Source organism: Patiria miniata, unplaced genomic scaffold (assembly GCF_015706575.1).
Source record: "Patiria miniata isolate m_02_andy unplaced genomic scaffold, ASM1570657v1 HiC_scaffold_2, whole genome shotgun sequence".
NCBI lineage: Eukaryota > Metazoa > Echinodermata > Asteroidea > Valvatida > Asterinidae > Patiria > Patiria miniata.
In genome coordinates this window covers 10828219-10937160 of record NW_024037058.1, presented here as the reverse complement: position 1 = coordinate 10937160, position 108942 = coordinate 10828219, and the positions used below count along the sequence as shown (strand labels likewise).

General features: G+C 41.1%; 4 protein-coding genes and 1 long non-coding RNA gene across 10 annotated transcripts in view; 1 reads left to right on the top strand and 4 right to left on the bottom strand.

Moving 5' to 3' along the window:
• Nucleotides 1–6653: 6653 nt before the first annotated feature.
• Nucleotides 6654–27314, bottom strand: LOC119726490 (endoplasmin-like). The gene is made up of 18 exons (XM_038198202.1): nt 27158–27314; nt 24375–24480; nt 23114–23255; nt 21664–21780; nt 20211–20336; nt 19781–19850; nt 18076–18205; nt 17091–17202; nt 15921–15996; nt 15331–15445; nt 14619–14808; nt 13554–13724; nt 12347–12589; nt 11491–11739; nt 9842–9978; nt 9221–9455; nt 8268–8396; nt 6654–7000 (listed from the first exon to the last, which is right to left on the bottom strand). The coding sequence occupies exons 1-18, from the start codon at nt 27207–27209 to the stop codon at nt 6974–6976; spliced, it is 2427 nt and encodes an 808-aa protein (XP_038054130.1). The 5' UTR covers nt 27210–27314; the 3' UTR covers nt 6654–6973.
• Nucleotides 27315–29918: 2604 nt separating this feature from the next.
• On the top strand, nt 29919–77961 carry LOC119726487 (tetratricopeptide repeat protein 41-like). 4 transcript variants are annotated; one of them, XR_005270830.1, is made up of 20 exons: nt 29919–30047; nt 32587–33275; nt 34250–34436; nt 35367–35577; nt 38749–38963; nt 39992–40146; nt 40702–41013; nt 42829–42961; nt 43991–44230; nt 45617–45836; nt 46216–46430; nt 47328–47663; nt 48482–48496; nt 50522–50664; nt 51360–51546; nt 53553–53709; nt 54720–54869; nt 55751–55857; nt 57513–59130; nt 77887–77961. XR_005270830.1 is itself a non-coding variant. In XM_038198196.1 (19 exons), exons 2-19 carry the CDS (start codon nt 32682–32684, stop codon nt 58799–58801), a joined length of 4866 nt encoding a protein of 1621 aa, XP_038054124.1. In that variant the 5' UTR covers nt 29919–30047; nt 32587–32681; the 3' UTR covers nt 58802–60846. The 4 variants fall into 4 exon arrangements, 3 of the variants coding, with proteins under 3 accessions (XP_038054124.1, XP_038054126.1, XP_038054125.1); XM_038198196.1 differs by lacking the exon at nt 77887–77961 and having other exon boundaries at nt 57513–60846; XM_038198197.1 differs by lacking the exons at nt 29919–30047; nt 77887–77961 and adding an exon at nt 30890–30975 and having other exon boundaries at nt 57513–60846.
• LOC119726488 (neurotrypsin-like) lies at nt 62461–89613 on the bottom strand. 3 transcript variants are annotated; one of them, XM_038198199.1, is made up of 8 exons: nt 89509–89613; nt 87408–87467; nt 86647–86763; nt 85605–85804; nt 84382–84517; nt 64923–65246; nt 63572–63883; nt 62461–62733 (listed from the first exon to the last, which is right to left on the bottom strand). In XM_038198199.1, the coding sequence occupies exons 1-8, from the start codon at nt 89555–89557 to the stop codon at nt 62687–62689; spliced, it is 1245 nt and encodes a 414-aa protein (XP_038054127.1). In that variant the 5' UTR covers nt 89558–89613; the 3' UTR covers nt 62461–62686. The 3 variants fall into 3 exon arrangements, with proteins under 3 accessions (XP_038054127.1, XP_038054128.1, XP_038054129.1); XM_038198200.1 differs by having other exon boundaries at nt 62461–62730; XM_038198201.1 differs by lacking the exons at nt 62461–62733; nt 63572–63883; nt 64923–65246 and adding exons at nt 80223–80776; nt 81359–81670; nt 82414–82731.
• On the bottom strand, nt 67725–72523 carry LOC119726489. The gene is made up of 3 exons (XR_005270831.1): nt 72236–72523; nt 68089–68148; nt 67725–67771 (listed from the first exon to the last, which is right to left on the bottom strand). It is a non-coding gene; the product is annotated as an uncharacterized LOC119726489 (long non-coding RNA).
• A 13992-nt stretch (nt 89614–103605) lies between the features above and the next one.
• The window catches only part of LOC119726345 (neurotrypsin-like), an 8312-nt gene continuing 2975 nt past the window's right edge, over nt 103606–108942 (bottom strand). The window contains exons 6-8 of the mRNA XM_038198001.1: nt 107465–107788; nt 105929–106240; nt 103606–105377 (exon numbers count right to left, since the gene is read on the bottom strand). Of these exons, the coding sequence (XP_038053929.1) occupies nt 105310–105377; nt 105929–106240; nt 107465–107788 (704 nt within the window). The 3' untranslated portion in view covers nt 103606–105309. The remainder of the gene's footprint in view (nt 105378–105928; nt 106241–107464; nt 107789–108942) is intronic.

The following is a 108942-nucleotide window of genomic DNA, read 5'->3' as shown; positions in this document are numbered from 1 at the left end:
ATTTTATTTCCCCTTCAAAAATATCCTGTCAAAAAGCTTTTTCCGAGGTTGCCTTCTTGTACACCTATTAAACCAATTTAATAAGATTACTGATTTGATTTCGGATGAAACTCATGTCATAATCCACTGCTGTACTTCCTCAGTTTCATTATTTTCACAAAACTTGTCCGGAAAATAGTGGAAAGTTCAAACCTTTTCCGTCTTTCATAATTTTCTGAGTAAATTGACAACAATGTGTAAAAGATACCACTAATAGCGTCCTATCTATACAAAGTGACACAGAAATAGCTTGACCCAAAAGACAGCTATAATTGTAACACCCTGCCCAGCCTTTGCCAGGAACCTAACCAATGAGTCCCTGCAGCACCCCCTCCTAATCCCTGAAGCGCCTGAAACTGCCCAGCTCTCAATAGTTTTATTGAATCTTCAGTGAATAAATACAACGTGATACAATGTAATACAATGTTATACAATGTAATACAATGTAGTACAGGTGCTAATGAACTAAATTATACATCAGTGTTTGGCACATACATTAATGCCATACCATAATGTGATAAACTCCTGAACCCTGCACAGCTTCGGGTCTGGTGTGTGTAATTGTAATCAAGACTCGACCACAGCGCTTTATTTATTTGCCCCAGTTTTGGACCCAGCCAGTGTTGTTATTACGCAGTGGCTGTTTTATGAATTGGTGGTTTTCAATGAGGACCGGGAGAAAGTGATCAACATAATATGCCATAGAAGAGGGTTGCATGGATAATTACATGGGGGAAAACTGTACCTATGATTGCGCACAAAGCTTATTCAGGTTGTTCAAGTTTATACATTTCCTTTAGTGGCTATGGATAAGCAGGGCTGAAAAAGGTGAATCATTTGACTTATGTATACATTGCTCAAAATGTTGCTAGTAAACATTCAGACAATCATAGTGTTCACTGTCTGATTTAAAAAAAATATCTTTCCAGACAAAACAGCTGTTTGCTATAGGCCTACATGTATGTGAAGTGTCTTCTTATTGGATTTTGATATAAAGTCGCTATTTTATTTTTGTTGGGGGGGCTTGATAAAAAAAAAAACACGGAAATACCGAAAAAATGTGTACACAAATTGCTGTCTGGCTAGTTGTCAGAATGATCTCTGTATGCTGTGGTGACCTACGCAATTATCCACAATCTTACTTGGATTAAAGATCATTCTGGTACTAAACACCCTGTGGAATAATTCCGTCTGGCTTGCTGTCATTTTAGAAGATATCAAGAAATGTTTTCTCAAAGAGTGTGTCCACTGAGCTGAAACTTCAACAGGTTGGGTTTTGAACAGTTGTCTCTGGATTTTGCGTGGTGTTATTATTGGAAACAAACAAAATGCATGAAACGCAAATGAACCTACATGCTTAGAATATTTTGTAGTACAATTAAGTGTGTTCTGCAAAGCATACACATGTCCAAGCCAGTTTAAATTTGTTAACCATAATCAACATTTAATTGTTAAAAAAGTAAAGTCTGTCACGAGCCAATGTGGCCCATCAGGCCGGCATTTATCTCCGGTTTCAGTGGCATGAAACGACTGAGAATGTTTCTACCCCCCCTGGATGGGATGCCAGTCCATTGCAGGTTGCTAATGCTGGTACCCATTTATACTCCTGGGTGGAGAGAGGCAAGTGGGGGTGAAGTGGCTTGCCCAAGGACACAACATATGACCAGCAGCTGGATTCAAACCCCTGACCCTCTGATCACGAGCCATGAACCCTAACCACTAGGCCACACGCCCCACCAACATTTAATTGACAACAGATGACACGAACAAACATATTATCTAAAGGAGGCATTTTGAATATTTTGACAGAATTACACACATTGAAAAAAATGACCAAGCATCTTCAAAACTAGAAGTGTGCTGGGGCAACAAACAATTTGAAATTTTGTATGACCTTATTTTTGTTGATAGTTCTTTAAGGTAATGAAACTTACTGATCTCTTTTTCACCGTATTCACAAAAGCTGTACTTGTAATGAAAACTAGCTGCTCACTTCATCAGCTGAATTTTTGTTGTTTGTTAAAAATTGTAATATTATGTATCTCAGTTTTACTTTTTTCGTTTGTTAAATGCCTAGCTTCTTCAAGCTCTGCGGAACTTTGTAAATTGTAAATTGTAAGTACGTCGCATAAGAAAATATATTATGAGCTATCTCTGTATTTAAGTAAGGTTTTATTCTTTAAAAAAACCTATTATTGATGAGTGGATTAATTGGGAAACGAAACGAACTATGAAGTAGCGTAGAGTTGGTATATAAGGCTGGCTTGATTTGTATTTAAACACTGCTGGTTTTTTTATTTTTTAAATTATGTCGTACAGTGTTGGATGCATTTAAGTCATAAGGAGTTCTTTCAGGTAAAGACTTTTACAGACCTTTGTAAAAAGATGTAGGGCCTACTGCATTTCATGAATATTTTGACCGAACTCAATCCGAACTTTAAATTATAATTGCACATTTTGAAATGGAGACGCACATTTAAATAAACCTATCAAATTTGTGCTTTTATGTAACATTACGGCTGTGAAGGATACTGCACGGATGGAGCCAAAAGCACGTATAAAACCTTGTACCGGTAAATAAAGACGGCGCCCTCTGTTGTTCACATAAAGAGACCTTTTCTAATTCTGTAACCTGTCGGTGAAAAGCTGTGACTCCTATACTGTGAGTGGGTATAGGTTTTGTAATACCATGCTGGTTTTGTAATATTACATCAGTATGGCCGTGTTTGTTTGTTTGACTTTCTTTACTCCAAGGAAGCCAAAGTAGTGGCTATTGGGTATTTGGACACAAAAGACAAAACTGTTGGAATTTTTTTTTTTTTTTTTTTACTTGACAGTGTCAAAAAATGAATTTCCTTACAAGTTTAAAGAATATCTTTAGATCCAAGGAAAATTGTGAGGGAATTGAACTTCTTTTGGCACACCTGGTGTTCCGTTTTGATTCGTGTTTTGTCCTGAATGTTGTATGATCAGTGCTGTGCGTGTGGTCACACGTTCTATGATAAAAAAAAACCCTTCATTGTGCCTGTATCATCGCTAATTGCAATATGAAAAATATAACGTAAATTTGCTTGCACCTCCCTTTCCCCCTGTGTACAGGCTCTGTGCAAGAACTTGACCCATTCAGTGAGTGAAGCTCGGCTTTTAATAAGGGGATAACACTGCGATGGAGCAGTTATCGTGCACTTTGAAAGAGGTTAGGGGCCTGGCCCGAGCCAAAAGCGAGGGCCACTATCGGCGACCAGGCCTGTGACCGGATTCAAACATCACGTTTACAACTGCTGCATTGCAATGTTATCTCCATTCATAAATACCTTTCCAGACAAAAACATAAAAAGTATAAAAGCTGAAAACTTCTGACTTTCTCACATTTTAGTCCATGTTTGGGCAATTTCCGTTGTGCACAGTGTGCTGTGTGCTCAACGCATCTCCTTGTTACATGGAGATCATACCGGTGGTTTTTAAGCGATCTGTTAAAGCTGGTATGCACTGGGCACACTGCGCGCATGTTTATACAATCAACAGTGTAAAATCAGTAAGGGTGTGCATCGAAACTGAGTATCCAACCGATTGTCAGGAATGCGTTTCAGATTGTGAAACCAACGTAACCAGTGTACCTGTAACGAACTTCACAAATAATTGAGTGACTTCTAAGACAATGAAAAAGAAACGTTTTGAATGCCATTTGTGGGGAATTTTCCTAATGAAAACCAGGCTACATGGAAAACCAAAAGGGATTTCAAGTTAATGTGCATTTTAATGCGGGACAGATAACGCCCGCAAAAATTGCACTTTACACCGAAAAGCTATAAAGCCCTTCACACAACTTCTTGGATTTGAATTTTGGGGTTGGGTTTTGTTTACGGGTTGCCAGGTACCCGTGTTTTACTTCAATAGGATACCCGGTTCCCGTACTACCCGTAAATGCACACCACTAATAAGCAGTAGTTTAAAACGCAGGTTCTTGACCAATAGGAATAGGTAAACTGTCGGAGGTATTTATGAATGTCCAATTCTGACGCTAGGTTTTAAAAAAAAGTCAAAATATTGACTTCCCTTCACCACCCAGCTGTGCAAAAAAACTAATTTACAAAAAAAAACAAAAACATAAAAAGCACTTGTGTTGTGTGTGTACATGACTTGTAGAAATGCGGTATGGACAGCACTGTACAAACTAACTGTGGTCTCAATATGTATGAACAATACAAGTAAAAAAATAGGCCTGTATCGTTTGTATTATATAAACTTCACAAAATAAAAACAACGTATGAAAAACAAGTTTAATGGTTGCATCTGTTTTATCATTTCTTCCACCTCCTTCCCAAAGCTGTCCCTTCAGTCAAAATCAATCAAGAGACTGTTTTGAAAGGTATGTAGGAAAGGGATCATTAGCCAACTTGCACTGGCTCCCTATCCAACGAGTTAAATATAAACTCTGCCTCATCATCTTCAAGACCTTGCAAGGTGACACTCCAGCATATCTAAGTGTCTTGTCCAGCTCTATGCCCCGGGGTATCGGGGCTTACGATCCTCACAACATAAACTCCTTAAGGAAAACATGGCTAATCATCGATGGGGGAGAGAAGCTTTCAAACTGCTGCACCAAGACTTTGAAATTCCCTACCTGGAACTGTGAGGCTTTCAAATTCTCTTGGCACATTCAAGAACAGTTTAAAATCCTACCTGCATAGGGAAGCATTTGGTTGACTTTGGTTTCTACTTGTTTGCCTGATGATGCCGCCTGTTTTTTGTTTATATTGATGGAGCGTGACGTTGCATCTTGACGGGTGGAGGGTCGAGTCAACCAGGTGCTCCTTTATTCTTCTTGTTTTCTGGTTGTTATGCAGTGCAGCGTCATGAGCGCCGCTTGCGGCGGATACCGACGCTTTATACATTTTCATTATTATTATTATCATTTGGAAGATGATTAAAGAACGAAGGTGTTTAAAGAACGAAAGTGTGCAACAAGACCCCAATAATTGTGCATACGTTTTCTCTATTTACTCAAAATGTATAGTATCACTGAGCGGAAACTTCAACAAGTTAGTTGTAATGCAGCCTTAAAATTTTGAGCAATTTTGTCGCTTCAAATGAAAAACAAAGGCCCAAGAAGCAAATGATCCTATGTATTTTCACAGATTTTCATTGGTAAAATGAGTGTCATTTTTGCATGTTTCTTTTCGCAAGTGTCTGCAGTAATTTTGTCAATTACACCTATAAACCAACTACTCTTATGGAGTACTTAAGTGTGACGTCATTTAGAACCAGCTAGTGTAGTGTAAACGAATGGAGTACGCACGTGTTGGTTCACGGTCTGAATCGCGCGCTAATGTCTTCAGTTTGTATGTCTATGAGTTTCACACACAATTTGTGCGCGTAACGTATTCACTTCGGAACTCCATTAGTGTTCAAATTTCCCTCAAAATCTATTAACACAATCTGTTAGTGCCATACACAATAAACAAGAAAAAATTGAACACAACACACGTTTTTGTCTGGACATAAAATATATTTTACCGACCAAATTTCTCTTCCCCGCCAGGTTCCGGCCGAGGACAAACCACAAAGTACTCAATATATAAATACTGGAAATAAACCCACGTTCAAGAGTATTCTTGATACGTTCCTTGCAAAGAACAAGTCACTAAACAAAGACAGTATTTGCTACTCTAAAGATAACCAATAAAATTCACGACAATGGTATGAACTGGTTTGCGCTGAGAAACGTCAAAAACTACTCACTTTTTAAATTATTTGATTTTTTTAAATTTTTTTTTTACAAAAATGTGGCTTTCCTGGTGTCAACATCTGAACAAATTACGTGTCATTTTCTTAAGTATTCTTTCAACTTGTTTACCTCACTCTCATACAAACTTACAACAGGCAAAGAACGATGCATAAATTTATGTGTGCAGCACATGACATTTTTAAGTGATGTTGCAAATTCCAAAAAAGGGTAATCCTTACTTTTAGGACCCCGTTCCTATATAGGAAGGGAAAGACTCACCAAAACAGTTGACTAAATGACACTCAAAATTGACATTCTGATATTTCTTGGCACATCTGAACAATTGGCAATGACACCTTCTTGAATATCAGCAGGATTAATTTTGTGGAAAGAGGGCAGGGCTTTGATTTATGAGGGAAATTCAGGGGTAAAGACGACGATGACAACCTGCAGAAAACAGACTCAAAAACCAAGATGGCAAACCTGAAAGCTCAATGCGATGAAAGCTCGATGCTGATTGGCTGATAAAAAATAAACATCTTATTTTTTTTTTTAGCAGCCAATCAGCATCGGGCTTTCATTATGTAGGGCTTTCATGCATGTGAGAACTACAACATGCACGTCTGACTGCGAAAAAAGGTAGAAAAGTCACATTTTCTTTGAAAGTGCTTTCAAAATTACAACTAACTTGAGTTTATATGAAGAAAAAAGACTGCTTCAGCCTGCAAAAGTCACATTGGTACTGGACAGTCATCTGCAAAAGTCAGTTTTGAACAGAACTCGTAAAAAATAGAGGTGTCCTAAAAGTAAGGATTACCCAAAAAAGGAATAAAATATTTCACTGTATTCAATCAAGGTTGTCGGAAAAGTCTACAAAACTACAATGGCGTGGTACTGAATTGGTACACGTTTTATATTCCGAATGTTAAAATCAATAGTATCTAAAACCAAATAAAACAAGAAAATATATTAAATTTTGTGAGTTTATTACCGGAAGTGGTTCTTTGCAGAGAAATCAAACACCTCTATTTCATTTATCCTTACAGTTTCTTTATTCGTAGGAAAGAATACAAAACAATGACAAATTGCAAAAACAAATTATGGCAAAGATTTTAGACAAGGAACTTGTTTTCCACCAAAGTGCAAGGAAGTTGAGGCTAGATGGAGCTACGAAGGAAAGAACCGAGATGCTTGGAAAAGGAGTCCTCAAAGCTCATCCTTTGGAGGCTCCTCCTGAGAAAAGAGAACAGAAATTGAACAATTTTATGATTATGAACTTGGTCTAGCTCATGTGAGGCGTTCTGGCAAAATGAGACACAACTGGGCAGAGTTGAAATAAGGGTTTGCAGGTATTAGCAAAGAGAATAAAGTTGTCCTTACAGTACTGTTTGCTGCACTTCAATCGGACATCCCGTTGACAAGTTATGACCGATTAAAGTTTGCATTTATCAACATGCCAAACAAATGTAAAATACTGCGTAAAAGGCCTTTACAGTTTATACAGTGTTTTGTAGTTGTGTAAATGAAAGACACCAATTTTCTTTTCTAGTTTAAGAACACTTTCACTCCACGATTTTTGTACTATTTCTTTAAAAATATGTTTAGTTGACATAATTATCAAAGATTAAAAATCAATAAATCTCAATATTAAAGGAAAAAAATCATACCCATTTTGGTTTTGCACTTTTCTCCACTACGGACTGAGCCCAGTTCTATCTCATTTCCAACTGCCCGATCCCCAAAACAATGCATAATTCCTTCTCCTTCACACCCACTGTGTGTTAGCACATGAGCAAACCTCATGTAAAATTGCCCAAAACCTTTTTTATTTTATCAAAATGATATTCCATCCTACAATGAATGGCAATCCTGTTTAAGACCTAAATTATGCTGAAACCATATCCAGAGATTCTAGGCTTGAACCTCATCTAGTGAAATGGGATCCTGCTTGGAAAGAGCTAGCTCATCGTGTTCTAGAACTGGATTCTATTACTTTGGCTGACACCTCACCTGTTGGTTCTAGATTTTCTTCCTCATAACATTCCCCCATTTGTGACTGACATGTTCACCACCAAATTTCAAATTGCCCGATCCTGGAACCAATTCATACTATATCCCATCCTAAAGTGAAGTGCAAATCCTGTTTCGAAGAACTCAATTTGACTGGTTCCTCCTCCAACAGTTCTAGAACCTCTTCCTCTTAATGTCCAGGTGGTATCGGTACATATACAAACCTAATTTCAAATAGCCTAATCCCCAAAACCAACTGATACGATCAAAGTGGTATATCCCGTCCTATAGTGAAGTGCAATCCTGTTTCAAAGAACTCAATTTGACTGGTTCTGCCTTCAATGGTTCTAGAACCTCTTTCTTTTAATGTCCCTGTAGCACTGGTACCCGATCCTAATTTCCAACAGCCTATTCCTCGAGACCAATTCACACTATCGAAGTGATATACCCTGTCCTACAGCGATATGCAATCCTGTTTCAGAAAACTCACCATCACTGGCGGTACCTCATCCAAAGGTTCTAGAACCTCTTCATCCTCAATTTCTTCTTCCTCTTCTTCCTCTTCTGCGGCTGGTTCCTCAGCATCTTCCTCCTCCTCTTCCTCAGGCTCCTCCTCTACCTACAGACAGCAAGAAGCCATAGCAATATTGACCATCAGACAAAGCATTTTTTCTTAAATTGATGTGAAATATGAAAACACAGATTAGGTAACACCCGTTTAAGACTGGAGTTTCCAGAGTTGTGCAAGAACCAAATAAACACCACCAAGAAAAAAGAAAGAAAGAAAGTCCACACTCATTGGAGGGGTCATAATTTTGAATCTGATCGTCTTGTGGTAAGGTCATTTATATAGCGCTTTGAGGAATTGGATACCCTGTTTGCTACCAAAGACTGTAAATTGATTGACAACGGTTTATGAAAAATTATGCAGTTGGAAAAGTTGCAAATTTAAAAGATTACGCGAGGAGAAATTGCTAAGCCTAACCACACCTGCCTGTAATTGGCCTCTATCGATTGCACAGTGCCCCAACTAAGCGCGGGTACTCCAATGCATACAAGCACTGTGCGATCACTTTCGTTTCGGGCAGTGTAACATTGTCACAGCGCAATTTCCACTCACGTAATCCTGTGAATTTCTTGTGCAACTTTCTACTGTTTGTTCGGGTGGCTTTTTGCATACATTTGTTAAATGCCCAGTGTAATATCAAAAGCTCTTGAGGATGTGTGTACCACTTGAAATGTACTCGTACTCATCGGAAAATACTTGCACTTGTGGAAACAACTGCCTTGTACTACAACAGTAACAACACTGCCTTTGCTGCACACTTCTTATCTACCCGTAAAAGGCACTATATGATTTCACCAATCAGAGAGGATTTCAAGCTCGGCTTCATGAATATGCATGAGGCACAACGAGAACCATTCCTCAGTCCCAGCGCTCACCTTCTCCGCCAGGTCAACGTTCATTCCCAGTCGCAGCATCCTCTCTATCCTGCCAGCGAAGCCAGCCGAGTCTGGCAGAGAGAAGCCAGACCGGAGCACGGCCGTCTCAAACATGACCATGGCCAGGTCCACGGCGGTTGGGTCCTCAGGGTCCGCCTCCACCTTCTCCAGGAGCTTCTTGGTCAGCGGATGCCTGGGGTTGATCTCCAGGGTCTTCTTCTGGGATGCGTAATAACTGCGGAAGAAAATAAACCAACCACACAGATTGATTTTGATGGGCCTACCTGCTGTCCTCACACTGGATGACTAAGTGACTGCCTGACATTAAATACATAGGCTAAGTTCGACCAAAGACCAATGGGTAACTATTGTTTGGTTCGTGACGTACATGTACCTAGCACATGCGCATTGAAGTTGAAGTGGGAACGACTCTAGTCCAATCGAAGTCGTAAAAGTTAAACACATTTCAGCTCCGGCTAATTTCTCTGTGAATGTTTCTTGATATCAAATCAATTTTGTTTTTTCACTCACTTGACAAAATTACAGACCCTTATGCAAACTGTAGAAATATTATTTTAAAAATGGTAATTGCAAAATAGATTTAGCAAGATCTTTCCCTACCTGTTGCTGCTGTCGCCAGTCTTTGCGTATGCCTGTGATTTCATGATGCGTTCCATGTTGCCAGACCATCCATACTGACTGGCTACCAGGGCACAGGGTGATTCCGTCAGGCGCTGGGAGATCTTGGCTTCCTTGATCTGAATAATCAACCGCAACAGATGACTTCTGGTTAATGTGGGTTTCTTCATACGATTGTAGGTATTACTGAAGCACATAGTTTGTGTTAGATAGCGTGCAACATCTCAGAATGCTCAGAATCATCTGAAGTTAACCGAAGTAAACCAATTGAACTTTATTATCAATCTTTGCATTGACATTTCTGTGGTGTTTCTGGGTTTTGTTCACAGTTATGCGAAAATCTATAACATTGATTCTTAGGCCAAAAAAAAAAGTCTCCGGTTTCTGGTATGGAGCTTGCCCAAAAAGTGGTGCGGCAACGCGGCTTTTTTTTTTTTTTAACCCGATTTTTTTTGCTTCAAATGTCGGCTGATGACTGCAAATGGTGTCCGACTTAACTTAGTGCAAATATATGGGAGTCCAGAGAGGCCACATAAAGATTATTCTCGACCATAACCCAATCTAAAAACACGTTAAAACTGTGTAGCAGCAGGATTCCAGTCAAACCAGTGAGTTTGGCGGTTTTGAGACATCATCTTTCATTGAAAGAAAAACTTTTACATTTTGCCGACGCGCATGGCTACGGCGACGCGCGCGCATACCAGAAACCGGAGACTTTTTGTTTTTGGCCTTAAGGTGCCCTCGGGTGGACTCACGATTTGCTTGCACCGCCACGGAACCGTCAGCATCGAGCAGAAAATTAATGCTCAGATCACAAAACTGAGAAATCCTGTGATTCTCATGGAACAAGCGGCATCTCGGCGCAAAATGTAATGCTCATGTAACCCATGATGCGACAACAATTCCACGGCATTGACAGTCATCTTTAAGAATAGCGACAGCATACGGATTACAATCAAACGACATTCCACGGCCACACCAGCTGTTTATTCAGCCGTTTTTGCCGCACGCTGATTGGCTACACGACTGCGATTGACTCCCGCCTGTCGGGAACGTGGCGCAGAAGTTGAAATGTTTCTACTCTTGCGACTATTGATTTATTGAGCGCCAACTGATGCGGATCATCTTAATATCGTCGCAGTTACACTCAGGTCCCACAAAATCGGCGACTAGTTTGTTACAGATGGTCGTAGCTCAGGCAAAGCTAGATCCTGAAAAGTCAGTCGCCAACTGATCTGTGTCATCGCAAGGTCGACCTGAGGGCACCTTTAGGCTGTGAAGAATTCTATTTTTGAGGGGGGGGGGGTGGGTTGGGGGCATAAACATTACTAGTTCGTGAAATTTTTGTTTCGTATTTGTACACACAGTTATTGTTCTTTGGAGTGTGTGCCTAGAGTTAGACAATAACAGTGCCCTCAGTTGTCAAGAAATAGTTGAACATGTAAAACAGCAACAACAATTGTGCATCTAAAACCAAACCAAGGTGAAGAAATCATGAATCGTTTTTTTTTTTTCCATACACTTCCAAACAAACAACTATTTTTCCTGAAAAAAAGTTGAAAAGTTGAATTCATGATGATGAACCCTAACTTTTGTACTTGAATCAACTCAAGACTCTTGTGCAACCGTACCTCATCCTTGAGGGCCGTCTCCTTCAGCCAGTTGGTCAGCGGCTCAAACTTCTCCTCCAGTTCCTCCCGCCTCTCCTTGGCCTTGTCTGACTCCTCCCCTATCTTCAGCCCCTCCTTGGCCACGTTCTGGAACTTCTTGCCCTCGAACTCCGGCAGGGACTGGATGGTGTACTCGTCCACCGCCTCCGTCAGATACAGCACCTCGTAGCCCTTCTTGAGGAGGCGCTCTGTGAACGGGGATGATTCAACCTGTATAGGGTAACAAAAAAGGTCCTTAAAATACTATGTTCAAGGCTGCGATAATTAAGGACTATTAGGTTACAAATAGAGATTTTTATCCAAATGTTTCAAATTTAGTTTTGAAAATGGGACCCCTCTTAATTTTTTTTCACTGATATCAGCAGCTAGGTCGACTTTGTGACATACATGCTCTACACACTTGGTGCTGTGGAATCAGGTTGGCGTAGCGGTACTTTCCTCGCCTTCCACCGCTGTGACCTGGGTTCGATTCCTGTCCTGGACCACATGTGGATTGGGTTTCCAGTCCCTACCTGATTCCGTGGGTTTTCCCCAGAATATTCTTCTGGGGTTTCCTCCCACCTCTAAAACTGTAATTTCTTCTCACCGTCTTCTCTCTACAGGTTTCTATAGGCTTGCGAACTATACAGTGCCCAGGGCAACCTTAGGAATCCTTGAATAAAAATAACACAGTGTGTCCTACACAGTGGATTTCTCACGAGCAGTCACAAAGCACCATCCATTTTCCCTGCACAAAGTCCGCACATTACACATCTCTTCAAAAACAACCCAGAGGTCTTCGATGTTTCTGTCCACTCATGTCAACATTTCTGCCTACCTCTTTTCTGCTGCTGCCAGCCATGAAGTAAATGTGCTCCTGCTTGTCCTTCATCCTCTCTAGGTAGTCGGCGAGACTCGTCACCCCGTCCTCCGAGTTGGAGGACTGGAAGCGGACCAGCTTGGCCAGACGGGAGCGGTTGCTGTGATCCTCAATGATGCCCAGCTTAATGTTGGTGCCGTACTCCTTCCAGAACTTGTCGATGTAGTCCTCATCGCTGATCTTCTTGATCATGTCCAGGGTCTGTCAGGAGAAGGATGGAATACAAGTTGAAGAGATAAATAACTTTTTTGTCTGTAACTAGCAGTTTTGTGGAGCAACAGCATTGATTTCAATGAAAACTTAGTATAAATCAAAACTATGATGCACATTTGTGTTTGTATAGTTTTCACTGAAAAATAAAGCATAAATTGTATAGCTATTACCTACCATTTGTGCAATGCATTGACACCCCATTTGAACATCACAAAAGAAGGAGAGCAAATTATGTCAAAATTAACATTCAAAAACCCCAAAAATTGATTTAAATAAAACAACCAAAGACAATTTCACTGACACTAAAACCTATCAAGCCTTCAAAGCTCATCTCCAAATATTCAAGATTACTGGGTGTAATGACTGAACCTTTTTTAATATGTAGATACATATTAAAAAAGGTTCAGTCATTACACCCAGTAATCTTGAATATTTGCACCAATTGTGTAGGCAGAGGGACATTACCCACCAAGGCTGATCAAAGTGACATCCTGACCCATGTTACACAGTGAAACACACTTGTATTTCTCATTGGATATCCTCAAATCATCCCTAATGACTCCAACTAAAGCTAAGAAATATTGAGGTATGGGCACTTTATATGTTGTCTCGTCAGAAAAGGACAGAATTGGAACAGCTCACTCCCTAGGCCTTTTTGCTAGGATGTAGCCTCAATCCTGCAAATTCCTCCATTATTTCTTGAAAATGGTCAGGCTTGATCAGTGACATCCTGGAGCAGTACGGAGGATTTCAAGCATAATCCAGGCCTTTATTTATGCATGGCTGAGCAAAAAACAACACAAGGTCCAGCCCAAGACCTTGACAAAGTGCATCCTACAAAATCAAAGCACTTTTTATTTTTCCTCATTCATCCACTTTGGTAAAGAGGATTTTGGAGGATTCAGGGCGGTTAAGGTTAAGTTACATGCCAAGATTCGTCATGAAGACTCACCTTGCGAACCAGTTTCTTCTTGATGACTTTCAGGAGCTTGTGTTGCTGCAGCATCTCTCTGGAGACGTTGAGAGGCAGGTCGTCCGAGTCCACCACCCCCTTGACAAAGTTCAGATACTTGGGCATCATGTCCTCAAAGTCGTGGGTGATGAACACTCGTCGCACGAAGAGCTGCAATGTATACCACATGACATCAATTTTACAGCTTGTTACAATTTGCACAACTCTGATGTAGTGGTGCAAATTATTGAAAATCCTTTTTGTGATGTCATAAAGAGTTCCATGTGAGCACTTTTGCAACGGTTTGGGTATTCAAATTTTCAATGTTTTAATATCCAACTTAAAATTACCCAAACTTGTTAATAAACGCCCCCATCTCAAACCCCTCCCCCCCCCCCCTCCAAAATGTGAGCTGGGAAATTGTCTGGATTACTTTTCCATTCTGGGTGATTCCTGAATGCCATATTTACTATTTGCGTGACCGCCCAATTTTTGGTCAACTATTTAAAGGGAAGATACAACATTTGGAAACATCAAAAAATGAAATGATCAAATTATCACAAAATATCTTACTGGTTTGGTAGGGAATGACGGTCAAAAGCATCTTGTAAAATCATGGCTCCTAGTGTGCTGACATTTTCAAGAAAACTTGGAGAAAACCCACTTTTTTTCAAAAGGTGCTCCTAATTGATTATACACCTGTGAAGGGGTACAAGACTTCTAGACTGATTCTATGACCTTACAATTCCCCTAAGTCTATAAATTGCTCTGTTTCATCTAATGTGGGGTCAGGGAACCAGACTACAAAACATGGTTGGTTTTCTTGGATTTTCCAGCATCTCCGAACCCAAAACGTGAAGCAAGTCAGTTTAGCATTATTTGCTATAACATACTTATCCTTCAAATCCATTTAATTTCTATAAAATTGCAGCAAAAGCAAATGTTGTACATTCTCTTCAATAAGGAAAAGGCTACCAAGAAGAAGCTCAGGAGTGGTGAAGATTGCACAGACCAATAAGGGAGTAAAAAAAAAACATTGGTTCAATTCAACGAGCCAAGACTCACACTGATGTGGTCAAACTTCTTGCCGTAGTCAGCGAACATCTGAGGCGGTGCTGTCGGGGGGACAAAGAGGATGGACTTGAAGGTGACCTCGCCCTCCGCCGTGAAGTGGGTCTTGGCCAGGGGCTCGTCGCTGGCCTTGGTGAAAGACTTGTAAAACTCGTTGTATTCCTCGTCTGTGATTTCTTTGGCTCTGTGGAAAAGCACAAAAAAAAAAATATCGAGTGCTTGGGTTAAGGTCGGTTCACACTTCACGCGAATGTGAATGGGATTCAAATTTGACGTAACGTTCACCGCAAAATTTAACAGAGTTGAAACGTGTTCCACTTTTGTGAATTCGCAGCGCATAAAACTTGCCCTGACTTCACAAATTTACGTTCACGCTCGCTATCGCGCAAACAAATTGCCGACCTCAAACTTTTTATCGCCACAATTTGGCTAAATTTTTCAAATGACACTCGGCCCAGGGCCCAATTTCAAGGCGCTGCTAAGCATAAAAATTTGCTGAGCACAAAAAGTCTGAATAATAAAAGCAGATTACCACCCAAAACTCCATGTGATTTTCATGCTAAGCAAACAACAGCTGAATACTAATCACGAGCAATATACATTTCATGGAGTTTTGGCTGGTCACCTGCTTCTATAAGCTTAACTTTTTTTGTGTTTACACATTTTTGTGCTGAGCAGCGCCGTGGCATTGGCCCCTGGTACTTACTGGCGAGTCCAGATGGGCTTGTTGACGTTCATCAGCACCCAGTCCCACGTCGTCTTCTCCACGCTTTTGGTCTTGCGCTTGGGTTCCTTCTCTTCTTCATCTTCAACTTCTACATCTGTAGATAAAAACCAAACGAAGTGTGTACATTAGGCCAAGTGACAACATAAAGCAGTTTCTCATCCCGGCCCACTTCCTTTTTCCCGCCCGTGTTTTTATTATTTTTATTTTATTCATACGTTAGCACTATTTTGTTTGTAAATTTTGTCAATATGTTTTCTCTTAATTTGATTCCAACTAAACTATAGCGGGTAAAGATGGTGAGGCTGGGTATTCACCAGCCTTAAGTCTTGCAAATTAAAAATCTCAACCAATAGCAGGAATTTGGCTAGAATCCTCTAAAAATAGTGCACTTTGCAGGAACCCATTGCGCTCTTGAAACTTTCACAGGGCTTCATGCACAATGAAAAGTGAGTGAGTTGGGCTTTATCATCATGTACATCCCAAATCCTACAAAACCCGAGGGATTTTGAAGGATCAGAAAGGGTTAAGGTTTCTTTGAGAAAGCTGATTGTTTAAGATGGGCGACTTACCGTCATCTTCTCCCTCGGGTTTCTCCGTGGGTTCTTCCTCATCTTCATCCTCAACCGGCTCCTCAACTGTCTCAGTCTGAGGCAAAGAAGATAAAAAGCAATTAAAAATTAGATGAGGTATAGTACATGTAAAACATTGTAAATACAGTAAGCATAAAAACAATGTATCCCAAGGTCTGTGAACTTGCAATGTTTCCTTCAACATGCTCTTGTTTTTAGATTAAAATAGCGTCCTTGGTTGGTCACGTACAGAGTCCAATAGCTGTCTGTTGTTTTATTTCAGACCCCAAACCAAAACCCATGATTTCCCCTGCAAATCTCACCCAGGCCGAGTGAAACAGCACGTGAAAAGTGTTGTGTTGGAGTCCAACACTGAGTCCTCAATTGTCCTCACGAGCCCATCCCAAGTCTTCAAGAGCCCATCCAAGTCTTCACGATCCCATCCCAAGTCTTCACGATCACATCCCAAGTCTTCACGATCCCATCCCAAGTCTTCACGAGCCCATCCCAAATCTTCACGAGCCCATCCCAAGTCTTCAAGAGCCCATCCCAAGTCTTTAGGAGCCCATCCCAAGTCTTCACGAGCCCATCCCAAATCTTCACAATCCCATTCCAAGTCTTCAGGAGCCCATCCCAAGTCTTCATCCCAAGTCTTCACAAGCCCATCCAAGTCTTCACGAGCCCATCCCAAGTCTGCACATGCCCATCCAAAGTCTTCAAGAGCCCATCCCAAGTCTTCACGAGCCCATCCCAAAATCTTCACGAGCCCATCCCAAGTCTTCATGAGCCCATCCCAAGTCTTCACGATCCCATCCCAAGTCTTCACGATCCCATCCCAAGTCTTCAAGAGCCCATCCCAAGTCTTCACGATCCTATCCCAAGTCTTCACGAGCCCATCCCAAGTCTTCATGAACCCATCCCAAGTCTTCACGAGCCCATCCCAAGTCTTCACGATCCCATCCCAAGTCTTCACGATCCCATCCCAAGTCTTCAAGAGCCCATCCCAAGTCTTCACGAGCCCATCCCAAGTCTTTACAAGCCCATCCCAAGTCTTCACGAGCCCATCCCAAGTCCTCAAAAACCGATCCCATCCCAGGTCCTCACAAGCCCATCCCAAGTGATCAATGATGGACTAGTGACGGATTTAAGATTCGACATAGTCAAGCATACCTTGCTGGACCAGAGATAGATGGGGAAGTTGATGAACTGACTGTACTTCTTGACCAGTTTCTCGATGGTGTCTGGCTCCAAGAAATCGTAGGCCTCCTCCTTCAGGTGCAGACTGCAATGAGAATGTCATGAAAATAGGCAATTAATTTCCTCACACAATGATTGGTAGATAATGTGACTCTACCCCGTGTACCATAGTTAAGTTGCCAACAATTCACATGTTCAAATTTAAGTTGTATTTTGCATCGCAAATGTATGTGTTTAGTTGCGGTACCCGCTGTTATATCAGCCTGCCAACCTTGGCAAGCTCGGTGGTCGAGTGGTTAGACATCTGCACTAGTAAGCAGGATATAGTGGGTGAGCTCAGTTAAGCTTGTGAATTTTTTTTCTTCTTCTGGCAAGCCCTCGGACAACACCAAGTATAGAGTGTTTAAAATCACACCAGTAAAGGGCAAAACATAATACTGAAGCTACATCTCCCCGACGCAAAAATTCCATCATACACATTATAGAGAACTTGACAATGTATACACAGTGGATCCAATCTGGTTGGGAGCACCAATTATCTACAGGGTGGATAAAAAAAAAAAAATGTAACCGAGATATTATTGCTAATTGGAACAGAAGTAGGGCACATGTGAATCGAACGGAGCTATCTTCTGTTAGGGTTCAATCTCCTCTTTAAAATGACACCCTGATCGTGGAAAAAAAAAGAGATTTCACCATGAAAAGTCGCACAATTCTCTAAATAGACCCTTTCATACAATTGGTCACTGCTCAGTCAACTGTGAATGTAAGCACATGATCAGGGTATCACTTTAAAGAGGAGATTCAACCCTAACAGAGGATATCTCCCTTAGATTCGCATGTGCCCTACTTCTGTTCCAATTAGCAATAATATCTCGGTTTCAATTTTTTGATCCACCCTGTATATATGCAGTGGATCGAATCTGGTTGGGAGCACAAATTATTTATTAGTCTCCACCTGACTGTGGTTCCACGTTTCAGGGTGTCCCCTCGTGGGTCCTCGGTGACTGTGAACTCCCCAGCATTGGACTCCCAGATGTACTGCTTGTCCTCATTGTGCTTGGATGTTACAATCACGGTATCAGCAACTGTAGTCAAAGAAAAAAAGAAAGCGTTTTATCTTGCTAGATAATTTTGCCAGGAACTCTTCCCGTGCTCTTGAAAACTGTTTTCTTCTCTAAGCGTCTAAACCTCTGAAACTCGAATTTTATTTTGGATTGCATTTGCTATTATTTGTGATTGCAGATTTGCTGAGACTATTTCGGTCGCTGTATTATCGATACTGATTTCTGGGGCAGGAACCAGCCTTCCCTGTGAGAGACTGAATTAAAGGGAAGATACAACATTTGCAAACATCAAAAAAACGAAATGATCAAATTATCACGAAATACCTTACTGAATTGTTAGGGACTGACAGTCTAAAGCATCCTGTAAAATCGTGGCTCCTGGTGTGCCGACATTTTCAAGAAAAACTATACTTTTCCAGGCAGACTAGCGTTGGAGATAACTGGCTTTTTTTCAAAAACTGCTCCTAGTTTCTCATATTTAGTTATACCGCATTTTCTTTGCAATTGATTACACACCTGTGATGGGGTACAAGCCTGTTAGACTGATTCTTTTACCTTACAATTCCCCAAAGTCTATACATTGCTTTGTTTCATCTTAAGTGGGGTCTGGGAACCAGACTACAAGAGCATGATTGGTTTTCTTGGTTTTTCCAGCCTCTACAAACCCAAAACATGAAACAAGTCAGTTTAACAATATTTGCAATAACATACTAATCCTCTAAATCCATTTATTTCTGAAAATTGCAGCAAAAGCAAATGTTGTACATTCCCTTGAATGTCAGGCTGCAAATAATTAAAAATATGTGCAACGACTATTCCATTAAACTAAACATGGGTGTATTTTTGTTTGTTCAATGTCTAATGTTTAATGGGCAACTTTTGTATTGTACACGTAGGGAAAACAGCAATTTAAAACTTCACTTTATTTTTTCAAGGTGAAGCTTGAAGATGGCACTGGGAGTGTCATTTTAAGCTCCATGTAAAAGAAATTGTGGCCAGTCCCTACTTCCTAACTCCAGCAAAATCCTACAATAAACCTTCAGGAGGATTTTGAAGGACATGGAGGGTGTAAGAGTTTTCGGGAAATCACTGAACGTTTAGGATTAATCTTGTGCACAAAACTAGTACAAATACACAAAAATTGGATCAAACAACTCCTTGGCGTTAGTCCGAGTATCATCCGTTGTCGAACGGAGCCCTCTCTGTAACCAACGTCTGATATATGTTGGCAATGCATATTTTAAGCGACCCTGCCCCCAGCCAACCGGAGTCAACTTAAGAAATTGGGACGTCCTTTCAATCAGATATGTGGACTTAACCGTTGATTAATCAATATGGCATCTTAGTTTTTGTAATACAACGATGGGTTACGGAAGACCCGATAGAAGGTGCCCGCTGAATGCTCAGAATCTCGAGGTCGAGACGCAGTCTTGTTTTGCATAATAAATTGCCGAATCTGCTCGCATATCATAGACCCTTGCTGTGCAAGGGGATGTTCCATAGACTACCTTGGCGGAAGATATGTTCATGTTTCATATGTGAATAAATATCAAATTTTTTTTGTTTTGAAGCACAGATTTTGCAAGGCAAACCTACCCAGGAAAGATGAGTAGAAGCCAACACCAAACTGACCAATCAGATCTCCCGCGTCATTCGAATTTACTTCCTGAAAAGTGAAATAACAGTTTGAAATGTCAAAATAAATACATTTTTTTGATCAACGGAGACTGCTCTCTAATTCTTTGGTATGAATTTGACAAACGACTGGTTTTGTTGTCACATTTTATTTCTTGTTCATCATGTTGTAAAAACATCTATAAATTTTAAAGAATAAGCATATCTGGGCAGAATCATCTTGCCCATTTCACGAATTTCTAATTGACAAAACTAAAATGTCCACGGTACAAACCCCAGACTTGAATGTATTGATAGACAAAAATAACTAACCAAAGCCTTGCTTATATCCAACATACAAGGTAGTAAAAAAATATGACATGAACACAAAAATTACAAAGCATGTCCTTACCGTAAGTTTTTCAAAGAATTCACTGGTTCCCGACTTGGCAATGGTACCCAGATTTGTGATCAGGTCTTTCTTTGTCATTCCGATACCCGTGTCAGTGATGTGCAACATGTGGTTATCTTTATCGGCCTGTAAAAAAAAAGGGCAAAATTTCAATCTTATCATTTTAAAATGTCATTATACGTACAATTCTGTATTACGTACTTGTTTCGGTCTGAAATCTACATTAACCCTAACCCACCTCACTCCTCCAAAATCCTCCTGGCGGTTTTGGAGGATTCTAGAGGATTGAGGATGAATGGTGATTGAATCAAATGAGGATTCTGGAGGATTGAGGATGAATGGTGATTGAAGCACATGAGGATTTTGGAGGATTGAGGATGAATGGTGAATGAAGCACAAGAGGATTTTGGAGGATTGAGGATGAATGCATTTTGAGGCAGGACTGTCTGATGATTTTGAAGGATTTGGCATTGGTTATCCTTCATTTATTAAACATGAGTGCAAAGTTTTGGGATGAGGAGGATTTTGGAGGATTGAGGATGAATGCATTTTGAGGCAGGACTGTCTGACAATTTTGAAAAATTTAGGCTGAGTTGAAAAATTTTGGAGGATTTGGGAGGATTTAGGATGGTTGTAAGCAACAAGGGCCTAGGGGGTTAGGGTTAAACCCATAAGAGCTTCATCGACAACATAATATGCATTGGGAGGCTGTCTGGACTGTTTAAGATTACAGTTGGCATTTGAAACTACAAATGCGACCGTTGACACGGTTATATGCAAACTTGAACTGTTGTCCTGTTTGAAACATAACCTGTTTTCTTAATACCTAAATAAAAAGTTAACTGAAACACAATTCAATGCTTTGACTTCCAGAATACCGTTTCCAGAATTTAAACAGCTCACCTCTCCAAAACTGCTTGAGGCTCTCACCAATTTTGTCATTTTGTTGTTATTAATAAAAAAAAAAATAAGCGAAACAAGGCAACTAAAGCTGATCCAAAACCAGTCGAGAGTTGGTTGAAAATCCCACTCAATTGCTTCATGCATCTTTTCTACACAACTGGCAGGATTAAACCGTTCATCGGTGACCACGTTACGGTGTAATCCTACACAAGCACTGCCTGGCTCCCTTCACTGGCCCACAACCAGTCTAAGTCACAAGTGACTGTCAGTCAGTTGTCAGAGAGATGAGTGAGATAGCTGCAAAGACCAGCAAAACTCTTTTCCAAAAGATTTGCCAGAAGTGTCAGCCCATTTGTTAGTGTTTTGCACCCGAACTGTTCTTCCTGTTTAATACTGCACCCTCCATAGAGCTTGTGATACAATAACACGCCAGCCAGTTTATAAGGTCGTTCGGTAACTTCAGTTCAACATTTTATATTCAAGAGCAATTCCAATATCCATCAGCTACTACACATTAAAATGACTACTCATTTATTGGGACTGCTTTTACCTTAATTTTGATGACTAGTTCCTCTGTGGCGTCCAGCGCAGATTTATCAGTCAGTGACAGTAATCGAATCTTGTCCAGGGCATCGGAGGCATTTGAGATCAACTCTCTCAAGAAAATCTGCAAAGGGGAAGCATTTCAGAAAAACAATAAGCCAAATTTGGCTTGTAATGATAGATATTTTAAATTTACAGGGCATTACTTTGTTTGAAACACAAAAATGATTTAAGAAACACAATCAAGCAAATTGTACAATCAGTGTCGGTTCATATACTTAATTTGCAGACTATGTGAATGCACTTTGCCAAATGCTAAAAAAGTAGATCGTGTTGCATTGTGCAGTGAATCCAGTACACACCATCCTAAGTACAAAGTAGTTATGGGTGTTTCTACAGTATTGGGTAATTTTGACGGACAAAGATTACACAAATGTTTTATTAAGAACCATCCTTTGCAGAGTTACAAGTTATGTGTGATATTGTTAAGTATGTATTAAAGATATATCAGAAATAAAACGAAAACCATTGGTTGTTGTGTTTATTCACTTAACTCTGAAGAATGTGTCCCTAAAATGGTGCTAAATATTGTGACATTTCCTGAAAGGCAGGAAACTATTGCTTTTTCTCCCTGTTTCAGTCTCAGTATTAAACTAAATTGACAGTGTACGAAGAGTTGGAGTTTCCCCCCACATAAATAATATCAGATGCAACCGCTGCGAGCTCACTTGTAAATACACGCCGACTGACAGGTGAGCCATTATCCACGTAACTGTGTCCGTCAAAATGTTACGTGGATAATCCCTTGCCAGATTGGAAAATCCAAGCCTTGTATCCCCACCTGGTTATGACTGTTTTATAGCTATGTTATCTTGTGTGAGGCACATATCATGACAGCGAATGTTTCCATGGAAAAGTTTCTCAAAACAGCCGACAAAATCTCAGTTCCAACTGTCCGTCAAATCGTTACGTGGATAACATCGCGCTCGTGTGCCAACTCAGAATTAGATAGATCCCCAGTTGACATCTTATGGTGTTCTCCCCTCACTGAGATGGGTTTCTGACGTGTTGTTCTTGAACAGTCTTTCATACTTCCTGACGGATGTTTCATGTTTGGTATTCCGTCACCAGAGTTACGTGGATAATGGCCGTTACGTGGCTAATCATGACAAAGGTTTTTAAAACGTCTTAGCACAGCGAGACAGGACAAATTTGTTTCCAGTGATAGAAGATGATGTCTAGTAACATCATGTTCAGTGTTCGAAGCTAGGTGAAATTAAATACAACTAAACGAGCTGATGACACAAGAGACGGACACAATGACTGGTGTGTCATTACCCTTGTAACAAAATTCAACGAAGCATGGAACTTGAGTTGACTGCCAAACGCAACAGTGTGCAACAAGTGTTTACCACGGCTGCCTTCTGTTGCATTTAGCATGGTTAGAGATTACACACCTCCTTGTTTCTGTAGAGGGAGTTGATGATGAGTTTCATCATGCGGTTGACCTCGGCCTGGAAGACGTGCTTCTCGGCTGATTCTCGTAACTCTTTCATTTGAGCGACGTTCAAACCGTCTAACTTGATGGCCTCCTCTTCCCTGGAGACAACACAAATGAAGGAACAAATAAAGAATGAATGTTTGTGCTTGTTTACTAACGATATTTCAACGGTTTGGGTCACAAGAAACCCTAAGAATGCCTTACATTTACAGAGGCAAATTTGAAAAAAAATCTGGTGTGTTTGATCTCTGACGCGGCAGCCATTTTTACCTGCCTACACTTATTGCAAGCAGTGAAAACTTATAACTTATCAAATTACATGTATAACTAAAGCTGTCAACATGAGACTGGCTCCGAATTTAAGCGTATACACAGTTAGTTTGTTTTCCTACTGCCATAATTTGTGAAACTTTTTGCCAGACAGATGTGCAGCTTAGAAATGATATGTTTTTGTCAACAACATACATGTAACCTGAAACTAGAGCAAGTGAAACTATTAGCTACATGTAACAGAGACATAATGTAGACTTATCAGTTGCATGTGCATGAAATTAATAACACTCTCGTACAAAATTCCTGTCCACGTGTAACTACTTACCATTTCTCTTAAAATAACCATTGCACAGACATTTACTTCCATCCACATGTGTTGTTTACTTGATAGCTATCTTTAAGCACACGTGTACTAATACGCACGTGAGCAAACATACCACTGGCTTATTAAAATCATTTCACTTTCAGCACACTTTCGTTTAATAATGAACGACAGATCTTTACAGTATTGAATACAGAACATGCTTTGCTTTGTTTGTTCTTTTCTTTTGCCAAATGATAAAGTCGTCATTAATGTCTGACATGCAGGATTCTTTTTCTTCCTTTTTCAAATTTATTCATTTCAGAAATCTTTGACGTCTACAAGTAGTAGACGTTTTTCACAACTTAAAAAACATATTATAAAAATCATGGAATAAAAGTGTTTTGGCATCTTTCACTGTCATGACTACAAAACTCACCTCTTTGTCAGTATGTTACTTTTTTGACATGTCGATAAATGCAAACTTTAAACATCCATAACTTGTCAATGGGATGCGAGACTGAGCTGCAACAAACAGTATTACCCGAACCCTCATTTCGACGTCTGCCCAGTTCTGTCTCATTTTGCCAGAAGGCATACAATTTTAAGAGTCCCAAATTGGTGGACTACTTTATGAAAGTACCTTTCCACGGTCTCATCATCTGTCTTTGATGCATCCCTGCTCTTGCCGATGTCTTCCTCAACCACCACATCACCGTCTTCTGCTTCATCAGCGGCCGACACAAATGCTGAGAGAAAAACACAAACAAAGCGGCTGGAGTGAAGTTTGACTGGTAAGTTTAACTACAAAACAATAAGCACAATGTAGTCTGTGTATTTAAGTACGGTTACAAACTGAAAGTTGGGTCGCCCTTTTTGAACGCATTGTTGAGGTTTTGCAGATCCACGTAACATTATCACGTGAATGGTGCAACCTCTGCCACTGTGGACGTCTAGCGTACACGATCGATTGTACAGCACATGTACTTGCATTATGCGTGTTAAACGTGCATGTTCTGGGGTATTGTCACGGTCAATATCAGATTCTTCTCACAAAAGTCAATAGTTAACCCCCCAAATCATTGAACACATAATGAAAGATGAAGAAAGCAACCTTTGATATGTGTCTCAATCACTTTGGAGAGGTGTTGGTATTTTTCCTGAACTTCGCAACGGCGTGTATTTATCACAGGGGTTTATTTACTAGTCTGCAATCGCAGATGTCCAATATGGCGGGCATGTGTATGACCACTGGCCTGTGACTTCACGTACAGATTCCTCAATTTTACTATCGGGGTAGAATCACGTCAACGCAGCTTGTGAAATATTGTCCAATTAAGTGATAAACATTGTCACCGACACCACACACTAAAACTCAGTTCCGCGCGAGTATTTTACGCGCATTTTACAGAACCGGGTTATTTTCGTTTTCACGAACCGACATTGGCACAGTGCGGCACTTCTAGCACGCACTCCATTCATTTTTGTTTTCACAAACTGCCACTGATCTTAATATCGCCAATTAAAATGGCTTTTAATTAAATCATTGTGAAAGCCCACAAGTACACAGATCAATGGATTAAATTCATGTCAAACTTTTCAAAACATTTTTCTCTGTAATGTAGGCCTATCGCCGCAACATGCTTGGGTGTTACCCCTAGAACTATGGGTCTTATACGTAAGACCCATAGATATGTATATAAATGCAAACATGCTGTATGCTCTACGAATAATATACAATCAACGACCGGAAAAGTAGCGTTGAGCTTTGGAGCGGCCGCTGTTTATTTTTACCCCAAGACTATGCCCAGTACTTCTTGACTTACTCACGTTCATTTCGCTAAAAGGTATGTTGAATCGATCCCGATGATGCAAAAAAATGATGAAAACAGTCCCCTTTATGTACCAAAGCTACAGTTTGAGTTTTAACGGCACGTTATCACGCACGCGAAGCGTTGTTGGCGTGACGTCAGAGTCTTTTGGTTTGGAAACCTACCACAGACATCATCTTTATAGTGCATATTGTGGGCGGGCCAATCACAAGACCTCGTGATTGGCACGTCTGATGCCGCCCGCGATCTGTACTATAAAGATGGTATCTGTGGTCGGTTCCCAGACCAAAAGACTCTGACATCACGCCAGCAACGCTTCCCGAGCGCGATAACATGCACGTTAAAACGTTTAAACTCAAACTGTAGCTTTGGTACGTAAAGGGGACTGTTTTCATCAATTTTTTGCATCATCGGGATCGATTCAACATACTTTTTAGTGAAATGAACGTGAGTAAGTCAAGAAGTACTGGGCATAGTCTTGGGTACAAATATACAGCGGCCGCTCCAAAGCTCAACGCTACTTTTCCGGTCGTTGATTGTATATTATTTGTAGAGTATACAGCATGTTCGCGATGGGTCTTACGTGTAAGACCCATAGTTCTAGGGGTACTTGGGTGTCAGTTCCTGAAAACGAAAACCATTCTATTTTGCGTCAGTGTCCAATGTGCGTGCGCACTACCGGGTGTCAGTTCGTGAAACCAAAATGGTTGATTACGTGGTTTTTCATGAACTGACACCAACTTGCGCTTGAGTGTCAGTTTGTGGTCTTGGTGACGAAATGGACGCATAACGCGAAAAATCCGAGACAAACCATGGAGATGAAGGAATTCCTTCCTCCGTGGACATGATGGACAAACAAACTTACACAATTCCCCATAGGGATGTCTTAGGCAAGTTAGGGGCGTGGCTAACTCGCAAACGGGGATAGATCAATTGCACTGGTCCTGCACTGTGAACAAGATCAGGCTAAGGCCGGGTTTGTGCACATGCATACTTTCAACATCTTTTGCAATTTTAAACGAAATGCACACAGGCTACTCCTAGAACTATGAGGCTCCACTACGTGGAGCCTCATAGTTCTAGGAGTACACACAGGCATGACAATAACAAGTGGTAGGCCTAAGTGGCATGAAAATGAAAGCCATAGACATGAACTAGTACGTGTCATACCCATAGTTCTAGGGTAGGGGCCTGTAAGTGTAACTCCGAAATAGCCAATCAAACAAACACATGACAAACATTTGTCAAACCTAAAAAGTCAAGCAACAAAAAAGTTAGGCCAACGACTTCTGAAAATATTAAACTGTTAAATAAACCAGTATTCATTATTAGCGTCAAATACTACATCCCTCAAAATAAAAAAGCACAACAATCACAAGAAAATTAATGCATAAATTAACAGCAAATAAATTTCAACATGAATGATTAATAGGAGAAACGCCGGCCAGCCAAGTTGAATAAACTAAAGTTCGCCCGTCATGTTCCGTAGTAGGCTACACGCAAAAATCATGTTGAACAAATCCCGATGTCCTTTCGGTCGATTAACTTAAAACTTAACATGTAACAAACCTATATCCATGGCAGTTTTACTTACATGTCGCCAGCAGCACAGCAAAGAGCCCGAATACCCAAAACTTCGCCGACATTTTTGGTTGAACCGGTAGAAAACTGCACCTTCTCCGCACGTGTTTGTACACACAAATGCACCAGCGTAAAGCGATGTCGATGACATGAATTAAAAAAACATGGTACACGAAGTACACAAAGGTCACACGTGGAGTGTGGCCAATCAGAGCCGACCACGCTAAAACCAACCAGCCAATCACGTTATCCCAACTCAGCTAGGCCGACGGCTGAGCGTGGCTCTGTGTGATTGGTATTTAGTTAGCATGACGTTCGACTAACATGAATATGCAACAAGCGCATAAATTGCATGAAATCAGTTATATTTTGCATTTTTAATGTTATACGAAAATAAACTGAACGCTTAGCAGCAACAGCAGGCTGTGGTCTTTAATGTCAAATCTTCTTATTGCCCTTGGAGGGTCAGTGACTCTAACAAATAGAACCGTTCCTTTTTGAAAACCTGACATTCTAGAATTTAGAAAATTGCAAGCCTTTCCTCCCCATTCCCCACGCACACACTTAATGCAATTTGCACATTCTAATTTAGAATTTTCGAAGGCCTAGAAACTTTCTGATTAGGTCATAGGCCTGTGTATAGCTGAAACTCAAGCAAATGACCGTCCTAAAAACTCAATGATTTGTAGGCATGTGGGGTAATACAGGGTGAGTCAAAAAAAAAACGAACGAAAATGTCGGGACTATTGTTTTTTGCGAAGTTCTGCATGTAGCACTTTCAAAATCTAGGATACAAAAGCGCAATTCATAAGCTTTCTTTTAGTACAAGATGCAAATCACTCAAGCACTTTTTAAGTTATGGAATTTTAAGCACAACCACCGCTTTAAAGTTCTGTCCACGGATCACACAAAAGGTGTGCATTCTTTCACTTAGTTTCAGCAAATTCAACAATTCACACACATCCCTATGTGATTTGTTTTCGTTTTGCTGAAAGAACACTTACCGTTTTGTGATCCGTGGACAGAACTTTAAAACGGTGGTTGTGTTTAAAAGTCCGTAACTTGAAAAGTACATGAGTGATTTGAATGATTCTTCTACTAAAAGAAAGCTTATAAATTGAGCTCTGACATCCTAGATTTTGAAAGTGCTACATTTAGAACTTCACTAAAACAATGGTCCGGGCATTTGGGTTTCGGTTTTTTTTTACTCACCCTGTAGTTACATGTACATACATGAATGTGGGCAATAAGCAAATTAAAAAAGTGCAATTTCTGGCGTTTTTAAAATATTTATTTGATAAAAACTGGTTGAGGGTCTACTTTGTTAGGAATGGGAATAAGATAATACTGGTGAGGTAATGCGAACGGGCAATTGCAATGAGGAGTGACCGTAGCTTGTTATTCTGATCAATTTGACGGGATGTAAACAATTTAAATGACAATGCGACCTGAAGTCGAAACCGGTGGAAAATATCCAGGGGAGGCGGAATTAACGCGGAGGCTAGGGGCAATGCTCCCCCTCACCTATTTTAAAAAAATTTCCCCTTCTAGTCCCATACCACGATTTGACCCTTGCTGATATGCATGTGGCCTATTTTCGAGTAGTATGTCAAAATAGTTCGCCCCCCCGAAAAAAAACACAATTTTTTTCTTCTTGCTGAATTTTTTTTTGAGCCCTCCCCCCCCCCCCAGCCAAATCCTGGGTGCACCACTGAACACAATTAGAGCAGCCTGATGTTTCAGCCCTAGCAAAAGGCCTTCACTCCAGAAGGCTGAAATCTCAGGCCGTTATTAAAAATACTTATTAGCCTGACAGAGATTTGTATTGAGTCAAACTTGAGTTTGGCACAGTTTGATGGTTATTTTGTATTTTCAACAATCCAATGCCATATTTGGAAACTGAAATAGCCATTTTTTATTCAATAAGTTTTTGCAACTATCGCCTTCCATATAAATGCATAGCTTGCTAACCCGTGGTTCGGAAGCGCAAGGGTGGGGGGTGGCAGGGGGGGGGAGGGGGCAAGAGGTTGCCAGTGGTGGGGGAGTTCTTTTTTTTTTTAGTGCCACCACCGTGGTGATATGTATATGCCTAATTTCGAGTAGTATGATATAATAGGGATGTAAATGGCGCCACCAACGTCAAAATAGTCTGTCCCCCCCGTCCCCGCCCCCCCCCCCAAAAAACCCATTCAATAGACCGCTTGCATACGCGTTCGATAATCGACGCGCGAAGGCGCGCGACGCCATGTTGTGGGACAAGCGTTTATCTATCCATGCACATTTTGTCCCACAACATGGCGTTTGCACCTTCGCGCGTCAATTATCGATCGCGTCTGCAAGCGGTCTATTGCATTTTTTTGCAGCCAAACAATTTTTTTTTTATTTTGTGCAACATTTTGCTGCAAACAAAAAATCAAACTTCTGATACAAAATTGAAAAAAAAAAATTGTGAGCGCCCCCCCCCCCCCCAAATTCCTGGTGCACGACATGCCGTGGTTGGCAAAAAGTACAAGCGCCATTGTATATTGATAAAAGGTGTTAAATTCATGCTTTGGTCGTCAAAATGCCAAATTCCCTGTCATTTTGACTGATATCTGCCTAACTACTAGTCTGAGTATCACCCGTTCTACGGAGCGAGCCGTGTGTTTTCGACGAGCGTCTATTACATAGACTACCTAACTACTAGAACTGACCCAGATCATTGATCACTTGATCAATGGGAGTTTTTGTATGGTTTTAATTCCATGGCTACAGTCTAGCGCCCGCTACTGGCGGTCCTGTGTCGATCGTGCAAATTGTAAACAAAATAAAGGTCGGCGTGTGGTGTCGAGTAGGCTACTCCATAATCTCGTCAACAATTTTCAGTACAGTTTCAGATATTACTAATAGCTGCAAGTTGAGAGGTAGGTACACGTAGGTCGTGAGAGCCAAGCCGTTTTTGTAGAGCTAGACGAGATCACCACGTTGTTGATCAGTACAGTGACGCATGGAGGTAGTGACACGCAGTCCTCTTATACGCTTTGGTGGGGGGCTGTCTGACGCGCTACACTCGGCATAACATAAACTGCATGAACAGGTGGTCGCGTGTTCATTTCCTGTCTCGATCAGCTCCGTGGGGCCGGGGACTGTCGGGGCTTCCTGTGTGTACAGGGTAAACGGTACCCCTAGAACCATAGAGCTAGGAGCCTAGGACCCAGCTAGAACTATATGGGACTCCAGTCGAGCTTGACCAGAGCTGGACACAGATTTCCATATCTGGCCATCACTATTTTTTCCTTTGAGTGACCTATCATACTATCACAAATTCACAAATTACGGTAATCCTTACTTTTTGGACACCTCTATTTTGTACGAGTTCTGTTCAAAACTGACTTTTGCAGATGACTGTCCAGTACCAAAGTGACTTTTGCAGGCTAAAGAATTCTTTTTTCTTCAGACAAACTCATTTTAGTTATAATTTTGAAAGCACTTTCAAAGAAAAAGTGACTTTCCTACCTTTTTGTGCACTTCGCCATCTTGCTTTTTAAATCTATTTTCTGTTTGTCATCGTCCCCTCATAAATCAAAACCCTGCCCTCTTTCTACAAAATCAAACCTGCTGATATTCAAGAGGTGTCATTGCCAACTGTTCAAATGTGCCAAGAAATACCAGAATGTCACTTTTGAGTGTCATTTAGTCAGCTGTTTTGGTGAGTCTTTTAACTTTATATAGGAAAGGGGTCCTAAAAGTAAGGATTACCCAAATGACTTTTTAATAAGAGTAGACTCAAGAGACGAATTTAACCAGAAGGACTCTAAAGTCCTAGTTTTAGCTAAATATTGAGGCATAAGGGTAAGTAATATTTTCAAAGTTATACAACCAACGGGTATGTTGTGGGCAGATACAAAATTTTGAGGAAATTGTTGGGGTCAAACGACAATGAAAATGATACAACTCGTAAAAGATGATGGCGATCACACCACGATGCGCTGTTAATGAGCAAACCCACACAGATTACCATGGCGTTAGCAGAAAAGTGCGCACCGAAATCATGTTACTATTAAGAAGATAAGATTTTTGATGTTGAATTCAGGCGCAATACAAAATATGACTCGGCAACTTTTGAATTGATATCGAGATCCTCGATTTGATTGATCCTTGGAATATACCAGTGCAGCTTTCACAGAGCTAAAATTTTATCAGGTTAATTGTTAAGCACCCGTCTTTAAATTTTGAGCATGTAATCTATAAGGGCAATCATCAGCTTTACTGCAATCAGATCTGGTTATTTCTGCATGTACCGTGTGTACACAGACAACAGTATTCAACCCTACATTTTGACTGTCATCAAGGATTCTTTGAGCTTGGAATTATTTGGACAAAAAGTGGAAGCTGGAGTTTTTCTTGCAAGCTTTTTGATAGCCCCATGTGTCTAAGTCCTGGACTTTGTCCATATTTAGAGCCACAATGCATGCTAAATTTCTGGCATTTAGTTGTTTCATGAATTTGACTGTTTTTCACTCAGTATTTCTTTAGAAGCTACTTTACCCAGTAAATAATCAGTAAATAAAAATGGAAATTATGCTCAAATCCAGCAGTAATTCACTTTTCACACACTTCCGCCATGAGCATGCAGAGCCTCGATCTGGCAACTTTACATAATAAATATAGCCGGTTCAGTGATTCCAGAGTCGGGTTTCAGATCACTGAACCGGCTAGTTTTATTGTGTAAAGTTGCCAGATCGAGGCTGTGCATGCCCAATGGCGGAGCGTGAAAAGGGCGAATTGGCAGTCTTTATGGACAAACTTTCTACACATTTCTCCAGAAAATTACAGAGTTTATGAGTACATGTCTAGAGATACAGAATTATATTTTCCTGGTTACTAACCTGGTAAGTAGCTTGCATAGCGAATATCAAATGAAACAATAACTATATGGATTTTAAAGCTCTGGATCTGGTAGATAGACGCTGTTTTCAAAGAGCTATATTCAATTACTAGAGCGCTAACTCCTCATTCTTGCACGCGGAGACACTTTGAAGCCGTCCTTTGAATTTTGAAAGTGTACTCTAAGTGCAACGCGCAAGTGTAACGTGCATGTACGCAAACTTACGCAAAAGTCTTACGCGTGTTGTGGTTAAAAAAAACACAGTTAATCAAGGCTGCAGTGGAGACGCGCACAAATCGCGCTGTTTGCGTAGAGTATGATATGCTCATTTGCTGATCGTGCATTTCGGTTTTGGGCGTAGGCCCTATATGCTCAGGAGATGCACCGGTATTGAATGTAAACGCAGATATGCAAATGGACGTACAAAATACGTACAAAATTTCTAGTTCTCCATAGGTTTGTGTACAAACATGGATGCGCCCAGCAGGCATCACTTTGTACATGAGTTAGCGCTCTAGTAATTTAATATAGCTCTATGACTGTTTTACACTTACCATGCTTTGCTTTACCTCCAGGTAATATGTGTGCATATGTCCAGTGTAGAACGCAGTAGAATCCAGTGTGATTGGTCATGAGCAACTAAAGAGTGACCGGGTTTTACGGCAGAAATATGGCTCCACCAAGTTCGCCTCTCAAGCGCAGCCTCAGCAGCATTGGGCGCCAGATCTCCTTCCGCCAGCCCATCAGGCCCTTCATCTCCTCCACCTTCGTGGACTTCTTCGAGGAGCGGGACCACCTGGTCAAGCGGGTCTTCCCCCAGCTGAACAGCCTGTGCCACCAGCGGGGCACCCACTTCAGCCCCGTGGACCTACGCTGGGGCATCAACGAGGAGCAGTCGCAGTCCGGTAACGTCATCTCCCTCTGCCTGGACTACATCAACTCCTGCAGCCCTTTCTTCATCTGTCTCCTCGGGGAGCGCTACGGCTCCCGGCGGCCCACCGATGCACGGCCGCTCCAGCCCAACGCCGACATCAACAGCAAGGACCTGACCTGGCTGGATAAGAACTACCTGGTGGCAGCCGCCAACGGTCATAACTGGATCCTGCAGGAAGCCTATCAGTGCTGTAGCGTGACGGAGTTGGAGATCATTCAGGCTGTCTATCTGAATGACAGCCAGCATTGCAGGTTCTACTTCAGGGATGTCAGGCACATTGAAGACAAGTTTGCCGATCTGCCTCAAGTTGAGAGAGAAAACAAATTACAGGTACTGTTCACTGTAGGACCAAATTATTAAAACACTTAATTGGGCTGCTCATTCACCATTGGTAAATTGGCACTGCAGAGTAGGCATCTGTGTTCTTTAATAGGCAAGACAGTTTAATACAATTGCGTCTCCCTCCACAGTTGCTTCTCTGCATTTGCTGCTCTGTTTATAGGCTTTGCTGCACAGTGTGGCAAGACCGCACTGCCAGCCAGTTTACAAAAAGTGAAATAAAAATTTCAAAAAAATCCAGGACATTTGCAAAAACTAGGGTGAAGGGCAACACCTTAACTTTTTAGCGTACTGCTTTTTGTTATTACATTGTATTAGTAATTGTATAATAATATGAATTGTGGAATATGTCTGGATTTTACCTTATGATTCCTCGTTTTGTTGGTCTGTACAGTGTAGGTCATTTCTGTCTGTTTTGTGTTGCCTGTTTTGTGTTAGTAAACGGAGATTTGTTTGTTTTGTGTGTGTTATGTTTCCTTTTGTGTTACCATTTTGTTTTTATTTTCAAAGATGACCTTTTGGAATATGAAATACAAGTGTAGAGGGAAACAGTAGTCCTGCAGCATAGTGTTAACATTCCAGTCATAGCCAAAAAAATTCCCCTACCCTGTACTGGGGAAAATGCGGAAACGGACAGGTGTAATGAGAAAAGTCTTGAAAAGAAGTGAAGATAGGGTTGGTACCAAACACTCTGTGAAATTATTCCGTCAGATAGCATTCAGAAGAAAACAGTTATTTTTTTAAAAAGTGTGTTTTCATGCTTAAGCAATGGAATCCACCCGCAAAAAGTGAGCAAATGTTCCTCTGTTTTCTTAAAATGTACAGTTTCCACTGAGCTCAAACTTCCACAGGTTAATTTTAAATTGCACTCTTCTTCAAATGTCGAGCAGTTTTATTGCTTCAAAATGGACAAATTTATGCGGAAAAAGCAAATGATCCTACATGTTCCTTTCGAACAATTGCAGATATATAGCAGTGAGAATGAAGAGACAGAACTGCGAGTGCGGGATCTCAAGAGGAAACTCGTCAACAAGGGCCTACCGGTGCGATTCTTCCGGACGGTAGAGGAGCTTGGGGAGAAAGTTTTGCAGGATTGGAACGCCATCATCAACCAGCTGTTTCCACCACTGCACGACGTCACGACGGACGTAGGTAAGCTTCAAGGGCATGTGTTAGCACGTGGGGCACCGTGGTTCTAATAGTTACAGTGTCAGACCTATCTGCCTTGGAACGTGTTAAGTGTAAGTCTCATGCTGAAGAAAGAGATTGAAGCTGGAATAAAGACCAGTCAATTCAGCTTGTCAATGGACCGATCCAGTAAGCATTGCCCCATGGTGTTCTGACCAATCACAGCCGTGATTTATGTTCCAACGTGCGTGCACTAAAGTCCGACATGAGTGCACGCTCGTATGATGCGCGCGGCAGGAAAATGCAGCGTGGCATTGGAGAGGAGCACGTGTTAATTTTGCCCACGTGCACACTGGGCGGAGCTTACTGGATCGGTCCATTCGGTACCCGTGCACAGTTATACGTTGCCCACGTATTTCACTGGTACACACTCTCCTAGACGTGACCACCAGCGCTCTCGAAAGAGCTGGTTTCGGTCTTGGTCTCGGACATGGAGGCCTCGACTACAACACTGGTGTACATACACGCGCAGTTTGTACAATTCGTCGGTTCAGTGCGTGACATCTCGTAGCTGTAATCAGCTGAATGAGAACGTGTCCCGGACACTGATTTTGGGTGCAATTCAAAACATGACTCGGCACATTTTAAATTGAAATCGAGATCCTAGAATATTGTTTTCTCGGAATTTACAGCATTCACTGAGCTAAACGTTCTTCAGGTTAATTGTTAATCACCCATCTTTAGATTTTGAGCACTTTTGTTGCTTCGAACGAAAACAAATTGACAAATGATGTACTCTACCTTTATACATTTTGTAAGTTATGCAGACAAGTTGAAATTTTCAGAAAAACAAAATTTTTTTTTAAAACATTTTAAAATGCATAAAATGACTTTCTTGGAAACACTCAAGCTACATATAAGCATATTCAGCTGTACTACTTTTCTTCATCGCAGACGGTGAACAGTTTCGTGAGTGGACGGCCCACGAGGCTTACGCTGAAACACGGCGCCGCGTATTCGTCCAAACGCCACACATCAGCAAGCTGTTTGACCAGCTGGATGCACACGCATTTCTGGCTCTCAAAGAACCACGACCGGAAGATGAGAAGGTGCAACAAGAAGGAAATTATAAAGTGAATGGTGCAGGAAAAGGACGGAAGTCCACGTAAGGATCGAATGTCTCCAAATTTGTTTGTTGAAATCAGTTTTGTATTACTTGTACACGTGTACACATGAGTACAATTTTTTTCTGTATACGTACTTGTCATGGTCATGAGAATGTGCTGCTACTTGTACCTGTACTAGCAAGAAATAAATATGTGTACTTGGACTTAATGGGGTGCTGTGGTCCAATAGTTACAGTATACTAAGATTGCCTCTCTCCACCCAGGACTATAAATGGGTACTTGTGAAGATACCCATTTGTGAGTTTGTGAGGTGCTGCAGAGAAACAAAGGAAACTGCAATGATGATTTTCAAAATATGGTTAAATAAAACAATATACCAAGTGCAGTCTTATCCTCTCGGTCAATCGCCTGACACTGCATGAATAAACGAATTGGTACAAAGAACAGTGATCATTTTATGGACAGAAACTAACCTGTAACTGTATTGTATTTCAGCCTAGGCTATTTGTATTAACCCTAACTCCCTAGGCCTTTTTGCTATGATGTAGCCTCAGTCCTGCAAAATCCTCCAATTGGCTCATGGAAAAATAGTATATAGCCTCAATCCTGCAAATTCCTCCATTATTTCTTGAATATGGTCCGTGGAGAGGTGACCACTGCCATAATCCTGCAAAGTCCTCCGGCTATGACTGTCAATAGACTGAGGCAGAGGCAGTGACATCCTGGAGCAGTGCGGAGGATTTCAAGTATAATCAAGGACTAAATGTATGCTAGGGTGAGCATAAACAACACAAGGTCCGGCCCAAGACCTTGACACAGCGCGTCCTCCGAAATCAGCAACGCACTTTTGCCATGTAACCTCAGTCCTGCAAATTCCTCCAATTTGCAAAAAGCATTTTGGAGGATTTTGGATGGTTAGGGTTAAGTTAACTAAGCAGCAATCAGGTAAGAACTACGCTTGATGCATTTTATTGATCGTGTTCCAATGTCCGGAAAACGGCCTAGTTCCCTTTACTATTGCATGCAAATTTCTTTTACCCAAGATCGGTACCCATCTATCAGTGCAGTGAAAATTGACAGCTGCCCTCAGTTGACATCTGGGTGTATACGCGACGCATGCTTATTTAACCCCTCAAGCCGAGGAGTGGCTATAGCTGCGGCTGCTTATCCTCACTGGAATGCATTTGCCAGCTGTGGTATGCCGTGGCACATGGCTAGTGGGTAGTTCCACAGCTGCTGCTTTTGTGCAGTCCTGCTACCACACAAAGGCTGTGCAGTCATGCGGGTCACTTGGTCCATGTATGGAGGAATGCCCCCATTACACCCCATCCTTAAGGGGTTAAGAGTGACCCATAGAGCTATATTAAATTACTATGAGCGCTAACTCTTCATTCTTGCGTGCGGAGACGCTTTGAAGCCGTTCTGTGCGTGTTTGTAGAATTTTAAAAGTGTATTCTAAATGCAATGCGCAAGTGGAAGATGCGCAAACAGCTTAAGCGCGTCATGACGGTTCAAAAAACGTCACAGCGAAAAGCATCTGCAGCGATGGGACGCTCAGATGTTGTGCTGTTTGCGTAGAGCAAAATGGCACGCTCATTTGCTGATTGTGGGTTTCGGTTTTGGGCGTATCGGCTTCGATGACGCACTGGTATGGAATACAAACGCAGATATGCAAATAGCCGTACAAAAGCCGTACAAAAGTTTGAGGTTTCCATAGGTTTGTGCACAAACATGGATGCGCCCATCAGGCATTACTTTGTACATCGAGTTAGCGCTCTAGTATTTTAATATAGCTCTATGGAGTGACCGCACATCAGCTTTAAATATTATTAAAGTACAGTGTGATCCCCTTTTTAATTTTTGTTTCCAGTTATTGGCACAAAAAACTAATAGGAATTCACTCATGAATGTATTATTAAAATCCCAACGCGTGTTCCGTTTTTGGTTCCTTAATCATGGTGCCACACGGCGCGGTGAACCAGTCTTTCGTGTTCGGCTACGAGCCATGCGTGGGGCGTTGGGAGCCACAATTTAGGTTGGGCCTCTGAAAAGAACAAAGTTCAAATTTGTATGCCAGGCCCATCATAACACTGACAGTGGCGGAGATAGCCATGACATAATTTTCTTTCAATGTTCCTTTCAGGTTTATTGACAGGCCCCTCTTATAACACTGACAGCAGCAGAGACAGAGATGCACCTTGATAGAATCACAAGAAGGACAATGTACCACACAATAAATATGCAAACAGACATTCAGTTGCTGGCACCCTGATAAAAACCAAAATATTGTTTGAGATTTAATTTATTATTTGATTTGAGAAGCATATGAAGCAGAATATTGAATGAAATTAATGCATGTTATTGTCAGTGTTCCATGTCTTAAAGGGCCATGCAATGTATTTTTTTTTTTTTATATGCAATCCTTGAAAATGCAGCTCATTGCCCCTTTATAAGTATTTAAAGTTGCTTTAAGTATTTAAAGTATTTTACGCACCTTTTGAGTATTTAAAGTTGCTTTTTCAGTGCTACTTTCAAGTTCCACCTGAAATTGGTTTAATTGTTAGCGTTTATTTTTCAAGCAATACAAATTTTCAAGCAGTATAAACTTTTGAACGAGACTTCGAACGAAAAAATCCATTCTCATTTTAGTTATGGAATAATTACGTAACAAATTGTTAATTATTTGCAGCCGACACTAATAAAGGGATATCTTTGTTTGTGTTATGGGCCCAAAAGCGTATAGTTGGCAGACATCTGTCGCGAGTGACAGTGTCACAGTTAGACAGGTCCATCATAGACCTCTTCCTCTTCTCATATTGTTGTCAGTTCGTTGGTGGTCATGTCTCGTCCCGTCATGCAGCATCGACCTCCAGCCAGATCGATTGCTAGCCAACCTTGGCCATGACCTGGTGGAAATTTGGAAGTCTACCAAGTCTCTCTTCTAGGGCTCCATAAAGTTTGGAGCGGGGGAGTCGGTGTGGTTCCATATGGGTCACATGACCTGCCCAGCGGAGACTTGGTTATCTTGACTAGTTCCACACAATAAAAGCATAGTTTCAGAGGGTTGAAATTGTCTAAAATGGAGAAAAACAAAAATTACTTTGTGTTCATTTAAATAAAGATATCAGAAATTCGTTAGGAGAAGAAAAATCCAAGGTGTTGAAGGTTAAGGGTACAGTAACTTCTAAGCACTCGTTTTTTTTTCTCAGGGAGCTGATCAAACAGGCAGAGCCATCTATTCTTACACTGGTCGGAGAAAGAGGTTGCGGCAAGACGGCCATCGTCGCTAACTGGGTGAAGCATTTGAAGAAGAGCTACCCGGGGCTCAGGGTCATCTCGCACTTTGTTGGCAGCAGCGCCCTCAGCACAGACATCACCAGCTTCCTGCGTCGTGTCACCTACGAGCTGCGAGGGGAATTCGTTGGTGGGTATGGTCTCTGGACTCAACGGTTCAAGTGATAGAGTTAACCCCCCCCCAAAAAAATAGTTCTGCTTCCGAATACATGGCATTCGAAAATAGGGTAGGTAGGTAGAGAATTTTTTTTGTGTACGATCATATGGAGGCGTCTGGGTAAAAGGTAAAAATTGATGGTTTTGGGTGTTTTTTCCTCATTTTTCCCATAAAAAAATTAGGGTAGGGGCTCTCAGAATAGGGTAGGTAGGGAAACCGGAAGCAGAACTATTATTTTTTTGGCCTTAGGGGAGACCTGGGCGGATCGAGCTTTGGCTCATGGGGGAGGGGTTAAGCTGTTAAGGTACATGTAAGCGGGGGGTTAGCAGGCATGTGCTACTTTTTTTCTGCATGATTTTTCTATATTTTTTTGCGGCCGAAGGAGTGGGAGGTTTTTGCATAATTTCAGTCAGGTCGGGTCGATTGCGGTTTCGCGTTTGGGATTTTTGGGTCGGGTCAGGTCGGTTAAGCCATCTTGTGAAAAACTTGAAAGAAACGGGAATAAATGAAACAGTACGGAATTTCACGCAGTACAATAGACAGTACGACCAAGGTCAACGCACCGCGAGACTGTGCATGTGGATTGTGGTCTATCACGTACAGACTGTAACTTAGATAAAGTTATGAGTCTTCACCGTACCGCACTACAATTTTTTTACTGAGACAAGACGACGATTTTCACGCAACGTGGGTAAATTCAGGCGCAAAACAATATGCGTACACAGTTGCCCAAGCCAGATATTCAGGCTTTTATTTGCTTGAATTTTGTCAAGTGGGGTCGGACAAGGGGAGTTCGGATCGCTCGTCAATTTGGAATTTGGTGGTTTCAATTTAGATTTGGTTCATATCTGTAATGTTTCGGGTCGGTTTAGCCTGGTCAACCCGACTTGATGCACAACATTAGTCTTCACTGTATTCGGCATGGCCCTATAACCTTGTTTGAAACAGGCTGATTATTAGACGGATTGTATTGAAGGTGATATTTCTTCTGTTATATCCAGGGAACCAGAATGAGACATCGGGTGATACAGAGGACATGTCTAACTTCCATCATATCTGCGAGGCGTTTGTGGCAGCAGTGGCCATGGGTCCTTGCGTGCTAGTACTGGACGGCATCGATGAACTGAGCGGTACCCTTGGGCAGAACATGCACCAGGTATTGGCTTCTAATGAGGGGGTTCATTAAATAGCTTTGCGCAGTGGCTGTTGAGGGCGCTAGTGTAGAAAGCTAAGTGTGTGCACAAACGGTGTGCCAAAGTTTTGCAAATTCTGAGATTAATTTAGACCAGAAAACTGTATTGTAGTAAAATTTTTGTTGAATTTGTTTTTGTAGTACCCCAATTTAGATGCACAACAAAAAATGGAACTGACTTTTTCCTCTAGATAATTGGAACACACATACAACCCATAATAGATATACTTGTAGGTTTATATGTGTTCCGTCAGGAACAGTCTCTCTTATAAATAAGCAGACATTTAAATATTGTTAAACTATAAAGATTCCCCATAACATTAGATAATGATAGTGATTTTTGAGAAGTCCTTTTTTAAATATGTAAATTACATTTTTTTTTCTCTCCAAGATAGCCAAGAAGAAAAATCAATTCAACATTGAATCCAAAAATAAAAAAACACCATTTGACACTGAAACTTTGTATTAAAGAAGAGTTAAGCAAAAACATAAACCCACCAAGTTTCATTTCTGCTTCAGGTGAAAGAGATGTCCTGGCTGCCCGCTGCGCTACCCCCGCAGTGCCAAATCGTCCTGAGCACCGTCCGCTCCGACCTGACCTACAAGACCCTCTCCCAGCGGGGGGACACGCAGGTCCTGCCGGTCCCGCTCTTCAGGGACAAAGGCCAGAAGACCACCATGGTGGCCAACAACCTGGCCGTCCACTGCAAGTGCCTGGACCAGGCCCAGATGGAGAAGGTGGTCGCTTCCAAGCTGAGTGACCGGCCGTTGTTTCTGTCCATTCTGGCCAACGAGCTCCGAGTCTGCGGGAGCTATGGAAACCTGGACAAGGTGACGGAATAAATCAACCCTTAAAAGTGGCCTGTTTTCAAACTTGTCTCCCAAAAAGCTTTTGACTTAGCTTTTTCCTCAAACAATACTAAAACTGTATAGTTTTCTATGAGACATTGAACGGAAAAATCTGCCCACGCTTATAGTCGTAGAATGATTAGTGTTCAAATGTACAATAACAATAATTTGGGCGGCTATTCATCCTTACTCGCAGCTCAGAAGCTGAATTGCGAAGAACGTAGCTACAACATGGTTTGAGCTGCCCTCAGGTTGACCTAGCGATGACACTGATCAGTCGGCGACTGATTTTTCAGGAACAAGTCGTGCCTGAGCTACAACCGCTGGGAACAAACTAGAAGCCGATTTTTTTGCAACCTGACTGTAACTGCGATGATATTAAGACAATCGGCATCAGTTGGCACTATAAAAAAACAATCAACAGTCGCAAGGGTAGCAAAATGTCACATTCTGCGATGTGTTCCCAACAGGCGGGAATCAATCGCAGTCGTGAAGCCAATCAGCGTGCGGCAAAAATAGTTGAATGAGCATTTGATTGTTATCAACACGCTTTAACCGCAATTGTTAAAGAAGTCACATGACTGTCTATGCTGTGGAATCGTCGTGGATCGTCGTGGCTGACATGAGCATGGTTGCGATTATTTTGTGTTGAGATGCAGCTTGTTCCATGAGAATCACAGGATTTCTCACTTTTGGGACCTGAGCATTACTTTTCTGCTTGATGCCCAAGGTTCCCATGGCGTGAACACTCCTCTTAAGACCAACCTGACCAACCATAGGCCACTCGGGTTGGGACACACCATTTTGGAGAGTTTGCCCTGGGGGAATTAAGATATTTACGAGCACCTATCCTATAATTGGTTCCATAAAGGAGCGAAGGTCACTCTGCCTGAGAGATTTTAAGCATAATATGTTGTTGCTAAATTAAATCTGTCGGCCGACAAAAGTTTTATCATAATGATGTACCTGAAGTGTTGACTTGTTTTATATGTTGAAATGTGAATATCGGTGAATAAATGGCCGAGAAGGATCTTTTACTGCTATGCTAGCATAAACCACAATCACCAGAAAGTATAGTTGCAGAAAGCAGTGTGGCCAACAGGTGGTATTTCATTTACCCACAAGTGTTATCTCGCTGGGACTGTGGAGCAGGGAGGGGAGTTTTGTTTACTTAAGGGCTTCCCAGGGGCTCCCAACAGAGGTCCAAAATGGTGTATGAAACTAGCCACTTTCTTAAGAGGGCCGTTTTTGTCATGCATCGTGGCGCAAGCAAATCGCAGGTCGACCTGAGGGCGGCTTTTGGCTGCCACCATACGACACATGCCTGACCACGGAGCACAGCCAGAGATCGAAAGTGTCGATTTTGGCAGAGGGAGGAAAACCAGATAGCCCAAAGAAAAACTGTCGTGGTACAGGAGAGAACCAACGAACAACTCTACTCACATATGGTCCGACCCGGGAATCGAACCCGGGCCACATTGGTGATAGGCGAGCGTTTTATGCACCAGCCATCCATGCCATCCTTAAACTTGGGCCAACCGTCTCTTCAACATTATTTTCATAAATTTCAATTTTTTAGTCAGTCTTGCAATTTTGTTTTAAATGCTTAGACATTGTTCACTTCATACAATATTATATTTTGTAAACTTTTTTTTTTGGGGGGGGAGTTTGAGCCCATAAATCTTCTAGAATTCCTCATCCAGAATGGGCACAGTATCTTTTTCCAGTGGCAGAAATGGTATGCATCATATCCTTTAAGATTAAAAAAAAATGGTTTTGGTAATATTGCCTTGGTAGGTGATGGAGCAATACATAGAGGCAGTGACATTCAGGGACCTGTGGAAATGTGTGATTCACCGATGGATTAGGGATTACGGATGGACAACGGACGGCCGCTCAACGTCGGTTTCCACTGATAACAGCTTGGATGGTACGTGTACATGTATGCCATGTAGTGTGGAGAAGATATAAATGTGTGGTTTTAGATCAGTTAGCGGTCTGGCTGCCAATAATGGCCCGAGCCAACCCCAAAATCCCCATTCGGGCAGTTCCTTAAATTCGGGTGTACATGTACATGTCAGACACTAATGAGCTGCTGTTGGAAAAGTGAATGTGATACATCACTAATAATGTGACATCTAATGATCAGAAAACAATTACAGACCAAACTAAGGTACCACCACCTTAACGACTGTGGTACATCATGTGGTCGGACGTACGTACGTTGGATTTTACACCATATTACCCATTCACAAATGCCTTTTTCGATCAAAAGCAATAAAAAGTTGAAAAATTGACGAACTTCCTATAATTTTGTTGTTACCAATTTTGAGCGTGCGGTGTGCTCATCATCGCCTTATATAGAGATCATGTCAGTGGTGACACAAACCCGGTTGTAGCAAGCTCGCAGGGTACGTACTGTGCACATATGGCACTGAACGCAGGGTTTCTCAACGGCTTTTAAATATCGCAGGACTGGTGTTTAAATGACAGTTTAACACCACCCACATGACTAGACCTCGAGCAGTAGGAATGGATCAACTTTGACTTTGACATCAAAGTAGCATGTTACCATCCGGTTTCCTCATGATTGGCGGATCAAGAACATAATTTTATTTTTTGGGGGGGGGGACCAAAAAAATGTTGGTCCCCAAAAAGTGTGTTCAAGAAAATTACGGCGTGGTGTTTGGGGCCTGAAATCTTTTTGGATTCTAGATGCTCTGTGATGCAATTTCTGCCCACTTTAACCAAAGTTTTTGGAGGAAAAGATGGTGGTGTACTCATTGCCCTTGGCCACCTTTGCAAGCATTTATAGTATGCAACCACATTGTGTGTTGAAAAGTTTACAGGGCTTTATTACACATAAGATGACCTCAAATTGTTTGGTTCCATTAATTTGAAAGTATTAATTTCACTGATTCTGTTTGCTTCAACTTGGCTACACATTTCCTTGGGACAGACGTATCAGGCTGGGTCGCAGAGGTGCTGCGCCTGATCAGCTGTTCCAGACACGGCCTGAGTGAGCCCGAGATCCTGGAACTGCTGAGAATGATGGGATACACAGGTCAGGCTGAGGTCACGCCCTTTGACTTTGCCCTCTTCCGGTCGGCCACCTTCGATGCCCTGGTGGAGAGGCCCGGGGGCCTGATGAGTTTCTTCCATCAGCATCTCAGGGAGGCTGTGGAACACTCGTTGCTCGGTGAGAACTTTTTCTATCAATTTTTCAACTTGTATATGTTTTATTCCAACCAAAAACCCTGGTGGTGCGTACATTATCGATGCTAATTGTGTCTGGAAGCCAATAATTCGAAATTGTAAAGTAATTATTCAGAAACTAAACATGGGGTGATTTGTTTCAGTTGATGAATAACTTTTGTTATTGCCACAAAATAGCAAATCAGAAAAGGAATTAATTTTTCAGGATGAAACTCGAAAATAGCATGGGAATGCAACTTACACTCAAAAGACGTATTTCAAATTGTCTTCGACATTACGGATCTTTTCACTTTTAATCATCTCGTTATATTTACGTGTATAGGATGGGGTTTGCGTTGAGGAGTTGTAGATTCTGATTTCTTTCCCTTCACCGATGCATTTTTTTGCGAACACTGTATTGGTTTTGTGATGGCTATATATGAGAGCAAAGTTACAAATTTACTCGGGAGGACTCGAACATACGACCCTCTGCTTTCAGTGCAGATGTCTTTACCCACTGAACCACCAAGCTTGTCAGGATGGGCTCAAGGGCGGATCCGGGGGGGGGGGGCCAAAGGGGGCCATGCCCCCCCCCCCAAAACGAAATCAATTTTTTTTTTTTTTTATGTGACATCGTAATAACGGCAGGCAATGAGTACACCACCATCTTTTCCTCAAAAAAAAAAAATATTGGTTAAAGTGGTCAGAAATTGCCTCAGATCGCACCACAGAGCATCTAGAATCCAAAAAAATTTCGGGGCCCTTAAGCGGGCCCCAAACCCCACGCCGTAATTTTTTTGACCCACTTTTTGACATCGCAATAAAGGCAGGCAATGAGTACACCACAATCTTTTCCTCAAAAAAAAACATTGGTTAAAGTGGTCAGAAATCGCCTCAGATCACACCACAGAGCATCTAGAATCCAAAATTTTTCGGGGCCCTTAAGCGGGCCCCGAACCCCACGCCATAATTTTTTTGACCCACGTTTTGGGGGGAACCAAAATTTTTTTTGGCCCCCCCAAAAATTGTGTTCTGGATCCGCCCTTGGATGGGCTTGGTGGCTGGAAAACATTTATAGGATGGACATTTTGTTGGGGTGATGTAAATTCAATATTGGGGTTTTCCCTTCACAGATTTTTGTCTGTTTTGTTTGTAATGCACATTTGCAGTAGAAAGCAGGAGGTCCTGGGTTCAGAGAACACTGCCCGAAACAATCATTGAAATGAAAACAATTTGTAGGGTTACAGGCGTTGGAATTGAATGCAGTGGCTACTGTATGATGTTGCCCGAATCGTTCTTGGTCTGGGTTATATTATTCATTGTTCATTCAAGATTAAAAATGTATGAAATTATTTCTTCCCTGGCCTTGTCCTTTTGCCGTGCTGTCCAGGAATGATCAGCGGCACAGCAGGCTTGCCCGACTCCCCCGAAGCCTCCGCCGTCAACTTCCTGGCGGTGGGCCAGAACCGCCAGAAGAGGACGTGCCACGAGGCCCTGTCCCGCTACTTCTGGAAGCAGCCACACAGCCTGCGCAGAACCGGGGAGTTGCCCTGGCAACTGGAGAAATGCGGCGACGTGCAGGGCCTCTATAGCATCCTGACGGAACCTGAGTGAGTGCCATTACTTACTGCAGCAAGGATTGTATGGAACAAAAGAGTAACCTGCCAATGAGAGTGTGCGAAGGATACCAAGCTGGTTCATGCATATTAGTCACTGTATATATACAGTCACTGTGGGGCGAGATAGTATACACATGTAGACTGGCAGTGAGGTCACTAGCGCACGTCTAAAGAGGTTCAGGGCCCCCCCCCCTCCTCCTTTGCAAACTTGCATCACCTGAACATTTTGGGGAAGTTTGTAGGGGGTCCGCCCTTGGTGTCATCCCATATACTGGTGCCCCCTGGCAGAGGCTGGGTTTCTAGTATTAAATAAGATCTCCAGAATCAGCGTAAGTGACAGTGTTTTCGTGTTTGGATCCATCTCTTGTAGAGTATTCCTAATGATGTGCCAGGACAGCATTCAGAGCGTGGCCCTCAAGCTGGATCTCCTGCGCTACTGGCAGCGACTGAGCCGCAGCGGCTACGACATCGCCGAGACTTACGAGAAGATGGTCATGAACGCGTTGTATGAGCAAGAGCTTGCCTGGAATGGTGGACGGGGGAATCCCGGTGACCAAGAAGCGGCTGTGGTGAATGATGGAGATGGTATGCAGCACAATGATTATAGTCATGCTGTCCACTAGGAGGTTTCCAGTTGACCTTTCGCCATTTCCGAAAAAGCACTGTCCAGCTTTTGGGGCTGTCCTGTTGTTTCTATTGTTTGTTGTGTCATATCAATAGCCTTAAAAGATACCAGTGGTTTCATCCTTTGTTGATGTACTGTAGCACGTACTACATGCCATTTCATGCTTGAGTGCTCGCAAGTAGTGCTTGCAGGTCCCAATTTGTGTTAAGGATGACAAGCAATTGACCTATCGCGGTAGAATCGCGGTAGAATCGCGTCAACGCAGCTTGTGAAATATTGTCCAATTACATGATATACAAATGGACGCAGAATGCGCAACATCTGAGACAAACAAAACTTGGTGTGCAAAAACTCCATAGGGTTGTCTAAGGGGCGGGGCTAACTCGCAAATGGTGAAAGGTCAATTGACCTATCGTGGTAGAATCGTGTCAGTGCTGCCTGTGAAACATTGTCCAGTTACATGATATACAAATGGACGCGGAATGCGCAAAATTTGCAACAAACAAAACTTAACGTATAAAATTCCATAGGGTTGTCTAAGGGGCGTGGCTAACTCGCAAACGGCGATAGGTCAGTTGTGTGGAAAAGGGATTACAAAGATAAAAAAACACTGGCAAAGGTGTTTAAATGTCAGTAGCAAGAAGGCAATGGAAATCTGGCAGCTCCCTCTAGTGGAGCGTTTCCCTCAAGGGCGTGAATTTGTATTGGGCGATATAAATTCAATATTGTGTTTTAACATTCAAGAATAATAGCCTTCTCTGGTTCTTGGAAAATCATTGCAAATAGCATGAATCAACTTTGGGAGTCTTGTTTAATGTATTCTCATTACTATGGTTTGCTCTTATATTGGCTTGCAGGAGGAAAGACATTGCCATCCTCTGCCAAGAAACTTCTTTACAAGCTCTCCGTCATTGAAGAAAGTGAGGGGTCGGTTTCTCCCAACGACAGCCCCGTACATGAAAGCAAGATTTTGTCTTCAGATGCAAGTCTCACAAATGGAACCGATGCCAAGGCTTCATTGTGCTCCTCTTCAGCCTCCGCCTCAGTGCAGGACAAAGTGTCTCCAGCCTCCGTTAAAGGGCCTAGTACAGCCACCGATGATAGGGAGGCACTCTCGTCCTCAGATACTGATGAGGAGGCGGGGGAAGTGTGGGAGGATGCCAGAGATGGAACAGAACCACAGAGTGACGAAGGTAACCTGTCTGCATCAAATTCTGCGTTGACTTTAGACTGCACTGTGTATGGCCTCCACGTGCAAACAAGAGAGGGCACTTTCTGATCACTTTTAAGAGCCCAGTGGACGGGTCATAATGACTACGCGTACTGGTTTCTGTGCGTATAGCGCAAAGTACGCATGACTAAGTATATTCTGAATGTGCGCAAAGCCATAGCGTCTTCATGTGAGCGTCAGGCATCACGTACTTGTTCCAAAATTGTGGGGACAACACACCTGATGAATGATAGATATTTTCAAAACCAAAGATGCCGTGGAAAAATTTCCATAACTCGGTCAATATTACCAAAGAAATTCGACGGCAATAATCAATAATCAGTATGAGAGAATCGGAATCGCGTTGTTGGGAAGCAGGTGTGTCATGTCAAAGTTCAACTTTCCAGCTCTTGAACGAAATTTTACCCGAAACCGTTCGTTTAGTTAGCTCCACTGCGCATGTCTGTCATTACGTGAGGCGCCCAGCGCGAGTAAGCTGGGGGAAGTAATCGACCGCAATCTGTGTGTGCCAACCTTGTCATCTTTGTGTGGACCTGACAACATAACAGGTCCACACGATGCAGGTTGTGTGAACCTTCTGTGAACTATTAGCCAGGTCCACACAAGTTTTCCTCCTCTCTGGAAAACAGGTTTAGAGGCATGTTTGGGTTAGGGTTGTCTGTTGCAAAATGAAGAGGAACACTCAAGGAAATCATGATAAAAAAATTGGGTTGAAACATGATTCACAATGCGAGTAAATAATGTTTTTCTTCATTTTTTCTTAACTTCACGAACACAAAGGAATGTCCACATTAGGTATGTATGTACATGTAAGGTAGACCTGCATGAGTGTGTAAACACCGGCAATCGTGGACCTAGGACAAAAGAATTAGGGCACAAACAATGCATCGACGATTGACCAATGAGAGCTGTTGCTAAAAAGTTTGTGGACAAACAAAGGAATGAGGATTACGGACAATGGGGTGTCCATGATTGCCGGTGTTTACGGAGATGGGTGCATGCACGTGTGTACATGTATGGCTTTACGACAGAGGACAGACACACAAAGGGAGAACAAAAGATCCTTTCAGTCCTCTAGCATTGGGTCTTTTGTTAAAAACGGTCCTCGTTGGTTCAGTTATGTACCATGGCTATGGGAGAGTGTTATATTACTGGGACAAAGGGAAACACAAAGCATGGTCCTCGGGTGTATAGAAATACGTATGAAGTGTGCAACTGGAGCATGCAGTGTAGGAATGGAGAAGCACACATGTTGTCCATGTGTGTAGTGGGAGGGGCCGAGTAGATCAGTCTATTCATCAGTAGAAGATCAAATTATCATATCACGGAGATATGAACGGAAGAGTCAGAACTCCAGTACTTCAAAGTGTTATAGGATCATCGCAGCGCTCGAAAGCAACAATAGAAAGCACCTGGCTGCCAGCTTGCTCAGTCGCTCACTACTCTAATCCCTATATAATAGAGATCCCTGCTCACTAATGCTAGAACAAGGAGTTTGCATTGCTTTGTGGATAGCACCATGATAATACGCAGGCGCAGTTCTCGTACATCGTCAAAAATGAATGATTTTGAAAGAGTTTGTTCGGAGTGGGCTAATGCTGGCTAACAATTGTGGTCAACATCACTGAAACAATCATTTCATGACGAACAAAATGCTCTATACCTTCAGTAGGAAAACTTATGAAATTGCCCAAAATATCACAGTTCATAAATGATGTATTGCCAATTAACATTTACGAAAAGACATGACAACTTATCGGAAAAATATTTATCTTCAAATTACGGGAACGGATAGCACTTTCAAGGACCAACAACTGCACATCCATAACTTGAATTCGTAACTCACGTCTAACATCTGTGCATTTGTTAAAAACCTGCCTTGCCATAAAATGTATTTTTCAAAACAGAGCAACGATGTGACATAGCATATTGGGAGGTTTAGTGGTTACCAACTACAAAGGCAGTGACGATCATCGTGTTCAAAGTTCGCTTGCATTCACGCTTTCAATGTCGAGGTTTGCAGCCACAGTGCTGTAGCTATGCACATTCCCTAGGGATTGGAATGTTAATGGTCAAAATGTAAATTGCCCAAGAGTTCTGACTCCTTCCCTTCATATCTCCATGGTCATATAAAATCATTTGCTTTTCATGCATTTTGTTTCTTTCCAATAAGAACACCACTCCAAATCAAAAGAAGAATGTTTCAAAACCAAACCTGTTGAAGTTTCAGCTCAGTGGATATTACACTTTTCGTGAGAAGACTGAAAAACTATGCAAATTTTTGTGATCACAGACAGATTTTTATATAGCACTCTTTATATCCAACAATCAATCAATGACTATTCATTAGAAATCCCCTACATTTCTTGATTTCTTCAACATGACAGCAAATCAGACAGACTAAATTAAAGTCATTTCAAAAGGTGTTTAGTACTACACGTACAGTAATAAGATGTTTAGTCAAGTAAGCTTTTTAATAATAATTTGGTAGGCAACTTCTGGGATGGCCAATAAGGTGTGCACCCAAGGCGAGTTGAACTAAAATGTACCGAGAACAGCACTGACTGTCATTTTGCTGTCTTTGAAAATTTTGAAAATAAATCAAATTGCTGCAAAATGTGGAGAGACTTGGGCCTTAATAAGGCTGAAATATCAGGTTGTTTGAATTTGTTGACTTTAAAACAATTTTGATGGAAAAAAAAGAAATTAGTAGGCAGTAATTGTGGGGAAAGGTCTAAATCTCGTTCTTCAAAAACCACCTCGAATTAATATTTTTGAAGGCGCTTGTTCCACAATACTTTCTTTCTGTTTACCCCGCAGAAGACATCTTCTATGAGTTCAAGCCACAGGACAGATGCAAGATGGCCGTGCTTGCAATGCATGCTGGGAAGTTCCTGGCCGAGAAGTCAATTTTCACGCACTCGGAAAGGCTGTTGCAGTTGGCGCATGAAGAAATCAAAACGGTACTTTTCATTCTGTAAAACAAAATGTGAAGTAGTGTAAGAAATATAGGGTATGACATTTCTGAAGGGGGGGGGGGGAGGACGGGGGGTGGAAGAAAGGTCGACATTGACAGGAGGAAGAATGTATTAAACTATAACACTGATATATTTAACACAATCTTTTGGCATTCTAATGAAACAAAAATACACTTCTGAGATACACAAAAAATTAACCCAGTCGTGTTTTGCTATACTCTGGAGAACGAGGCTTTGTGTTTCCTTTTCTTCCTATAATATAACACTCTCCCATAGACTAAGCACACTCATGTTCACGATTGAGGACCGTTTTCAACAAAAGATGAATTCTCGAGACAACAAAGAATCTGTTGTTCTTTATTTGTCGGTCTGTCTTCGGGGTGTATGTAGTCCATGTACACCTGTACCGTGCTTTTCAATGTTCCTTGAAACTCAAAAACCATTTACTCATTCGAACCCAAACACAGTTTTGTGAAGGTTTTTATGGATTAACTTGGTTGTCCTTCCTCACCATTAGGGTTATGAATTATGTTTTATGCCTCAACACAATATTTCTGTGCCTCCCCGCATCATTGCAATAAATTGCAATTGAGGGGGGGGGGAAGTGGGAGGGCGAGGGGGGGGGGGGCGGGGAGGGAAGCAAAATAAACATTTTTAATGTGCCCTTACTTTTTCCCCAGAAATTCCCCCTGAGCACCCCAGAGCAGCTCTTCCTTGTTAAGGTCGAGGAAAACCTGGGAGATCTCCACCGTTTCCAGCTCCATAAGCATGCAGCCAAGAAATTCTACCACAAGGCACTCAATACACTCAGCAACATCGCTGCGGACAAGTCCGACGATATCTACAAGCAACTGCAGGAAAATCAAGGTGGGTTTCAATTTTTGCTTTCTGGTTTCATTTTGCTGGTCCCAGAGGGCCGGCCTATATATGGTGACGGACCAACCAACTGACTGACAGACTGACTGGTGGACCGACTGACCGTGACTTGTGACTGAGCCTGGTTGTTTGTTGGCTAGTGAATAATATAGGATTGCCTCATGATGGGCTAAATCTGGCTGATTGCGTACACCAGGTTCATTACAAGTCTTCCAGTGAGCAGCTATTCTGAATCAATTTGGGTGATTCACAACGCAGTGCGCCACCAAAAGTTTACCATGGAGAGCCCATTTTTCAATTTCATGGTCGACAAAACATGGCCCATTTCAATGAGTGTCACTAGACAACTTGAGCTAATTTGTTATAGATTGGGGCATAGCATTCTACCGCCTTACAAAAACACCATGTTGATAAAAAGAAAAGAAAACGGCAAATATATACTTAAATCGCTTATGAAACTACTGTCCGGAAAAACTAACAATTTCAAATGTCCCCTGCTGTGAATTTGTCGACCATCTCCCACAATGCACTGGGAAAAATGAACTCTCCAGGGCAAACTCTTGGTGGCGCACTGCATTGTAAATCGCCCAAATTTAATAGAACTTTGTACACTCTGGGACCAGCTTTACGAGGCTTGTCTTGTTTAAAAGTTACATTGAATACCAAAATTGAGAACATTACTGGTAGTTGTACCATTTTTCACCTTGATTAAAAAAGAAATTGTTGGTCGTACCATGGAGTGCGGTATTGTGGAAAATGCATTGGTAGTAGTAATAATAATAATAATTATTACCCAGCACCCGATTTCATCAAACTCTTCGTAACTTACGATGCATCGCAGCACTGCGATGCGTCGTATCTCTACGATGCGTCGCAGCTGCGACGCGTCCTGCGATCCATTTCACTAAACACGTCGTAAGTGCAACACGTCGTAGGTGTATTTATAGCACAACTCGGTGACTGTTTTATGTCTTTAGTCAGCGTACAGTAAATAGTCGTCTGATATTTAACAAAGAGTCGTCGGATCTCAAGTCGAAATTTGTTAAAACGTAAAACAAAATGGCGGCCGTGCAATGCAATTTTGAAGGAAAACAAGCTCTCATTGGACTGTATAGCTACTTTGAAATTTCAACTCTAATATTCCGGTATAATTCATAATTATTCAATGAATTTTCTATTTACAACTTTACACACATTGCCTCGGTATTATAATCTCGTTAATGTAATGTTTGTGGCATAAAACTGGCTTAGAAATGACTCTTCTTATTTTGCGATGACCACTAGACACGTCGTAACTTGCGATGTGTTTTAAGCCATTGAACTTACGATGCGTTCAACACATCGCAACTTTAGTGAAATAGAAGATACGACGCGTCGCGAGTTGCGACGTGTTACACGTCGTAACTTGAGTTGCGACGCGTCGCAACGCTTTGTGAAATCGGGTGCTGGATTGGACATTTGGGAGACATCCCCATAGACTTGTACACAACGTTTTTCAAACTTAAATGTGCCCTAACCCAATATTCCCTTGTCCTTTTTACATGAATTTCGATATGTTTACTAATTAGACCACGAGCAACAAATATAACCTAATTGCGACAATAAAATTGTGCCTCTAAAGGGAGGCTGTGACATTAGGGAGACATGAAAATGTCTCCCTAATGACCGATGTCTCCCACCATTCGAAGAAATTATGATACCGTGTCTCCTTAATTGTACATTTAGTTGTTCAATAATACCGGAGCCTTATATAGCACTCATATCTACCAACAATTAGGTACTCAAGGCGCTGGAAAATGTGTCTATTTTTAAAGACAGGTATTCATTAGTACCGTTTTGTGGGTAGTTGCCATACATGCCACTATAATGACATAATGTGTGCTCACTATCCATTAGTCACTTATTGACACATATTCGTCACTTTATGATGCATCCTGTGAGTGCTGTGTCGTTGGCATCAGGACTGTATTTATCTCTTCGTTTTCTTACCTACGAAGGTCGTCTGTTGAACCATCTTGGTCACATGGCCGTCAAGGAGCAGACCAAAGAGGTACAAGAAGCAGAGACGATCCTGCAGAAGGCTAGCCAATGCATGAGAGATGCTAACAGCATCGCTGGCTTGGCTACTGCGCAGTTCATTCTTGGCCTAGTTCAGTAAGTCCAGTACTTTGAATAGAGTTTGAATATTGATGTCAGGACTTGTTAAAGGCAGGTACAGGCATGAGATTTTTCAGATTTTTGTCTGCGATCAGACTGTTTGAATCTGAGGAGAAAGACATTATCAGTATAGAAAGAAATGCATCTTTCAGATTCGATGCTTCATCGATGCTCAGACTTTTGGTTTAATTGGCAATCGCATCCCTGCATATCGGATCATTCGCTGTTCATACAGTTTGTTCATTTCCAATAATAACATGACTTTATTAAATAAAAAGAAAAACAATACCTGGAGATGTTTCAGCTCAGTGGATTTTTCACATTTTAAAAAAACTGCGAATTTTTTTTCGCCATTTCTTCATTTGTTGACAGCGCGATAGATCCTAACCATCATGAGGAAATGACGATTTATTCTTCTTTTCTTCAGTGAAAATGACAGCGTACAATTTCACAGCATGTTTGATCCTATTCTTTACTTAAAATCAAGCAGGATGTTTCATAATATTTTTTTGGCAGTTTTGTTTTTGAAGTTATGCAAATGATCCTACAGGCCTTTTATTCTTACGATGTAGCATTCTTAGCGGGCCAGATAGGGGAAATATTTGGGAGGATTGTGCCTTTGATGATACAAGCATGGCATTGGGCACACGGTCAAACTATGTCTTAAGAAAGATGTTTGGCATTAGGGCCATCGCAGATTTGTCCTTTGAAAAAAAATAAAGGTAGAATAACAAGCAATTTTCACAGTTTTCGAAAAAGCTGCCGTTGCTTGTTATTTCTACCTATATTTTTTCAAAGGACAAATCTGCGATAGTTCTACAGACAAAAATCATTCTCATGACATACTCTGACTGTGTGCCAAATGCCATGCTTGTATCATCAAAGGCACAATCCCATCACGTATCAGTCATACTATCTGTCTCTGGTTGTGTCTTCTTTGTTTAAAGTTTCCATGCATCAAATACAAGATAAAGTACAAAAGTGTCATTTTGTTTCAAACATTACAGAGTAAAGAAGAGAGATTATGTCACAGCAGAGAAATGCCTGTGTGAGGCCTTGGGCACTAGGGAGCGATGGTATGGCAAATCCCATCCGCACGTTGGCGAAGTACTGGATGAGCTGGGCGGTCTGCTGTGCAACAAGAAGAATCTACAGAGGTCAGGAGCAATGCTGTACAAACCCGACCTGAAACCGACATGGGGTCGGGTCGGGGTCGGGTCGGTTTTTCCGTCATATCAGTCCGGTCGGGTCTGTTTCAGTTTTCGGGATTGTGATTTTCGGATCGGGTAGTTGCGGTTAAGCCATCTTATGAAAAAAAAACCTAGAAATAAACAACAAAAAAGGAACAGGAACTCATGCCATGCAATACTATTGTAGAGTTTGCCCAGTAAGACCAACCAGTGGCGCACCCAAGGAGGGGGGCCCTTGGGGGCTTGAGCCCCCCCCCCCCAAGAGGTTGTCAGTTTTTTTTTAGTCCCATGATTTGACCGTGATGATATGTACGTGGCCTATTTTTGTGTAGAAAAAAGAGGTGTAAATGGCGACACCAACATCAAAATAGTCTGTCCCCCCCAAAAAAAAACCCCCAAAACCCAATTATTTTCTTTTGCCAACCATTTGTGGCAAAATTTTAAACAAAATTCAAACTTCTTAAAAAAAATGGGAAAAAAAATGTGTGAGGCCCCCCCAGCCAAATCTTGGGTGTGCCACTGCGACCAATGTCAACCCAATGTGCAATTGTGCATTTGGTTTGCGGACTATCAAGCGCAGTCTATAACTTCTAGGCCCACCAGTAGGTAACGTTACGGTGTAGTTACGTGGGTTTTTTTTCTGTGCATGATTTGCATAAATGGCTGTCTAGCATTTTCTTGCTCTCTTTTTGCAAAATGTATGTTCTTTGTTGCCTATAGATGGACAGCATTCTCAGGAAGCACTTTTCTTTTGTTAAAAAGATATTACAGGTTCCTTTTAAAAAGGCGAATTCTTATGCAGTATGCGAATAAAAGAGTCAAACGTATCAATTTTTTTTCTTGGCTAGGTATGACAGAAAAATGGCCGAGACATATTTCCGGAGGGCGCTGTCCATAAGAACCCAGTCCTATGGCAGAGACCATCTTCTTGTCGGAACCACGTTGTTCCATCTCGGTGAGTAAGAACGAAAAAGGCACATTCCTGCTTAGCCCCATAAATGTGGCCTATTTACTGGACTACCTCCGTAAACATAGGCCACACATCCACATGTACAAAAACGTGTCGCACTTTGCCAAATTTTGATTTTCACATTTAGGCTTAGTTTGTAGGCTTTTTTGCTTTAGAAGCATACTCACCCTCTTTATAAGCTAATCAGAAAGTGCTGCCTTTTTCAGATGTCTATTTTTTGTGAAATTTCCAGATTCATTTGCCCACATTTGCGTATCAAAATTTCAACATGAAATTTCACAAAAATTAGACATCTGAAAAAAGCAGCACTTTCTGATTAGCCTATAAAGAGAGTGAGTATGCTTCTAAAGCAAAAAACCCTACAAACTAAGCCTAAATGTGAAAATCAAAATTTGGCAAAGTGCGACACGTTTTTGTACATGTGGATGTGTGGCCTATGTTTACGGATGTAGTCCAATAAATTGGCCACATTTATGGGGCTAGTTCCTGCTCAGAGTACTGAATGAAGAATTGACAATACTCTACAAACAAATAAGGCGAGGCAAGCCTAGTAAAACTGGTACCACGGCACAAAATGCAATTGTAATTGTTCTGGATGAGTTTTCACTGCGACTCTTTTTGTGCATTTAGTATGCACAATGGGCCTGAGTTAGCCATTATTTGGCATGGCGGGTTACAGCTACATTCCATCATTTGCAGCTATCCAAAAAGTAACTGACGTAATTATCGTTGAAAAGATTGGTTTAAAGATAGTAATGGGACTAAACTCCCTGTGAAATTATTCTTTCTGGCATGCTGTCATTTTGAAGAAATCAATGAAAGAAGGCCATTCCAGCGATGCGTCCATTAACGATTTCCATTATTTTCGTAGTTCATTTTTAGTTTAGCGAAGCGCTTGCAAGCGTTGACACGATGCACGCGCGGTTGCTAAAATTTGTCGGTTCAGTGCATAACATCGCGTAGCTGCAATCGGCTCATTGAGAACATGTCTCGGACGCTGAATTCACACCCAATTCAAAACATGACTCGGCAACTTTTGATTTGAAATGGAGATCCTATAATATTGTTTTTCTCGGAATATACAGCATTCACTGAGCTGAAAGTTCATCAAGTTAGTTGTTCTGCACTCTTCTTTATAATTTGAGCACATTTGTTGCTCAAACGAACATAATGCACAAATTACAAATAATGGGTGCATTATCCTAGACTAAATCAGCGACACCCATATTCTGAGGTAGCATGAGGCTCTCATGAATCGGGCTCAGGTAGTAAACACGCCAGTGGCGTAACCAGGATCTTGTTTGCCCGTTGCAAAATTGAATTTTGGTTTTCACTGATCTGAATTTGCTTTCTCTCACCTCCAGCTAAATTTGCTTTTAAACTGTCCATCTCAGTGAAATCTGCCACCTTGCACAATCTTACCCCCGCCCCCGCCCCCGTTGCACCTACTGACTTCGGCTCCTCCAACCAATAGGGTTACCAAGATGTGCAATGAGCCTCATCTTTAAGAACACATGTAACTTTGTTTGCTGAATTGGTCGACAGTTTATGAAGTGATCACAAATCTCACCCCTGTTCCTAGTTTCGTTTCTGAAATGATCATGTTTCCTGAATTTGTTGGTTTTTTTTTTTTTTGACAGGACGACTCCTGAAATCTAGTGGTAGTCAGCAGTGCAAGACAGAGGCCGTGACCCTTCTGGGCCGTGCCCATGACATCCGCACCACTCACCTGGGGGCCAATCACTTCCTGACCAAGGCCGTGCGGCAAGCCCTGAGGGAGGTCCAGAAACAGCTGACAGCCGGCGATTACGACTACGCTCCGGTCAAGCAGCCGGACCGACGCACCAAGGATCAACCTTACAGTGCCCTCAGCTGGCAGGAGGCTGACCTGATGGGTTTCGAGAAGCGGGCCCGGGCCAAGAGCGCCGTGCTGAGTGAGGAGAGAAAAGGCCGTGAACAGCGCCAGAGGAAGGCGGTTGGGAATGGGTCGGTTAGAAATCCAGACGCAACAAACATTTCTGGTAATGAGCAAGTTACAGAGGGCTCTGATAGTGGAGAGATTAGTTTAAAAGCCAGGTCAAATAGTGTACCCAGTATACCTGACAGTATCTCAACACAGAATCATGCCTCGGGACCACTTTTCACGGGCAAGGGGTTTCGTCAAGAAGCAAATCGAGCAACTGGACATGTAGCCGAGAGAGATATGGGCTCTGCACGGACCACAAATCGGACACGGCGACCAAGAAGCATGCATGGCACTTACAAGGCGGATCAAAGTAAACCTGGAGGAAGAGCTGCAAGCACCCGTTCTCCCGTCAGGACATATCCGACTGAAATACTCACTCATCCCACGAGGACACAGCAGAGTCAGAGACAGGATAATCTGCAGTCTCTGTGCTTGATACCCAGGGCCGACGCACATGGTGGAAACACGGCTCCCCACCCAGTTGAGAGTTCATCCCGGGATGCTTTCAAACGTTTCAGCACTTGGAGTTCCGGGACGCACAACAGCAGCAGACCCCAAAGCTCCCAGAGTCCAGGTCCTGGATCAACCTCATCAGGCAGGGGGCAGGATACACGGCACGGCCCACGACCCTTCAGCAGCACCAGTCAGGTGTCGCACACCTCACACCGTTCCCGCTGTGACATTCCCAGTGCCTTCCAGATGCACCCTAGCAACGACAGGACGATACGAGGGCCGCACAGCCAAATCCAGGCCGTGCTGGGGGACCCTCCATGCCCCCGGCCCGTACAGCCAAAGGTGCTTCATACATCGGCGTGGTGGCATGAACCGGGCCGCTACCCTAAGAAGCCTGATGATATCTACCCGCCTAGGAGACACCAGAAACGCCCCGTCAGTAGCGTTCCTGCTGTCGAATCCAGCAACAGGTTCAGTGTGCTCGAATCAATGGGTGATAACGACATCTGAATGATGTACTATGCATTGCAATATCCAAAAACATGATCATGTGGATTTTACACACAAGTGTCTTGATTGTCTGTCAATCAAGTTAATTTTCTCACGTCATTTGCCTTCACGATATAATGTGAGCAATAATTTTGATAGGATTTATAAATTTGAAAAACACTGATACATGTACTTGTATGTTGTTTGGATCACTAAAAAAATATGGATGTTTTTCTATAAAGTTCTATTTTCAACCAGTTAGATATTTTGAGAATCAAAATAAGGTTTTGTAGGACCCTCCAAGCTGTAAAGTGTTGTTTTAAAGTTTTATATTGCTTATAGTTGAAGAGGTGATTGTACACAAGCTTCCAAATAGTTTATGCAGTAAAAAGTGGAAAGTGATGTATATTCAGGAAACAGTTATTTTGCCTTTGAATGCTTCTTTATTGTCATACATGTATAGCACGCACATCTTACCTAGAATGCATTTGAAATATGTCTCAAGACACTGTATAATGCAACTGAAATATGATTGTTCATTTATATTTAAGTTCAATGGATTGTCAAAGTGCTTCCTTAGTCCATTTTCATGAGTTGGTTGTAATCTACCAGAACATTTGCGATAGAATGATACTGAAATTTGTACCAACTGGACAACAGATGACATCCTGTGTTATGGGCTCCGTGCACAAGTACCCCCTCAACGGTAAGAAAAAGGAGAGTTTTGGAAGACGCGAAGACGCTATGGCTTTGTGAACATCAACTTCATAATAAAATATAGTTGCGTGTACTAAATCTAGCTATATAAGCAAAAATATATCTATGGGCGTGGTTCAAAGTCAATAACTCGAGGAATGAAAAGTCGAAAAAATTATTTTTGGACATTTGTAACTTTTCCTGAAAAGTCATAGGTTAAGAAATCCGATTTTGATTGGAAGAAATTCCTGTTCACTGTGCATCAAACCACGCACACAGATTTAATCCAGTAAGAATGATACTGTAGTTATAGTAAAACGGTGGAAAATTGTCATCATAAACTAATAATAATAATAATAATAATAATCGGCATTTAAGAACGCTCTTATTAGTAAACTAAATCACAGCGCTTACAAATAATGAACATTTAAATTAAATAAATAAATTAAGTTAAATAATAAAAACAGGTAGCATAGACAATGAATTGATTATTGGTGGAATAAATTGGTCTTGATCAGCTTCTTGAATTGCTCGAGAGATTTGGCATTTTGAATGGAAAAGGGCGGACTATTCCACTCCTTCGCTGCAGTGACTGTGAAGGTTCTGTCACCAGCTTTGTTGTGGGTACGTGGGAAAGTCAGACGAAAAGGATTAGAACTAGAACGGAGGTTTGGTCTGGGGGGAACATGAGGCAAAATGCAGGACTGCATATATTCTGGTGACTGGTTGTGAAATGATTTGTGTACCAAAAGTAATAACTTGTAACGAATTCGTTTGGAGATGGGTTACCAGTGTAGTGACTGCAGCAAAGGGGTGGAATCCTGTCTTCGGTTAGTCCTGTAGATTAAGCGAGCTGCCCAGTTCTGGAGACTCTGGAGTCTTTTAAGGTGACTTGTTGGGACAGATGTGAGAAGCCCATTACAGTAATCTAACCTTGATAGGATGAGACCTCTAACTGCATGACAAGAATTATAATCGATGAATTTTCTAATTTTTGAAATATTGCGAAGGTGAAACCGGACAACATTGCATAATTGAGTAATGTGAGATGTCATGGACATATTACAATAAACTAGCACTTTGTTAACTGAAATAAACCGGCTACTGTGTACAAAGCTGTATATGTTATTCGACTTTAACTTTATGCATCAATTGTAACTTGTTTCAACTTTATTAATGAAAACGGGGATTTCGTGTTTCTATATCGATTACATAGCGAAATTTTGATGGGCATATCTTGATTGCAGAAGATTGTGAATTCTTATGAAAACGATTTTTTTCTGCCATATCAGTAAACATTTGAAATCTTTTATGTTTTGAACCAGGCCAAATTTTTGTAATTAAGTGTTTGAAGTCATTAATTGACAAAAGTCATATGAGACAAATTTCCTGAACCCCCAGAGCGTCCTTTGAACTTAAATTTTCTGATTGAAAATTGCTTACTTTAGATAACTATCAAAAATGGACACCCCTTTGCTTTTGTTTTTGTCTTTTTAATTATGAACCAAATTGTTAGAAAACCGAACTTTGGATTCGTGGGATTTTGTTTAACTTTTTGTTCTGTGCAACCACATTTTTTTACTTTTACTGGAATGGAAATTAATTTGAAAGTGAATTGAACTCCGAGGTACGTTGAGGTTGACGACTTGCTGATGTTAAAAGATGTTAAGAAAAAAGTATCCCACAGCGAAATAATGAATTTATGAACTATGAAAATGATACACAGTAGCTAGAGTGATTTTCTTTCATTGATGTAGGGGTGAGCAATTTGTTTCAGGATATTTCTTGCCGAAGACCAGCCGTGAATAAAGCGGAATGGGAGGGGGCGTCACTGCATTTGAGTTAGTTTTCAGGGTTTTTTTATGTCAGTTTACTTTCATGAAATTGCTAAGATTGCCGTAAGGCATCTTCTGTCCTTTTGTCTCCTCATTAATCTTCCTGATTATGTTTTGGGGCGTGTGGTGATGAATGTTTTGAGTGGTCGGGCACAACCCGACCACTCTTTGGAGTTGTTACGATTAATCTTTCTTTCTTCCTTTCTTTCTTTCTTTTTTCCCGGACAATACTTCTTCGTAGATTTTCTCCTAAACGGTTCATGATATGAACTTGTAACTTTCAACATATATCGACCCTCATCCCAAGTGGTGCATATCACTCTGTCGTCATGATGACGTCGTCAGGTGTCAAATTCCAAGAAATTTTAGAGGAAAAAGTGGCCATAAACTTTCACCAATAACTCTTAAACAAAATGGTCAATTATGTTCCAACTCTTTAATCGGATAGACCATTAGTTGATAAACATTTTTTGTCGTGTACGTGAAGTTGCCTGACCTTTACTTCCGGGTCTACCGGAAGTTCAAAGTTGGGTGAAATCAAAATAAAGAAAGCCTGAAATTAAAACAAAGCAGAATTTCTTCCGAACGGTTTACAGGATTATCATCAAAGCTAGTGTGAACTGGTGCCACGTAACGAAGATGTTATAAATTTGGTTACGTCATCATGACGTTATCAGGTATCAGATTACAAGCGATTTGATGGCACGATTTGACAAAATAGTTTGACCTATATCTCTTGAACTAAAAAGAGTATCGTGTTCATTTTATCGTGAGGTTGTAGACGGTGCCTTGAGCAAAATTTCTAATTCCCGCGGGCACAAAACCGCTGGACCTTCACTTCCGGTGTTACCGGAAGTGCAATAGAAACTGAATTATTATTATTTTTTTTTACCTGCCCCCACCCCCCTCATCGCGATGGCACTGATATAGGTTTGATTATAACCCTTCGGTAAAAGTTTCAGATTGCTTGAAAACAAAAATCGTGTAAATGAGAAATGCTCGTTTTATGCATTTAGAATCTGTCAATTGCATTGTACATGTATTTTCTCCCTGAATGATTGTGTAAATTAATGATCCTGTCATAGTTTAATCTGTTTTGTCAGAAGTGTTTGCCGTTCATTAGCGAGGGTTTTGTATTCCAACTTCCAAAAGAGCTGTTGAAAATATTAACGTCTATCATAGCGACCGTAACACTAGATACTGATTTTTTTTTATTTCACCCATTCCGGCAATTTCATACGATTATGCATGCTTTAATGCTCATCTACTTCTACCTTTAAGCCTATATTTTTTTCCATGCGTAAGCCAAAGATTATGCCAGACACAGCAAACAAGTCGATGTCCTTGAATTGGAGTCGTCATCAGGTGAACTATTTTACTCAAGAGGGATTGTGTCACTCACGGTAACAGTTTCCACGTCTTCTGAAACAAACAGGAAATACTTGCAAATGTTAACCATGAAGAAACGCCTATAATTATGGCTTTCATTGACAGCAATTTGATTTTTTGGGGGGTAAGAGCGCAAAACTTGTGAAATTTTGTAACCAAAATACCACTGTTTGGAATTCAAGTGCCTATATAGGCTTGAAGCTATTAAAAAGTACTCTCAAAAGAAAAATGGAAGCTGCCGACAACTACATAGAAACTGCTTGGGAAATTAACTGGAATTCGCTTCAATAGAAAGGCAGCTAGTTATTCGCTCTTTGCACGTTGTTGTAAATTGTTACAAAAACGAGGAGACAGGGTTTAAATATAGACATGGGCGTCGCCAGGATTTTTTCTAGAGGGGGGCAAAAAAAAAAATTTTGCCACAAAATGCTTGTATTTCTCAACACATTCTCGATTTATCAGTTTTAGAGGGGGGCAGGGACATTTTGCCCCCCCCCCCCAACTCATTAAATTTACACCACTTTGTCTTCGCGCCTCTTTTTCTTTTCTTTTCTTTTCTTATTTTTTTCTTCCTTTTTTTTTTTTGCTTTTCCAGGGGGGGGGGGGGGGCAAGTGCCCCCCCTTGCCCCCCCCCCCCTCGCGACGCCCATGAATATAGACACTCTCGCCTCGTTACTACACGGAGGCTGCTATTACGCAAGAAGCCTTCCAAATGGCCAAAGATTGTCAGCCTCACTTTCAATTCAACCTAGCCTAGCAAAAGGTTTTGTTTGCCTAGTAGATTTTTTTTAAAACTGTCTCTATACAACCGGAAGGTTCTAGCCTGACTCATATTCCGCCGATTCTGTGAATAAAGGGAATGAGTTCTCACCTTGGCGGCAGACCACACCGGCATCCTGGGTGTGGTTACATGCGACCTCCTCCCAGCAAAACGAGGGGCAGTCCCAGATCTTACTCTCCGACCCATCGCACGCGAGGCCGTCCATGTACACGGGGCCTTCCCCTTGGCCGTAATGGGCGCCGGACTTGGCCTCCGCTGCGCCCGAGAAGCCCAGCTGACGGCAGACCACCTCGGCATCCATCACATCCCAGTCGGTATCGCAGAGGGTGCCCCATGCGTTGCCTTGGTAAAGTTCGACGCGGCCATTGGTGTGGTTCGAACCGCCGACCAACCGAATGATGTCTGTGGTTAAAAATGGATTTCTAGTGTTAATCCGGAAGATATATGCTTTATGGGAAGATATATTTTGCGGCATGACTTGCACTTCGTAAATCAGCCTTAAAGGAGCCACGAAATTATATAAAACCTGACAATTTAAACCGCGTCGACTTATTGATACAAACTACGCAGTGTGTTTTTCTACTCAGAACGAAACCCTCTTGTCGATCTTTGATGTTACCAATCATAATGCGACACACAAGCTGTGTTACGAACAACTACATTTTGTCTTTCCCTGTTACCTCTGACATCATTGATTTTGTAAATTTGGATGCATTCCTTACTAAATTGTACTCTTCCTCAAAGAGTGATTATGTGAAGCAAACGACATAGCCAACCAGAAAAAATAGTTTGTAGCCGTTTTTAATGACAATTGTATGACAAAGTACATAGTTCTGAGGTAACAGGGACAGGAATAATGCCACACTTAAACGTACAGAATGACCTATGTAGAAACTGGCAAGCATGTTCTGATGTGGAGGGCGTTGTTCATGCACAAAATCTAGAGCCCCAATATAGGCCAATACAAGGTGAGTCAAAACAATAACGAAACCCAAAAGGCAGGACCAATTTTGAATGAAGTTAATTAAAATTTTCCTACGGTGCTTCTTAAGAATCACCGTTGGAAATGCCTTCTTTCGTTGATTACTTCAAAATGACAGCTTCCCAGAAGGAATAATTTCACAGGGAGTTTAGTCCCCTTACTATCTTTCAACCAAGTTTGTTTTTCAACAATAATTACGCCAGTTACTTTTCGGATGGCTGCAAATGATGGACTATAGCTTTAAATGTATAGAATGACCGATCATTATGTTCTGATGTGGAGAGCGTTGTTCACGCATATAATTATAATCCAGACCACTATAGGCCGATATAGCTTTTCCTTTCAAAGCACACAAAGACAGGGAAAGACGACTGCAATTTTTTTTGTAAAATCCTTCAGGTAGTGTGGAAACTTGTATAAAGACACGTGTGATTGTACACTTAAAAAAACCCTCCTTACTAGGTTTGCATGTCACTCCGGCTACGTGTGAACCGTTACACTGCTGGATGCTGCTACAGACAAACGGGCAGTCGACCAGGCGCCTCTCAGACCCTTTGCAGGAAACTCGGTTCATCACGATGGGTACTTCCTCCTCACTCTCCTCCAAGGACACGCTGGTGGCTTCCTCTGCTTCTAAGAAGCCGAGCTGATGACACACGATGCTGGCCTCTTTCATGTCCCAGCCGTTGTCGCATATCGCACCCCAAACATCGTCGTGGTAGATTTCGACTCGTCCAGAGCGTTTCCCATCACCGTCTACTAGGCGAAGCATGCTGTCAAAGTCTTATCGGGAGTAAGAAAGCGATTGTAAATTTGCGTATAGGATTATACTTCAGGTGGATGTGGTGGGTTGCGCTTGATGCCTCAGTGAACAACAGACTAATGAGGATTTTTACTTATGGACAATCCAGAACCACTCATCAGCCCTTCCAATCGCTTTGATTGAACTATTTGTAATACCAAGGATCAACCTTTCCTTTGACCTCAATCCAAAAAGTTGAAACGACAAAGAACTCGAACGGTGTTGAACTTAAACGGATGTTAGAAGAATTTAATGACAATGAATGTACAGATTTATTGCTACCTCTCTCACCGATACAAAACCACTGCCCTCTCCGCCATAACACAAAGGGTCTATGAGGCTTCTCTGAATTTTAGTTTTAGATGAATCCATCCGAATCCATCAGACACGTTCAATTTTAAACAACGTCGGAAATACATCTATAAGAAGTAGATGTCTCTTACATTCACATTTAAGTTTAACCACAGTTGTGACGGATGATGAAATTCTCTTTGTTTCTATCATCAGAAATTTATTTATAAGAGTGATTGTGCTTTTGCGAAATTGAAGATGCTTATAGGCAAGTATCATGAAGGCCTGCAATGTATATTCTGGCAAAGTGCTATTTCATTTTTAGACACATTTTTTTATGCTTCGGTTTTTTTTTATTAAAAATGTAATTAAATTGTTCACACCGAATGAGCTGATTTGAGGATTAATTCACAATGGAGCGAACACATTTGATTAGAAGAGCTTCCAGACATCATCTTATCATCAATCAACTCACGAATCAGTGACGCAAGAAAAGATTGAAATTACCTCGGCATCCGAGCACTTCCAATTGTAAATGACACCCTTTGTGCCAGGTAGCCATTTGTATGCGGATGAATCTGGTCAACAGTGTCACAGGGAAGGTGACAGTTACTCTTACATGTGGTCCATTGTTACCCTCCAACTGAATACAAGAAGCAAACCATCGAAGATTATAACATTTAAATTCGATCTTAACTTTCAATGTGTAAAAAATAAATTAACATAATACAGTTTTAGCACCAGGCGTATTAATTGCCCAAAATGTCTAAATAAAAACCCAAAAATATCTTTACCACTACATGTATATTGATGTACTCTATCGAATCAGACTTTGGATATTTTTTGGATCAGTCAGGCCGTGAAGGTACATGTGCCCCAACACGAAGGGTTAGGTTTAACTACTTATTATACCTCTTAGCAATTCATAGTTAGGCCTTGTTGAATAGCATCCGACCAACCACCTATCGAACAATCATAGCCAGCCGATGGCTACAAAAAGCCGTTTAGGGACAAGTTACAAAAGTGGACATCTACTTTTCTGCTAAATTTATTTCCTACGTCGATAAAAAATTACATCTGTCAATAGAGCCACAGAGTACTGCCAAAAGGTGAATTGCAGCCAGAAAGTACCCACACTTGTTGAAGGTTATACGGATCCATGGGAATGCTTCCTCGCAACGTTGACATCGGAAAACATCTCCCTCATAGATCCACACTCATGCAGCATTGTCGCCTACTTACCTCAATGCTTTGCCCGTCCGTATCGGCTAAGCTCTGCCAGTCATCCGACTCACCAGTCATACTATACCGTACCGTGAAGGTTCGGATGTAGTGGGTACTGTGTCCCTTCACTACGACGCCAGTGACGAGAGTGTATGCACCCAAATCCACCTGGATCCATTGATCAGTCCCACATGGTCTCGCATGCCAGTATCCTATACAGAGAATGTAATGTAGGTCCATACACGGACCAGAGTTGCATGACTTTATTACCAAGCAGCGTAGAATATTACTAGTGATGGAGACTTATTGAATTTTTAAAATAATTTGTTCGGTTAATTTATTTTTCTTTATATACAAATACCAATATACTTTATTGTCGAATGATTTGATAAATCAACAATCGTGTTTCAACAATGGCTCCGTGCAGCTTCGGGCTCGATTAGGCCCCTGCTTGCGAAAATGTCGAAAGTATCGTTGTCGCCATTTCTTTAGTCCTTCAGAGGTTGTTCTTCATTATTATAATTTAGTAAAATGAATGCGCAGAAGGTTTACACATGTCTATCCCAGCGTTACACAATCATTGCCCTCTGACTCTGCCTTAACGCATGCATGAGGTCTAATAACCTATCGCGGTAGAATCGCGTCAACGCAGCTTGTGAAATGTTATTCAATAACAACCATAATGAAGGCAGCACTTACAAGGAAGAAGAAGAAGACGCGGAACGCGCAAAATCTGAGACAAGCAAAAGTTAACGTACAAAATGTCATAGGGATGTCTCAGGGGCGTGGCTAACTCGCAAACAACGATAGACCTTTTCCTTTCGGAAACTCGCACGGCGCCCTCTACAGTCCAGCGTGGCTTTGAAATCAGACTCACCGGAATTTGGACGAGCCTTGGTTGGGGCATACGCAGAGTTTAAGCTGGATGAAGCGGTGATCTTGCTATTCGGGATCGCTCCACTCTCCATGCCTAATGGCCCGGCCGTACATCCTGGATACAGATACAAATCTTTTGTTCAATTACTAATATCTCGATATATAAGGCCTATGTTTCTTGACATAAGGCCTATGTTTCTTGAGATATTCCGTCTGCAAATGTCATCCGAGCTTATCAGCATGAAATCCCGAAAATCCTGCCTCGCCAGACAGAGGAAACATGAAAAAAATAATGTCTGCTTTTAGATGGAGGGGAAAAAGGTCATTTCTTTAATTTCATCATGTTTAAAATATAACTTCGTTTGCAGTTGCTGATCTGCTCATGTCTTGAGGCAGATGATCATTGATGAGTTTCGAGTGTCATGTATTTACCTGAAATAAGAGGCCTTGGGACAACTGCTTCTTCTTCCAGAGGATGAGCTGAATGCACTCCTTTATAGATGAGGCGAACAGAATAAAAACAATAGTTATGTTTCATATTCTCCTGAATTCACATTGGCATTAAATTTCCGGTAAGTCATTGAATATTTGTTTCATTCATGATATACATGCCAAAAAGATAGCAACAAAAAGACACCGAAAGTCCAATTCGCTTTACTCTATTTCTATATTTTAAAATACATAAAAGACCAAGAGGCCAGGGTCAGGAAAAAAAGGTAAGTTGATACTTTAAAATGTATGTAAGAATGGAAAGCGGGAGAGGTGCTTAACATTTCAAACTTTAAATCATTTTGTATTTAAAAATGAAAATTGAATTCCTGAATAAATTAAATCAGTATAACCATGAACATGCGCGGCGATTTCTTTTGTCTATTAAGGGACTGTGGTCTACACAATTTGAAACCAATAAAGATGTAATGTGAGTGCTTTTCAACAAAATCAACACAGGGCAAAATAGGAGTACCAAGTGGTACAACCCAATACCCTCGGCGGCCGGAAACGTGTGAAGACGGCTTTAATACGGCACCGTCCGTGCACCCGAATGGGGCGTAATCTAATCTAATATGCTAAAAACTAATGTGTAAATTAGACACATGCGCATCAGTGTTTTCAAAACCGGTCTTCGAATGCAAAGCTGTAATACTCGAGTTGCATGAATACAATATATCAGCCGTGTGGTTGCGAAAGCCGATTTCTAAAGGTTACATAATACTCTATTTTGAATGAAACAACATGCACACAGACATGTTCACACAGGCGGCCGAAATCTTTGAAAATTAATTTCTTCCGTTTGGAAGACCGTATCTTCACGCAACTTCTAGGGTTGGTTTCTCTTATAATGGTCCAACTGTGTGCTGAAAATCGTTTTGATATGATCAGTACTTCTCGTTGAAATTGGAAAAAAGGCCCGGCTACGGGCATTTTTTAAAGTTGTAACACGAGTGTTTGCAATATTTTTCAATCTTTTCAAGCCTCACGAATATTGATAAGATTCCTGTGCATTATGGTGTGCAGTAAAAAGTTGCAGAATAGCCTCCATAACGAGTTATTAATTAATAAATATTTCCCTATTTGCCGGCTTCCATTGGTCGATACCGAGACCCACGCGAAGTCAAGCCTAGTGACGTTAATGAATATGCTAATATGCGCTTCGTCATTGTTGCCCCCAAAATCGGCCAAGCATGCAAGCCAACCTGAAAACCATGCAAGGAGTTTGGTTGGAAAAAAATCCTCGTCAAAATTGTGTTTGGAGATATTTCAAGGTGTAACACAAGCGTTTGCAACAACAGATCAAGCTAAAATTCGGAATATACTTAGATGATGTAAGTGTTCAACTACTCGTGAAATAACAACTTGAGGAGATTCATAGGAATTGAGATAAATACATAGATTTGGGGAAGTTTCGAACAATTTCCGCCCGCCCTTAAGGTCAGCTTTACCAGTTACCAGTATTAACGTTCTTGGCATCGATGACGGCGATTTTTTTTCACTGACATGAAGTTTAGAAATTCTTCTTCAAAAGGCCATGTTTTTTTGGGGTGCATGAATTTCACTGCTCTGTTATAGCGTCTAAGTACGTAATTGGATTAACCCATCCAGCCACCCACCCACCATCCAACATAAGCAGCTCAAGCCCACGGTGTGTTTCACATCTGCCGTTGGAAGAAGACATATTGAGACACACACGAGGGATGTATTGTTTGTTCTCTTCGGGTGCTGAGCAAAAGTGATATGCATTCTGTTCACGAAAGTTTCGTTTTAATCTGTAATACAACTTTGGAAGGAACAGAGTTATAAAAAATTAAGGTCGATATGCCCCCCAATCTCATTAAATTAAAATTAATACGATGTTCCCTACTCGATTGGCAAACACGTTCTCTCTATACAAAATGTTTGATCCAAACAATGTTTATGCTAGCCTCATTTATTACCTAACCTAACATTAAAGCAACCCCTTTGTAAAAATAATGTATAGCTATTGGTAACGGTCGACAAATTCAAAGGCTTTGTCGACTGATAATTCTTAAAGAACCCAACCACATTATAGGTTTTTCGATGCAATTTCACACCTTGCTCATTCAGTTATGCAAAACTTCCATTCAAATTCGCTTATATAATGGCGAGCATTTTCACACCTGATTCGATTAAAGATGCATACACCATGCTCTTCAAGAAATGATTTTCAATTTGAATGTTTTTGAGTATCCTACATAATTCCCATTTTTAGCGTCTGCAACTCTCTGAAAAAGTGATTTCATTTTGTGCACAAATAACCCGCCTTGCGAAAACCAAACTGTTGTCTGGCAGCCACAATTTAAATTTGTGAAGAAATAGGTCACTATCTAAACTGGCGCACCCAGGATTTGGCTGGCGGAGGGGGCGCTCACAATTTTTTTCTTTTGAATTTTTTGAGAAGTAAACATTTTTCAAAATATTTTGCCCGAAATCCTTGGCTGCAGAAAATTCTTTTTTTAAATTGTTTTATTTGGCGGGGGGTGGGGGGATATTTTGACGTTGGTGGCGCCACCTACACCCCTATTATACTACTCGAAAATAGGCCACATACATTTCACCAAGGTCAAATCGTGGGACTAAAAAAAATTACACCAAAAAAACAAAACAAAACAAAACAAAAACCATTTGGGGGGGGGGGGGGGCTCAAGTAACTGGTGTATGTAATTTCGTGATCTTTCGATTTAAATTTCGCTCGGGATTTCATTTTGTGGAAATACGTTTACAAAAATAACACATGAATTTAGGCACTTTGCTTAAGCAACATACAGTCCAAAATGACATGAAGTTTTTAAAAGTTTTGTATTAAAAGGAATGTAGAGGTATTTCAAAGAATAATGTGAATGCCTGCATGGAATGAAATAGTACAAAAATGCATAACGTACTTAAAACTGTAAAGTGCCAAAATGTAGAGTGCCAAAGAAAATAAAGTTTGAACACTTGCCGATGAAATACCGCGTAAAAACAAGACAGATTTCTCTGTGCAGACCTAAGTGCCCGGTGTGTATAATTTATGTGATCACTTTGTGGAAAAGTCACATAAATAAAAAAAAAATCGTATACATTTCTATAAATGTACGATTGACGTTCGGCGAAATGCAAATTCCAAATAGAGTTGACTCTTAATTCCGTTGCACCTTCGTTGAAAAGGAATACTTTTTCTATCAAATTCGCCTACTCAAGGGGAAATACAAAACCAACAAACGAAATAGAATTTCTATTGCGACAACGTTTGACCACACTGAACTTATTTGAACACACTGTAAAACGAAATCGAATGCTCCAACTGCGATTTAGAAACTGTATTCGAACCCGACTCTCTGAAACCTCACGAACATGGAATAAATATTCTTTCTGATTGAATGGACAAGTTGCGAAATTGAAGGAGAAAACAATAAAAAGATTATGAAAAATGTTTTCATTGCAAATAGATTGAGTTTTAGCGAATTGCTAATGCCAAATTAAATTCTCACCTATTTCCAATGCACCCTCATTGAAAATGAGATTCGCTTACTCAGTGCGAAATCGAAAACTAACAAATGAAATTGGATTTGCTTCCACGACAAATTTGGACCATTCGCTCAAGTTAAATCAAAATAATGCTCTATACTGCGAATTAGAAACCGCAATCGTACCCGGCTCCCCAAAAACCTCTTGAAAAGGGACGCACAATCTGTCCGACTGAATGACCAAGTTGCGAAAAATGAGCGGAAAAACCAACATTTACAAGAAATACATCCCCAGACAATTAAGTGTCATATTGGGTGAATTTCCCAGATGGATCATTCAAGACAAACAGGTGTTGATAGTTCCTCTTAAGTCCATCCTACAATGAACTAGGAAAAACGATCTGGAGTAAAATTAATTCATTCGAGTTTTTCATTCGAATTTTCACTCGAATTTTGGACTGTAGAAACGTCTAGTTCCTAGCTTCACTCCATGGAATGTAGAGCGTATAGAGAGAGAAAAAAAGTTTCTTTTGAGAGTTAGTACAACAAATAGGTAGATTAATTGGAGGTAGTGGAGTATATACGAAAGATATTGAAAGGAAATCATTTTGACTTACGAAACAGCGCAATAACCAGACACAGTGTCAGAATGGTAGTGGATGACATCGTTGCAACGTGAGCTAATTGGTTGACGGGTATTAACGGACTGCAAGGCGTCACTCTCAGATCAGATCTGCTTCGGAGTTTGAGACGTAACTGGGTTTTATAGCATACCAGTTTTTTTTGTGGAAGTTAACTTACTTAAGGAATTGTAAGGGCGGTGATCACGCCACAATTTTTGAGATAAAGATCTGTTTTGACATTCAAGGGCTTCAAAATACTAACGAGCCAACGCTCAGTCGAATTTCAAGGGATGGTACTAGTCGTCGTTGTAGTATCATTACAATACAGGGAGAATTACTATAACTCTTACATATTCATGAACGAGAGCCGAATTCTTACTGGTCCATTCACCATCACGTGCCAGACGCACGGGCGTCGCTAGACCATTTTGAGTAGGGGGTGCTTTTGTGAAATTTGCCGACCGACCGTCACGCTAAATGAGTGTAATTGATAATTTCCGCCCAAAATGATCCCTTTAACGCCTTTTCTAATTTCCTCCAAATATAATGATTAATTGCGTTGATTACTTTGAATGAATTAAAATTTTCAGTGGGATAAATTCAACTTCGAAAGTTAATCGTCAAAATTTGGCCCTGTTGTATACAAAAGTTTTGGACATTTTGTTCGTCGCAAAACTGCGTGTACACGCTCAGTGCGTGTGCGCATATCTTGTTCAGGCCCGACCAGTGATCTCACGGGGGGGGGTCTTTAAATCCTAAAGTGGAACTTATTATATGCAATTGCCAGCGTGAATTGTGTTCTTGTTTTCAGAGAGCAGAAAATGGTTTACAGTGTTTTTATTTTGAATGGTACATTCAATAGAATCGCAATGCTCTTAAAGACAGATACAGTCATTTGCATTTGTCCAAAAAAGTAACCTTCCAAATAAAATATTATCCAAAACGTACTTGGATCGAGGCTCGTTATGGTACTAAATACACAGTGAAATTATTCCGTCTGGCTTGCTGTCGATTGTTCAAAGAAATTAAGAAATTCGGGTGATTCGGTCAATGGCTAAAAACTTACAATTTAATAGGAGAAAAAGATGTCTTTTAGGATTTTTTTGAATACACTTCATAGGATATTATTTATTTCTCGAAGAAACTTGAAGGACTAGCAATGACAGAAAATAATCTGAAGTGACAGCTGATGAAGATTGCATTTAAACCAGCCCGTTTAACTCTAGAACCCACTGGCTGTAGGTAGGTAAATTTCGCGTCGTTATACGTTTTCGTTTTCAGTCCATCGCAATTCGATTTTACCCATCTCCGAGTGAAATCATCATTTTTGTTCTTGAAGAATACAAGAAAAACATCCAACATGAATGTTTCTTGGGGTGATTGCGGTTAGAAATCATTATGACAAAAAAATTAGCAAGTGTAAAATGCCCGTAAGCGGGCAGCGCGAGAGTTCCTGAAGCTCGCCGTGTGACCTTTTATTTTCAGCCTCTATTGGCAACGAACAAAAAAAAACTGATGAAAAGCAATGGTTCTTAATGCCTTTAAAGGGACTTTAGTGGTCAAAATCATAGTGGCCACTCTGTACACGATGTCACCATAGCAGCAATGTGTGAACGGATATGCCTTTTGGAGCATTGTCTCTATCTATTCATCTTTTTGCAGAGACATCTCTAGCTAAGTGGCGATCAAGCCACAGGTTTCGATTTGACACTCTAGCTCTTCAAAACGAATAATGAGATCGATCCCGTACTCAGTACCCTTGTAGTTTCGTTTGTCTTCCCTTATGACTTACACAAAAAGAGAAGGAAGTACAAACCAGATGTTATCAGTCGCATGCACTTGTTAATGATGCAGGGTAAATATTCCAGCTCCTTATAATACAGAAACTAACTGCTTGGTAGATATTTAACCACTTGAAATGTGTTCTCTTTATCTGCCAACATGATTAAGTACAATTACAATTTTAGTTTACAAGTGAACAAGTAAATAAGGTTATCATTTAAGGTATTTATAAACTTATTAATTTCAGTTTTCCAGCTCCTTATAATACAAAAACTACCTGCTTGGTAGATATTTAACCACTTGAAATGTGTTCTCTTTATCTGCCAACACGATTAAGTACAATTACAACTTTAGTTTACAAGTGAACAAGTAAATAAGGTTATAATTTAAGATACTTATAAACTTATTAATTTCAGTACTCAATTAGCTATACTCATCAGCAGAAATTTCTCAACTAAGTGGGGTTGGGATGGTAGGGTAGAGGTAGACGGTGACCAGCAGCTTGGAAAATTAAACAGCATAAATGTGGAGGGGGGGGGGGAGAAGTCTTACCAACTTATCTAGGGGTGCTGTTCAATCATGTATGTAATCACGTACACGTGTATAATTATACGCGTTTCATGCTGCCATCCTCCTAGTATTTAGTGGACCAATATCTAAACGGTATTTCTCTTTGGTAATATCATAATGAGGATCACGATATCTAAAATATAAACCCATGTGGATGTATAGGGGGATGTCGCCATGGGAGGACGGTGGGAGGTAGGACCAGTAGCTTAGAGAAAAAACAAAGGGGGGGGGGTGTCTTGAACAATCTGTTTGATGTGTTGTACGAGCATGTTTGTACTCTTGTAAAAACTCCTATATGTAGGCCTAAGTCCATCATTGAATGCGAAGAACGAGCTGACTCCATATAGCATGTGTTGTGCCACAACCAAACATTTGCAGTCATTAATTCTCTGGCCCTTTGTATTCTTTCGGTGTGATCACGCCACACATTTCCATAAATGTCTGCTTAACATTGACATCCCATGGCCTCTAAAAATAACAAGGACACCATGGAAACTGCGCCAAATTTGTATCCTGGTAGTTTCGGGTTTTTTTCCCACTAAAGAGGAGGAAGTAAAATAAAGATGTTAACGATAATAAATGCACTTATTATTGGTCGTTGACATCAAGGCTCCAAGCAGGGTACATACCAAGGCCGTAATACAGGAAGTCTCTACTTGGTAGATATGTTAACCTCTGAACTTTATGATTTCAGCAGACAGTTCGTGTACTTAAAGGGGCCATTCAACATGTTCAATGTTTTTAAATTTGGATTGTTTTTTTTTCAAACTTGCGGGAGGGTGGGTCAAGGTAAATAATTAAAAATCAGAATTCACTGTTCGGTAAGAAAAAAAAATTAAAAAACAGAACTAGATTTTGCCTGTGCTTTTTCCAACTTCGTCCCCATTGACAGACAATGACCTTTTGTACATTAAGTAGCGCCCACTAGCGCTGCATGCATATAGCGCATAATGAATAAATATAAATGCGGCATTCCCACGACGATAAAAGTGGCCGCCATCATGGATGTATCCGAAATACCGGAAGATCCTCGCGAAATACCGGCAGATCCTCGCGAAATACCGGCAGATCCGACACACCTTTTTGTTCCCCTGTTGGAACGAGTTCCAAAACTACACAGTTTTACTATCTTTTGGTATAATGGCCTCGAAATACTGTTTTAGAAATGAATTTCGAATTCCCAAACAGGTTTTTAAGGGGAGACATTTACTTAGGGTGGTTAGAGATTATCTCCATAGCCCCCCAAATAAAATGTCACCCCTTTATAAATCTGTTGAGTAGTTTTTATTTTCAGTAGTTGAGTAGTTTTTATTTTAAGATGTGGTGGCAAGACGGAACTCTTTCTAAAAACGTCACTGCTGACGATGCACACCCATTTTTTTTTTTTTACAACAACACACATACCTAATCCAACTATCAGCTGATGAAGCACAATTTCTCAGGGCACCAATGCAACAGGGGGAGCAGCTTCATCTAGCCGTCACTGAACTGGACACACAATGTGCATGGACATGCATTGTGCAGGGACACACATGTACATGTACAAGTATATTTGTATGCAAGTGCATGTAGGCCTACATGTGCAATTTTTTTTAATCTTTAATGACAAATCAATTTTTTTCAATCGAAAATAGGGGTTGGTGGGTGGGTCAAAACAATTTGGAAAAAAAACCCAAATTTAAAAACACTGAAAATTGTGTATGGCCCCTTAGGCCTACATGTATTGAACAAACAACGACTTCTCAATGAGCACAACTGGTAATGGACATTTTCAGACATTTAAAAACGATATTCACAATTTTCTGTCATTTTCAGGACAAGAGAAACTACCATCATTTTCGTATGATAGTTTAGGACCAAACCATCGCGAGAATACAAATCTTTGTTTTTTAAACAAATACCGCTCCCAACTGACCGAATTCAGTCTAGTTTGCAATCGGTTATATTATATCTGACATCTGTGAATGAGAATTATTTCCCCAAGCGACAAACTGGGATCATGCCACAAGAGGGCGCAAGTCAAAACGTATTAATGAACATTTTGGAAGGGAGGACTTACAAAGGAAACCTTGCTTAGCGTGAAGAAAAATGAAGATGCAATTTTAGAGTTTTCTTCAAAAGTGTGAAATCTACTGAGCTAAAATTTCTACGGGTTAATTTTTAATAAAGTGGTTTAGATTAAGTTTATTGTTGTTTCGTGAATCAGCAAAACATTTTCCCCCGGTAAATGGTGTCTATTATCTTTAAGATCTTTTGTCTTTGTGTGTGTTAACTTCAAGACCTTAGCCACCCCACTTTACATGCTAAACACTTGATTTAAAATAATTTCTTTTGTTAAAAGGTTTCACAGGTTTCTATTGAAATCCTCCTGCAGCTTCTGAACAAGGCTGACATATGAAATGTATTTAGCAGTCATATGAATTCAATCTCTAAAATGTTTCATTGCCGACCCTTTTCTTTGGGGGAGGGGGGGGGGGGGGGGGGGGAAGTGACACAGACATATTTTCGGAGGGCGCTGTTAATAAGAACCCAGTCCTACGGCAGAGACCATCTTCTGTCGGAACCGTGTAGTTTCATCTCGGTGAGTCTAACATAAAAATTAATACACATTGCTGCTCAGAAAACTGATCTAGGAATCGACGGAACTTTACAAAAACCAGGACAAGGCAAGCCATGTAAATGTACTGATCCCAGAGCGCACAGAATGATATTCATTTAATTCATGGCAAATTGTTGGTGGCGCACTGCAGTGTGAATTGCCCGAATTGATTCATAATTGTCTTCATTGGAAATGTTTTCTGCAAATGTGAAGCCAAATCCAGGCCGTGCTTGGGGACCTTCATGCCCCCGGCCCGTACAGCCAAAGGTGCTTCATACATCGGCGTGGTGGCATGAACCGGGCCGCTACCCTAAGAAGCCTGATGATATCTACCCGCCTAGGAGACACCAGAAACGCCCCGTCAGTAGCGTTCCTGCTGTCAAATCCAGCAACAGGTTCGGTGTACTCGAATCAATGGGTGATAACGACATCTGAATGATGTACTATGTATTGCAATAACCAAAAACATGATCACTTGGATTTTACACACAAGTGTGTCTTGATTATTAATCAGGTTAATTTTCTCACGGCGTTTGTCTTCAGAATAGAATCTTGATAGGGTTAATATATTTGAAAGACACTCAAACATGTGCTTGTATGTTGTTTAGATCACTGAACAAAATATGGATGTTTTTCTATAAAGTTCTTTTTTTTTCAACCAATAAATTAGTTTATATTGCTGATAGTCGAAGAGGTGATTGTACACAAGCTTCCAAATAGTTTATGCAGTAAAAAGTGGAAAGTGATGTATATTCAGGAATAAACTTTGTTTTGCCTTTGAATGCTTTTTTATTGTCATATGTATAGCACGCAAATTTCACCTAAAATGCGTTTGAAATATGCCTCAAGACATTGTATATTTGCAACTGAAATATAATTGTTCATTGATATTTAAGTTCAATCGGTTGTTAAAGTGCTTCCTCAGTCCATTTTCATGAGTTTGTTGTAATCTACCAGAAAATTTGCGATAGAATGATACTGAAATTTGAACCAACTGGACAACAGTTGACATCCTGTGTTATGGGCTCCTTGCACAAGTACCCCCTCAACGGTAAGAAAAGGAGACTTGGGGAAGACCACTGGGACAGACACTGGAACGCATTGCTGACGACGCCCGGCGCTCACGCGAAGAAGCTATGGCTTTGTGCACGTACAAATTAGCAGGGCGTACTTTGCAAACGTACAGCACGCGTGCGCGGTGTGCCCCGTCCACGGGGCTCTAACAAGTGGTCAAAAGCGCCCTCTCTGTTTGCGCAAGGAGCCCATACCAGTCGCCATGGACAACAAAAGTTTGCTCGCTAGCACAAACGTTGCAGTTTCTGAGAAACTACAAATGAATCACATTGTATGATCACATTTAAATTAGTTATACATCATGCAAGTATAATCAATAATGATGCAGTAAATAAACACGTATAGCATTCTATCTAAATCTATCTAGAAGCAAAAATATATATATGGGCGTGGTTCCAGGTCAATAACCCGGGGATGGAAAATCAAAACAATTTTTTTGGACATTTCTAATTGTTCCTAAAAAATTCAGTGGGCTTCATAGGCCAGTTTTTGAGAACTTGTTTGGTGGATAAAGAAATCCAATTTTGATTGGAAGAAATTTCCTGTTCACAAAAGTTGAAAGTTATGATGGACAGACGGAACTCCCCGCATCAAACCACGCCCAAAAATCCAATACAATAAGAATTATATTTTAGTTACAGTAAATCGCAAGGAAAATTGTGATCAGAGACTAGCACTTTTTTTTAACTGAAATAAACCGACTACTGTGTACAAAGCTGTACATGGTATTCCACTTTAACTTTATAAATCAAGTGTTACTTGTTTCACCTTTGTGACTTTGTGTTTCTACTTCGATAACATTATGAATTTTTGATGCATTTGACAATGAAAATTTCGCATATCTTGGTTGCAGAGGATTGTAAACTCTTATGAAAATGTTATTTTTTTGCCATATAGGTAAACATTTGAAATCTTTTGGATTCAAAACGTATTGGACTAGGCCTTTTTTGGTAATAAAGTATGTGAAGTCATTAACCGACAATCATTTCCACATTCCATAAAGTAATGTGTGTATAAACTGCCCAATTAACACTAAAAATATCAATACATACTATGCAATTTTATGTGATAAATTTTAAGTGATTTAGAATAGCATTAAGTATATGCAATTTTATACCCTACATTTTCCACAAGATAACATGCAAACTTGAGGATGCTTCATTTTACTATATAACCTCATAATTGTTAATTTTTGTGTCCATGTAGAAAACGGCCTGTATTGAATTGAAAACTAAACTTTGTAATGTCGAATTTGATGCAGTCATGGAATAAACTCAGATTCAAGAAAAGATAATGCTCCTGAAACTCGTCATTTAAACAAAATCCATTAATTGGACGTGGTTGAATGTTTTACCTCAGTTCCTCCTCCTGAAGAGGATACGGGACCAAAATGTGAGAATATTTCCTGCATCCCCAGAGCGTCCTTTGAATTGAAATCTTGCGTTTGGAAATTGCTAACTTTAGAGAACTGTCAGAAAATGGACACCCCCTTCGCGTTTGTTTTTAATTATGAACCAATTGCTTAGAAACCCAAACTTTGGATTTGTTGGGTTTTAAAACTGTTTCTGTGCAATCACAACATTTTACCTTTACTAGAATTTAAAATAATTTTGAAGTCCATTTAAGGAAGCTAACTTTGAAGTCGACGAGTTTCTGGTCTTAGAACAAGTTATGAAAAAAAAGTGTATCACAGCGAAATAATGAAATTATGAAAATTATGAAAATGGGACACTGCCGCAATTTCATAGGGGAAAAGGGTATCGAGTTTTTTCACTGCAATATCTGGCCAGGACCAGCCGTGAAATGTTTAAAAGCGAATTGGGGGTGCAGGGGTTGGGTGGTGTCGCTGCATTTGAGTTCCTTTCCAGATTGTTTCTTATGCCAGTTTACTTTCACGATATTTCTAATTGTGCCGTTAGGCATCTTCGTTTATTTTGTCTCCCTCATTAGTCTTTAGTGTTTTTTTTTTGGGGGGGGGGGGCATTGCGACGGCACTGATGTAATATTTAGTATAGCCCTTCGTTCTAGGTTTCAATCTGCTTGAAAGAAATCGTGTAAAAAAAATTTCTGACAAATTGATCGTTTGATGCATCTAGAATCTTCCAACGTTGCACCGTATTTTTTCCCAGAATGACGTTTGTTCAAGAATATTTATAATAATTTCAATATTCTGTCTTAGTCTAATCTGAGCAAATGTTTTGTCTGAAGTGTTTGCAGTTCGTTTCCATGGGTTTCCCAAAATAGTCAATCACTGGCTTTACCCTAACACTAGATATTGAAATTTTGTAAATGTAATATACATGTATTCCGGCAATTTCTTACGATTATGCATGCTTTAATGCTCATGTATGTTCTACATTAAGCCTATTTTTTTCTATATCTATGCGTAAGCCGAAGATTATGCCAAACACAGTAAACAAGTCGATGTCCTTGAATTGGAGTCGTCATCGGAGGTGAACTATTTTACTTAAGAGGGATTGTGTCTCTCACGGTAACAGTTTCCACGTAATCTGAAGAAGAAAAAAAGGAAAAACTTACAAATATTAGAACTCTGAAGAAACGCCTATGAAAACTTCCATGAACACTTTTTATTTATTTTTTTTCAGAAATAGCGCAAAAACGTTAAAACTTCACAACAAAATACCGCTTGTTATGTAGGTGTCAAATACGTTTGACGTTTTTAAGTGGCAGCTTAAATCTACTTAAAAATTACTCTCAAAAGAAAACTCAAAAGAAGTTGCCGACAATTGCACAGAATTTCATTCAGAAATCATCTGGAATTCGCTTCAACAGCAAGTTAGCTAGCTATAGCTTTTCGATCTTTGCACGTTATCGCAAATTGTTTCAAAACGAGGGGTAACATATAGACATTCTCGCCTCATTACTACATGTAAGCTGTTATTACGCAAGAACCCACTCAAATCGCTGAAGATTATCAGCTTCAATTTCAAACCAACTGAGCAATAGGGGTTTTTGCCCAGGTTATTTTTTACAAACTTTGTGTTGTAAACTGTCTTTTTAATTAGCAACAGGAAGATCATAGCCTGACTCATGTTCTGCCGATAATGTAAATAAAGGGAATGAATTCTCACCTTGGCGGCAGACCACACCAGCGTCGCGGGTGTGGTTACATGCGACCTCCTCCCAGCAAAACGAAGGGCAGTCCGTGATCTTACTCTCCGACCCATCGCACGCGAGGCCGTCCATGTACACGGGGCCTTCCCCTTGGCCGAAATGGGCGCCGGACTTGGCCTCCGCTGCGCCCGAGAAGCCCAGCTGACGGCAGACCACCTCGGCATCCGTCACATCCCAGTCGGTATCGCAGAGGGTGCCCCATGCGTTGCCTTGGTAAAGTTCGACGCGGCCATTGGTGTGGTTCGAACCGCCGACCAACCGAATGATATCTGTGGTTAAAAAATGATTTCTAGTGATGATCCTGGAGATATATGCTTTATGAGAAGATATATTTTGCAATATTGATACTTTGATATATATTGGAATGACTTGCATTTCGTAAATCAGCCTTAAATTGATGAAATGGACTGTCACGGGAAACCATTTCAAGGAAGAAGCCATGAAATTAAATAAAAATGACAATTTAAACCACGTTGAATAATTGATAAAAACTACGCAGAGTTTTTTTTCTACTCGGAACAAAACACGTCTTGTCCATCTTTGATGTTACCAATCTGATGAGACACACCGGCTGTGTTATGAACAACTACATGTTCCCTGTTCCTGTTATTATCTGACATCCAGGATTTTGTAATTCTGGATGCATTCCTTAATTGAATACTCTTCCTCAAAGAGTGATTGTTTGAAGCAAACGACTTATTTAACCAGAAAAATTGTTGTAGCCACTTTTAAGAACAATTGTTTGACTAATTACAAAGTTTGGATGTAACAGAGACAGTCAGGAATAATGCCACACCTTAAATGTATAGAATGACCGATCATATGTTCGATGTGGAGAGCGTTGTTCACGCACATATAATCCAGACCAATATAGGCCGATATAGCTTTTCATTTTCAAAGCACACAAAGACAGGAGAAGACGACTGCAATTTTTTTGTGTAAACTCCTTCAGGTAGTGTGGAAACTTGTATAAAGACACGTGTGATTGTACACTATTAAAAAACCTCCTTACTGGGTTTGCATGTCACTCCGGCTACGTGTGAGCTGTTACACTGCTGGATGCTGCTACAGACAAACGGGCAGTCGACCAGGCGCCTCTCAGACCCTTTGCAGGAAACTCGGTTCATCACGATGGGTACTTCCTCCTCACTCTCCTCCAAGGACACGCTGGTGGCTTCCTCTGCTTCTAAGAAGCCGAGCTGATGACACACGATGCTGGCCTCTTTCATGTCCCAGCCGTTGTCGCATATCGCACCCCAAGCATCGTCGTGGTAGATTTCGACTCGACCGGAGCGTTTCCCATCACCGTCCACTAGGCGAACCAGGCCGTCTAATTAGAAAAAAGAAATCTGAATGGTTAACAACAGACCAATGAGAGTTTTGTTTTGCTTATGGACATTTCAGAATCAGGCCTTACAATCGCTTTAATTAAACTATTTGTAATACTGTGATCAACATTTTCCCTGATCTAAATAAAGGAAGTTGAAAGGACCAAGAACTCAACGATGCTGCACTTAACGGATGTTAGAAGAAATGTACCACACAGACCTAATGCATTGCAGGTATCTCGGAGGGTGTTCTTTGTTGTTTAAATTTAGTAACAATAAATTCATATTACAAAACCACTGCCCTCTAACTACGCCTTAACGCATAAGGTCGATACTCTCTAAATTCCAAAGAGTGAAAATTCACTCCATTCGAGTGAAGATTCACTCCCACAGTCGGAAACTCGGGACTAGACGTTTTAGAGTGAAATTTCTTCAATCGTAAAGATCGAGTTTTCACTCGAGCTTCGACTGAAGAGGTTCATTTTTCAGACTATTTCAATCGACTACTAGGCGAACTGTACCGTCTGAGACTAATGCGGGCGTAAGAAAACTATTGTAAATGTGCGTATAGGATTATACTTCATGGTGGTTGAAGTGGGTTGTGTCTATTGCGTCTTTGAACAACATTATTAGAAAAAGAAATTTGAAATTTTGAATCTGGTAATGAAACCACGGATTAATCAAAAGTGCCCTATAGGCACTGTAGCTCGAAAGCCTGAAAAAAAAAAACTGATAAAGAGAAGGCAATGAGAAGAAATTACAGTTTTAGAGGTGGAAGGAAAACCCCAGAAAAATAATTCTGGGTAAATTCTAAGGCATCAGGTAAGGACTAAAAACCCAGTCCACATGTGGCCAGGGCGGGAATGGAACCCGGGCCATAGCGGTGGAAGGCAAGGAATTTAAGTAACCGCTGGGCCAAACTGACTCCCTGGTTGAGTTTGGTGCGTCAGTGAACAGAGCACCAATTTAATGATGGCAAATTCAGAATCCCTCACCAGCCCCTACAATCGCTTTGATTAAACCATTTGTAATGCCAAGGATCAAATTTTCCTGTGACCTTGATCCCGAAAGTTGAAAGGGCAGAGTACGCAAACGATGCTGAACTTAACGGATGTTAGAAGAAATGTACCACATAGACCCTATGCGTTGCTGATTAAGAAGGGTGTTCTTTGTTGTTTTAATTTAGTAACAATAAATGCATATACAAAACCACTGCCCTCTTACTCCGCCTTAACGCACAAGGTCGATGAGTCTTTTTGAATTTCAGTTTCAGATTAGTCAATCAGAATCAATCAGAACCGTTTAGGGAGTACAATTAAATAGATGTCTTTTGAATACACGTTTAAGTTTGAACCACAGTTGTGACGGATGAAGCAATTTCCTTTGTTTCCATCCTCAAAAGAAACTTATGAGAATGATTGTGCTTTTGGAATACGAAGGTGCTTGTAGGTCAGTAATGTTGCAATGCGCATTCCGGTTTTGGGGGGTGGGGGGGGTATAGGCTTGATCATGAAATATTTTTTTCAAAACATGAGATTTCAGGATTCTCTCACAACAATAGAGCGAACACACTTCAGTCGAACAGCTTCCAATCATATTCTTATTATCATCCAAAAAAATGAATCTTTGACACAACAAAAGTTCGAAATTACCTCGGCATCCTAGCACTTCCAAATTTAAATAACAATTGCCTTGGTATGAAGCTATTTGCATGCGGATGAATCTGGTCATCAGTGTCACAGGGAAGTTGACAGTTACTGCTTCACCTGATCCGTCGTCAACATCCAACTGAAACAAGAAATGAATCATCAAAATATTATCACATCATTTTCAAATTCGATCAAAAGTTTCTAACTTGCAAAAATATATACTGTCAGCACAAGGCGTATTGCACGAAATGTCTAAATGATACAAAAATATCTTTACCACTATAAATTTACTATTAATATCGCGTCAGGCCTTTGGACGATATGGATTTCGTCTCAGAATCTCAAAAGTGTGACCAGACATCGACGCTAGGCATCATTGTCTAGTTCAGATTTTTGCCAGTACCTTGTAGGCGTTACCTAAACGAAAAGTAAGGTTGAAGATAGTTGCCTATAGGGCAGTTTCACTGAACAGATGGTGTTTGGCCGACAACTTTAGTGGGAAGTTAATCTAAGTCTGGAATGGTTCTTGGGAAGAAACTATTTTGGTAAGCTTGAGTGCGGTAGGGGAGTATCACTGGTCATGTCTTTTTCTCTGGATTCTTTCTGCCGATTTGATCATTTTGGAAGATGTCAACTGTAATTTCCTGAAGAATGGAGTGGTCAAATAGTGAGTCTGCTGATACGTTGTTGTAGGGTGTGTCAGAGGTTTTGTAACATGTCTGTAATACACTTGAGGCTCTTTGATAGTCACCAGAGACTTTGAGACTGTATATCTATTAATTAATTTTTTTCCCCAATTTATTAATTTGGTTTGGTTCTTATAGGTTGCTTTACCAGGATCACATCTGGAAAGGTTACGTCTCAGACAGGGAAGACACATTATGCCCCAACATATAGGGTTAACTACTTGTTATAGTTCCTACCATTTCACGTTGGAGCCTGCGGATAGCGTCTGACCAATCACTTAACGAAGAATCACAGCCAGCCGATGGCTACAAAAACCCTTAAGGGACCGGTAAACCAACAAAACGACAATACGTTTACCCGTGTCAAAATTGACCAACAGCGTACTGCCAGAAAGTGTATAGCTGCCAGAAAAGTACACACTCTTGCCGAAGGTTATAGGGGTTCATCATGGGAATGCTTCCTCGTAAAGTTGACATCTGAAAAAAAACCTCCCTCATAGATTCACCCCATGCAGCATAACAGTATTGTCGCCTACCTACCTCAATGGTTTGCCCGTCCGTATCGGCTAAACTCTGCCAGTCATCCGACTCACCAGTCATACTATACCGTACCGTGAAGGTTGTGATATAGTAGTTGCCACTGCTGTGTCCCTTCACTACGACGCCAGTGACGGCAGCGGAGGCACCCAAATCCACCTGGATCCACTCATTCCGACAATAATTCGAAAGCCAGTATGATCCTGCAGAGAATATAGAATTGCATGACTTTATTCGCAGGCAGTGCTACACAGTTTTGTCGAATGATTAAACCAACCCAACCCAACCACAGCCCAACCCAACCCACGCAAGACTGTATTTGCCTGCAATTGGGGAGTGGGAACTCCTATTGTCCCTCTTTTGTTTGTACTTTTAACTTTTTAGGAAGACCTCCCATATTTTTTGTACACGATCGTAAATTGGGGACCAATTCGGAGCAATAGGGGACCCTATTGTCCTCTATTGTTCAACGTCCCCTATTGAATGCAGAAACAAACTCCACCCAATCCAACCCAACCCCACCACAACCAACCCACACAAGTGTGTAAACACCTACAATCATGGACCGTCTGTTGTCCCTCTTTTGTTTGTACTTTTGACCTCCTTTATGTTTTGTACACGATCATCAGTCGTGGACCTTCAGGATTTGTGGACCCTTGAGTGCAAAAACTAGCCCAACCCATACATTCGTATTTGACCCATTCGGAATTAGGCTACATCTCAAAGGTGTTATGAAAAAGAAAATGAAACCCACGCTCTGCTCCGTGCCCCTACCAGTGAAATGTCAAGATAGAGTAATGTTTTATGAAAGCGTCATGTTCGCCATTTCTATAGACCTTATGCGTTGCGGTTATCTCAGAAGTTGTTCTTTCATATTCTAACTTAGTAAAATTAATGGGCGAAAAATATCCTTGCCTATTCCTGAAACAAAACCTTTGCCTCCTGATTCCAACTTAACGCATTAGGTCTAGGCTATTGTGGAAACTCTCACGGCGCCTTCTACGGTGCAGCGTGACTTAGGAACCCTTAGAAATAATGGACTCACCGGAATTCGGACGAGCCTTGGTTGGGCCATAAGAGCCAGCGCTGGTTGAAGCGGTGATCCCGCTATCCTTGATCTCACCACTGGCCATACCCAATGGCCCGGCCGTGCATGGTAATCCTGGATAACAGATACAAATCTTTGCTAAATTACTAATATCTCGATTATATATAGGGGCCTAAATGTTTCCCGAGCATGTCAATATGAAATTCGGAAAACCCTGTCTCACCCAAAAAGACTAAACATAAAGAAATATCCGGTTTTAGATGGAGAAAAAATTATTTCTTTCATTTCATCATTTCTCAATTATCATTTCGTTTTCAGTTGCTGATTTGCTCATGGATTGAGCCGTTTGGGCATGATACTTAACGGGTACAATTGTTATATATTCAGTCGAGGTTCGGTGGGGGGGGGGGCTTTAGACCCCCAAACTTTTGTCTAGCCCCCCCCCCCAAAAAAATCCATTGATAAATTTGCAGAAGCAAATGTAGAAGTTGACGTCACATGCGAACGGTCTCCCCCTAAAAAACAGTAATCAGAAGGGGGTATTTCCATGGTTGTGGGATTTTATCAGCGCTCCGCATTGAAAATAAATTATGGTACGAGCGCCCCCATGCACCTATCGATTTTCGGAGGCCTAAGGGTCCGGAGTAAAAAAGTCTACATTTCAGCACGCCTCCCTGCTAAAATTGTCTGGATCCACCAGTGCTAGTCTCCCCTAAAACATAGGCTCTGGAACTGCCGCGGCGCCTGCATGCATTTACCTGATTTAAGAGGCCTTGCGACAACTGCTTCTTCTTCCAGAGGATGAGCTGAATGTACTCCTTATAAGAAGCGAACAGAATAAAAACAATTGTTTTGTTGGATATTCTTCTGAATTCATATTAGCATGTTTTTTTCCTGTAAGATATTAAATATATATATTTGTGTGATTAATGATATAAATGCCAAAATAAAAACAACAACAATGCCAAAAAGGCACATGAAAGTTCAATAAAAGAACTGTGACATTCTATAATAAAAAAAACCATGATATATGAAGTCGGGGTCAGAAAAAGGGTTGGTTCTCTTAAGCAGGATTATGCATGAAAGACTGGAGAGGTGCTTCGGATTTCAAACTTTGAATTATTCTATGTATAAAAACAAATGATATACAATTATGAACAGGCGCGGCGATTTCTTTCGATGACTTAAAACAACAACAACATATATACTTCGAGACGGAGGTCTACGAAATTTGAAAAAGAAAAAAACCATAAAGATGATATGTGGGTGCTTTAACAAAAAATAATTCCCCCTCTTTACCGATTTAGACTTTTGAGCGTTATATTTTAAAAATGAAATTGTTATTTTTCTATATGGGCGTCTGCAACCATCTGAAAGAGGGCGTATATATTTAAAACTGTTTTTGTGAAGAACCACCCCTAAAAAAAGACTTTAGTTATGTTGAGGTTGTCAACCCAAATGAATTGCCAAAAATATCGTGCCCCAACAAAAAGGTAAACATCAAATGGTATTAAAGATAATCAATATCTTGTTCAAAGAAATTGAATTTCAGCCTCTATTGAAAAAAAAAATCATGATAATTTGCCATAAGAATTATTTGAAACAAAAGTTCAATAGGAAGGCATTTGGATACTTTTAGATTTGTATTCTCTTCGGGTGCTGAGTGTTAGTGATAGGCTCTGTTCATGAAAACGACGCTTTGTTCAGTAATCACAATTTTGGAAGGGAACCCAGTTATTTAAAAAAAAAAAAAGCATGGTCGATATTCCATCTTTTCATGGGGGCGCTGTTCAAAACCATCATGGTAACATTAGACAATATTTATACCGTTATTTGATTTCCAAGGGACGCTACAATGAAAAGCCACTCGAGAAAAAAAAGACAGAGTTTTGATGCCAAACATAAGCACAAAATCGCGGAAAAAAAGGACTGTTATTCAAGCTAATAATAACTCGTGTGGCTGTGCATTTCTCCGGATGCCAAATTTTCAGTGGGGGGGGGGGGGGGGGGACTGGGGGCAAACTTTTTATGGGGAGCATGCGCCCCCCCCCCCCCCCCCCCCCCCCCACTCCCCCCCCCCCTCCCCGTAACTACGCCACTGCTTGTATGACCACAAGTTTTTGTTTATTTTAACAGAAATACTACCCCAAACAATTGGGTAAAGGACAACCCAATTTTGGGCTGTTGCAGTTTTCACCGTTGCTTGGGTAAAATTTTTCAGTTGGCGAATTGCTAATGCGAAATGAAATTCTCACCTAATAGCAATGCACGTTCATGAAAAATGAACATTTATCAAATTCGCTTACTCGGTGCGAAATCGAAAACCGGCAAACAAAACTGGACTTGCTTATACGACAAATTGTGATTCTTCGCTTATTTGACATCATTTAAACAAAATCAAAATAACTGCGAATTAGAAACCGCACCCGTACCCGGCTCCTTCCTAAAACCACTTGAAATGGAACGAACATTATGTCTGATTGAATGAACAAGTTGCGAAAAACTTAACAGGAAAACCGACATTTACAAGAGAAATATATATCGAGACAATTAAGTGGCACAATGGATGAGTTTCCCAGATGGACCATGCAAGACAAACAGTGTTGAAAATGCATTCGATCTCACTGAAACCAGGGGGGAAACAGGCGATTTGAAGTAAAATTCATTAAATCGAGTAAAATAGAGTTTTCACTTGAGTTTTGACTGAAGTAATTGCATTTTTGTTTGCAGAGTTGTTCAATAAGAGTTCTTTTTACTCTGAATCGTCGAGTTTCTAGCTTCACTCCTTGGAATTCAGATCGTAACTGGAGGTGGTTGAGTATATGCTAAAGAAATAGAAATGAAATTATTTGAACTTACGAAAAAGCGCAATGATCAGGCAGAGTTTCAGAATGGTAGTGGATGACATCGTTGCAACGTGAGCTTGGTTGACGGGCTAACCAACTGCAAGGCGTCACTCTCAGATAAGGTCTGGTCAAGATTCCGAGGCAAATGGGTTTTTATAGCACACATTTTTTTTAAGTTAACTTGAGAAATTACAAGGCCAGTAATCACGCCACAATTTCAGATAAAGATCTGCTTGACATTCCAGGGCCTCAAAATACTAAGGAAACGAACCAACGATAATGTTTTCAACAATCCGCATCGTAAAAATATCTTTTGTCTTCATCATATCGAATTTCCAGGGATGAGTAAGTAAAACAAAGAGTTAAAAGTAAGGCCAAAAAAAAAACTTGGTCTCTGGTCAGCGCACGCGTCGATTTTAATCATGCGCGTCAACCTTTTTTTTCTCTTCAAATTAACACGGAACAGCGCCGCACCTCCTCAAATGTTTGTACCAAGGAGCACCAAGGAATGGGGAAATTGCACCAAGGCAAATGATAAAGGGCACCAAGGCAAATTATGGAGGACACCAATGTATAATGAGGACACCAAAAAAACAAAATAGTTCCCACCTTGTCTGTACAATTCAAGCTTTGAAGAAAAAAAAGCCATGCACCAAAAAAAAAAACAAAACAAAAAAAAACCGCGTCGCCGCATCAATTCCGGAATTTCGGTCTGACTTTTTTTGGGCCTAAAATGCACTTTTTAATGTTGGATGACATAAATGATCTAGGGTACATCTCCAGGCCTCTTTCAAATACAGGAAGTTCTTACTTAGCAGACATGTTCTCTTCATTTCAGTAGACAATTCATGTAGGCCTACACTAATGTGCGCATTTCAACTCAACTCCCAAGAACATCACACTGCATGTATATGTTTGTTTTATAATAGAACCTACCATAATATTACCAATTTAAAGGTAGATCATTTGCAGCTTTCCAAAAAATAACTGACCTAATCATTGTTACAAGCTTTCTTGGTTTAAAGATAGTAATGGCACTAAACTCCCTGTAAAATTGTTCATTCTGGCTTGCTGTCATTTTGAAGAAAATATTTTTTTAAAAGGAGGAAAGAAAGGAAAAAGAAAATGAAAAAGAAGACGAGGGGTGAATCATATTACTGTTTATTTAATATATGTTTAACACTTGAAACCGGCGAAAAGGGGCTTAAATCCGGCTATATACATACAATTCGTATCACGGTTTTTAGCGCCGAGTGCAGGCGCGGTTCTATGGGGGGGGGGGCTAGGGGGCTTTTGTTTACCCCTCCCCAACAAAAACATCCCTAAAAAATGGCAGTAGCGAATGTTAGAAGGTGACGGTCTCTCCCCCTAAAAAGATATAGTCGTGAGAAGGGGGCATTTGTACAGTATAAGGTAATAAAGTGGCATGATTGTAGGATGGATTTTATCAGCGGTCCCAATTAAAAATATGGGACGAGCCCCCCCCCCCCCCACCCACCTATTGATTTTCTGAGGCCTAAGTGTCCGGATTTAAAAAAAGGTCTACATTTAAGCACGCCTCCCTAATAGCTCCCCCCCCCCTAAAATATAGGATCTAGAACCGCGCCTGGTCGAGTGTTGTCTAGCACCCCCTCTGGTGAGTTCTCCCTTCGCTTCTGTTGAGTGCTTTGCCCCTTCCCCACTTCCCATGTAGAGACAATCCTGGCGACGCCCATGTCTACTCTATCTTTAATGTGTAGTTTTAGTGGACAAGCTACATGATGCGGTTGTATGAAATGGTAGTCTTGATTGTAGTATCATGTAAAACCAGGTACTTGTCGCCTTTTTGCTGGTCTCAGAGGGGCCATCCTTTGACTCACTGATTGACTTTTGTGATTTTGACTTGCTTAAGTCTCATCTTGTTCCAAAAGTTTGTGATTACCCGTATAGTAAATGGGCTTAATCCAGACCCACTGTATAGGCTACATGAATGAAAAGTCTTCCAGTGAATAGCCATTCTGAATAGATTGAAGTAAGGCTCTACAACCTGCTTAACCATAGACATTTCTAAAATTATTTTGAATGGGTACATATTCACCGAACAACATATGAAGACCCCTGTGGTTATGCCCTGTAAAAGGGACTTTACTGGTCACAATCATAGAGGCCACTCGGTACACGATAGACTGGTCACCATAGCAATGTGTGAGTTCCAGATGTGCATTTTGAATCACTTTCCCTTTCTGTGCACCTTTTTGCAGATAATCTTGCGTACGAGTTTTCTAGAGACACTTCAAGCTAAGTGGTGGTCACGCCACGTGTAGTCCGGTGGCTTAGAGCTCATTTTGGGCAAGATCGTGACACGCCGGATTAAAGCACCAAATTTAGTATACTTACTGTATAGGTCCCTAGAAGATATTCTAGAGGGGGGTGCCCGGTTTTGGGGGCCAAGGTTGAGGCCAGAACAAGGTCAAAGTTCAAAAGGTGTACAATACTGCATATAGTTGTCGTAAATTTCCCCAAAAGTCTGAAATTTAACGTTCTGAAAGCATAAAAGGATGTCAGGCAACTATAAGACCAACCATATCAGAAAAAAAATCCATCAAAAAACCTTTGCCCAACAAAATAGTGGAGACTACGCCATTTCCAAAAATGATGACTCAGCACTTTTTAGAAAGTTTGATTTCTGTTATGTTAATGTTATAGAAACTAAAAGCTTTGTTATATTTTCATTATTTCGTTGGAATGTGAATAATCACAGGCATAAATAATGTTCTTCCATTCTTTTATTAATTAGTTATGGATCATTATCTTAATTAAGCGACGGTTTGCTTCAAAATAATGATAGTTTTAAAGTTGCCATTATGTATGCATATGTGTAAGTACAAATGTATGAATTCCCATCACACTTTACTCATAAGGCATGAAGGTGTACAATCAGTTTCCAGTATTCTAATCTTGGACTAGTGTAATGGCTTGGTCATATAAGCCTTTTCGGAGTTCCAACTGCGCGCATTCGTAACCTTTGACAACGCACATTATTTGTCTCAAATGCCCTTTGACAGTACCCACAATGCACAAACAGCCCTTTTGTAAAGTCAGTGGCGCGATGATGTCAAAGGCCATTTGAGACAAACAATGCGCGTTGCCACAGGTTATGAATGCGCAGTTGGAACTCCGAAAAGGCTTATTACATGTAGTTACCGGTGTTTGATTATCAATACAGGTATACGAAAACGAATGGTAAACGAAGGTATACATTTTGAGAAGGGTCAGTACTGCATACTACGCTCTTTAAACTGTTTGTTCTTTTCATAAGAGTTTACTTTTTGATTGACATTAGGCATATATTCATTCATAATTTTGTGTCCTTAAAACTGAAGAGAATGCACTGCACGATAACTATCTTTCCACATCAATAGCTTTGTTTCATCATAAATCTCAGCAAATTACGGATTAGTTGGCTATTCTCCAGCCATTGGCTCCAGTCCAAAAAGTTGTTGAGTTTGCATACCTCTTGACTAAATTTTCAAACTAGCTCTACATGAATTTTATCGTTTTCATCATTGAAAAACATACTATTTGGCATGATAAGGTATTTATAGGCATTTAGGTTTAACGACTCGCAATTTTCAAGTTTGGTCCGAAGTACACTTGATCTTTCATGGAATTAAAAGCGTTCTTGTAAATCTTTTGCTGTGTGAATTGTGAATCAATCACACACAAGGTATAGGACAGAATTCCAGCGTAGGCAAAATCAATCAATGAGCACATCAGGGTGCTAATAATTATGCAAATGAAAAAAACAACTTTGACATAATGTCATTGCAGGTATTCGCCTCCTCATCTCCATATACATGTACACTGTATAAATGTAGGTTTACGTATAGGCTTACCGTGCCACCTGAAGCAATGACACCCAAAGAATAAAAATGTGAACTGGAACGACCAATAGATTTTCAGAAGAAAAAACATAATAGAAAACCAGAAACTGACCATTCACTTTCATGCCTTGTGAGTTAAAAGTGATATATGTATATACAACAAGCTGATTTACCCGATCATAGATCGGGTAGGGCGTAGTGTTTAGGATGAAAATTTTGGGAGTTAAATGTAAATGGGGATATAGTTAAGGAGGCATGCAGTTATAGAAAAGCAATTTCTGTGGTGTGATCTGAGGCAATTTCAGGCTGACCACTAAAACCAATTTTAGCAAAAGATCATCTGTTAAAGTTTTGAGTTTGGAGTAATTGTCTCAGCTACATGTATTCTGAGCAATAGAATCATTGTTGTAGGCTACAATTTTTATTCGGGGAAGAAAAAGTGGGGGGGGGGGACCAAACAATGTCCCCGCTTTAAAATGGGGAGGGGGGGGGGGTTCCCCCTGTCCCCCGTCGATTTACGCACATGATAATTGTGTACCATGGCAACTGTCTGTAAATGTTCCCGTTGGTCTGTTAAATTGGCATTTTGTGAGGCAGTCGCATTTGGAAAACGCAGTGAAAAGGTTACCGTAGTACACAGGCGAAGGCTGATTGTACAGTTTCGACAATAAATCATAATGCAATAAAACGTAAAGGTGTCATTTGAAATGAAAATGTTGAGTGTTACCATAAAATTACAAACGGTCTGAATCATGGACGAAGGTCATAATTAAGTTTCAGTATTGGACTCTTCAACAAACGTAAACTTGAACTTCTTACAATTTGCGAGACCGTCTGCGAGGAAAAAGTCGATTTAACTTTTATTGAAGTTGGTTCAACCATCTATATAAGAGCAAGTTTTACTCGGCCTCCGAGAAATGTTTGCTCCTGAAAGGATCCGAGACCGCGGTCTCCCTCGACACCAAAATGGCTCCACGTCCGTGGAAAAATGTGGGTGTCTTCCGCCGGGTCGGACACTTTTTCGTCGATTTTTTTGTGAATGCATCGATCCTTCGTTGACCCAAAACAGGCCCCCAAAATTATAACACGACACTGAATTATACGTGGCGGGCAGCGAACTCACAACGCTCAGCCTTGGTGGTGGAAGCATGGAGCTGTAAACACATTATGGAAGCAACAGCACTCTACACGTCACATGCTTGCGCTTCAAATAGCGAGCACCGTAGACCCAACCTCGTTTCCAGGGTGTGGAGCAGGCTGCAGTACGCGTTGCCATCGACAGTTTTGCATAGCCGGGAAATACTACGCAGTGTAGACTTTCGATTGGTCAGACCGCGCAAGGCATACTTAATGTGTAGTCCTTTTGAGTATTCGTTGCACTCGGCGCAGGGGCGGCAAGCGAAGCATACGAAAGAATAGGGGCACTTGGTGGCCATGCACCATGGAGAAAAAATATTTTACCAAGGTCACCCCATCCACAATTTGGTGAACGCTTTCGCAGAACGGCCGAGTAGAACACGTAAACGAAACCCCTACGTTGACCTCGCTGACCTCCCACAGTCTAGACACGCAGAAAAGCCAGGACAGGGGGCGGCCAGGCAGTCAACGTGAAAGCACACACGACGGCAAATTCCTGCGCAAAATGCAGTCACGAAAAATAGACGAAAAGGATCACCGGTCCGTACGGGAAAATCAGGACGACCCGAAGCGTCCGACCCGGCGGAAGACACCCTCCGCATTTTTCCACGGACGTGGAGCGATTTTGGCGCCGCGGGAGCCCGCGGTCTGGGATCCTTTCAGGAGCAAACATCGTCTCGGAGGCCGAGTTAAACTCTCTCTTATATATATAGATGCATACTTATACAGACATCAGCTTTAAATCATGATTGAAATCAAACTAATGTTGGAATTATAATTAATAAATAAATCAAAGGAAGAGCGTTAATTATGCTTGCTAGTATCCATGTGCCGAAGTAGTGATGCGAAAAAAGAACAAAGTTCCCTTTTCTATAACTTAAACATAACAGAAAGCAAACTTTCTAAAAAGTGCTGAGTCATCATTTTTGGAAATGGAATAAACTCCCCTATTTTGTTGGGCAAAGGTTTTCGATGGAACTTTTTCTAAAATGTGAGGTCTTATAATTGTCAGACATCATTTTATACTATTCAGAATTTAAAATTTCAGACTTTTGTCGAAATTTACTACAACTACATACCGTATTATACACCTTGTGACCTTTGACCTCGGCCTGACCTTGACCCAGGCCGCCAAAATCGGGCACCCCCCTCTAGAATGACTTCTTGGGACCTATACAGTATGTGTACCGAATTTGGCGCTTTAATCCGGCAGGTCACGATTTTTTCCTTAAGCCACTGGACTAGTGTTTAGATTTGACACTCCAGACCTTCAAAACTAATAATGAGATCGATCCCTTACTCAGTGTCCTGGTAATTTCGTTTATTAGTCCCGTATGACTTACAAAAAAAGGAGGAATTAAAATAAAACTGTTATCAGTCGAAATGCATTGTTTAATGTCGTTGACACTATATGATCCAGGGTACATCTCAAGGCCCCTTTGAAATACAGGAAGTCCTTACTTGGTGGACATGCTTGGAACGGATGTATATTTTTGGATCATTTCCCGTTTCTGTCCATATAATTATTTTTGCAGTGAGAAGTTTTCTAAAGACACTTCTGGTTATGTGGTGACACGCCACATATTTTGATATGTTTGGTATCTAGTCGGGAAATCGATCCCACGCTCAGAATCCTGGGTATTTTGTATATTTTCTCTTATGGCTTACAAAAAGGAGGAGGGAGGAACAAGGCGGCACCTATAAGCCCTAATCCCCCGAGTGGACCACATGCCTTGAACCTGTACGAAGATGCCAACCTGGATTTCGCAGAAATAAAATCCTTTATAGAAAGTGTCGGACAACGTGTGTTAAAAACTAAAATGACACATGCGGGCAATTTAAAAACTAGGCTATTTCACTAGTTACAGTTGCGTTCGACTTTAAAACCTAAGAACAATTCACTGTATTAGATCGGGTCGCTGAATTGGTTTCAAATGTTGACGGGTTATAGAGCGACGGTGCAGCGCGCCAATTATAGTTGCGCTCTGTTGCGTAACGTATTTTGTGTGTGTGATTTTAAACGCCCACTCCCTCTTCTTCGCTCTCCATCTCGTTTGAATTAAGCAACCCCCCGCCAATGCGGGCATCAGTAACTATGTTCCAATCTCAGCTTCAAAGCTTGAGGTGAGACAGGTCCGGATGAAGTGTTTCGTAGGCCCTATAGGCACCAGTGTTCCGTAGGCCCTACACTGCGCCCGAGGCACCGGCACCAAATTCATGTTGATGCTATTATTAAAGTACAAAGCACTGTACAAATCTAGCCAGGATAAATGGTATAGGTCCTAGCTCTAAAAGCCTGTTGGCACCAAGGGCGTCAATCAGTGGCGTATCGGGGGGGGGGGGGGGGGGGGGGGGGGGGCAGAGGAAGCACTCTGCCCCGGCGGATTTTTGTCACAACATTTTTTGTTCAGCAATTATTTCAATAAATGGTTAGAGAGTTCTGACACCAATCCCCAAAAAGAAAACCCGCTCAAAAACCATTACAATGCGCCGTGAAAATGGGTATATAATTTGCAGTATGCTTCCAGAGCTACGGCTACGTCTATTGTTAGCGCGTATTTTCAATGGGCACAGACATAGACCTAGCTCTAGACAGTTGATTCGGATGCAGCCTTTAAATAATAAACCTTAGGTGTTTTAAAGATATAGACAGTGACGTTTTTCAAGACAACCTCCTTAATTCCCCGTGGGAACATGTTCTTAATTGTCATGATGTTAATGAAGCATGGTCCACAATGGCACTCTCTGTTTATGAGTATTATTTAACCATGATACACCAATGAAATCAAAACGTATTCGTGGTGCATCGTTGACCTGGCTCGATGGGGAAATTCTAAAAATGATTCGACAGCGAGATCGTGCAAATAAAATCGCTAAGCTTTCAGGCTCACAAACTGATTGGAATGCATAACAAAAAGCTGCGAAAAATCCGCAACAAGAAAAGCAATGACTTTAAATCAACCATCGAGGAAAATAAAGGCAACTTATCGAATCCCTTGCCCCCAGATTTTCCCAGGCCAACAAAAGTGCCCCTCTCGCGGTTATTAATATGCCCCCTTGAGATGAAAACAAAAAGTGCCCCTCAAACGCACAGGTTTGAAAGCATGTGATCGCGCTACAAACGCTAGAAATAAAATTGTCTCCTCTTGTAATGGACTACTACCCTTCAAAAACACAAGTGCCCCTCTCGCATTAACAAGATTTTGCACCTTCTCGAGATAGAAAACTACCCCTCAAAAGCACAAATACCCCTCTCGCAATAATAAAATTGTGCCCCTCTCGAGATAGAAAATTGGCCATCAAAACAATAGTGCACATCTCACAATATCTTCTCAAGATGGAAAATTCTATTAGTGCCCCGCTCGCGAAAAAAATGGTCACTGAGCTGGCCATCACAAGCAACAGTGCCCCTCTCGCGATAAAAAATTGTCTCTTTAAATAACTAGTCAAATTCATGGGCGGACCCAGAGAGGCTACTGCCGGGGGCGGAGGGTGTGCGGTGTGCCGAAGGGCCCAGGGTGGATCCAGGGACGGGGCCATGCCTCCCCCAAGAAAAAAACCCACGAACCCAAGTGTTTTTTTAGTGACGTCACAAAAAATGAAAGCCACTACACCGTCTTTTCACTAAAATTGGTTAAAGTGATCAGAAATTGGCTCAGATCGCACCACAGAGCATCTAAAATCCATTTTTTTCCCGGGGCCCTTTAACGGGCCCCGAAGTAACCCACGCCGTGATTTTATTTTGGGCCCCCACCAAAAACAATTCTGTACCGGATCCGCCATTGTGGAGGCCGAAGGGCTGTCATTTTCACACTGACGGAAAGGTTTTCCTTTTTCTGGATACCCTTCTTGGTTTTGTCCTAATTATTGTTACAAGCTTTTTTGGTTTAAAAATAGTAATAGCACTAAACTCCCCGTAAAATTGTTCCTTCTTGCTTGCTGTCATTTTGAAGAAAATATTTAAAAAGGAGGAAAAAAATGAAAAATAAAATGAAAAAGAAGACGAGGGGCGAATCATATTACTGTTTATTTAATATAAATTTAACACTTGAAACCGGCGAAAAGGGGCTTAAATCCGGCTATATACAATGCGTATCACGGTTTTTAGCGCCGAGTGCAAGCGCAGTTCGGGGGGGGGGGGGGGGGGGGGCTAAGGAGCTTTTGTTTACCCCTCCCCAACAAAAACATCCATAAAAAATGGCAGTAGCGAATGTTAGAAGGTGACGGTCTCTCCCCCTAAAAAGATATAGTCGTGAGAAGGGGGCGGTTGTGCAGTACAAGGTAATAACGTAGAATGGATTTTATTAGCAGTCCCCATTGAAAATATGGTACAAGCCCCACCCCCCCCACCCCACACACACACCTATTGATTTTCGGAGGCCTAAGTGTCCGGAGAAAAAAGGTCTACATTGAAGCACGCCTCCCTACTAGCACCCCCTCCTAAAATATAGGATCTAGAACCGCGCCTGGTCGAGTAATGTCTAGCACCCCCTCTGGTGAGTTCTCCCTTCGCTTCTGTTGAGTGCTTTGCCCCCCTCCCCACTACCCCTGTAGAAACAATCCTGGCTACGCCCATGTCTACTCTATCTTTAAATGTGTAGTTTTAGTGGACAAGCTACATGATGCTGTTGTATGAAATGGTAGTCTTGATTATAGTTTCATGTAACATCAGGTACTTGTCGCCTTTTTGCTGGTCTCAGAGGGGCCATCCTTTGACTCACTGACTGACTGACTTGTGATTTAGACTTGCTTAAGTCTCATCTTGTTCCAAAAGTTTGTGATTACCCGTATAATAAATGGGCTTAATCCAGATCCATTGTATAGGCTACATGAATGAAAAGTCTTCCAGTGAATAGCCATTCTGAATAGATTGAAGTATGGCTCTACAACCTGCTTAACCATAGGCTTGTCTTGTCTTGTTTCAAGATGTAGTACAGGTAAAGCTGAATTTGCAACTTTTCTCTACATTGCATTGTATTGTGAATCGATCGTAATGTTGTTGCAAGACGAGTCTAAAATTAGACATTTTTAAAATTATTTTGAATGGGTACATTTTCACCGAACAACATACGAAGACCACTCTGGTTATGCCCTGTAAAAGGGACTTTACTGGTCAAAATCACAGAGGCTACTCTGTACACGATAGACTGGTCACCATAGCAATGTGTGAATTCCAGATGTGAATTTTGAATCACTTTCCCTTTCTGTGCACCTTTTTTGCAGATAATCTTGCGCACGAGTTTTCTAAAGACACTTCAAGCTAAGTGGTGGTCACGCCACGTGTTTAGATTTGACACTCCAGACCTTCAAAACTAATAATGAGATCGATCCCTTACTCAGTGTCCTGGTAATTTCGTTTATTAGTCCCGTATGACTTACAAAAAAAGGAGGAATTAAAATAAAACTGTTATCAGTCGAAATGCATTGTTTAATGTCGTTGACACTATATGATCCAGGGTACATCTCAAGGCCCCTTTGAAATACAGGAAGTCCTTACTTGGTAGACATGCTTGGAACGGATGTATATTTTTGGATCATTTCCCGTTTCTGTCCATTCAATTATTTTTGCAGTGAGAAGTTTTCTAAAGACACTTCTGGTTATGTGGTGACACGCCACATATTTTGATATGTTTGGTATCTAGTCGGGAAATCGATCCCACGCTCAGAATCCTGGGTATTTCGTATATTTTCTCTTATGGCTTACAAAAAGGAGGAGGGAGGAACAAGGCGGCACCTATAAGCCCTAATCCCCCGAGTGGACCACATGCCTTGAACCTGTACGAAGATGCTAACCTGGATTTCGCAGAAATAAAATCCTTTATAGAAAGAAATAAAATCCTTTATAGAAAGTGTCGGACAACGCGTGTTAAAAACTAAAATGACACATGCGGGCAATTTAAAAACTAGGCTATTTCACTAGTTACAGTTATGTTCGACTTTAAAACCTAAGAACAATTCACTGTATAAGATCGGGTCGCTGAATTGGTTTCAAATGTTGACGGGTTATAGAGCGACGGTGCAGCGCGCCAATTATAGTTGCGCTCTGTTGCGTAACGTATTTTGTGTGTGTGATTTTAAACGCCCACTCCCTCTTCTTCGCTCTCCATTTCGTTTGAATTAAGCAACCCCCGCCAATGCGGGCATCAGTAACTATGTTCCAATCTCAGCTTCAAAGCTTGAGGTGAGACAGGTCCGGATGAAGTGTTTCGTAGGCCCTATAGGCACCAGTGTTCCGTAGGCCCTACACTGCGCCCGAGGCACCGGCACCAAATTCATGTTGATGCTATTATTAAAGTACAAAGCACTGTAAAAATTTAGCCAGGATAAAATGGTATAGGTCCTAGCTCTAAAAAGACTGTTGGCACCAAGGGCGTCAATCAGTGGCGTATCGGGGGGGGGGGGGGGGGGGGGGGCAGAGGAAGCACTCTGCCCCGGCGGATTTTTGTCACAACATTTTTTGTTCAGCAATTATTTCAATAAATGGTTAGAGAGTTCTGACATCAATCCCGAAAAAGAAAACCCGCTCAAAAACCATTACAATGCGCCGTGAAAATGGGTATATAATTTGCAGTATGCTTCCAGAGCTACGGCTACGTCTATTGTCAGTGCGTCCCCGCGTATTTTCATGGGCACAGACATAGACCTAGCTCTAGACAGTTGATTCGGATGCAGCCTTTAAATAATAAACCTTAGGTGTTTTAAAGATATATTTTAAAGATGATGTTAATGGAGCATGGTCCATAATGACACTCTCTGTTTATGAGTATTATGCAATGCACCAATGAAATCAAAACGCATTCGTGGTGCATCGTTGCTTTGGCTCGATGGGGAAATTCTAAAAATGATTCGACAGCGAGATCGTGCAAATAAAATCGCTAAGCGTTCAGGCTCATGGAATGCATACAAAAAGCTGCGAAACATGACTACTGAAAAACAATCCGCAACAAGAAAAGCGAATACTGTAAATCAACCATCGAGAAAAATAAAGGCAACTCATCGAATCCCTTGCCTCAAGATATTCCCAACCAACAAAAGTGCCCTTCTCGCAGTTATCAATGTGCCCCCTTGAGATGAAAACAAAAGTGCCCCTCAAACGCACATGTATGAAAGCATAACAATTATGATGGCGCTACAAATAGATTGTTTCCTCTCTTGTTATGGTTAACTACCCTTCAAAAACACAAGTGCCCCTCTCGCATTAACAAGATTGTGCACCTTCTCGAGATGGAAAACTACCCCTCGAGAGCACAAATACCCCTCTCTCAATAATAAAATTATGCCCCTCTCGAGACGGCAAATTAGCCATCAAAAACAATAGTGCATCTCACGATAACTTCTAGAGATGGAAAACTGCCCCTCGCAAGCACAATTTTATAAGTGCCCCGAACATTAAAATGTTGCCCCTCTTATGGAAACTGGCTATTAATAGTGCTCCTCCTCACGCAAATAAAATGGTCACTGAGCTGGCCGTCACAAGCTACAGTGCCCTCTCGCAAAAAAGTGTCTCTCTACATAACTAGTCAAATTCATGGGCGGACCCAGAGAGGCTACTGCCGGGGGCGGAGGGTGTGCGGTGTGCCGATGGCCCAGGGCGGATCAAAGGGAGGGTGCGGGGCAACGGGGCCACGCCTCCCCTCCCAAGAAAAAAAACCGAACCCAAAGTGTTTTTTTAGTGACCTCGCAAAAAAAGGCAGCCACTACGTACACCATCTTTTTTCACTAAAATGGGTAAAAGTGGTCAGAAATATTTTTGTCTCAGATCGCACCACAGAGCATCTAAAATCCAACCCCCACCAAAAAATTGTGTTCTGGATCCGCCATTGCGGAGGCTGAAGGGCTGTCACTTTCGCATTGACGGAAAGGTTCCTGGATAAGTGCCCCTTTTTTGGTGTTGCACCCCCCCCCTCCAGTTAAAAAAAACGTTCCGCCGCCCCTGAGTAACTGGACATAACAAATCCCTGAGCAACTGGACAAAGCAGTAATATGGGTTCTGCACGGACCACAAATCGAACACGGCGACCAAGAAGCATGCATGACACTTTCAAGGCGGAGCAAAGTAAACCTGGAAGAAGAGCTGCAAGCACCCGTTCTCCCATCAGAACACATCAAACTGAAATACTCACTCATCCCACGAGGACACAGCAAAGTCAGAGACAGGATAATCTGCAGTCTCTGTGCTTGATACCCAGGGCCGACGCAAATGGTGAAAACACGGCTCCCCACCCAGTTGAGAGTTCATCCCGGGATGCTTTCAAACGTTTCATCACTTGAAGTGCCGGGACGCACAACAGCAGCAGACCCAAAGCACCCAGAGTCAAGGTCCTTGATCAACCTCATCAGGCAGGGGGCGGGATACTAGGCCCGGCCCGCGACCCTTCAGCAGCTCCAGTGAGGTGTCACACACCTCACACCGTTCCCGCTGTGACATCCCCAGTGCCTTCCAGAGGCACCCTAGCGTGCAACGACAGGACGATACGAGGGCCGCACAGCCAAATCCAGGCTGTGCTGGGGGACGCTCCATGCCCCGGCCCGTACAGCCAAAGGTGCTTCATACATCGGCGTGGTGGCATGAACCGGGCCGCTACCCTAAGAAGCCTGATGATATCTACCCGCCTAGGAGACACCAGAAACGCCCCGTCAGTAGCGTTGCTGCTGTCTAATCCAACAACAGGCTCAGTGTGCTCGAATCAATGGGTGATAACGACATCTGAATGATGTACTATGCATTGCAATAACCAAAAACATGATCATGTGGATTTTACACACAAGTGTCTTGATTGTCTGTCAATCAAGTTGATTTTCTTACGTCATTTGCCTTCACAATATAATGTGAGCAATAATTCTATAGGATTTATAAATTCGAAAAACACTGACACATGTGCTTGTATGTTGTTTGGAACACTAAACAAAATATGGATGTTTTTCTATAAAGTTCTGTTTTCAACCAGTTAGATATTTTGAGAATCAAAATAAGGTTTTGTAGGACCCTCCAAGCTGTAATGTGTTGTTTTAAAGTTTTATATTGCTTGGAGTTGAAGAGGTGATTGTACACAAGCTTCCAAATAGTTCATGCAGTAAAAAGTGGAAAGTGATGTATATTCAGGAAACAGTTATTTTGCCTTTGAATGCTTCTTTATTGTCATACATGTATAGCACGCACATTTTACCTAGAATGCGTTTGAAATATGTCTCAAGACATTGTATAATGCAACTGAAATATGATTGTTCATTGATATTTAAGTTCAATGGATTGTCAAAGTGCTTCCTTAGTCCATTTTCATGAGTTGGTTGTAATCTACCAGAACATTTGCGATAGAATGATACTGAAATGTGCACCAACTGGACAACAGTTGACATCCTGTGTTATGGGCTCCGTGCACAAGTACCCCCTCAACGGTAAGAAAAGGAGAGTTGGGGAGACCACTGGGACAGACACTCCAACGCATTGCTGACGACGCCCGGCGCACACGCGAAGACGCTATGGCTTTGTGAACGTCAACTTCATAATGTTATATATAGCTGCGTGTACTTCGCAAACGTACATTACGCGTTCGCGGTGTGTCCCGTCATCGGGGCTCTAGCAAGTGGTCAAAAAGCGCCCTCTCGGTTTGCGCACGGAGCCCATACCAGTCACCATGTACAACAAAAGTTTGCTTGCTAGCACAAGCATTGCAGTTTCTGAGCAACATACATATATGAATCACATTGTAGGATCATATTCCTTCAATTAGTTAAACATCATGCAAATTTAGTCAATAATGACGCAGTAAATAAACACGCATAGCATTCTGTCTAAATCTAGCTATATAAGCAAAAATATCTATGGGCGTGGTTCAAAGTCAATAACTCGGGGAAGGAAAAGTCGAAAAAATTATTTTTGGACATTTGTGACCATTTGTAAGGTTAAGCAATCCGGACTGAATTCCCCCACCGCATCAAACCACGCACACAGATTCAATCCTGTAAGAATGATATTGTAGTTATAGTAAATCGGTGGAAAATTGTCATCAGAATCTAGCACTTTCTTAACTGAAATATACCGGCTACTGTGTACAAAGCTGTATATGGTATTCAACTTTAACTTTATACATCAAGTGTAACTTGTTTCAACTTTATTAATGAAAACGGTGATTTCGTGTTTCTATATTGATTAAATTGCGAAATTTTGATGGGCATATCTTGATTGTAGAGGATTGTGAATTCTTATGAAAACACTATTTTCTGCCATATCGGTAAACATTTGAAATGTTTTAGATTTAAAACGTATTGAACCAGGCCAAATGTGTGTAATAAAGTGTGTGAAGTCATTAATTGACAATTATGTCCACATTCCATAAAGTAGTGTGCGTATAAACTGCCCAATTTAACAGATTGAAAATACATACTATGCATTTTAATGTGATACATTCTAACGGATTTAAAATATCAATAAGTATATGCAATTGTATACGATATATTTTTCACACGATAACATGCATACTTGAGGATGATTTCTTCTATTATGAGCTCATAATAATATTGTTACCTCCACTTTTTCCAGTATCACACTTGTGTCAAAGTAGAACTTACTGCATATATATTGAATTGAAACCTACACTTTTGAATGTTGAATTTCATGCAGTCATTGAATAAACTCCGCTTCGAGAAAGCCATATTATAATGCTCCTGAAACTCATCATTTTTTTCATTCATTTATTGGACGTGCTTGAATGTTTTACCTAAACTCCTCCTTCTGAAATAGGATAATGGACCAAAATGTGAGAATATTTCCTGTTCCCCCAGGGCGTCCTTTGAACTTCATCAGGTGAACTATTTTACTCAAGAGGCATGTCACCCCGTCCTTGCTCTATGGTGTCACTCACGGTAACAGTTTCCACGTCTTCTGAAAGAAACAGGAAATACTTGCAAATGTTACAACTCTGAAGAAACGCGTATATGGCTTTCATTGACAGCATTTTAATGTTTTTTTTTGGGGGGGGGGTAGAGCGCAAACATTTTGAAATTGTATAACCAAAATACCACTGTTTGGGATTCAAGTACCTATATAGGCTTGAAGCTATTAAAAAGTACTCTCAGAAGAAAAATGAAAGCTGCCGACAACTACATCGAAACTCATTGGGAAATCAACTGCAATTCGCTTCAATGGAAAGATAACTAATCTATTTGCTAATTGCACGTTATTGGAAATGTGTTACAAAAACGAGGCTACAGGGGTCAAATATAGACACTCTCGCCTTGTTACTACACGTAAGCTGTTATTAAGCAAAAAGCCATTCAGATGGCCAAAGATTGTCAGCCTTACTTTCAATTCAACCTAGCAAAAGGTGTTTTTTTAAAACAAACCCAGAGTTGTCAAACTGTCTCTATACAACCGAAGGTTCTAGCCTGACTCATATTCAGCCGATTCTGTGAATAAAGGGAATGAGTTCTCACCTTGGCGGCAGACCACACCGACATCCTGGGTGTGGTTGCATGCGACCTCCTCCCAGCAAAACGAGGGGCATTCGGAGATCTTAGTCTCCGACCCATCGCACGCGAGGCCGTCCATGTACACGGGGCCTACCCCTTGGCCGAAATGGGCGCCGGACTTCGCCTCCACTGCGCCCGAGAAGCCCAGCTGATGGCAGACCACCTCGGCATCCCTCACATCCCAGTCGGTATCGCAGAGGGTGCCCCAAGCGTTGTCTTGGTAAAGTTCGACGCGGCCATTGGTGTGGTTCGAGCCGCCGACCAACCGAATGATGTCTGTGGTTAAACATTGATTCTCGGGTTAGTCCAGGAAATTTGTGCTTGATGGGACGATATATTTTGCGGCATGACTTGCATTTAGTAAATCAGCCTTAAACTGACGAAATGAATGACACGGGAAACCATTTCCAGGAAGAATTGCCACGAAATTACATTAAAAAAAATGACAATATAAACTGCGTCGACAAATTGCTAAAAACTACGCAGGATATTTTTTCTACTCGGAACGAAACCCTCTTGTCGATCTTTGATGTTACCAATCATAATGCAACACACCAGCTGTGTTACGAAAAACTACATTTTTTTCTGTTCCTGTTACATCTGACATCCATGATTTTGTAATTTTGGATTCATTCCTTATATAAATTGTACTATTCCTCAAAGATTGATCATGTGAAGAAACGACATATCCAACCAGAAAAAAATAGTTGGAGGTGTTTTTAATGACAATCACGTGACGAATTACAAAGTTCGGAGGTAACAGGGACAGGAATAATGCCACACTTAAATGTATTGAATGACCTATGTAGAAACTGGCAGGCATGTTCTGATGAGGAGGGCGTTGTTCGTGCACAAAATCTAGAACCCCCAATATAGGCCTATACAGGGTGAGTCAAAACAATAACGAAACCCAAATGGCAGGACCAATTTTTGAATGAAGTTTTGCCTGTAGCACTTCCAAATGTAGGCTATGAAAGCCCAGTAATTAAGCTTTCTTTTAGTGCAAGAATCATTCAAATCACTTGTCCTTTTTAAGTACGGACATTTGAACAAAAACACCGTTTTAAAGTATTTAAAGTAAAGTCCATTGATCACAAAAAAGTAAGTGTTCTTTCAGCAAAACGAAAGCAATTCTCGTAGGGATGCATGTGAATTGTTTTCGTTTTGCTGAAAGAACCCTTGAACACAAACGGTGTTTGTGTTCAAAATTTCGTAACTTGAAAAGTACATGAGTTATTGGAATGATTCTTGCATTAAAAGAAAAAGATCATTGATTGGGCTCTCGTATCCTAGATTTTGAAAGTGCTGCAGGCAACACTCCATTCAAAAATGGGTCCTGTCATTTGGGTTTCCTTTTTTCACTCACCGTGTATAGCTTTCATTTCTAAGCACACAAACAAATAGGGGAAGACGACTGCAACTTTTGTAAAATCCTTCAGGTAGTGTGGAAATTCGTATAAGGACTCGTGTGAGTGCACACTTAAATGAAAATCTCCTTACTGGGTTTGCATGTCACTCCGGCTACGTGTGAGCTGTTACACTGCTGGATGCTGCTACAGACAAACGGGCAGTCGACCAGGCGCCTCTCAGACCCTTTGCAGGAAACTCGGTTCATCACGATGGGTACTTCCTCCTCACTCTCCTCCAAGGACACGCTGGTGGCTTCCTCTGCTTCTAAGAAGCCGAGCTGATGACACACGATGCTGGCCTCTTTCATGTCCCAGCCGTTGTCGCATATCGCACCCCAAGCATCGTCATGGTAGATTTCGACTCGACCGGAGCGTTTCCCATCACCGTCCACGAGGCGAAGCATGCTGTCCAAGTCTTATCGGGAGTAAGAAAGCAATTGTCAATGTGCACATAGGATTATACTTCAGGTGGTTGTGGTGGTTGTGTCTGTTGCTTCTGTTAACAACAGACCAGTGAGAGTCATTGTTGATGCACTATTCAGAATCACTCATCAGCCCTTACAATCGCTTTGATTGAACCATTTTGTAATACCAAGGATCAACCTTTCCCCTGACCTCAATCCAAAAAGTTAAAAGGGCACAGAACTCAAACGATGCTCAACTTAATGGATTTTTGAAGAAATGTGTACTGTAGACCTTATGCGGTGCGGGTATCTCAGCGGGTGTTTGTTGTTTGAATTTAGAAACAATGAATGTACATACACAACCACTGCCCTTTAACTCCGCCTTTACGCATAAGGTCGATAAGGCTTCTTTGACTTTTAATTTCAGATAAAACAAATATAATTAACCAGAAACGTTTAGTCTTTAACAATGGAATTTAAAATTCAGTAAATATCTCTTGTATACACACAAGTTTAAAACACTGTAAGTTGTGACGGATCATAACGGATGATGTAATTTCCTTTGTTTCTATCATCAGAATTGATTTTATGAGAATGGTTGTGCTTTTGGAATACGAAGGTGCTTATAGGCCAGCACCATAAATGGATGCAAGCGCGGTTTCATTTTAAGAAGTGTTTTGTTATGCTTCGTTTTATTTGTTATCTATTTTTAATTTTTTTGAGGGTACAGAAGACGGATATTGCCACTCAATAAGTCTGAATATATTTTTTTGTACGTGTGAAAAAAAAAATTGCACGCTGATTTGTAACCAAATCTTGTATTGATTCGTGTTTGGGTTATAATTAGACTTTCAACACAAACAGACAACTATTATTTTCAAAAAATTATATATTACATGTCAAACGTCAAAGGTTCACAATTTCCCCATCAGATTCAATTTTGTTCGGGACATAATGATGTCTTACATCAAGAATCACTCTCCAAATCATATTTTAATCTGAATAAGGGGAAAAACTGCTATGCTGAATGCGTGTAAATGAAACCGCAAGATAATAAGTGGCAGCCGTCATTTAATAAGTGGCGGCCGCAAGATAATAAGTGGCGGCCGCCACATACTAAGTGGCAGCCGCTGTACAATTTTTTTTTCACACGTACAAAAAAATA

Bases quoted from the DNA above. Each gene is read 5' to 3' on its own strand.
- LOC119726488 (XM_038198199.1), bottom strand. From the start codon at position 89,557: ATGTCATCCACTACCATTCTGAAACTCTGCCTGATCATTGCGCTTTTT. The intron at 86,764-87,407 runs GTAAATGCATGC...TCTGTTATCCAG, and splicing joins CGCAAGGCCTCTTAAATCAG to GATTACCATGCACGGCCGGG. The intron at 62,734-63,571 runs GTGAGAACTCAT...TGTTTGTTTCAG, and splicing joins CGGTGTGGTCTGCCGCCAAG to AAGACGTGGAAACTGTTACC.
- LOC119726490 (XM_038198202.1), bottom strand. From the start codon at position 27,209: ATGTCGGCGAAGTTTTGGGTATTCGGGCTCTTTGCTGTGCTGCTGGCG. The intron at 12,590-13,553 runs GTGAGTCTTCAT...TTCTCCTGACAG, and splicing joins AGAAGAAACTGGTTCGCAAG to ACCCTGGACATGATCAAGAA. The intron at 9,979-11,490 runs GTACGGTTGCAC...TTGATTATTCAG, and splicing joins AGACGGCCCTCAAGGATGAG to ATCAAGGAAGCCAAGATCTC.
- LOC119726487 (XM_038198196.1), top strand. From the start codon at position 32,682: ATGGCTCCACCAAGTTCGCCTCTCAAGCGCAGCCTCAGCAGCATTGGG. The intron at 40,147-40,701 runs GTATTGGCTTCT...TTTCTGCTTCAG, and splicing joins TTGGGCAGAACATGCACCAG to GTGAAAGAGATGTCCTGGCT. The intron at 50,665-51,359 runs GTACTTTTCATT...CTTTTTCCCCAG, and splicing joins CGCATGAAGAAATCAAAACG to AAATTCCCCCTGAGCACCCC.